The 144,179-nt window shown below is 42.8% G+C and overlaps 1 protein-coding gene across 2 annotated transcripts; it reads left to right on the top strand.

Annotated features, from left to right (window-relative positions):
• Positions 1–62,653: 62,653 nt before the first annotated feature.
• On the top strand, positions 62,654–116,431 carry LOC147638626 (orotidine 5'-phosphate decarboxylase). 2 transcript variants are annotated; one of them, XM_086798547.1, is made up of 9 exons: positions 62,654–62,752; positions 104,361–104,489; positions 104,585–104,690; positions 104,921–105,028; positions 105,954–106,022; positions 113,185–113,343; positions 115,679–115,851; positions 116,061–116,166; positions 116,248–116,431. In XM_086798547.1, exons 2-9 carry the CDS (start codon positions 104,392–104,394, stop codon positions 116,275–116,277), a joined length of 849 nt encoding a protein of 282 aa, XP_086654673.1. In that variant the 5' UTR covers positions 62,654–62,752; positions 104,361–104,391; the 3' UTR covers positions 116,278–116,431. The 2 variants fall into 2 exon arrangements, with proteins under 2 accessions (XP_086654673.1, XP_086654674.1); XM_086798548.1 differs by lacking the exon at positions 105,954–106,022.
• Positions 116,432–144,179: the final 27,748 nt, after the last annotated feature.

Raw genomic sequence — 144,179 nt, 5'->3', positions numbered from 1 at the left:
CTTCAAGGAAGACCCAAGAGATCATAGGTGGTTGTTTATAATCCAAATTGATCCACTCAGTAAACAAATATTTGAAGATATGGAAATATCAGATGCAGTAGAGGTTGAGGAACCCACTATAGAAGCATGAGAGGTAGATATTGATACACTTGAACAACTAGAAGAAGGATCAAACAAGGTATCATAATTGCACAATTAGAACTTAAACTAAAAGCAAACAAAATGGCTAATTTGTAATGCAAAGAAGAAATAGAACAACAACTTTCAACACAACCACCTCCAATTATGCCACAAATAGAAGAGGACGATATGGATGAACTGTCTTCTACTCGAACAGCAAACAAATCTTCACCCATTGATGAAGATGAAGATGAAGATGGAGAGGTATTTCTAGAAATAGATGTATTAGAGGCATGGATCTAGCTGAGGATGAGAGAGTCGATGATGAGCTATAACATCTTATTTCTTTCTTATTTGGTTGATAATCAATATACATTTTTGTCATAGTTTTCTTGTTTGGGACCATTAATGCAAGCTTTGGCAGACACTTGTTATAATTTCTTGTAAATATTGCTACATATATCCTTGTATTTGGGATCATTAGTGCAAGCTTTGGCAGACAAATATTCTCATATTAATTTCTTAGAAATACTGCTAAATATCTTTGTATGTATTTAAAAAGTAACTAAAAATTGGGTTGATACGGACTATGAGAACTAAAAACAACTGAACTTTTTTTTAAAATCACATCAAACATGTTAGAGGACCATGGTACATGGAGATTAGAATATGGGCCACAAATTAAATAATAGAAGAAATAAACCATAAGTTACATCATAGCATAAATCAAGAGCATGAAAATCAAAGAACACAAGATTGGGTGGAATCCCCATCCACCCCTCCCCCGCCCCCCCACCCCCCCCCCCCCCCGATGTATGTGGCTCCATTCCCACATGTAGTATTTAAATCATATTCATAAACTTAGCTCTTGGAGTCATAAATAGCAAAGCGCCAAACCTTGATGCTTCTTCCCATACTATGGCTAAAGGCTTCAGGAGAACTGTTTTGAATTTTTTAAAGAATTCGGCTGGAAGGCCATCCATGCCTAGGCTTTTATGATTTGGAAGGGAGTCAATGGCTTCTTCAAATTCTGAAGGGAGTAGATCTAGATCTAACTGGGTAGCCAGAGATGAAGGGGCTACCTTGTCCCTTGCTTCAGCTATTATTTGTTTGCATCTTATCTTTTCTTCATCATCCTTCCCGGGGTTGAAAATTTTTGCAAAATGGTCAGATATAAGTGTGATATTTTCTTCCACAGATTCTGTTTTACTTCCATCAAGACGTAATGGGAAGGTAATCTTTGGCTTGCTTTCTCTTAAGGGCTGTGAAAATTGCTTTAGAGGGCCTTTCCCAATTCTTGTTGTAGAAATATACAAGTGAATAGGGTGTGTGCAGGAACAAGCCCTTGGCAAGAGGCTGTAAAAGAGAATGTGTAAATGTGAGAGAACCTATGAAAAGGTGAGAAGAATCTACTTGGAGAGAGAATAAAGGGTAGCATGAGAAAATTTAGGAAGTGTGGATATATTCTGGGAGAGGTGGAGAGAATCAAGCAAAAGAGGTGGAGTGAATCAAGGAGAAATCATTGGGATTAGATGCTTGGATGTAAACACTATAAATTGAGGCATTGGCCTAATGAGAATTTGCTGGTTTTTTATTATCCATGCCTACATTAAGCTATTAGTTAATTGCTCACTAATTACATCTTAATTATTATCTAATCACTTTGTTAATGATGTTGATTCTAGCATTTGATCCACCATAGCTCACCACATTGCTGTAATTTTAACATGGTATCAGAGCCAAGCCTAGAATCCATCAATTTATGAGCCCATTATCTTGCTGATCACTTTACTAATTAGGATTAGTAGAAAATTAATATTTTTTCCTCTTTTTCAACTAACCCTCTGTACCCCCAGCTGGTGGAGGAGCTCTATCTTCTTACACACAACAAATTAGCCCAAATGCTTCTAGCCCAGCGTAGCCCATGCAAGAAACACCTCAAACTACCACCACAATGCAAGTCACCGATTTTCACTGATTAAGAAGCGTCGTTTTTCTGCAGGAGATCTCAGATCTCCACTCACTCAAGGTTAATCCGCCTAATTCCTCTTTACCTCCCGAGGGTTTTCAAGCATGCTCTAGAGGCTGGTGAAGTCAGAAATTGATTTGATCAAGTCTACAGTGAGATCCAAACTCTTCATCAAATCTGCAGGTGACTTTGGTAAAACAGAGAGATTAAGCATTCAATGTTTGGTCAAATCTTGTGTTTCTTGGCTTAATCCTCTACTAGACTAATTTCTATTGATGGCCTTGAAAAGATTTGAGCTCATTTGAACTCTAAGGCCTTAGATCTGGGCTCCCCGCATACTCTGTTTTTTGCACACAAAACAGAGGATTAATTTGCTAATCAATGATTAATCAATGCTAATCACTATATTTTGGTACAGTTGAGGGTTCAAATTAACCATTAGGTATCTGATAGAGATCCCTATAACTTCATATTTCAATTCGGAGATGGTTTGATACTCCAACCATTCCGTACAAATTGGTTACCCTTGATTTAATGCAATTTTTGGTGATTTTATGCTGATAAATCTGTTGTAATCATCTCTTAAACACCAGATTGAGTTGTAAAAGGGTAGACACCGCCCTTGAATCGTGAAATTGGATCAAGAGGTAAGACCCCCTTCACATCATCATGAGTACAGCACAAGAAATAGCCAAATATAATGGATAGCAGTTTTACAGATGCAAGACAAAAACCATGTATTTGCTCATGAGGAAAAATCTGTGGGGGCTAGTTGAGGGAAGAGATGAATGCCCAGAGGTGAGAGGGGAAAATGAGTGGAAGAGCAAGAATGAAAAAGCATTGGGACTTATTGCACTCAGTTTAAATGATGAAATCATTCATCACATCACAAGGATACAATGGGCAAAAGATGCATGGGATGAACTCAATAAATTATTTGGCACACAAGCTAAAAATTCAAAGATAAATCTGTTAATGCAATTCTACATATTGGATATGAAGGAAAGTGAACCTTTAATCACACACTTGAATAGATATAAAAGCATTAAGCAACAACTGGCAGCTCTATTGGCAAAAAGGTAGAAGATGATGAGGCACTAGCAGTACTTCTGAAGAGTGTGGACAAAGGTGAATATGAAAATATTGTAGCAACACTAAAGAATGTACCTGAATTGAAGCTACACGAGATAGAAGGAGCTCTACTAGAGCAAGAGAGTAGAGGCAAAGAGAAGAAATGGCTCGACTCGAGCAGGAGAAGAAAAAGCATTCTTCACCCGAAAAGGATTCTCTCGAGGACGAGGAAAAAGCATTCTTCACCCGAAAAGGATTCTCTCGAGGACGAGGAAGAGGCAGAGTAGGAGGAAGGACCTTCACTTGCCACAACTGTGGAAAGCCAGGACACATGGCAAGAGACTGCTACAGCAAACCCAGTGGAGAAGGAATGACATCGGCAAACTTCATGGAGGCTCCAAAGGAAGTGGAGTCGGATCATCTTTTCTTAGAGAGAGAGAGAGAGAGAGACCCCACAACCCAATGTAACCTGCCCCAACAAAGTATAACCACCTCTGAGCCACCGATGATGTAGGCCACATGGTAGATGTATGTGTGAGCACTTTAGTCAAGGTTGCGAGCACTTGTAGTAGTAAGCCTTGGACACAGAGAGAGAGTGTGTCAAGGACTATGAGTTTAGGGACTTGAGGCACTGGTCGCGGGCTATCAAGTAAGAGAGAAACTTGGTACACATGGTCCAGGTGTGCTAAGTTCACTTGAGGGGAGGTGTGCTAGGCACTGGTCGCAGACTATCAAGTAAGAGGGAAACTTGGTATAGGGTCCAGGTGTGCTAAGTTCACTTGAGGGCAGGTGTGCTAGGCACTGGTCGCGGACTATCAAGTAAGAGGGAAACTTGGTATAGGGTCCAAGTGTGCTAAGAGTATTCACTTGAGGGGAGCTGTTGAAATATACATGTGAATAGGGTGTGTGCGGGAACAAGCCCTTGGCAAGAGGCTGTAAAAGAGAATGTGTAAATGTGAGAGAACGTGTGAAAAGATGAGAAGAATCTACTTGGAGAGAATAAAGGGTAGCATGAGAAAATTTAGGAAGTGTGGAGATATTCTGGGAGAGGTGGAGAGAATCAAGCAAAAGAGGTGGAGTGAATCAAGGAGAAATCAGTGGGATTAGATGCTTGGATGTAAACACTATAAATTGAGGCATTGGCCTAATGAGAACTTGCTGGTTTTTTATTATCCATGCCTACATTAAGCTATTAGTTAATTGCTCTCTTAATTATTATCTAATCACTTTTTAATGATGTTGATTCTAGCATTTGATCCACCATAGCTCATCACATTGCTGTAATTTTAACAATTCTTAGGCCACTACTGTAAAATACAATCTTTAATGGTGGCATTGGATTTCCTCTTCCCTTCTGAGTTGTGCTTTGGCTTGAAGCACAAAGGGTTGAAGGGAAAGGTTGCCTTGGTTGACCTCTTACTCTAGTTGGATCAGTCTTTTGTATTCGGCATTTCTTCTCTCTTGTCGGACTTCACCCACAGCCCTCCTATATATGGGTGAGGAATTTCTGAGTTTCTTTTATCACTGGTAGGGACCATCTCCTGGCTGGCCGAAATTTATCTTGGAAGTGCCTGCGCCATATTTCTTCCACCCCTGCTATGACAGAGGGCAGTTCAAACAGTGCTGGATCAGTGTGCAACCACCCTGATCTAATTTTGGAGTCACTTCTTTCAAGCTGTACAAGGATGGGATGGTGGTTTGAGAGGGCCATGTCTTGAGCTATAGATACTTTGGCCTTTAGGTATGTTTACAGAGGTTGGACACCAGCTAGCAGCGGTCTAGTCTAGCCTTTCTAAGCAAGAGCCACTTCCTATTATTGCTCCATGTGAACTCCTTTTTTTGGTCAATATCCATAAGGTCCTGTAACCTTCTAAGGTTCTCCCAAGCCCTCTTTTTCCTACCTGATTTTGTGATTCCTTGACATTGGTACCGGTCATCTCGGGATTCCACCAGGTTGAAGTCTCCAATTAGCACCATCGGAGGGGAGAGGCTACAAAGTGAGTTCTAGAGTTCTAGTCTGGAGCCAGATGGGTCCGGTCCTCCTATCTTTACAGTTGCCCATTTATTTTTAGAGTCGGTGTAGGTATTTAAGACCACAGGCTAGGAGATTGGGGGCAACCCCTATAGCTGTGCCCCCTGAACCTTGGGCATGGTTGGTACAGTACCAAGCATGTTACCATTACTTAATTACAATGCTCTAGATGGGTTAAAAAGCCCTTTGACATTAAAGGATGTGATCCTCATTTTTTATGTAAAGAGGTTTTCCTCATTTCCATAGTTCTAGGGATCTTATCAACTGGGGGGGTAAATGCCAAGTAAGCTGGCCGCCTTCTTTCTTTAGGGTCAGACTTTGGAGGTGAAGGGGGGGGGAGTCTCTCTTCCTTTGCTTGGGTTACCTGGTTATCTGTCATTTCTATGTTTTCCAAATTTTTATAGAGCTGAATATCTAAGCTCTTGACTTCAGCCACTAAAGGGTTTAGTCTTGGTGGGGATTGAAGCTGGGTATCCATCACAAACCCTCTTCATCATCATTCTTTGAGTGAGCCATAGCATTCCTTTGAAGCACATCCTGACGTGACGGTGGCTGTGAGGGAGTACGTGATGGTGGCTGTGAGCCCTAACGTGATGGTGCCTAGGAGGGTGTGCGTGAGTGTGTCTCGGAGGACGGGGTATGTCTCCTCGGTGGGCGTGGAAGAGGAGAAGCTGCATGCCATCTCGTCGGACTTGCAGGCATAGACGGCAATAGAGTGACCTGGATACTCGGAGGCGGGGTATAGATACCAGGCAATCCAGGAGGGGGATGGGCATACATGTACTCTGTAAGCTCAACTGGACCAAGATGGCGCCCAAAATGATTTACCATCTCTATCATCCAAGTGCCGTACACAAATGGATCGGATGAAGAACCTCAGGACGTGCTTCAAAGGAATGCTATGGCTAACTCAAAGAATGATGATAAAGAGGGTTTTGTGATGGATACCTAGCTTCAATCCCCGCCAAGACTAAACCCTTTAGTGGCTGAAGTCAACAGCTTAGATATTCAGCTCTATAAAAATTTGGAAAACATAGAAATGACAGATAACCAGGTAACCCAAGCAAAGGAAGAGAGACTCCCCCTCCCTTCACCTCCAAAGTCTGACCCTAAAGAAAGAAGGCGACCAGCTTACTTGGCATTTACCCCCCCAGATGATAAGATCCCTAGAACTATGGAAATGAGGAAAACTTCTTTACATAAAAAATGAGGATCACATCCTTTAATGTCAAAGAGCTTTTTGACCCATCTAGAGCATTGTAATTAAGCAATGGTAATATGCTCGGTACTGTACCAACCATGCCCAAGGTTTAGGGGGCACTGCTATAGGGTTTTCCCCCAATCTCGTGCCTGTGGTCTCAAATACCTACACCGACTCTAAAAATAAATGGGCAGCTGTAAAGATAGGAGCACCAGACCCATTGACATGTGTGAGTGTTTATGCTTTAGGTCCATCTGGCTCCAGACCAGAACTCTGGAACTCACTTTGTAGCCTCTCCCCTCTGATGGTGCTAATTAGAGACTTCAACATGGTGGAATCCCTAGATGACCGGTACCAATGTCAAGGAATCACAAAATCACGTAGGAAAAAGAGGGCTTGGGAGAACCTTAGAAGGTTACAGGACCTTATGGATATTGACTAGAAAAAGGAGTGCACATGGAGCAATAATAGGAAGTGGCTCCTGCTTAGAAAGGCTAGACTAGACCGCTCCTAGCTGCAGGCATCCCAACCTCTGTAACATACCTAAAGGCCAAAGTATCTATAGCTCAAGACATAGCCCTCTCAAACCACCATCCCATCCTTGTACAGCTAGAAAGAAGTGACTCCAAAATTAGATCAGGGTGGTTGCACACTGATCCAGCACTATTTGAACTGCCCTCTGTCATAGCAGGGGTGGAAGAAATATGGCGCAGGCACTTCCAAGGTAAATTTTGGCCAGCCAGGAGATGGTCCCTAGCGATAAAAGAAACTCAGAGATTCCTCACCCATATATAGGAGGGCTGTGGCTGAAGTCCCATAGGAGAGAAGAAATGCCAAATACAAAAGACTGATCCAACTGGAGCAAGAGGTCAACCAAGGCAACCTTTCCCTTCAACCCTCTGTGCTTCAAGCTAAAGCACAACTCAGAAGGGAAGAGGAAATCCAATGCCACCATTTAAAATTGTATTTCACAGTGGTGGCCTGGGAAATGGGAAAGGCCCTCTAAAGCAGTTTTCACAGCCCTTAAGAGAAAGCAAGCCAAAGATTACCTTCCCATGATGTGTCTTGATGGAAGTAAAATAGAATCTGTGGAAGAAAATATCACACTTATATCTGACCATTTTGTAAAAAAATTCAATCCCCTGGGAAGGATGATGAAGAAAAGACAAGATGCAAACAAATAATAGTTGAAGCAAGGGACAAGGTAGTCCCTTCATCTCTGGCTGCCCAGTTAGATCTAGATCTGCTCCCTTCAGAATTTGAAGAAGCCATTGACTCCCTTCCAAATCATAAAAGCCTAGGCATGGATGGCCTTCCAGCTGAATGCTTAAAAAAATTCAAAACAGTTCTCTTGAAGCCTTTAGCCATGGTATGGGAAGAGCATCAAAGTGTGGCGCTTTGCCATTTAGTATCAACGATGGAGTCATCAAGCTGATTCATAAGAGAGGTGAGAAGGAGAACATCTCAAACTAGAGGCCTATCAATATGCTAACAACAGCTTACAAAATTTTTGCAAAAATCCTGTCAAGAAGACTCTCTATCCACCTAAAGGATTGGGTTAGAAAGGAACAAAAAGGCTTCATCAAAGGCAGATTCATCTTGGATGCAGTTATAGCACTATGGGGGAAGGAATAGAGTTTGCTGTGAGAAGTCCACAACCAGGACTTTGTTTTCTTCAAGATTGACTTTGACAAAGCATATGACAGCAGGCTAGAATGGGACTTTATTTTAGATTCTTTACAAAATATGGGGCTGCAGGACAGATTCATCCATTGGGTCTGCATGCTCTTTGTTGGCAATGCCAGAGCAAGAGTCTCGGTGAATGGTATGCTCTCTGAACCGATCATCCTACATAGATCCATCAGACAAGGCTGCTCGTTAGCTCCTCTCCTCTTTGCAATAGCTGATGATGGGCTGAGTTGCCTAATCTAGAAGAGAATGCAGACTCATCAAAGGAATATAGCTTCCGATGGGAGCTGGTCTCCAATAATTTGCTAAATAATGACACAAATGCGCTGGTCAACAATGACCCCAACTCACTCAGAAACTTTTGGGACTGTCTAGAGATCTTCTATAAAGCATCACGGTCAGTGATAAATCATAGCAAAATAGGCATCAGGACATTGTTGAAACCCCCTCCTCAATGGTTATCTGATTTAGGGTGTCAAATCCTCAAAGAGGGTCATATTTTTAGGCTTCTGTTAAACAAAGACTTGGATAATTTCTCTCTACAGGAGTACCCGGCATGGAGAAATCTCTCGCAGACCACTCTGTGGTTCAGCCCATATCAGATTAAACCCAAAGGAAGCTCCCTGCTTAAGAGCTTTTGGAGAGCATGGAACACCCTTAAAGGTAACACCCGATTAAATACCAACCCAAGATGGGCTCAAGGAGTCTACTCCAATGACTCACTCTAGTGGCCGGCTTTAAACCTCCCCCCTATCCTCCCTCAACAGGTCAAGTTGGCCCTCTCCCTGTCAAGAAAAGGTATACAAGTCTGGGATGATCTCAAGCACCTCAGATGGCTTTCACAGTAAGAAGTAAACACCAAGTATAGAATCAATCAAGTAGGGCCAGAGCTGTTTGCAAGCTAGAATGAACTTATGGGGAGAGGCAACACTTGCATCTTCTGAGCAGAGGTAAACTCCACCAAAAAACCTTCTCGTGGAGTAACGGGGAGCCTCTCCTCCCTATACCAAAGCACACTGAGCCTCCCCCGACTTATGTAAAGCTAAATCAAAGATGGAATATCCTTTGGGATAGGAAAACATGGTACACCAATTTCAAAAACATATGGTCCAGAGACTAATTTCCCTGAAATTCTCTTGCCTCCTTTGGCTGATCCTTCACCATGCAGTATGAAACAATGAAAGGGCTACCAAGATGGGCATAGGCCAAAGCACCTACCCCAAATGTCAGAGCCAATCAGAATCTGTCACCCATGTTTTTTGGGCATGTCCAGAAAGCACATGGATTGCTGTTGGAATGTCACCCATCTTTTTTGGGCATGTCCAGAAAGCACATGGATTGCTGTTGGAATGCATGTCTCCAATTAGGACATCTCTATCATGGTCTCAAGTGCTGCTAGGTGAGTCTGTCGGATGTTCTCCTAATCTATGGTCTTTAATAAGAGCCTGCTATTCATGGTCTATTTGGATATTCAAGAATGTTGCTGTTTTTCAGTCCCTGCGTAGGGATCCGGTTCTTGCCCTGAGCGGTCTCCTATGTCTGCAGCTACAAGTGATCACCAAGGTAGATAAAGCTGCTGCCAATACCAAGAAATCAGCATTGGAACTGGACAAAGAACATACAATGAAGGAGATTTAAAGAAAGCACCAAGAGTCACTCAGCAGAGCCCAACAAGAAACTAGATAAGAAAACCCAGGCAACAAACTCCAAGTTCAATCAAGCCTCAGAGGAAATTGAGAAGAGATGAGGATCATCAACCAGAGGGATGAAAAGTTGTAGAAAAAATGTCAGAACTTGTGGCTTTTAAAAGAGCTATCTGTTGCTAAAGAGTTATGCTTCTCTATACAAAAAGCTTCTTGTATTCGGAAGTTTCTGATTTAATATAATCCCTCAAGCCTTTTAAAAAAAAACTTTGCACACATGAAAACATTACACGATGCTGAACACAACGTCTTGAAAGTGAGAACTTGATTGCTCTACGAGGAGATGCCACCTCACGTGGCAAGGCTTTACCACACACAAAGGCAGCGATGTGCCGGCACACTCGAGAGATCATGCATGGCAAGGTGAGGCCACATTAAAGCATACTGATGAGCTATCACAATTGAGAGATGGCAACTACCAAAGCAAACACGTGAGATCACGTGTGGCATATGGAAGTAGATGTCATGCATATTGATATTGATTCTAGACTACACAATCCAAATAAGACAGTGAGTAGAAGGAAGGGAGCAACTACTTTGGCATTTCCCAATTCAGAAACTACATGTGAATGCATTAGTGTGTGTATGTACATATGTCAAGGAAAATGTCTAAGTAGGCTCCATCCCTAATCAGAACAAGCTCACAGACCTGACAATATGTCAAGCCATGTGACACAGCATGTAAAGGTCTTGTACTTTCATTGTTACAAAAATTAACTAATACAATCACATCATTGAGTTGTGTATTGTACACTGTTTCTAGCTTGTTTCTCTCTTCTCTCTCTATCAGTGTTGACGTATACACACAATAGCCACATGGGTTTCACTTTTGTTGTCCATAACCTGTGTAACCCTCAATCCTACATGGTATTAGAGCAATTTACTCCTAGCATATACACTTCTTCATCCTAGAATCTTCCCATAGTGTTTTATGCACATCCTCATGAGATCTAATTGACCACCACTTAAAGCAACCACCACTGGCCACTTTGCATGCAGCACACCTGAAGAAGAGGTCAACTAACGTTGATCCATAGAATTGTCTACCAAGATTTGAAAAGCTTATTGAGGCCTGTCTACTAAGGCTTATAAAAGCCTTATTAAAGGCCTTCACAATCCACTCGACATTCAAAGCAACAAACTTACGTCAGCAAAGCAACAACTAAGCTGAAGAAAGGAAGGGAGAGCCTGCATCAAATTGACAAAAATCAACAGAAGCAGCAACCTGAACAAATCAAAAGCTTCAATCAACTAGGAAAATAAATTTAGAGATTTTTAAAATTTTTCAAAAAACTGTTTAATCAAAGCATTAAACCTATTTTTTTAGCATTTTTCAATTGAGAGCACATATCAAGCATTAAAGAGTTGCTATAGCTCCCTGTAGCATCAATTCCAAAAAGTCCTTAGGGATGTACAAGTTTGGGGATTTTATCATTTTTTGAAAAACCTCACTTAATTGATGCATTAATCTCAAGTGTTACATCACTTTTAAAAATTGGAAGCATATATGAAGCATTATAGTGTTGCTATAGCCCCTTGTAGCATCAATTTCAAAAACCCCAAATTCAAAAAATAACCCAAATTTTCTAGAAACCTTAATTTTTGAAAAAACTGATTTATCTCCAGGACTAGACACTGGCCAGTGGATACATTCTTGTATGTATATTGTGTATTGTTTAGTTATGTGTTGTATACTGTTTAAATATGTAAGTTGTATACTGTTTAGTTATGTGTTGTATATTGTTTAAATATGTAAGTTGTATCAGTGACCTGATCCTATATGTACTACTCCATTGGGACTCTATTACTAGCATGTGAAACTAAGAGTGTGATATATCCTTGACCAGAAAACTGCCATGAGAAACCATGACCTAGAGTATGAGCTAATTCCTTGAGGGGGGGATTGTTGGAAATCGTGGTCTTACCTATGTTTGTGTGTGAATAGCCTCTTAAGGCTAGTGTGTCTGTGAGCCACCTCTTAGAGGGGTCACAATAATATCTAGATATTATTTGGTGATGTGACCTAAGTGATGATGTCACGTGGAGAACATTTGGGCTTATAAAGGTCTTGTACATGTAGACTCAATAATTTGCATATGCTCTTTTAATTATTTTCATGTAATAATGAGTCCAACCCATAATATCATAGGCAACATAGGACTTTGCATGAGGAGAACAAAGTTCGATCCAAAGGTAGAGAAATGCATCTTCATTGGTTATGCTATGGAGCAAAAAGGCTATAGATGCTATAACCCTACCACTCGTGAGATGTGAGGAGTAAGCAGAGATGTTGTCTTCGATGAGATGAGTAGCTGGTATACACTAGTAGTGAAGGCAACAGAAGATGCAGCCGTAAGAAGTGTTGATGCTACACCACACGTAGAGCAGCAATCATAGGTGTTGATTGGACTTGGGAAGTCCTCGAGTAGTGGATCCAATGTTAGCCCATGGTCAGGTAGGTTGAAGAATGATGCAGGTACACATGTATCATGAAAAGGGAAGGAAAAGGTAAATCAACCTTTTGTGCCTAATTTCTCAGCAAGTCACTCATATGTGGATGGTGACTCTAGTGGCTCTGAATAGAGCCTTGATGAGGAGCTTGGCATTTTTTCTCTGGTTACTCCTGGTGTAAGGAGAACTAGGGCTGTTTTGAGGACACCTGGCAGTGATCCAGGTGTATGCAGGTCTACGAGGGTTAGATACCCTGTTGACAGGGTGAGATATGATGGATATACAACCCATCATTATGCTTACATGGTAAAAGCAATGTACAGGAGGTTGAGCCCACTTACTTTGAGTAGGCAATTGGAAATAAGAAATGGGAAGATGCCATGGATAAGGAGATGGTAGCATTGGATGCAAATGCAACATGAGAGTTAGTGCCTTTGCCTAAGGAAAAGAAGGCAATTGGATGTAAGTGGGTGTATAAAGTCAAGCACAATGCTGATGGTTCAGTGTGAGCAGGTACAAGGCAAGATTGGTTGCCAAGGGTTGTGCATAGACTTATGGCATAGACTATGAGGAGACATTCAACCCGGTTGCAAGAATGGCAACCGTGAGATCTGTCATTGCTATGGCTGCAAACGAAAGGTTGGTCTTAACATTAAATGGCTGTAAAGAATGCTCTCTTGCATGGTGATTTGCAAGAAGAAGTGTACATGATGAAGCCACCAATTATGAGAGTGATGCATATCCAAATTTTGTGTGGTGCAGGTTATGCAAAGCCTTGTATGGCTTGAAGTAGGCACCCAGAGCATGGTCAAACAGGATCGAGGAGTATCTTGTTACCATTGGATTTCAGATATTCAATGTAGATTTTTCACTATATGTGAAAAAGACAGATAGATGGATCATTATATTAGTCATCTATGTGGATGACTTGATTATCATTGGTGATAGTGATGCAGATATATAGGATGTCAGGATGCTTTTGAAGCAGAAGTTTGAGATGAAGGATTTGGGCAAGCTGTGATATTTCTTGGGTGACATCACCTCATGGAATTTTACTATTACAGAGGCAGTATGGCTTGGACATATTGTCCAAGTATAGTATGACAGGCTGTAAGCCTCTTTCAGTGCCATTGGAGTAGAACACAAAGCTTTCCATAGATACAGGTGAGATTTTGGAGGACCCCACTACATATAGGTGCATAGTGGATAGTTTGATCTACATGACCATTACGAGGCCAAACTTGAGCTATGATGTTGGACTTGTTAGTTTATGCAGGCCCCTAGGAAGCCACACTTGGATGCGGCTAGATGGGTTCTCAGGTACATAAAGTCCATAGTTGAATATGGACTTTTCTATGAGGCTGGTATAGAGATAATCTGCATGGGTACACAGATGCTAATTGCCTTGGTATAATTATCGACAAGAGATCTACCAATGGTTTTATGTTCTCATTTGGAAGTGTTGCTGTGAGTTTGAGTAGTAAGAAGTAGCCAGCAGTTGCCATGTTGAGTAGAGAGGCAGAGTACAGGGGTGCTACTATGGCAGTTTGTGAGGTAGATTGGTTTTTCAGAAGTTACTTGTTGGTGACATGGGAGAGGTCGTGCATAGGGCAATTGTCATATATTGTGACAATATCAGCAGCATACAATTGGCCAGTAACCCAGTATATCATGCTAGAAAGAAGCACATTGAGGTGCATTATCACTTTGTGAGGAAGAAGGTTCTAGCAGGAGATGTAGATCTGGTATATGTTAGCACAGATGACCAGGTGGCTGACATCTTCAACACGAAGGCATTGGGAATAGAGAAGCTCCACAGGTTTAGGAGCTTACTTGGAGTGTAGTGTGTGGAGTTGAGCTCGAGGGAGAGTGTTGAGATATCAAGCTCAACTAGTGATATGGAGGACATTGATGACCTGCCTGAGTGATAGCTTCCACATCTACACCACTGGCATGGTTGGTGAGATTATGGGTGATTTGTGGCCAATGGGATGACAGGCTATGTGATAGCCATTTTGGATTACTAGAGACTGGCATAGTTATAGTGCCAGCTCATTTAGTCGGGTTCACATTATGGATCAATCCTTGTATGTTGTAGTAGTTGAGTACTAACCCATATAGTGTGTGCTCTTATCTTTATGTTATGTTGGTTGAGTAGAGAAGAAAAAGATAGAAGAAAATTCAGCCATCCATCTCTCTCTTGTGTCTTGCTCTCTCTTGTGTGTGTGTGTGTGTGTTTTCTTGCTAGAGTTTGAAGCTCTCCCTCTCCCCCACATTCTCTTTACAGGTGGGTCCCCCCACATGCTCTCTCTTGTGTGTGTGTGTGTTTGCTTGCTAGAGTTTAAAGCTCTCCCTCTCTCCCACATTCTCTTTACAAGTGGGCCTCCCCACATGCTCATGAATTTTGGTCACCATGAAAGCATGTTTGGATAAGATGGCATAGATAAGAGCGGGATTTTCCATGGCCTCTCAAACACCAAGAGACTTGAAAAATCCACACTGGGAGCTAATTGCTAATCCAGACATGCTTTGATGGTGACCAAACTTTGCGAGCATGTGGGGGCAGGGCTCCCCCACATGACTTCAAAGTTTGATCACCATTGGATCATGTTTGGGTTCGATGGTATGGAGAAGAGCAGGATTATCCATGGCCTCTCAGGCACTAAGAGACTTGAAAAATCTACACTGGGAGCTAATTACTAATACAAACATTCTTTGATTATGACCAAAATTTAGGAGCATGTGGGGGCGTGTCCTCCCCAAATGATCGCAAAGTTTGGTCACTATCGGACTCGGACGATGTCCGAGTACGATGGTATGGAGAAGAGAGTGGAATTTTCCATGGCCTCTCAAATACCAAGAGACTTGAAAAATCCACACTAGGCGCTAATTGCTAATTCAAACATGCTCTGATTGGTGACCAAACTTTGCAAGCATGTGGGGGTGGGTCTCGCCCACATGGGCACAAAGTTTGGTCACCATCAAAGCTTGTTTAGGTACAATGGTATGGAGAAGAGCGGGTTCTACGGCCTCTCAAGCACCAAGAGACTCAAAAAATATGCACTGGGCGCTAATTCCTAATCCAAACAAGCTCCGATGGTGACCAAACTTTGCGAGCATGTGGGAGAGGGTCCCTCACACATGCTTCTAAAGTTTGGTCACCCATCAAAGCATGTTTGGGTATGATGGTTTGGAGAAGAGCGGGATTTTCCATGGCCTCTCAAGCACTAAGAGACTTGAAAAATCTAAACTGGGTGATAATTGCTAATCTAGACATGCTGTGATGGTGACCAAACTCTGCGAGCATGTGGGGGCGGTCCCCCCTACATGCTCACAGAGTTTGGTCACCATCAGAGCATGTTTGGGTACGATGGTATGGTGAAGAGTGGGATTTTCCATGGCCTCTCAAGCACCAAGAGACTTGAAAAAATCGCACTGGGTGTTAATCTCTAATCCAATCATGCTCCGATGGTGACCAAAGTGTGCAAGCATGTGGGGGTGGGCCTCTCCCACATGCTTGCAAAGTTTGGTCACCATCGGAGCATGTTTATGTACCATGACATGGAGAAGAGCGGGATTTTCCATGGCCTCTCAAGCACCAAGAGACTTGAAAAATCCGCGCTAGGCTCTATTTAATAATTCAAACATGCTTCGATGGTGACCAAACCTTGCGAGCATGTGGGGGTGGGTCTCTCCCACATGCTCGCAAAGTTTGATCACCATCGGAGCATGTTTGGATACAATGGTATGGAGAAGACAAGGATTATCCTTGGCCTTTCAAGCACTAAGAGACTTGAAAAATCCACACTGGGAGCTGATTGCTAGTCCAAACATGCTTTGATTGTGACCAAACTTTGCGAGCATATGGGGGCGGGTCCCCCCCACATGCTCACAAAGATTGGTCATCATCAGAGCATGCTTGGGTATGATGGTATGTCCAGAAGTGCGGGATTTTCCATGGCCTCTCAAGGCACCAAGAGACTTGAAAAATCCACATTGGGTGCTAATTGCTAATCCAAACATGCTCCATGGTGACCAAACTTTGCGAGCATTTGGGGGCGGGTCCCCCCCACATGCTCACAAAGTTTGATCACTGTCGGTGCATGTTTAGGTACGATGGTATGGAGAAGAGAAAGATTTTTTATGGCCTCTCAGGCACCAAGAGACTTGAAAAATCCGCTACTTACTAATCCAAACATGCTCTGATGGTGACCAAACTTTGCGATCATGTGGGGGTGGGTCTCCCCACATGGTCGTAAATTTTGGTCACCATCAACGCATGTTTGGGTACGATTGCATGGGGATTTTAAATAAACAATATGATAGCCAAAGTGTTTAAAAAATTTGTAAACCATAACATCAACTAAAATGCAATGATCCTCAATAATGAAAAAACTAATAAAATGAAATAAACATCAACTAATTACATGAGAATGTGAGCTAACCCAGCTACTTTGGGTTTAGCCACCACTAACTCAATAGATCGAGGCATAATGAAAATGAGCTACCCCAGCTAGTCTGAGGTTAGTCACTGCCAATAAATCTAAGTACAATGTAAGTGAGCTAACCGAGATAGTCTGAGTTTAGTCACTATCAAAGGGAACCCAATCAATATTGTCATCTCTAACTTGTTGTCAACATGCACGTCAAGGATGCTATGCACGTTGAGGAAACTATGCCGGCTGCTGCGAGGGTCGTCGAATATCTGGAGGCGGCACGGGGAGGTCTACCTCAAAGTCATGATCATAAGCTAGTGTTGGTGTACTCAAGAGCTCACGAGTCCCATAAGCTACTACAGCCCTCTCCCTCTCTCTATGTCATGCTACTATAATATGTCTCTGTCTGTAAATCCAGAATCTATAATCCGCAATGGTACGTGCCTGCCACTCCGTGCATGTAAGCTCCTCTGCTATAAGGACATGCTACTCATGGAATTCGCACTGCTACCAGCACCATCACCCGATGTGCCACTGACCAACACCACCCACACGCTTGTGTGCTATGAGCTGGCTTTCCTGAAGGACTCTCTAGTATGCACCAAAATCGTGTGCACTCCACTCAATCTCTAGAGGCACCTCAAGCTCCTGATCTCTATCATTGGCGGCGTTGTGTCCTAAAGTAAGTAGAGCTGAGGTAAAATCAAGTGGCCTACTAGTCCTAGCATCTACTCGAGCAAAGCCTGGGTGAATATCGTGAATGCCGAGAACTCTGTATGTCACTAGGTCAATGCGTGCTCGGTAAGAGAGACATGCCGAGAAGCATACTAGCTCCTGGGTGATGCAGGACAAATGAAAAAAATGTCCACATCCCAGATCATATCCACTAGTACTGTCAATGCCCTTGCGAGAGGTGGTGACACTCGCATATGGGTTAACCATAGTAATAACGAGATTAACGCCACGGTGATACAAATGATGCTCCCTATAATATTAAACCTTTGCACACATGAAAACATTAAACCTTGAGCACAACATCTTGAAAGTGAGAACTTGATTGCTCTACGAGAAGATGCCACCTCACGTGGCAAAGCTTTACCACACAAAGGCAGCGATGTGCTGGCACACTCAAGAGATCATGCACGGCGAGGTGAGGCCACATTAAAGCATGTTGATGAGCTGCCACAATTGAGAGATGGCAACTCTACCAAGCAAACAAGGGAGATCACGTGTGGCATATGGAAGTAGATGTCATGCATATTGATATTGATTCTAGACTAGACACTCCAAATAAGATAGTGAGTAGAAGGAAGGGAGCAACTACTTTGGCATTTCCCAATTCAGAAACTACATGTGAATGCATTAGTGTGTGTACGTACAAATGTCAAGGAAAAGGTCTAAGTAGGCTCCATCTCTAAGCGGACCAAGCTCATAGACCTGACAATATGTCAAGCCATGTGACACACGAGCAGTGTGATGGTGATTAATCCACTCATCTTTATAAACAATATGGTGAAGGCTACGAAGGGATGATAGCATCGCCTCCAAGTCCCGACACGATATGTAATATAGATGGTGTGTCTCTAGCAATCCTCTGCTAACCCGTGGTCTATCTCCACGTGATGAGGTCCACAATAGATGAGCAGCCCTCCTCGCGTGACTCCATGTTAGAACCTAATCCTAACACAAACGGGCAGGTCAATGTGAAAGCCCAATGCGAAAGGTCCAATTCTTAGTGTTAAGTAGCACTAATGAAGCTATAAAACAATACTAATGAGCCCGCTAATTGCTAATTTAAATCAAGAGAGCAAGGAGAGGGAAAATGGCGTCTGAGAATGAGGCATTTTTTTTGGTTTTATAACCTCGATTGAGGTTCGGGGGCATGCATTTTAGGGTCTGCAAGATCAACGCCCCGGATGTAGGCGCAGTTTTAGGGTTAGTGAGACAAACTACCAAGATATGCATTTGATTTTAGGGTTGGTGGTGATGGACGGTTTAGATCTCGAGTGAGTACCACAAAGAGGTTTGTTTGATGGTTGTGAGTCACTTCATACCTCGATTGAGATATGTGAACGGCTAGGATACTCTTTTGATGTCAGAGAGACGGATAATCTAAGTGATATTTGTCTGTGATAACTTATCATAATCTAGTGTTGAGAGGGGTTCTATCTGTGACGGATATTATATTCTGACTCTCTTCACTTGTTAAATATCATAATCTAGTGTTGAGAGGGGTTCTATCTGTGAGACAGATATTATATTCTGAGTCTCTTCACTTGTTAATTAAATATGCAACTGAGGTCAGTTGGCAACCCAAATAAGAGAAAATGTTATGGTAATTAATTTATTTGGTGATCCAATAAGTGAAAAGAATATCTTAGGTGACCCAAGTGTGATTAAATAATTATTTAGTTGTGAGTGAATCCAAACAACTGTGACATGTGTGACACATGTAAGAAATGTGTGAGTTTGATTTCGAGTGAATCCAATTAACTCTTTTGAATTAATTCTTTGATGAGGATGACCCTAGTTGGTTGTGAGTGAATCCAACCGGCTATGACATGTGTGAACTGTGGTATACTTTGTGAACCGATGTACAAGTCTGATTGTGAGTGAATCCGATGAACTCAAGACACGTGTGACGCATGTAAAGGTTATGTGAATTTTATTTTGAGTATATCCGATCAACTCTAAGGCATGTACAATGCATGTGAGGACATGTGGGAGTGAATCCACTTAAATACATAATGACATAGTGAATGAAGCCAATGTGGGAATGATTAATGTGTTTGATCAACTGATGTGTGCTCATGGTTACAACTGAGGATGGTTTTCTTCTTAAACGGTGGGAGGACTATCATGGGGTGATATTTTTCAGAATATTTTATCATGGGAGTGAATCTAACTAATTATGTGTGATGCATGGTTCATGTGTGAAGCATGGTAGTGAATGATTTCCATTTGTTAGAATTATTTTTGTGAGTGATTCTAATGTAATTAGAATCTAACATTATGGACTATGTTTAGTATAGATCATGAGTTCGAAACAACCAAGGTGGACATTGGAGAAGATTATCTAGCCAAGCACATGTGTACTAAATATTTGATTTTGTATGATTTAGCCAATTGTACATATGTTGGGAAATGTTTTTTTTTAGAGATACTTTAAAAGAATTGGACTAAGGTTGAATTTTGTCAAAGCCCAATTTTAGAAAAGCTATGCTATTTTTTGCTCCAAGGGCTAAGTTTATGAATATGATTTAAATACTACGTGTGGGAGTGGAGCCACACGTGGGGGGGAGGGGGGGAGATTCCACCCAATCTTGTGTTCTTCAATTTTCATGCTCTTGATTTATGCTATGATGTTTAATATGGTTTATTTCTTCTATTATTTAATGATTTATGCTATGATGTTTATGGTTTATTTCTTCTATTATTTAATTTGTGGCCCATATTCCAATCTACATGTACCATGGTCCTCTGACATGTTTGGTGTGCTTTTTTTAAAGAAGTTCAATTGTTTTTAGTTCTCATAGTCTGTATGAACCTAATTTTTAGTTACTTTTCAAATACATACAAATATATTTAGCAGTATTTATAAGAAATTAATATGAGAATATTTGTCTGCCAAAGCTTGCACTAATGATCCCAAATACAAGGATATATGTAGCAATATTTACAAGAAATTATAACAAGTGTCTGCCAAAGCTTGCATTAATGGTCCCAAACAAGAAAACTATGACAAAAATGTATATTGATTGTCAAATAAGAAAGAAATAAGATGTTATAGCTCATCATCGACTCTCTCATCCTCAGCTAGATCCATGCCTCTAATACATCTATTTCTAGAAAGACCTCTCCATCGTTATCTTCATCAATGGGTGGAGATTTGTTTGTTGTTGGAGTAGAAGGCAGTTCATCCATGTCGTCCTCTTCTATTTCTGGCATAATTGGAGGTGGTTGTGTTGAAAGTTGTTGGAACAATTGTTTTCTCCATGGGATGCCTTCTTACACATTGTCAGTTATGCATCTACTAGTCCATTTGTGTCTTTGAGCAAACCGTAAAACCTTATCAAATGGGAAAGCCAAGGTGACACTATATATGACCGGTGGGTGTCAACAGTTCATCGGATCGAGAAGTTTACTTTCTTATTTGAGAGAGATTACTAGTTGCCCCTATATGTGTGAGAGCAACTACCACAGTATGCTGTTTATCAAATGGAAAATATTGGAATTTATGGCCCCTCTACATGGCTTTAGTAGTAGACCTTAGTAGATTATTTCTCTAAGGGTTAGTAGCTCCTTTTTGGATGGTTCTATTTTCAGCTTTTTATATGCCTTAGTGGAGAATCTCTACATCTTGCACTCTACTCTAGGCTTTGGGTGCTCGCTTCTAGGCAAGTGATAAGCATCTTGATTAGGATTAGATCCTAATCTCCTCCTTAATCCTTTTGTACTTCAGCCTATTTAAAGGCTCCTCATCTAATGAAGAAATCACTAAGCTTTTGCCCTATTCACATTGTCATTATGCTCATATGATTTGTCTTTAGCTAATCTTGCCATGCTTAAGCATAGTCTTGCTTCCTAGTTCTTAAGCCTTGCTCTAATCATGTGCTCAATCCATCCTTGAGCTCCCATGTTTTCTAACATGGTATCAGAGCCAAGTTAGTCACCCTCAAGCTATGTGTAGTTCCTAATCTCATTTGCTAATCATCCCTCATTAATTAAGTCACTTTTACCTCTTTTCACCATAGCTCATCTGCACCCACAGCTGAACTTTGCCTTGCTGTGCACAAACCACTTCACCAATGATCAAGCCCTCTTAGGGGCTTCAAGCTATCTCCTAGGTGACCCTCCACCTGAAGGCACGAAGCAAAATGCGGCTCGCAGCAGCAGAGCAGGCGGAATCGTCGTCGCCATCATGAAGAGAAAAATCTGATTTTTTGCAAAAATTGAGTCAACCACTACAAATTGATCTAATTCCCTTCAGCCTCGGGGGTTTTCGGGCATGGCGAACGCGTCTATAGCATCAGAATTGGCTGAAAACGACTGCTTATAGCTCCTCCAGCACTGTGGCAACTACAGAAGGTACCTTGGTCAAAACAGAGATTAAGTAATGATTTCTTTACTTAATCAAGGGTTTAGGGTGATGATTATCATGTGATACATTGCTATTGAAGCATATTGAAGCTTTTTTGAAAATATTTAGTGAAAGGCATCCATTCTTTCACTCCAAGGTGACCCAGTTTTTTGGTTTTCCAAAATAGTGAACTCAATCACTAATGAGTGATTAGTGGATATTAATCACTATTTTTTGTAAGCTCAACATGCCCTCTTCATGTGAGTCCAACAATGCAAAGTATGTCAAATATATTAAAGCCGTGAAGAAAGCCAAAGTCAAATCCATCAACAAAGTTCATGCCAAAAACAAACCCACTTCTCGGATTCCATCATCCTATCTTGAAGTATTACATTTATATGGGGAAGGCAACTTTGATTTCCCATGCATGTAATTTGTTTGAGTGAGTCATTTTTCAGCATGTCAGAACACAAGGATAAAGGGCTTACTAAGTTTGATGGCACTAATTTCTTTACTTGGTCAGTCAAGGCAAAATTCCTTCTCATAAAGAAGGGACTTTGGAATATTGTCAATGGTAAGAACAAATGTCCAAATGGCAGAGACAAAGAAGATGAGAAAGCAGAATGGATAACTAAAGATGAAAAGGCACTTGCCCTTAGACTAGTGCTGAGTATGGATGATAATTTCATTCATCATATTAGTGCATGCAACACCTCCAAAATAGCATGGGATACATTGGAGGAGTTATTTGGAGCCAAAGGGAAAGGCACCTTAATGAACCTCATGATAGAATTTTTTGGGATAATGATGCAAGCTAATGAAAGTTTCTCAACTCACCTCAATAAGGCTAAAAGCCTTCTCTCTCAGCTTGTCGGTGAAGGAGAAGTTCTAAAAGATGAAATAGTCATTGCTGTTTTGCTTAAAAGTTTACCTTCCACTTACAGCACTTTGATCACCACTTTAAAGAATGTACCAGATCTAACCTTTAAAAAGGTAGAATCTTCTATCCTGGAAGAAGAAAGAAAAATGGGCAAAGAAGGTCACTTCCAAGTTGACAATGCAATGGTAGTAAGCAAATCAAAAGTATCCTGCTCCCATGTAGTGGAACTTTTGGATAGTTACCTCTGAGCACCACATGACGTAGCTCATATAACTTTTTTAGTAGTAGTAGTGGGACTTTTGTAGGTTACCTCTGAGCACCACATGATGTAGCTCATGTAACGTTTTAGACATTTGCCTCATGGGAGGGCAAATCTTCTTGGATAGTCCCATAGTTAGTGTTTGGAACATGGGAGGGTATTTTGGTATTCCTTCACACTTCTTGGCCATGTTGAGGTCCAGGGAGGGTATTGGAATTTATGGCCCCTCTACATGGCTTTAGTAGTAGACCTTAGTAGATTATTTCTCTAAGGGTTAGTAGCTCCTTTTTGGATGGTTCTATTTTCAGCTTTTTATATGCCTTAGTGGAGAATCTCTACATCTTGCACTCTACTCTAGGCTTTGGGTGCTCGCTTCTAGGCAAGTGATAAGCATCTTGATTAGGATTAGATCCTAATCTCCTTCTTAATCCTTTTGTACTTCAGCCTATTTAAAGCCTCCTCATCTAATGAAGAAATCACTAAGCTTTTGCCCTATTCACATTGTCATTATGCTCATATGATTTGTCTTTAGCTAATCTTGCCATGCTTAAGCATAGTCTTGCTTCCTAGTTCTTAATCCTTGCTCTAATCATGTGCTCAATCCATCCTTGAGCTCCCATGTTTTCTAACAGAAAAGCTAAGGGGACAGTAGATATTACCGGTGGGTGTCAACAATTGATCCTATTTACAAGTTTACTTTCTTATTTGATAGAGATTACCAATTGCCCCTTTATGTGTGAGAGCCACTACCATAGTGTGCTATGTATAGCATTTGTGCCTCTCAACAACACAATTCTCTCATCTTATAAGCGACATGCTTTCTTAGAATGCCCAAACTCTGCTAGCATTTAACTGCACACATTTCCCCGACTTAGGGAAGAACACAACATTCATGCCTTCCTCACACGAAAGGAGAAAAGCAAGATGCTCTTTTAGAATGCCCAACCTTTGGTACCATTCACAAACATTCTCCTCACTTAGTTAAGCAAGAATGCTCAACTCACACCATGGTCCTGTAACATGTTTGGTGTGGTTTTTAAGAAAAAGTTCAAATGTTTTTAGTTCTCATAGTCCGTATCAACCCAATTTCTAGTTACTTTTCAAATAAATATAAAGATATTTAGCATTATTTAGAAGAAATTAATATGAGAATATTTGTCTGCCAAAGCTTGCACTAATGATCCCAAATACAAGGATATATGTAGCAATATTTACAAGAAATTTTAGCAAGTGTCTGCCAAAGCTTGCATTAATGGTCCCAAACAAGAAAACTGTGACAGAAATGTATATTGATTGTCAATTAAGAAAGAAATAAGATGTTATAGCTCATGATCGACTCTCTCATCCTCAGCTAGATCCATGCCTCTATCTAATACATCTATTTCTAGAAAGACGTCTCCATCTTAATCAATGGGTGGAGATTTGTTTGTTGCTGGAGTAGAAGGCAGTTCATCAGTATTGTCCTCTTCTGTTTTTGGCATGATTGGAGGTGGTTGTGTTGAAAGATGTTCTTCTATTTCTAATTGTTCAATTACGATACCTTCATTTGATCCTTCTTCTAGTTGTTCAAGTGTATCAATATCTGCCTCTCATGCTTCTAGAGTGGGTTCCTCAACCTCTACTTCATCTGATATTTTCATATCTTCAAATATTTGATTAGTGAGTGGATCAATTTGGATTACAAACAACCACCTATGATCTCGCACAAACTTATTATCAATTATCACAATGTTTTATGATTTTAAGACGGATGTACAGTTGAAGTATAGAAGCTATGCTCTGTGCACCCCTTAGGACTAAGACAGTATGGGATATGAGGCATGGTTTTCTTTTAATTGTTAACATTCTAAACTATAATAATATTAACATCTCTGTCTATTTTAATCTTGCATTTAGAACCTGAAATGCTAAAAGCATTAACCCTAAGAATATGTGGACTTCAAAGCTGACCATCATCGAACACCCATTTCTTTTGGGTGGCATGAAATAAAGGTTAACACAATGTTATTATCCAAATACAAGAAAGCTTATGTCTTGTATCAATACGAAAGGTCTAAGACGCCACTCTAATTCCTTTCCCCAAAATTGTTTAAAATGATCTACGTGCTTTGTTCATTCATAATATACCGATATATTATATTATGCAGGATCTAATTAAAGTTCAATGAAAGTAGATTTAAATATATAGCTTACATTGTATACCATGCCTAAAATCAAAATCAAAATCCCTTCCCTTTACAAACCATTTTTACTAATAGTAATTTTGATACACCCTATTCATTCCACTATATATATCTCTATTTACATATCAACCTTAGCCCCCCCATTTCATTCTCCTACCCTGCCTCCCTTTGTAGTCCATTTCACAGGCAATACCCCTCCTCCTCAATCAAGTTAAATCCAACCATAGGTGGCACACACCTAAGAAAATAGTACATTTGGGAGAATAAAGTTTATACTATAATAGTGTAATCCCATTTGAAAATATTATATATTCATTTGAAATTTTTGTATTTTCTTTCCACAAAAACTTCTTATGTTTGTTTGTTTATGTGTATTTGTGTTTGGCATGCATGCAAACCTATTGCATTAGTAATAAGGTCAATTAAATTTCATTCTTAGAATCTCTTTTTATTTGTTGAGTGTTTGACACCCAAAATAAGACAATAGTGTAACCTTATATGGTAATGTACTTTAGTTATACTAACAAATTAATGTCTCCACAAAAATAATCGGTCAAGAATTCATATCCAAACATGGTTTTTAGTTAGAAAACAAGCTGGTGGTCTCAACTTTCAAAACTACATTGATAGAGCAAACAACGTATATGAACCCTTGCATATAGTTGGATCATCTAGTGATAAACCTATGAACATAGCATTGAATATTATATAAAATGGCTAGATATTCCACTTAGAACCTTATGACATGTTTTAAATTTGTGAAGTAGTCTCTTATTCTCTAGTAATGAATATGGTTCAAAATTTGCAAACTTTCATAAAAAATAAAGTGTCTAAAAGGATATATTTGCGTTCTCGCCTCTCCATATTGAGCTTGTAATCAATATATGGGTAGTCTGATATGAGCATTTCAAAACTTATGTGGGATGTGTCCCTTCCCCTCTCTATACTTTGCATGTTTCCATGATTAGTATTTAAAGTGGATGCCACATGAATGTCTTTTCTTTCTCCTTTACTATTCATTGTGTTATATCATATAGGTTATTGCTATGAGGGTTCACTATATATAAAACCTCTATATCACGTGCGTTCATGGCCTACTTTAAAAACCCCTTATCTGTGAATTTTTTATGAATAAAAAACACCTTTTTTCTCTTCAACCTGTGAAACCCCCTTTAAATGGTACCCTTCTATATGTAAATAATTTATAAAAAAGGTATTTGAAAAACTCCTTCTATTGAATCCACGTGTTGCGCTTACATATTTATGAGTGACCCCTCCCCCCCCCCCCACCGAGGGTTATTGAAGGATAAAATTATACAAGAAGACAATGAGATGCTTTTAGATTAGGCATGAGAAAAATCAATGTTGCACTCCAAAGGGATGGACTACAACACACACAATTCTTGTCTGAAGAATTGTATTCTCTTTTAGCAAGAGTATGTCGCTCTTCATGAATGTCCACAGTGTGGTTCATCAAGAAGGGGAACCTATTACTTTCCTTAACAGTTCCAATGAAGTAAATGGTGAAGAACATAGACATCTACTTGGATCCATTAGCAGACAATATATGCATGTTATGGGATCGTATCCAAGTTCATGATGTGTCCAAATAGTTTGGAGATCAAAGGGCTAAAACGCTGTGAGGACTACCTATGTGGACCATGCATGAGTGGTCAAGATATGGAGATTACTCTACTAAATTAATTATTCTATGATTTCTTGATGAAATATGATTTCACCATTACTGTACTATATACCTCACATTATCTCATCACAACAATGACTAGAGTGTTTGGCAAGGCTTTCAATATCTAGTTATAATGCATGACCTATATGTGGGCCTAGATTATACCTCACATTATCTCATTACTGTAATATATACCTCACATTATCTCATCACAATGACTAGAGTGTTTGGCAAGGCTTTCAATATCTGGCTATAATGCATGACCTATATGTGGGCCTAGATTAGAGGCCCGATACTCAACATCTTTGAGGAAGGTTATCTACAATGAGGGCCACAAAAAGTATCTCCCTTACAACAATGAGGGCCACAAAAAGTATCTCCCTTACAACAATGAGTTGCGAGAGAGATTTCTAGGGAGTCCTCCTTGTGTGCTAAAGCTAAGTGATTGGAGAAGGCCATGGGAAGTGGATCCAAGTTGTTCACCCCCCAAGAATGAAGCTGCTATCCATCTTCCATAGACTCCCATACTAGAGTGATATTCTAAGAACATAGCCGATATGCTTTTGAAAACCATCATAGGTTCTAAAGAGAGCAAGGCACAAAGGGATAATCTACAAGATGTGGATCACATGCAGCATTTATAGGCACTAGTACCTGATGGGAGAGTAATTCTCCCTAGAGCACCTTAGGGCTTGATTGACCAATAAATAGCAGTGACGTGTAACGAATTGCAACAATGAGTTTCATACTCTCATAGGTTGCATACATCTCTTGAAGGAAGCAATCACAAATGATGCAGAGCTTAGTGGCTTGAAGTATCAGTTTGTGGTACCAATAGCCATTAAGGATTACCTCACTTAGGACATAAGAGAGATAATAAACAAGATTGGTGCTATGGTATGGTGTATATCAAAGAAAGAGATTGAAAGCAACTCGTCTAAACTCCAGTGAAGTAGTTTATCAATATGGCAAAAAAATATTTCCAACAAGTTTTTTGACCATTCAATTGCACCTACTTGTTCATGTGGTTGACAAGGTTGCTATAGTAGGCGTTTAGGGAATGTATTATAACCAAATATTGAAAGCCCTACCAAACATTCTAGTGATTGTGATGAGATATGCAAATAATATATATAAAAAATTTGTGAAATTATATTTGATCGAGAAATCACAGAATAATTAACTCACTAGAACACTCTCCAAAGCCCAACCAATCATGCATGGTCCACATAAGTATTCCTTGCACTATTACGGACCTTTCTCCAAACCACTTACATGCATCATGAACTTGGATACCATCCCATAATGTGTGTAGCTCATAAACTAATGGAGCTAAGTAGACGTCCATGTTCTTAACCTTATACTTACCTGAACTTATCAAGGAAAGTAAAAGGTGCCCCTTCTGTATCACTAACCATGGTGGTAGGTTATAGTTGACAAAGAAAACCGGCCATGTACTCCATAATCAAACTTCCTAAGCCAAGTGGATTAACTCCATCCATTCCCAGTCTGAGAAGAATGTGAGGAGGCTCTTCCCTAAAGTCCACCCACTTCTCTTTGATATGACTCCATGTTGGAGCTGTGAGGTCAATATTAGATAATTTTTGGAAAATTTCTCATATTTTGGGAATCAACTTTTCTATATAGCTTTGGACATATCTTAAACATAGCAACTCCAAATTTTCAGGAGATTATAGATTTAGATTCTAGTCTTCAATATCTTTCTGAGATGATATGTCATCCCATTTTTCAAATGGGATCGGGAATTTTCCCAAATTTTCTAACACTCCGATCTTGTGTTCCGATGCCAAGTCATTAAAGATGCAATCTGGACATTGTTTTAATACGTGGAACGATGGGGAAGTGTCATAAGACCTTAGTAGGGACCCTTTTTCCTTGGACATCTTGCTTATGTCTCGATGAACCACACTGTGGTGAACACTTGTGAAGAGTGGCATACTCTTACTAAAAGATAATATAGTTCTTCTGACAAGCATGGTGTGTGCTATAGTCCATCCCTATGGAGTGCAACATATCCTTTTAGACACATATCCTTTTAGACACTTTATTTTTTTATGAAAGTTTGCAAATTTTGAACCATGTTCATTACTAGAGAATAAGAGACTACTTCACAAATTTTAAACATATCATAAAGTTTTAAGTGGGATTTCTAGCCATTTTATATAATATTCAACGCTATTTTCATACGTTTCTCACTAGATGATCCAACTATATGCAAGGGTTCATATACGTTGTTTGCTATCAATGTAGTTTAGAAAGTTGAGACCATCACCTTGTTTTCTAACTAAAAACAATATTTGGATATGAATTCTTGACCTATTATTTTCATGGAGACATTGATTTATTAGTATAACTAAAGTAAATCACCATATAAGGTCACATTATTGTCTTATTTTGGGTGTCGAACTCAACAAATAAAAAGAGATTCTAAGAATGAAATTTAATTGAACTTATTATTAATGCAATGGTCATGAAAAATGTATCTCTTATCTCAAAATACTATGTAAGGTTTAGAGTAAATGTATAATGAGACTAGATCATTGTTTTCTTGCACATAGTAACTTGCTTTGTAAATTTGTAACCTGTTAAGATTATAACGCTAGATATACCTCTATTTATGGTGATTTATCAATTATATTTAAGGTTATTTTTATTGTTCTAATAATTTTATAAGGTTACTTACATTCATGAAGCATGCCTTAAAATAGAAATGCTAAAATACCCCTTCCATTCACAAGATATGAAAATTTCAGTAAACCTTTGAACATACATATTTATGTCCTCCTGAGCTATCAAACTAGTGTTAAGCTAATGACTAGATAATAACAAGGCAAGAGATAAATTTCAATATAAATATCTTTCCATTATATTGGGTGCCTTTAAATAGGATGTAGTATATTATCCTTAGCATCTTTCTTTACTTAATCCATTGCATGGTCTAGCCCTAATATGGCTCCTATGATTTTAGCTTCCACCTCCCAGCTTAAATCTAGGCTCAATGCTCATTGTTGACTTTTACGCCACCAACTAGCCCACTTTTTCTAAGTGCCTATCTTGGGTTAATTCTTCAAGACATATATATCATAGAATGGCTTATCTAATCACCTAACTTTTGATGTTTGAAGTACCCTTGATATTATTTCCTAAGGTTACATGCTCTCCCTTAATGCCCAAATGGTTGCACCCTTCATCACTTATTTTTCAATAGTAGGAACATACATACATACACAATCAGTACATACAAGTACCCATATATGCATACACACACAATAAGTACATACATGCACACATATATACGTACACACACAATACATATAAATGTAACCTCTAAAGTAAGAAAATGCATGCTCCGAAGAAGGTTTCTTATTTTCTTTTGGTAGAGTTTCATCCTTCAATAATCTATATGATATAACAAATTGGATTGTAAAGGAGAAAGAGAAGACATTAATGCAAGCATGTGAAACATAGAGAGGGGAAGAGACACATACCCCATAACTTTTGAAATGCTTGTATATCAGACCACCTATATATTGATTACAAGTTCAATATGGAGAGGCAACTGCACAAAACTAAAATACATGCTCCATGGTAAAGTGGTAGATGGGCAAGCCTATGTAGCTCTTTCTCTTCTCTTGAGAAGCACGCTCCACACATCATCTGATGTCTTTTACTTCATGAGTATCGATGTTATCCTAGATGCGCATTTTGAGGATTTTCCAAATAAAACATAGATGGTTATTTTGACAGTGATTTCGATGATGCGAGTATCATTGAAACTGACCCCATCAAAGGCTAAATATCTTGAAGTAGTGAAATAAATACCTTAGAATTTTCATTAAGACCTAAATTTTGGAGTTTTAATTGATTTTTGAGCCTAAGAAGGATTTTATTACACCATAGATATGTTTGTGAAGTAGTGCACACTTAAAACCTTTAGAAAGTAATGAGAAATTGGCTAGTTAAAGACTTTTATCAAAATTATATAGTACAAACACCTTTGCATTACAACTGTAACTTGACCTCTAAATTCGTATAAAAATAAAAAAGCCTAGAGTTAACCAACATGCTCGGGGGGTTCACCTGAAAATTGTAAGTATACCACATGAGTTCAAATGAAGGGGTTTTTTAATTCAAAAATTTAAGGTAAATTTGTAGAAATACATTAATAGACGGGGTTTTTTAGTCGATTTTGAAAAAATACGTAAGTCCATAGGGAAAAAGGTGTCATTTTATTCATGAAAAATTCAGTGGTAGGGGGTTTTTTTAATACCCCTTGAATGCACGTAAATCATAGGGTTTCTTAGTATTGCACCCCCTGAGCCAACATGATCCCAAAAAAATCACAATTGTTCTTCACTATCTACCTAATTATATGAAAAATGGAAACCTCTAATTTTAACTATCCATATGTTCCAAATAATTCCATAAATTTGGTCACTAAACAAGGAGAAAAATATCTCCATGGACACATTTCTATCCTATTGCCAAACACTACTACAATATCTTTAATCTTCCATGTCCAATTTTAACCGTACCCACATCATCCAAATGCCAGTCAAAATAAGCATCTATGGTTATGTCCAATTAAGCATTGAATTTTTGTATCAAAATAGATGTCAAAATAGAGTTGAAACAAGCATCGATAACAAGCCATCCCATTGTTATACTGCCCACAGGGTGAGCTCTTTATGAGCAAAACCTTTCAATGTCTTCAAAAATCTCTTGAGGAAAAATATATATCAACTATGAACAGCACATCCTATAGCAACCTCGTCAACCACATGAACCAGTAGGTGTAATTGAATGGTCAAAAAACTTGTTGGAAAGAATTTATTTGCATCATTGTAACTGATTCAATGGAGTTTAGATGAGGTGATTTTAATGTATTTCTTCTAATTTCCTTCTTTGATATCCACCGTAAATTAGGAATTTTTTGAGGTCATTTTTGGGCCTTGTAAGGAAGTTTGACCAGAATATTCTCTCCAAAAAGAGGCACCGGATAAAATTTTTGCAAACGAACTCCAAATTTGTGGGACCTCATATATTTAGATTCTACTCTTCAAAAGCTATCCATTGATATATAACACGATAGGGTTTGGAGAAGGGACAAGATAGATACCTAGAGGATGCCTTTTTGCCTGGGGAAGATTCACATTATGTTTCTACTCTTCAAAAGCTATCCATTGATATATAACACGATAGGGTTCGGAGAAGGGATAAGATAGATACCTAGAGGATGCCTTTTTGCCTGGGGAAGATTCACATTACGTACATGAATCTTCCCCAGGCAAAAAGGCATCCTCTAGGTATCTATCTTGTCCCTTCTCCGAACCCTATCGTGTTATATATCAATGGATAGCTTTTGAAGAGTAGAAGTAACGTGAATCTTTCCTAGGCAAAAAGGAATCTTCTAGGTATCTATCTTGTCCCTTCTCCGAACCCTATCGTGTTATATATCAATGGATAGCTTTTGAAGAGTAGAATCTAAATATGTGAGGTCCGACAAATTTGGAGTTCGTTTGCAAAAATTTGATCCAGTGCCCCTTTTTGGAGGGAATATTTCGGTCAAACTTCCTTACAAGGCCCAAAAATGACCTCAAAAAATTCCTAATGCCACTACACTAATCTTGTGTATTGTTGCTCTTATGTCCTCGGTGAGGCAATCCTTAATGACTATTGGCATCACAAACTAGAAGATTTTATGTCGATCATGAGACTTCAAGCCACTAAGCTGTTCATCTTTTGTGAATTCTCCCTTCAAGCAATGCTCACTGATGAAATTCTTTACACGTCGTTGCTCTTCTTTGGTTAAGACCCAAGGTTCTCTAGAGAGAATCACCTTCCCATCAGGTCTATAGTGTGTGCATAAGTACTGCATGTAATCCACCTCTTGTAAATCATCCCTTTGTGCCTTGCTCTCTTTAGCACCTATGATGGTTTTCCAAAACATATCGGCTATGTTCTTGAATATGTGCATAGGGTCAAGAACATGATTGACTAGAAGATCACTCCAGTATTGGAGTAGATGGAAGACGGATAGCCGCTTCATTCTCGGAGGTGAACAACTTAGATCCTTTTCCCATGCCCTCTTCCAATCACTTAGCTTTAGCACACGAGGAGGCCTCCCTATAAATCACTGAACAACTTAGATCCTTTTCCCATGCCCTCTTCCAATCACTTAGCTTTAGCACACGAGGAGGCCTCCCTATAAATCACTCCCAACTCATGGTTGTCGGGGAGATACTTTTTGTGTCCCCCATAGATAACCTTCCTTAAAGATGTTGAGTACTAGGCTTCTAACCTAGGCCCACATATAGGGCACGTATTATAACTAGATATTGAAAGCCCTTCTAAACATTCTAATCATTGTGATGAGATATGCAAATAATGCATAAATATAGAAATTGTGAAAATATATTTGATCAAGAAATCATAGAATAATTAACTTATCAAAGCACTCTCCATAGCCCGGCCAATCATGCATGGTCCACATAAGTATTCCTTACACTATTGTGGCCCTTCCTCCAAAGCACTTAGATGCATCATGAATTTGGATACCATCCCATATCCTGTGTAGCTCATCAACTAAGGGAGCCAAGTAGACGTCCATGTTATTAACCTTACTTGCCTAGAACTATTAAGGAAAGTAAAAGGTGCCCCTTATTAATTATTAACCACGGTGGCAGGTTATAGTTGACTAAGCAAATGGGCCATGTGCTCTATGATGAACTTCGTAAGCCAAATGGATTGACTCCATCCATTTTTAGTCCAAGAAGAATGTGACAAGGCTCTTCCCCAATGTTCACCACCCACTTCTCTTCAATATTCCTCCATGTTGGAGAATCAACGGGCACACGCATAACATCATCTGTGAATCTAGTGTTCCAGTGTGCCAAGTCATTAAAGATGCAATGGATTTGGATCTGAAAAATCTTCATTGATTCCTTTGTACTAGGAATTATACTTTCCTTATTTAAATATTTGAATTTCGATATGGTGGGAATTCCTTTGTAATGTGAATGGATGGATGAGATGTAAGGTGGATGAATGTGGATCTAGGTAGATGTGAATGGACGAGATGTGATGTGATGTGGATCTAGGTAGATGTGAATGGATGAGATGTGATGTGGATCGAGGTAGATGTGAATGGATGAGATGTGATGTGATGAGATATGAATGGATGTGATGAGATCTGAGTGGATGTGATGAGATGTGAATGGATGCAATGAGATGTGAATGGATGTGAATGTAATGTGATGATATCCGAATGGATGCGATGAGATGTGAATGGATGTGAATGTGATATGATGATATCTAAATGGATGTGATGTAATGTGAATGGATGGATGAGATGTAAGGTGGATGAATGTGGATCTAGGTAGATGTGAATGGACGAGATGTGATGTGATGTGGATCTAGGTAGATGTGAATGGATGAGATGTGATGTGAATGGATGTGATGTGGATCGGGGTAGATGTGAATGGATGAGATGTGATGAGGATGGATGTGATGTGATGTGATGTGATGTGATGAGGATCTGAATAGATGTAATTGGATGTGATGAGATGTGATGTGGATGAATGTGATGTGATGTGGATAGATGTGATGAGATGTAATATAATATGATTGGATGAGAATGGATGAAGGATGATGGGAATAGATATGACTGGATGTGGATGAAGGATGATGGGAATAGATATGACTGGATGAAGGATGATGTGGAATAGATATGACTGGATGTGGAATAAGTAAAGTGAATTGATTTAGAAGAATGTGGAATAACAAGAAATGATGTGGAACAATGTGGAAAGATGAGAGTTCTTAGAAACTATTTATGACCTGTTTTTAAATGACTGTTTTATGTCAAGAATGTTGGGGAAGCATTTTGACCATCTTTTGAATGAGGTCGTGGAGACCTAAGTGATAAAGTTACAACAGATGACAGAGAATCAACGGAGGACGTCTCGCATAGCAAGGTCGGTCGAGGTCTTAACCAGCCTCGATTCGATTTAAATGGTGAGCTTCCGGTACGGTGGATGTGGGACCAAGGAAGCAGCCTATGAGTCAAGCGCTAGGTGACTTGCAAGAAGGATCCTAGAGGGTGCTGACCATGTGATGCTCGGTGGCGCCCGAAGACACCCACGCATGCATCGAGGAAGAAAATGGAACAAGGTGTTAGAGTTGTTTTCTGAACTCGGGCATGGATCTGGTTGATTGTCCTTGTTGGTCCTCAACGGATGAGTCCATGGCTCTTTTATATGGATCTGTTGGTTGATCTTGCTGATCTTCAACAGAGAGTCCATCTGGATTTTCATATGTGATTATATTTCCGGGTACTATGAGCTAGGAACTAATGAAAAGGCCCCTGAGTGAACAAGTGGTGAGCGTTCTGGCTGCCAATGATTCCATAGCTACACCGATGAAGGAATGATTGGAAATTAGAATTCAAGTTGGATATTTTGGAGGATTATGATCAATGATACTATGGTTTCATTAAAAGATTGTTTTAAAGACAGCTAAATCTGTGAAACAGGCAATTTCATATTGGGTGTGTAAGTGGTGTGACTATCTTGAAGTTTGCTTAAAGCACCAGCTAGGGGGCCTGGGAACTCTTTTCCCTGGTACCTGGGAAAAAATATAACCAAATTTCTAAATGGATCCTATCACTACACTGGTTGGGCGATTGGCTAACCCATGGGACTGGATGGGGTAAGGCTGGACTGATGGATTCCTAAAATGAGACTCAATTCCATTATGTTACGATAGATGGAGTAAATCTTGGATAGTCTTTGTTCTATGGAAAAGAATCAACGGTTGTGTCTCTTGATGAGGAAAAAAGTGTTGGTCTCTATGATCCAAGTACAAGTCTCTTCCTTGATTTGACCATGTGGCTTACGGGTTCAATCAGATCAGTTTGGTTAGTTAAGGCTCTTGACTACGTTAGAATATAAATATCCTAGAGGAATTGCCTATGTCTGCTGGGCAAGGAAAGTTTTTCTGCATTCGATTTTGGAGGAACCGAGGGATTAGTCTCTTGTCCAGATATTCGTGGGGGAGGCCCCGAGTGAGAGGTTCTACCCTATGCAAGAAGTGCATTCATAAATTGGAAAGCGGGTCTTCAAATGGAAGTACCACAATTGTATGGAATCCTTAACTTTCTTGAGGCCTAGATATGATGGTATTTACCTCATAGCTCCAAGTATCGTGGCTACCCATATATACCATGGGGTATATCTGCAGCTCTTTACTGACAATATATACCAGTAAATCTAAGACCTTGAAGTTATAAGAAAAAATGCTATCCAGAGGATGAATTCGAATGCTGGTTGATATGATTTTAGAATTCTGGTTGAGAATTGATGAATTGATTAGGATTCTGATTTAAAGATTATGACTTCTAAATTCTGGTTGAAAGAAGATAAGTTGAACAAAGCCACAATGAGGATGAATGGGACGAATCCTAATGATGATGTTAGTAACTGTGGAATGATAATTTTGACTTCAGCAAATCACTATGAGATTAGTGGATTGTGCTAACAGATTGCTGCCTGTTAACCTTTGACATAGTGGAACTAATTAAGAGATGAAAAATTGAGAACCTCCATAACTGAAATTCTCGTGGAGGAATGTTCAGATGAAATTTTTGGTCTGATGGACCATTATTGTGTTAAGGGTATGAATGATATGTTCTGAATGAATTATTATCTCATAATGAGTTCTGTATGTTCTTCTTATAGAAGGGATCTTTATCCCAAGATTTTGCATGGGTTGACCAGATTATAAGGAACCCCAGAATCAGTTGGATCTTAAGGTGAAAGAGTTTATCCTCCTGCTGTGAGATGAGGACATCTCGCGTTTTTTAAGTGGGGTAGGATGTAAGATTCCTCCCTCCAGCTTTTGAGGTGTAAAGGTGTAAGAACCTCCCCTTTTGTTCTTGAAATTATTCCCCTCTCTGAAATAGGAGAAAGATATTGTTTTACCCTGTTTTGGCCTAGAGAGAGAAAATATCTAGAGAGAGAAAATATCTAGAGAGAGATAATCTAAATTTAGATATCTTTGGACATTGAAATCCTCCTAGTGTCTAAAATGGATTCCCATGAAACATAAGTTCAAAATGAACTTTCCAATGTGCATTAGGAATTCATTGAAAATGGTATAAGGGACCTTAGCCTAAGGGTCTACATTTTCAGAAATTTTTGGATTATGGTCCAATTAAGGTTCCAATGGGCCAATTGGATTAATCCAAGTGTTGGGATGAGATAAATCCAAAGAATAAAAGAAAATACACAAAAATAAGTAAATGCTCACATAAGATGAAGAGTTGACTGAGTACAAGGTTTATTAGTTAAAAATTATGAGATATTACTAAAAAAATGAGATATTTTAGAATAATGATGCATTTTTGACACCTTGGTAAGGAGATGGGGACTCTTGAGGAAGGATCCTTTTTCACATGTGTGGAAGGGTTTTTAATTCAAAAATTGTGATATTTTTATCTCTCTCCTCTCTCATGGATCAAACCAAATAAAAAAGGGAGCCAAACTAATCCAAATCTTGTCCAAATTGAGTCAAACTGAACCTGGAAAATTCTAGAACCCAGTTGGACTTGGTAGTGGCCTCCCTCACCTATAAATAGACCCTTAGTCTTTTGTAAAAAAATATTGGAGCTATACTATGCCAGTATTATATTAAAATAATCATATTTTCTATTATCCCCCTTAAATTTTCCTCTCTCTTGGGAGCTTGGAGCTCTCTCCCTCTACAACAACTCTTGAAGTTTCTCTTCTCCTCTTGGTGGACCAATTGATTGGTCGGGGGCTTCACTGCTAATAGAGAATCAAGCCAAACTTGGAGGTAAAATCAAATTTTATGGTTTTTTCCAATTTATCTCAATGACTTTCTTCTTCTCAACCCCTCTCAAGCTTGAGAAGCTTTCTAAATAATTTTTTTAATTCAAATCAAGCTTTCCTTTAAAGTCTTAATGCTACAAAGCAGGACCACAAAATCTACTAGAAAGCACCTAATGGGAAGGGAGGGCAGCTGGGGAAGAAAAGAACCAAGAATACCACTTATCGGGCTGATCTAAGTGCAAAGAAATCTACTCCGACTAATGTCCAAGTGGTAAAAGCAAAACATAGTTTACCAACAACACAACAAGAAAAAAATGCATGTATGACAAAAAAACGCAGCCAACTGATGATCTCCATAAACGTTACTAGAAGAGGGAATAACTTTGTAGAAGAGGTCAGCCAAGGCCTTGAATAATTGATACCATGTTAGAGTTGCAAAATGCAGAAGAAAAACACAGGAGAGAGGGAGAGATGGCAAAGAGAGAGAGAGAGAGAGAGAGAGAGAGAGAGAGAGAGAGAGAGAGAGAGATGTCAGACAATGATCAACTTGAATTATAGCAAGAGGTTTATAGAAGGCTTATACTCACCAACAAATGGGTGGAGACGATCATGTGCTGAGAATGAACGGATACAACAAGAGGGGAGAGGAGCCTTTATATAGGGAAGCCTTTAATAAAGTGTCAACCCTTGTATAAGACCGTGTTCCCACATAATACATGTATATATTTTAACAATAATATTACAGAAAGACTCTAGAGATATATATTGAGAAGAAGCCACCGATATACATACATACATACATACATACATATATATATATATATATATATATATATATATATAAGGCCCAATAAACCTTAGGCCACCAAGGTTATCCTAAGGGCCCATTCACATGCAATGGTGTATTGAAACCAATCGAGGGGAGTTCATATGCTAGGAAGGAGAAGATTTGGTAGACCAAATATTGCAGATGCATTCACAGGGAAGTTTTTAACTCTACCTTTTTTTAGTTTTTTACATTATTTGTAACATTTCTACTGTGTTAGTATATTTACTAATTGCTCTAATTTTGTATGTGACTTTACATTCCTATAAAATAACATAAAGAAAGTTATCATGGTAGAAGACAAAATCAAACCTTGTGTTAGATCATGTTAAGTGAAACTCATACTAAGAATAAAAATAAAATAAAAATTTGGCTTTTCAAAGGTATGCTTCGTGTATTGTGCATTTTTCTTCCCAAAGACAAGGAAAGGATCTGATCAAGCTGACAAAATATGAATATTATCCATTGCGTTAGCTTTATCTTCATATTTTTCCTTTATAGAGAAAAGAGAACTAGATTATAATTACACACTTTTTAAGAATAATTAGTCATGTTTATTCCTAAAGCTATTGGAATAAAATAAAGAAATAAAAACTAACATACTAAATATTTATACAAAAGAGAAACATCTATATCCTCAAACATAACTACATTTGGAGATGCCACTATCTTTGATATTGCATCGAGATGAGAAATGATATTCGTAGTAGTTACTTTTGTAGAGATTAGATATTATTTTAGGTATGATAGAGAAATTAATATGTTGAGAAATGTGGTGCCATTAAGCACGTGAGTTGGTAGGGAGTGAGTTGAGTAAGCCAAAGAAGACATTGCCTAGCAAGAAGCCACATGAGCAAAGCTCAATTATCCTACATGAACTAGCAAAGCAAAGTTGTACCTCCCTCATATAAAAAGGGTCATTTTCAAGCAATGAAACATGAAGCAAGCTCTCAAGCCTCTTTATGAGTACAAGTCTCAATCTCGTAACCTAATTGTGCTTGATTCTAAGTTTAATTAGTTTAGCAGTTAAGCATCATATTTATGCTTAGCATCACCCACCTTAGATTAGCTTAATCATTAGATTAATATATAATTATTACTAATCATCATAGTCATGCACATGTCCGAGATACCCATGTTTCTCAACATGGTATCAAAGCCTCCCCTCTCCCCTTAAGCCTCACCATTGTAAGCCTACTTCATACCTCTTAGTGCATATTACATTAATCTTAGCTCATTAGTCATTAATCACTTACTTAACCCTAGTAATCTTATCTTCTACCCAAAAGAGAGGCTGAAATTCAAAGAGTTGGTTCCCTCAACAACCCTGACCATTGCCAAAATCCCTTTAAGACAGGATTCCTTAGCTCATTTCTAAGTAATTCACTAGATGATATGGTTTCCAAGTCGCGATTTCTGCCTTGCAGCATCAACTACTTATTTTATTAATTCTACCTCTTTGCATTACAATTAACCAAAATCCTTCTAGGTGTGGGTTAGCAATGCAATGAGGTACTCATAAACCGAATTTGAGTGCATTTTGTCTATCGGTGTGTGAAGCACATAAAAATCAATAAGGGAAAATCTCTTCTGTGCGATTTCAACATAGTTTGAGCTATTTTCTTAGGTGCATCCAAAGCTCCCTATCAATGTCTCCAAGAGCATGGTAAAGCCCTAATCAATTTTCTCACTATTGAGCTCAATTGAAGCCTCCAATATTCAACCTTATTAATCACTATGATTAACACCCAATCACTATCATTAAGGATATATTTACAAAAATTGGGCCAAATAAATGTTAAAATTAAAAAAATTAGTGTATAAATCTATTGTGAGAAGCCCTCTCTTGCATCCAAATCCATCTCATCGCTTAATTTGAGTGAGTTTTCACGGCATTAAGTTCACTTTTAGCACGTAGTTTGTATTTTAATCACTTGGATCATCTTGAAATCATCATTGCAAGAAAATCTAGAGCACATTGTCAATCTTGTATGAGAGTAGACACTTCCAATGAAGAAAAGCACATGCTCATTGTTTGGTAAGACCTTCTCAAATGGCAAACATTTTGCACCTCAAAGCATCATTTGGTGAAGGGCTAAATCCTTAAGAAATCCGACATGGAAAAACACATGTGCATAAGCATCAAAAGCAAAGAAAAGGTGCATTAAATACTATCCTAAGATGCCAAAAGCACACATGCATGAGGTGCCACATTCATGGCACTCACACACAATGCATCAAAGTAAAAGCATCAAGGTGGCAGCAAAAGAAGAATGAGGGCCACATCAAAGGAGTTGTCCAAGAGCTAAGAGTCAAGCCAAAGAGCAAAGACCAAGAGCCAAGAGGCATCCAAAAATGTGAAGAAGAAGAAGAAGAAGGACATGACATTAACATGAAGCATGAAGTTAGCAACAAGGGATCAAGATCAAGCAAAAGCAATAAGATCTTAAGCAAGCAGCAGCACATTGAGCAAACAAAGGAGGTACCAACATGAAGCATGAAGTTAGCAACAAGGGATCTTGATCAAGCAAAAGCAATAAGATCTTAAGCAAACAAAGGAGGTACCAACTACTACCCTAACCTTGATCAATTCATATGTTGTAAGCCACCAACTGAGTAGGCAAGTCTATGTGTTTGGAAGCATGATTTACCACCTAAGAGTAGTTAGAGAGAGCACCTAGGGGAAGTGATGCTGCAAATATAAACACGCCTGACCACCTAAGTAGCTAATTAAGAATCTAAGGGGGGGAGGGGGAGGATGTTCCATGTTCAAATCCAAATCTCAATCCACCTACATTAATAAGGGGGGGTGAAATATTTGTAAACCTCACATTTGACCCCCTTACAGTAGCCTAAGAAACCACCTACATTAAGGGGGGGTGAAGTATTTGTAAACCTTGCATTTGACCACCTTGTAGGTAACCTAAGAAAATGGCCCCAAGGAGGGGTGTTGAGAAATATGGTGCCATGGTAGGGTGTGAGTTGAGTAAGCCAAAGAAGACACTCTCCAGCAAGAAGCCACATGACTGGCTTGTCATTTCAGAGTAGAAGGCAAGTTATGGGCCGTGATGTATTGTTATTTCACACTTTATTTCTTGAAAGATAAAATTAGCAAATACAGAAGAGAAAGCAACATGTCTTTATTCTGAAGTTTTATTTAAGTACAATGAAGTATGTCATCGGGCCATCAATGATCAAGCCTCGCTCTCATGGAGTGGAACATACCAAAGTTTTATTTAAGTAGAGTGAAGTATTCCATCAAGGTAGAGTGCCTAACTCAGTGTCTCATATTGCCATATCGTGATGTTTGGCTATTTGGCCAACTCCCCTCAGTCTAGAAGGAACAATCCTTATGTAAGGAAAGGTGAGCGATTCCTCCAACAAGTGTTTTTTTTTCGTTTTTTATTCTTATAAGTCACATTTCCTCGAGGCTCAACAAGATGTCCTGACTACTTGATCATGAAGATAAATTCTCATGACTACTGATCTAGACTAGTCATCCCAAGTTTCTCATCTTAAAATACAATTTGGTCTTGTTTTAGTGTGGAAAGTACCAACAAGCTCAAGTCCACCTTGCCACCCACTTTCTAATGTTTGATCCTTTTTCTACGTATAACAATTCCATAGGCTCAACCTAGCACCATCCAATCCCATGGGTCTAGCCTTTTGCCCGATGCCACTAAACCTATAGAGCTAATGTGAACTTAGACACCTATAATTGAAATTTCCATTTAAATCACACACACCACTTATTTGAGTTCACACACCACTCCTTTAAATATAATTATTTTCATAAAACATAACATCATACAAATCTTTCACATAACATCTGTAAATTCTACATATCCAATCGCATAACACAAGGTAACATATCCATGTCACATCATTGTCACATATCTCCTTGCACCATGACTATGATCCTCAACAAGATGACACATACTACTGAGCACTGTAAAGCCAAAGGGCAAAAGTGGAGTCAAGATTGAAGAAATCAATGTGTCACATGCAGGTGACAGTGAGGATGAGGTCCTATTTACGTCTTCACTTGATGCCCATTCACTTCTTACAGGTGGTCATGGTATGCACTCATGGATCATTGATTCAAGTGCCTCCTTTCATGTCACTGGTATCAAAGCTTGTAGTACTTCCATAGCTGGGTGCTGATTGGGTACTGTCATACATTCAGCCTGACGGGCGGCAGGGACAAGTGCTTGGGTCGCTTCCACACCGGTGGCACTTGCTGTTGGCTAGCTTTCATTTCACACAGCAGTGGAGGTGCTAAAGACGGCGGAGGCAGTGTAGGTGCTGAAGCTGATGAGCGCAACCTACCTGGTGGGGCTGTGCCAGGCTATCGATCTGTGCCATTTGGAAGATAATTTGCAGTCGGCGGTCAAGCAGGTGGTGTCCCAGGCTGCCAAAAAGACCTTAACTACGAGCGAAAACGGCGTAGGCTGCAGGCGTGTTAATCGCTGGCGAGCACAATCCGCGTAAGTAGGCGAAGGCGTAATCACTAGTGCTAGGCGTAGACTGGCTGCTGGGTGTGAACGAGCGCAGCGAAGGCGTAAAACCATTCATTCATAGTGAAGTCGTCGGCTGGCTACTAGGCGGATAGGCAAAGGCGAACGTGCATCTATTCGTGCCGAGCCAGCAGCGCAGGCTGGCTACTAGGCAAAGGCGAGTAAGCGAGCGAGGAGTAGCTGTTGTGCGTGTACCAGCGAAGCTCTCCTCAGGCAAATTTGTTCGCTCCACATATGTTGGGCAGCCAACGAATTGTACGCTGTGCCATCGCCTTGCACCTTCTGGCCTCACTTTCTACAACAGTAACAGCAGCAGCAGCCCCGCAGGAGCTTCTTGGGCTCCGTTGTTTTCAAAAGCTTGATGTTGGGTGCTGGAGCTTCTCCGCCTTCTGTCTCTGCAAGGTCTAAGGTTTCCGAGGCTGAACAGAGCATCAGATTTCTACAGAGCAGCACCAAATTTAGCACACCCCCCTTTCCTGCAACAAAAAATCAGAAATTACAAGGTATTCTGCTTCAATTTTTTTTGGGATTTGCAATTGAGCAAGTACAATCATCAATTGAGCAGGTACAGGTGCCGAATTGCTCAATTTTGAGCAAAATTGGCAAAATTGGGTGACATTGGTCACAATCAGGATCAATCTGCAGGAAATTGGATGTCGAAATTTGGGGCTTTTGATATAATTGTGCAATTAAGCATTCATACATGCTGTATGATGTGAGAAATCGCACATTCGGGCAAAATTACAGCAAATTGCAGTGCAAATCAAGGGGCTTTTGTGCCGATTAAGTTGATTTGCATGCAGGCAATCGCATTTAATGCTGTGGATAATGTGTTGATGCCTGGCAAGCACTCAATGTGCCTGTAAATCAAGGGGCTTTCATGTATTTGATGTATATATGGCCAGGGGGAAGCATCGTGAACACTGGATGCCTTCATGTGCGTCAATGTACCATGTATGATGAGCAACAATTGATCTTAAATCAAGGGGCTTTTCAAGATTTTATGCTTGTTAAGCTTGGCAAAGCAGCAAGCAAGACATTTATGCCTTGAATCCTCAGAAATCAGCTTGCAGTCAAGGGGCTTTTGCCCAATTTCTGTTCGGGACTGTTGTATGCAGTGTTCGGGACTGTAAAAGTCTGATTCACTCATTTGGATAGCCAGGAGAGCATTTATTGCTACTATACCTGCTCTGGTACAGATTTGGTACAGCTTTGTACAAGTTTTGCCATGGCTGCACATTGATTTGAGTGGGGAAAAGGTTCATTTACAGCTGCTGTACTTGCCGGTACAGGTTTGGTACATCATTGGTGAGCACTTAGTACTGCTGTACAGTACTTTGGAAGGGGAATAGAGCACATTTAAGGTGCTGTCCTAAATCTGCAGCAACCAGATTTTGGAGATTTCATCACATAAAGTGGGAGAAAAGTTGCATTTGTGCTTCCGCAGTGGGAGATAAAGCTTGGGAGAACAACTGTGAGCACTTTGTGTGCTTTTGGTGCAGTGTTTGCACATTTTGCAGGGAGTCAGGCATTGACAGGTTGCATATTGCTATGGCAACCACAGGTGAGAGCTCTTCATTGCTTCACATCAAGAAGCTTGAAGGCTCACATAACTATGATATATATTGCACTAGTACACATAGTGCACTTCGTACATTAAAAGTACTAAGTGTACTATGTACTATAACTTATGGGCTTGTACACACTATAAGGGTGGGCATTATGCCTTTACCCCAACAAGCACAATCACTCGTAGATCTCAGCGAAGCCATAAATGGAGGAGCCTACACATATCTAACATCCACTAAAGTTATGAAATCCCACTATCCTAGGATGTGCTTCCCATTACTAGTGGACCCAAAAGCTCAAACACTCCAATACCCAATGTCAGGGGCCATGTATTTCTAGTATCGGCACACACATACTGTCACCATGCTCCACCCTTCCCATAATCAATCTAGAGCCACTTTCTTATCATCACACCAATCATGCTAGGATCCCTCTCATGATAGAGAGAGGTTAAGGTCTCGGATGAACACCTTTGTGTGATGTGCCCTACAGACATCTACATGGCAATCCATGAACTTATGTGGTACCCTCATAGGCTTCCATAAACAAACAACACATATACATCTCATGAATACAATGCCCAAATAGTAAAACATGAATACAATGTTTAAATAGTAAAACATAATTTCAAGCAATATGTACCATATTCATGTCCAAAGCAATATGTACCATATTCATGTCCAAAGCAGTGTAAACCATCACAAGCACTCTAGTCAATACTATAAGTCAAATTTCTCCAACCACATATATATCCTGGCAAGGTCTTCTCAAGATGTTCCTTCTTAACTTCTTGGGGTCACACCTAGATTCCCTTATGAGATCATGACTCGTTAACCATGTGGTCACTCATCAAAGCTTTAAGCTAGAGTTTTCATGTATAATAGGGGTCTTTCTAAGGTCAATATATACAATCTCTCTTATCTAAAATTCATGTATAATAGGGCTATTTCTAAGGTCAATCTACACAATCTCTCTTATTTGAAATTCATCACTTTGATGTTTATGATCTCTATAAGTATTATTGCCTTAAAGTTTGTGCACAACTAGACACATTGAGCTAAGAGAATTCTTTATGATCTCTATAAGTATTATTGCCTTAAAGTTTGTGCACAACTATACACATTGAGCTAAGAGAATTCTTTACCCATAAATTATTGAATGGTATCTTTGTCTTCAAATAACTTGTCCTAATTTCCATTCAAGTTCTAGATCAGATTGATCTCACTTGCATGAAGTCTCTCTTTGAGATAATGGTAGTGCACTTCAGTGTGCTTGGTCTTGGCATGAAAGATATGATTCTTAGCTACTACCATTACAATTTGACTCTGTTAGTGAGAATTATAGTAGGGTGTGTGTTGAGACACAAATAATGTCATACTGAGTGATGTTCTATATTCAGCTTCATGTGACGAGGTTTCCATAGTTGGTTGCTTTGCTTAGCTAGGATATGCATGAGTTGTCCAAGAAAGAAGCATTTTCTAGATGTGGACTATCGTGTATCATAGTCACCTACCCATCCAAATCAGCGAAGGTATGCAGTTCTAAATCAACTCCCTTGGTATAGAACAATCCAAGGGCTTGTGTGCCTTATCCTAAAGATATGTTTAACTACTTTACCAATGCTTAGTGCTTGGGGGCTTGTTTCAAACCATATAAGGCTTTCTTGAGCTTGTATGCCTTATGTTCTTGACCAAGTTAGACAAGGGAAAATCCAGCTGGTTGACTCACATAAATTTATTCCTGCAAGTTACCATTCAAGAATGTTATTTTTTGATATCTAATTGGTGCACTTTCCATCCATGGTGGGTTGCTACTAAAGCAGTAACAAATTAGATAGTGGTCATACAAGAAGTGGGGGTGAAGGTTATAATCAATCTCTTTCTACTGGATATAACCTTTTGCAACAACAAGTTTGGCCTTGAACTTGTCCAAGATCATCAGCCTTTCTCTTGACTAAAACAATAACAAATCTCATAGTGATCATACAAGAAGTGGAGGCAAAGGTTATCAATCTCATAGTGATCATACAAGAAGTGGAGGCAAAGGTTATCAATCTCTTTCTACTGGGCATATACAACAAGTTTGGCCTTGAACTTGTCCAAGATCATCAGCCTTTCTCCTTGACTTTGTAAACCCACTCAGTACCAATTGCTTTCTTACCAAGAGGTAGATTCACTAAATCCCAACAAGTACCATTTTTCTCAATAGTTTGAATTTATTCCTACATGGCTTTAACCCAATTTGGATCTTCTTGAGACTTTTCAAAAGACTTAGGTTTATCTATGTCATGTAGAGAACTAAGAAATAAAAAACTTAGCAATATTTGTTGAAGAAATGGTTTTAGTCAAAGGAGTAGACAATTTTCTATCATGCAAGGTGCTTCTAACCCATAAACCTAAACTCCTTGTCTTTTAGATTTTATTGCATCTTCTAGTTGATTAAAAGTTGGTCCATCAATTTCTTGAGCATTCCCCCTTGTAACAAACGAGGATCATTAGGTAAAATCTCTTGAGAATCAACATACATTGGCATAATGACTAGCAACAAACCATCCAACATGTCTAGGAAATTGGCACATGTATGTATATTGAATTTCATCATAGGAAAGACAGATTGCTCAGCAAAGAGGACATCCTACTGATGATTATTTTGTTGGTAAGACGATTTTAGAGATGATAACCTTTGCTTTCTACACTATAGCCAATAAAAATACATTTCACTACCTTATCATCAAGCTTAGTCCTGGTTTGTGTTTGCACATGGATATATGACAAATAATAAATAATGCATATGTTTAACCTTAGGTTTTTTGTTGAGCCAAGCTTCATAAAAGTAGTGATTGCCTTCAAAGCTTTAGTCACATAGGTAGCACAAGGAATCGCTTCCATCTAAAACTTTTATGGAAGTTGTTGATATTTGACCATGCATCTAACCATATCTATGAGAGTCCTATTTCTTCTCTCAATAAAACCATTTTGTTATAGTTTATAAGGAGCTGTGTGTTGACGGTTGATGCCTTTTTAGGTCTTTGAAAGCATTAGATAAATACCCCCCTCCAATCTATATGGAGGGTTTGGACTTTTACACCAATTTCATCCTCAACCAAAGCAAGAAAGTATCGAAAATGAGAAAATACCTTTGATTTTGCTTTCATGGGGTAAGACTAGTCAAATTTTCTATAATCATCAATGAATGTAACAAAAGAAAGGTTTCATCCCAAAGACAGAGCCCGCATTGGACCACACACATCAATGTATATGAGCTGTAATTTGAAGTCAGATTTATTCATTGCATTCTATGGGAGTTTGCCACCAAGGATACATCCTTCACAAACATATCTGGGTGGGGGATTAAGATGAGGTAGGTCCTCTAACATCCTATGTTTCTACAAAAGCATTAAACCACTAAAATATGTATGACCAAACCTAACATGCCACAATTGGGCACAACTAGGTATCTTCATTGTATTTGAAGTGTGTGCTAGTAGACAAGCATCATTACACACTTGCCATACATGTATAATTTATACAAACCATGGTTAAGAGTTCTAGTAAGTACAATTTTATGGTCCTCATAATGCATTTATCATCTGCAAATAGTCAACATTAAGACCTCCCCTGAGAGTGGGCACAGAACCTTTGATTGGATAAGAAGCATTATTGGCACACATAACAGTGTGACCATCCTATATTATTCAACCAAACTTCTTTAAGAAGTAATATGCTTGGAAGCACCATAGTTAAGATACCGTCTAAAGTTGCACTGAGACATGAATCCTAGTCATGATTAAAGCTACAAACAACCATAAGGGAGAAGTCTTTAAGGATAACATTCATAGAGTCCTCTTTCTTAGCACTCTAGTTATTTGGGACAGAACTGGTAGAACCTTTGTAAGATTTCTTTTTCTTCTTTTCTTTAGCCTACAATTTATAGCACTGTTCAAGTGCATGGCTAAGCTTCTTGCAATATTGCCAAGTAATCTTCTTTGGCTTATTGAAACTATCGTTAGCCTTAGAAGATTGGTTTGAACTATTCTTCCACCTATTGGAACTTCTTGCCTTTGTCCTTGGTGATAAGAGCCTGATCACTCAATGGTAGAATTGATAGATGCAATCTTTTTTGGAATTATTCCTCCTACAACAAAAATCTAACAAGCTCCTAGTAGAAAAGAGGGACTGTTCCTCCTACAAAAAAAAGCTAACAAGATCCTAATAGGAAAGAGGGGTTACATTACCTCTCAAAGAAATCCAGAGGGAAGTATTGAAACCCAGATAAGATTCATATAAAGAGTTAAGGGTGATGTTAACCATTCCTTTGTTAGGAGAATGATCTCATCTATGTTGAGAAGCTGTTCTCTAAAGTCTTATAACTTGGCTAAGTGTTCATTCATGGATCCCTTCTCCTGCATTTTCTCTTTATCAAGTTACCTTTTGAGAAAAGCAACTCATGCATCATTTTTAGCCTAATACATAGTCTCTAAAGTATCCCAAGAAAGTTTATTTTTTTTGTAAAAATGGATATATATAACAATAGACCTTTTGACATATAAATCAATTAATGCCAAAGGTTGTGCATATTAAAATCCCATCTTCTTTGATCCAGTAGTAATTTGGCCTTTTGGCGTTGACCCATTGAGGAGTGGTAGGAGCAATTGTGCCAAGGTGGGGCTTGCCACCATTGACTAGACCCCTTAAACCCTAGGTAATTAAGACATTTCTACCATGAAACTCTAGAGGGAGTAATTTGACCCATCTAACTTGTTTTCTTTTGAAAGAGTACTAACCAAATCATCGGATGAATTGGTGGGGCCATACTTGAGAGAGATGCTAAAAATAGCTTGAAGTGAAGTCAATAGATGTTGATTTGACTGATCAATTAGTTAGTTTGTTGAAAATTTGCAATTAAATTGGATGATTAAAATCTACAATAGAATCACACGATTGAAGTATGTATTTAAATTGGATGATTGAAGTCCTGGATTGGACATTTTTGAAGTAGGATTGAGCGATTTAACTACACTGGAATCTAATGATTGAAGTCTTGGATTAAACGATTGTTGAAGTAGAATCAAGCAATCAGAGTGCAATAGAATGAAGTGATTGAAAAAGTCAAATTTCTGATTAAAGAAGTTAAATCCTTGATCGAAAAGTTGAATCATCAATCAAAAGATTGAATTGGACGATTAAAAAAGATCAATTAGGCGATTAAAGAAGTTGGATCAGCAATTGAAATATTATCTCTGACGATAAAAAAAGATCAATTAGGCGATTGAAGAAGCCGGATCGTTGATTAAACTGGTCATGAATTACATGATTGAATTAGAATCGACCGATATTGTAAAAGTTGGATCATATCAATTGAACTGGTCTTAAATCGCATGATGGAATCATGCTAAATCCCACGATTTATACAAGAATTAGGTGATTGATGAAGAAGTCATATTTCTCAATCAAATTAGACCTGGTTAACGATTGCAAAAGTTATATCGAGCAATTAAACTGGACTTGGTCCTCATGATGATTGCAAAGATTATCTGCCATGTGTCAAGCTATAGGTGAAGCAGTGAATTGACAGGTGTTTTGACAGTGTAACTGACGGAGTCGATGGATGCTACATTGATGGAGAGAAGATGGATCACTATAAGTCATTTAGGACGACTAGTGAAGAAGCCATCACCTGCTCTGCTCGTTGTTGGCTACAAGAAAAAGAAGAGTGTTAGAGTTATTTTGAAGATGTAGCAAGTGTTAGAATTGGTGTTGAAGTCGACTATAGTTTTAACACACATAGTCACCTTCTTTATAGTTGTTAGAAGAAGTCACTTTCTTAATAGTCACCTTCAAGCTCTTAGTGAAGTTGCCTCCTTCACTCTTGGAAGCAAAACCAAGAAGAAAACACCACACCCACTCTAGACCAAATTCTAACAACCTAGTGCTTGGTCTACAAAAGAGAAGCTTCAATAGTAAAGAAGCTGAGAGATCAAAGACTATACTTTGATACCATTATTAGACCACAATGGAGCTTAAATCATACACACATAATACTGAATGTGAAGAATACAAGGGTGTAGAGTGGAAGAAAGAATGATGACCTCTCAAAGGGGAGAGAGATGAATCTCTCTACAAGTATAAAGGAGAAACTACAAATGAGCAGTAACCCTAAACAATGGATATGGTTCCTTATATACTAGCTAACCCTAAGGTGTCCATTTACACCTAGATGGTGGGAAAATCTTGGTGGGACAAAAGTGCATATGGCATTAGTACCTGGCCTCACTATACTACTACCTTAAATATACATGTTTACTTATTAAACCTTCATTTTGCTAAGGTCTATTTAAATTTTTTAGACCTTTGGGTTCTTTGTTTTGGGGTCTTATGCAAAGATTGAATTTAATCCAAAATTAACAAGGTACACAAACTTTACTCGGCTTGATAAATTATACTAAGGTGGTTCTAGCCTCTTCTTAGTGTCCTCTATCCAGGGTACTGTGCATTAAATTAATGATAACTATTTATTTATGTAATTGACTCAATAGAAAATGATTAAAACCATTTACTTGTAAAAATAGACATGTAAATATATAAATTTGATCATTTGTATATATAGTGCCTAAGCTTGGGGATTAATGAAGATGCTAATTTGGATGATGTTGATGCACCCTTCTCTTCAAAGATACACGCTACTTTTGAGCTCCCGAATCTATAGCCACAAACTCCAAAGTATAAAATTTGATGTGATTTGAAGTACTTTGTAGGTACCCTATGTAATAGGTAATTAAAAATGATGGTTAGGGACAACCAATACACTCCCACATGACTAATTCATTATAGCATAAAAGCATAAATTAAGGACAAGGAAAACATATGCTAAAAAATATCTCATTAATTTTATGGACCTTTCAACATTATACAACAAGAATGTCTTATACCTAATAATATCATTCATTATGAGACCATCGCGCACATGCAACACTTATCTTAAGTGTCTTGCAACTTTCACGAATCATCCTATAGAACATCCCAAATGGATGCCAGAAAACTTTTCGTCTTACCAAAATCTAATCCACTCTTACTATCCACGCAATTGAGGTTAATTTGCAACATGAGCAAGAGAGAATGTAACCTCTATGGGGATGCCCATTATTTTATTTTGGGATGTTTTATTTTGGATGCACCTTTTATTTCATCTACCAGGATAAATGTGTTTAATCAAGCTATGTGCATTGGTATGATGTGTACTAGGATTAATGTGTTTAATCACCTATGTGCAAATATATGTTATGTGTTAAGAAATTCGAGTTTCCTTCTCCAAGTGTCTTAAAGGTCCTGATAGCTTGATACTATTTTTTTTGGGTGGTAAAACAAAGACCCTAATTTGTTCAAGGTATTATTGGCTCCAAGGGGGCAATACAATATTTAAATACCCATGTGAGGGAGATGGAGCCACTCACATTTTTTTTTGAGGGGGGGGGAGAGAGATTGCACCAAATGGTTTTGTTCTTGGTCTTGTATTGTGTCTCTTATTATTCATCTTCATGCTTTTATGGTGTTGATTCAAGCTTAGACTATAGTTTTTTTGTTCATGTGTGATTTTGACAATCATCATCTTCAACCTCCTAGATGGTGCCCACATGAACTTATGAGAGATTGCATCAAATATTTTTGTTCTTGGTCTTGTGTTGTGCTCTCTTGTTATTCATCTTCATGCTTTTATAGTGTTGATTCAAGCTTAGACTACAGTTCTTTTTGTTTATGTGTGATTTTGACAATCATCATATTCAATCCCCTACAAGTTTTAGAAGGCGTGCCCCATGAGGGGAGAGTTGAACTCAGGGCTAGTTGTTATGGGGTCACTGGCCATATGGGGTGATCGTGTGGTGGTGAGAGTGCCCTACACCATGCCTTGCACTATCTCAATGTCTGTCTCATTTACCAACTTGTGAAAGAAGACATGGAATTTGGTATGCTTGTGCAGGCGTTACGGCTCCACATTCAAAAAAAAGGGTTCATGGTGCCCACTCCCACCTACTGAGTCAAATGTGATATGACAACCATTAATTATTGTACACAAAATAATATTCTCAAATAAAATCAAACTAGGATTGTTGTTGGTGAGAAGTGTAGCCCAAAAGAGAAAGAGCTATGGTGTGTGGAAGATTTCCATGGTATGTGTTACATTCCCGTAACGCCGCTACGGGCATTACCACAAGAGGGGACGGCCTCTGTCACCACCCAGCCATAGAGGAAGAATGAGGATTGCCCCTTATCCCCCAGGCTATATAGTGTGTGGCCTATCGTCCACACTAGCCTGGCCGCCCATAACTCTGCATGGGCAGCCTACGTGACATTACCCCCCCCTTAAGAAGAGTTTTCGTCCTCAAAAACAAACTGGGGAAACCTTTTGGAAATTGCACTACAGCGTTTCCAGGTTGCTACTCCTCATCCCTATCTGTCCATTTAACAAGTACCTCCTGGTACACTTTATGTCGGGTTTGTCTGTCACGATACTATAGAATCTTTTCAGATTCATGTGGTATCTTTGGTGGCTCTATCAAGTCCACCAAAATCTCTGGAGAAACTGTGTTCTTTAACCCGTGAACTGATTTCTTCAGTTTACTGACATGGAAGACAGGATGGACTTGAGAACTCTCTGGTAACTCAAGTTTATATGCTACGTCCCCAATCTTCTTAAGGATTTTAAAAGGACCACAATATCTTCGGAGAAAGTTTATCACACTTTCCCGTTTTCATGGTTTCTGACTGCGCAGGAACCTTGAGGAATACAAAGTCACCTTCTGCAAAGGTCACCTTTCTTCGTCCTTTATCCGCATAAGTTTTAGCGCGATCCTAAGTTTTAGCCGCATGTGAGAGCACTACGAATGCTCTCACATGCGGCTCTGAGCATATCATTCATATCTTCAAGGAAAACCTTGACAGATTGAATCTTCTCCTTTTCTAGGCCTACAGCCATCGGAGATCTCAGCTGGAATCCATACATTAACATGAATGGTGTAAATCCAGTCGTTGAGTGTTTGGATCTGTTATAGGCAAACTCCAATAAGGGCAAGTACTCTTCCCAATTAGGTTACTTCTTACTAACATAAGAACGCAACATATCCTCGAGTATTTGGTTAACCCTTTCTGTTTGACCATCAGACTCCGGATGATCTACCGTACTCATACTCAGAGTAGTATCCAACTTTTTGAAGATTTTCCTCCAAAAATGACTGTTGAACTTTCTATCTCTATTTGACACTATATCTGCGGGCAGGCCATATAGCTTGTAGAGATGTTCAATAAAGAGTTTTGCCAACTCTGGCGTTTTTACAGTTTTCTTCGTGGCGATAAACTTTGCCATTTTAGTTAACCTGTCCACTACCACCCACACCGAGTCATTCCCTCGACTCGTCTTGGGTAAACCGGTAATGAAATCCATGGAAATGCTTTCCCATTTCCCTTGAGGAATCTCCAGTGGATGGAGTAGTCCTCCAACTTAAGACGTTCATGTTTATTGACCTGGCACTTACTGCATTTCAGCACGTAAGTCTGGATGTCCTTAAACAAACTAGGCCAATAAAACTGTCTTTTTACTAGTGCATAGGTCTTCTGAATCCCAGGATGACCCGCACTTGGACTATCAAAACTATACCTCGAAGACTCGGCTAGCCTCTCCGGACTAACTCTGGCCTCGCTACCCACCGCACCTACGGCCAGTTTTTCCGGACTAGCATTACGTGCCGGCGAGGAAGGTGGGCGCAGCTGTGACAAAGTGCGTACGCGTACAGCACGCCAGACCTCTGTAAAGATAGGATCATGCTCACACAAGCCATGATTTGGTATTTCAACCAAAACCTTAAGGCAAATTTCATGCCTTGATTTTGCATCATGTCATTAGCATAGAAGCTAATGTATTGGAGAGCACTCTAGTAGCGCAAGTTCTTAGACCATACTACTAGATTTTTGTAGACTACGCTACCATGTTGCATCACCAACTTGTTAAAACTTCTCCTTGGAAAGCTCTACGGCCATAGGAGCAATAAACTAGAGCCAATCTAATTATGCATCACAAGGATTAGTTCCAAAGCTGAGAGATACTTTCTCTCTTAGATTAACATCTTTGCACAAGCATATGCTCTAGAATCTTGTTGAGTTTCTAACTACCATCAATCTACGGATGGTTAAACTCCACTCTAACTCAGAGTAAATATAAATTTTGAAAATTTCCATTCAAATATAACAATCAAACTTCCTATCTCTTATGCCATACTATATATGCGCGCAGACCATATAGTATGTGGAGATGTTTGATAAAGATTCTTGCACCACTACGGGTGTCTGGAGTTACATCCAATCACTTACAACTCTTTGTTGCTATTACCAGACACATCCCTTCAAGTATTGTCTGGACTCACACAACTATTCGAGTTTATGTGATATTTGAGGATATCCCTCCTTTCCCTCAAGAAAGGTTTTTGTCCTCAAAAACTCTACTCTCAAGCGGACTACGCGCTAGTGTCATAGGTCCAAGAACAAATCTAGACCGTGTTTAATATCATATGTTATATTCTTGAGTCCTTCCAAGAAACTTTTAAACATCTTGCAACGAAGATGTGGTATAGTGTCTGCGCACATATGGTGGTACTATTGATAAACTGCTTTGCAACAGATCAGTGGTTTCACACTTGTAACAAAGTGCTTCATTGTTGCATATTATTACCCTTCATAAGTGGTTACACACTTATGAATCATGTGGGTGGGTTGTACCATCTATCAAGAAAATTCCAAACTACAAATAACCACATTATCAATCCTCAGATAATGACTGAGCTTTCTGCGAAGCCATAGGTTGCTAGATAATTGATGGTAATTACACAAGTTCAATGTCTCATTACATCATACATTCAATATAAATGCAAACATCACAGTACTTCGTGATGATGAACTTAGGAATTTCATCCTATCCCTGTTTGGTGTTGGTATGAAGTATAACTATGAGAATATTATTTGCTGCCTCCTCATTATAGCGGCAAAGCTACCTACCCATCACAGGTGGCAATTTCTACCAAGCTATAACCAATGACAAGCAAATAAACGAGTACTCTTGTAAGAACTTCATAACCATATCCCACACCCAACTCATAATCACTACGGATTAAATGCCAGGGCTTGCAAAATTGAATGTTATCTGATAGGTAGAGGTGATTATCAAACTACGGATGGCCTCGACAACTCACTAGGACTAGTGATGTGTAACTTTAAGTTACTCCACTCTCCTTGCTTATTCCATACCATCGAACAAATCGGTCCCTCGATTTGAGCAACGTCAACATATTTATGAGTACCTCGATACTCATGGATTGTGGTTCGGTAATTTAAAATGTTGTGAGTAACTACGTACCACTATCATCACACTAGTAGCTCCATACTAGTCTGTGAGTAACTCCATACCCAATGGCGTACCTCCCCCGAGTGGGAGTACCATATACAACCATCTATAACAAGATGCTTAAGTCACTTGCTGCTAAGAAGTGACTACACAAATTGACCCCTTCATTGCACATTGCAGTACAATCTCTGGTATTACAACACGAATTTTGGACGTCCTTATCATAGAGGTCAACTTAAAAACTAGTGCATAGGTCTTGTGGAGTCTCGGCTGACCTAACCACACCGTTGGTGACTTCCTACAAAAAAATGTGGCGCCGAAGTCACCACCTATGTACTTTAACTCCGTAAAGTACATGGTCTTCATTTATCATCTATGGAAAGTTGTAAAACATTCCTGCGATGGATTTTTATCACCCTAAAATTATTGTGCACTATTTTAGTGTGAAGAGCTTTTTTCCTGGGTACCATGGTTCACCCCAAGCTCATCTTTTGCTAAATTCTCCGATTTAACAAAAGATATGTCTGCCTCCGAACATTCCAGTTCAGCCCCAGACTTTGAGTTTACTTCTTAACACTCCGGTTAAGTCAAAACTCACCAGATACAGTAGGATTTACCACTAAGCTCTCCGGCTTAGCCTCCTATCCTAACTCAGCCCGATTTTATGTACACTACATATGTCGGATCCGATACTAACAACAACCAGGCTCATCTGGAGTGCGATACTACTCACTATTGCCATGTAAAACCTTATTAAATCTTAGAAATGCTCCACTCATTCCCAAGGGGTCCTACGACTTATAGGGTTTACACGCACATGAACTTTGTAAGCAAAATAGCCTGTCATGCAATATTACAATTGCTTATGTAGGAAAGTAATATATTTCCCAAATTCATATGGTAGCAACTAAAATGTGCTCACAATCGCACACTTATGTTGAACATAGGCAAGACTACGCTTGCAAAATGCTATAGGGCATCCCCCATGCATGAAACTGTCCAACCAAACTAGTCTTACTGCTAACCTCTAGATTTAGATCACTCCAGAATTAAATCACTCTGTTAGCACTAGCACACCATCATGGTCTTGCTACCTAGAGCTTCTCCGAACTCTGTAACTGGGTTTTATCCCATCTTATGGCTATATTTGGTAATTTTCAAAGTTTAAATTTTTATCTTGCACACTTTATCACTACAGACAAGTGTACATACAGACCTGCCAAAGAGTCAAGTTACATGCACAAGCCTTAGCGTCCCATTCCACCAAGACTACAATCAATTCTGTGAGAATTTGATGTCCCATACCATCAAATTACCACCAAACCAATTGATGTGACATATAAAAAGGCTCTTTCCCCCCTCGAAAGATCACCACAAACTCTCGAGCAGTGGGATGTCGACGCATGGCAATAAAAAGAAGAGAAAACCATGCTAGTAAGTTTAAGAATAGTTCTCTTCGTCGATCAACTTCTATAAGGGCATTGAGCATTACATCTCAAGACTATACCCCTTCAGATTTACCTTTGATTTCTACAAATCAATCCTAAATCTGCTATTATTATCTAGGCGTATGTAATCCCTCAGATTAATACTCCTAGATAAACCAAATTGAGTACTGCTAGCAACACTGCTAGCCCCTTAGGGATTACTTTTACCAGGCAATCACGTGACTAAATCAAACTAGTCACTAATCTCTAGGCCCAAGTAGTGACACTATTTTGTTACTACCAACAAGGGCCAGCTTGCCTCTACAGGCCAAAGCTCTCTTGTTGCTACAAACAGTAAGCAACTTGTTTGGACACAAGGCATAACCACATCAAGACTACGCTTATACATGGTTCTCATTTGCCAAAGTTTATCACAATTATCTGCAAAAGATTGTGAAGGGTTATGAGCACTACGGCTCAATTAGGCTTACCTTGATTTCTCGTGACAAGCACTTCGTCTAATTTGGGCACAACAACTGACGCCATTGCCAGTCCTCTTAGCCCAAGTAAAACACACCGCAGTTTTTACACTAGAGCCAAACTACGTGACTTTGATGTCAATACTAAGTCTATGCTCAGCTTAAATTTAGTCTCTCTGAACCAAATGTGCTACTTTCGAGGTGCTACGGTCATAGACGTGTTCACTAGGCACAACGGCCATAGAACGGCTTTCTCTCGAAGGACTCGGCACTACGGCCGTGGGATTTGTCTCTCTCTTAGCACGCGACGCTACGGCCGTGTGCGGTGGGTCTCTTTCATGGAAAACATGCACTACGACCATATGACACGACGACCGTGTGGATTTGTTTCGTGGGATGTGCCGTTGTTTTGTGTGTTTTGTTTTTTTTTCAAAAAAAATAAAATAAAAAAAATAACGGGCCGGGCCGGCCCTCGCCGCTTCGGTCATGGCCGCCCGCCCATGGTGGGGAGTGTCCTTAGGGCCGAGTCTGGCCTGGCTGGCCGCCTGCTGGGCTGGCCGCCCGCTTCATTTTTAATAAAAAAAATAAACAATTAAAATATATGTTTTTTTTCCCTGCTCGTGGCTTTTGCTGGGCTGGTGGCTGGCCGGCGTTGTGGCTGCCTGGCCGCCGCCGCCCCTGGCTGGCCGCTGGCTGGTCGGCGCCGCCGCCTGGCTGGCCGCCCATGGCTGGCCGCCTAGGCCTGGCTGGCCTGGCCGGGCCTCAGCAGGGCCGTCAACTCTGCCCGCCCGCCCGCCATCCATTCGCCCAGCTTAATGTGGTCTTCGCCTTCAGCAGCAGCAGGCCACACAACGCATTTTCATGCCACACATCTTTTCCTCAGTTATTGTGCTCTTCGTGAGGTAGGGGGCTGCTGTTCGCCCCCCCACACACAGGTCAACGAAAACGCCGTCGCCGCCTGGTCATTCATAGCATCGTGGGCTGGTGGTCTTCGCCCCCCCCCACACACAAGCTTCAACAAAGCTTTCGCAGACAGTGGGGCTACTCTTCGCCCCCCCCACCTCCCCCACACACAGTCTTTTTCCAAAATTTTCGTTCCAGACAAGCTCACGATTTAAGCTTCAACGATAATTAAACGAAATTTTATTCGCAGATAAGCTTCAACGCAGGAAAACAAACGAGAAGCTTACCTCCAATATGCTCTGTGTGACGGGGAGAGAGAGAGAGTGAGAATTCTTCCCCTCCATTCTTCCATGGGCCGCCTCCCTCCACACCCTCCATTCGAGATAAGGATAAGGAGACGAATGGTCGAAAACCATCGAGTGGGCTCTGGTCCCCCGGTCACGCGCGGACTCTCACGATCCCCTCGAACCACGCTCTGATACCAGTGTTACATTCCCGTAACGCCGCTCTACGGGCATTACCACAAGAGGGGACGACCTCTGGCTCACCACCCAGCCATAGAGGAAGAATGAGGATTGCCCCTCATCCCCCAGGCTATATAGTGTGTGGCCTGCCGTCCACACTAGCCTGGCCGCCCATGACTCCGCATGGGCGTCCTCTCCCACTGAACCCCGGACATGGCCATCCGGTCTGCCGCGTCGGTCACAGGCGTTACAGCCTACGTGACAGTATGTGAAGAGAGAATTAGAGAGAGAGAGAGAGATGTGGTATACTCAAAAGAGACATAGATGTGGTATACTCAAAAGAGAGAGAGAGAGAGAGATGTGGTATACTCAAAAGAGACAGAGAAAATATTGCATGACTCAATGAATGAGTGATTGATGTGATGTTTTAGATGCACCAAGTACAATGCTTTTATAACCTTGAAGGTCCTCTTGCATGACATAAGTAACGACGTTAAGCAGGTATAAATATCTAGATATTATGTGAATGATGGACATGTACACATATGACCTTAAATCCTAACAAACCCCCTTTGGAGAGTGAAGGTGTGGAGATGTATCAAGGGCTCACTGGCACCACATGATGCCAAAGATCATAGTGGCCATACTTGATGTGATACTATAGATCATAGTTAATCCTACAAATTGAGCTAGACCTTTAATAGGCATGATGATTTGGGCTCATTGGCACAACAGGATGCAAAAGATCGCAGTGACCATACCTACATGATACAACAAATCAGAGTTAAGTGTGCAAATGGATCTTGCCCATACATAACTTTAAGTTACATCAGTCTACTCAAAGATTGACCCCCTTTGCTCTAGGTAGGGTATGATAGAAATAATGAGCCTTTTATAACATTAAGGTAGGAAAACACACTAGAGATTATTACATCTGGTTTTTGGGGGATATCCCACACATAGAACCCTTGACACTCACATACATAGGAAATTGAACGAGAATGTCAAGAAGATTCCCCCCTTGATACTGGTGGTGTCGCCTTTTTGCGACGTTGTTTTCAAGCCACTGTCACCTAGAGCAATGGGGTCGATGAAGCCAAGTGTCTTCGATGCTCAGTTCTAGTGCTGCTAGAATGCCTCAAGGTGGTAGTGCTGCCTCTAGTATCGATGGGGGTGAAGCTGACTGATGCAGAAGGCCTTAATTTTGCCATTTTGTGTCAATTTTTAAAAAGCCACAAAAACTAAGCTCACATGACCCTTCAATTTATGTTACTTTGGCTGGGAAGTGCTAATCTTGGGAAAGCCCAAAAAATTGAACTCACCACACACTTTAATTTTGGCTCTGGAGATCAATTTTGGCAAACCCCCCAAAATTTTGGCTTACTATAGCTTCAATTGTTCATGAAGACTAGCAATTTTGATGCAATGGGCTAAACTTTTATAAAAACCCCCAAATGTTTGTAATTGCAAAAGTGTTAATTTGACAATTTTCATTTTTTTTCAACAAAAAAGCCCTAAATTTTAAAACATGTCCTTCTCTATCGATGTGGATCTATAGATGGGAGTTGATGTCGTCGCTTGGGTTACAAAGAACAAGTTAGAAGTGCAAAGTGGGTATTGGCATAGAAGGTCAACAAGGTAGCGGGGACTAGCAGAGCTATCCACACCGAGGAGGTGAGCCTGATGGGAATAATAGGTGGCTACAAGGCAGCAGCACTAGAGAGTAGCACTCAGGGTGGCACAAACACAGAAGAGCACGTAGGTGGCCTATGGCGAGGGAGAATCTAGGCATGTGCAAAGCTACCATCCACAACATGAGCAGTATGGCGTGGCAGTTGAAGGGCAAAAGCGGGTGGAAACTAATAAGTGGGCTGATGGCGCGAAGTAGATGGGAACAAAGCATGCAAATTCGTAGAGGTGATTGTGGGAATTGAAGATTACGTTGAAGATGGCAGTCATTGTTGATGGTGGGCATTGGTAGGAGGGGACACAAGAACCATGGCACACACACATGATGGGACGACACATGATATGTACCCATACGACTTCGAATCCTAATAGTTGTCACAAATGTAGAACATTAAAAAAAGTTTACATGAAAATTTACAAGTCTTTCCATGAAAAGAGATTAATGACCAATATCTAATTATGTTGACCATGGAGCTTTGATTGAAAAAAACACCCCACTCCTCACAAACCCAAAAAGTGAGACAAAAAAATATACGAATGGAATTTGCCGATAAAACTAATGTAGTGATGCCACTTGTATAAAGGAGCTTGAAGTATTTAAAAAATTGTTGTTATGATATTTGGGTGAAAAAGATAATGAATTTTAAACAAGCATGTGTAATTTAGTGTCCTACTTTTGTTTAATTTAAGGACATATCTGTTAGGACCAACGAATCAGAAAAATTCACTCACTTGCTAATCGCTACAATGAGAAAAAAATTAAGTGGATGGTGCATCTTACTATGATTGAAAGTTTGTTAAGTGATGCTAGATAACAAGGTGAATAGATGCCAAAGAGTTATAGAAATACAAAAGTATATGTCATAGGAAAATCAAAGCACAAGAGGCCGATGTAGCATGCTACAACAACAACATCAATGGTGAAATTGACGATGGAGGGCTCAGGAAAGTCTAGATGGGCACCTATGTACAGGGTTAGGATAACGCTAGAAGTTAGGTGATGGTAGGAGGGGTTGGTTTGTGTCAACAATGTGGATAGGACTATAGGTAAGGGTTTGTATGGAGAGTGCCGAGAAGTTGAGAACTTCAGAAGTGATAGGGCCCAACCATGTGGATGAGACTATAGGTAAGGGTTTGTATGGTGAGTGCCGAGAAGTTGAGAACTTTAGAAGTGATAGGACCCAACATAAAAATAACATGGCACTCGTGTCTCACACCCAAAGTCTGTCAATATGCATGGCCACTAGAGCCCTTCCCTACACTATTCATGTTATCACACCCTCTATGCACCTAATACCGACACATGAGGTGGTGGGAAATTGGGATTACCTTTGGATATATGTAGATGGGATCCCGGTAACTACTCTCTACAATTACCCCTTTCTCGCTGAGACACTCACCATGAGCAAATTGAAGCTAAAACTTACCACCACTACTGAAGCCAAGAGTTTTTGCTATCATTAAATGAACACTGAGAGAGGGTACTGAATTAAACGTGCCACAAGGGTGGATTCGAATCATCCATATATGGCATATGGGAGGCGAGGGCGCTATTGTTGCAATTATCGCTACAAGCGATAAGGTGTTGAAGTCCCATGTAGGAGGTGCTGGGTTCAAAACCTGCTGGCTGTTGATAACTGCATGAAAGCACACACACACACGAGCACAAAAAGATCCCAAAAAGAAATAAAAAATAAAAACACGATTTTGAAGATACACCATATTGAAAATGACATTTTTAAAGAGGAGGTACCAAAGAAACTATTGATCAACACCATCACAATATAGCTTCTAAGAAACACGTCACTCACTCGTTATAAATCATGATCTGCATGCCGCTCTCTATCGCTCATCCAGCCAGGTAACCACCTCTTCCAGTTCTCCGTCTGAAGACTAAATTTTTAGAGCTACACTTCATAGTCTCAATTCGGCGAGTTAAGCTTAGCTGATCACCCTTAATTTTGATGGAGTAAAGTGATTAATGATGCGTATTGCTTTAATACAAAACAGAGCATGTGCTGCAAGTACTGTATGCCTGGAGAGCAATTTTTTCGTTGTGATTCATTCAGTTTTTCCCACTTTCTGACAGAATCTTTTTCGATAGTCTATCTATCTACACATGTATACATACATACATACACACATATGCTACATACATATATGTGGATGTAACATATTTGTCAGTTGAGGGTGCCCTCTCATCGTTGAGTTGGGCAGGGCAGGGGGTATTCCATGGGAGATTATGTACATCTGGGGAGATAGAGACAGAGGAGCACTACCTATTTAGATGCCTAGTCTACTATGAGATATGAGGGAGCTTCTTAAGAGAAGGTTTGTCTCCTATCACGGGTGATTCACTGCAGAGATTAGAAGTGCCTCACTTTTCTTGCTAGAGATGCGGCACCACTGAGAGACTGCTGAGGTTGCGGACAGGGACGCCGGTCCAATGTGATGCTACCCGGTTTTGACTTCTTTGGCTCCCACCCGATGACAGCTAGCACTCTGAGGTTACAACCAGCTTATGGGAGCCCCCGTTGACCGTGGCAGGAGAGTATTCTCCACACCTGACAGGCACTGGCTACCTGTGTACATAGAGTCGAGAGAGAGCAAGAAAGTTCTATTGCCTACGGTCTCTTGCAAGTTCTCCCTTCGCCTCTTCTTTCATCTCTTCTCCTTTACCTCGGCAATAATCTCCTCTGCCTGATCAATCTCAAGCGTGTGGTTTGACTTGTTCTCAAAGCCTTGATGCGGTCTTCAAGCATGAGAGAGAGAGAGAGAGAGAGAGAGGGAGAGAGAAGAAGAGAGAGAGAGAGAGATTATTAAAGTCCACAAAAAACCCAATGGGTCTATGAGATTCACATGTGATACAAAAGTTCCAGGTGTAGGCCTTGAACATGGAAACAAAAAGTATTATGAAATGAAAAGAAGGCCCGTGTACTACTCGGGCCTCCCATGTACATGTGGTACTGAACAAGATGGCCGGAGAAACTTGGGGAATGTGTCCCAGATCTCCTCATCCAGTGATAGTACCATCCTCCTCCTTAATCGAGCGTAGTGCTTGATGGTGTCGCCTGCGTGTGGAGTGACCTCTCCATGGCGGTGGAGTATGTCCAAGATCTGCAACTGATAGGCGGAAGGCCTAGATCCTTGGATGGGATCATGCTCTGACTAGTGGCGCCATGTGTGCATGACGCGATAAGATCCCGTGAGTGGGTGGGGTATAATCTTTGACTAGTATGATCCCTTGAACCCCCCAAATCTTGGATGGTACTCTCTGGCATGGGCAAATGCAATGCGATTCGCGAAGAAGTTTGCAATGGATGTCTGAAAGGCATCTTGCTACCTTTGAATCCCTGGGTGCCATCTGAGCATGGTCTCCTCCTAGTGGCGGCGAAGCTCCACTAGGTTTAGACCCAAGCATCTTTGGTCCTCATAATGCCATGCCTAACCCGAGAGGGGGACAAACATGTCCAACACCTCCTCTCAGCTCCAGCACGGGGGTCCGACTCCCATACGGGTAAGGAGTTGATCAATAGTATCTCGAGGAAGAGGTTTGGTGAAGAGATCAGCAGGCATCTCTGGAATCCAAGGGAAAGAAAGAATGCATCAATCTTATCATACCACACCTTGGATGCCTCTTTCAAGCCATTAAAGGCTTTGTGCAATTTGTACACGTTACCCTCATGTTCGAGAATCTGAAAACCTTGAGGTTGTTCAACATACACCTCCTCATTTAAGTCACCATTAAGAAAGGCAGACTTGACATCCATTTGGTAAACTGGCCAGTGCTCATGAGCAGAAAGAGCAAGGATTGTGTCGATGGTGCTGTATCTAGCTATAGGAGAAAAAGTTTCCTCATAATCCACACCCTCAATGTGAGAGTACGCCTTCGCAAACCAATCTAGCTTTGTTTTTGTCCAAAGATCCATTAGCATGAAACTTGGTGTTAAAGACTCACTTGACCCCAATGACCTGTCGATGCAAAGGCCGGCCACAAGCTCCCATGTTCCTCTCAATGGAATCAATCTCAGCCTCCATGGCCGCCCACCACTCAAGAAGAGCAAGAGCCTCTTTAGCTGTAGTAGGCTCATACGACTGTATCACTGTACTCATCAGGGCAAGGTTACAAGAATGACAAAGTTGCTGTAATCTCCGTGCCCGTGTCAAAGATTGTGCTGAAGAATCAACAAGGTAATGAAGTTCCATATCGGAGAGATGCGAATCACGAAGAGTGGGTTCCAGCCATCGTGGAATCTTGGGGGCAATCTTCCGTTGCACAGGAGCAAGAGGAGGAGGAGGAGAAGCTGGGGAAGGAGGAGGGACAATGATGGTAAGCTTGGGATGAGAGCGAGAATCATTTGATGAGGGTTTAACAAAGTGAACATTGCGAGAAATCACCAAGGATTGCGATTCCGGATCTCATAATCTGCAAGCTTTGGAATGAGAGCTATATCCAAGGAATTTGCACTTCCTAGACTTGGGATCGAATCTGGATATGTCAAAATTAGGGATATAAACATAGGCATCACAACCAAAAACCTTGAAATGAGAGACGGAAGGTTTCTGTCCAAGAAAAGCCTCCTCTGGAGTCATATGAGAAACCGCCTTTGTAGGAGAACGGTTGATGATGTAAATAGTAGTGCTCACAGCTTCTCCCCAGAAAGAGGGAGGAAGATCAAAAGAAGAAAGCATGGAACAAGCCATCTCCTGAACAATCTTGTTCTTGTGTTCAACCACACCATTCTGCCGAGGAGTGTGAGGTGTGGAAAATTGACGGCTTATAACTTTCTGTGAGCAAAAATTTGGAAGGCTTTGGAGATGAATTCTCCTCCATTGTCGGAGCAGACTTGTCGAACTTTTTGTGTGGTTGCAGTCTCGACCAAAGTCACCCACTCTTGGAAGCGGGAGAAAGCTTGAGATTTTTCTGCCAAGAGATAAACCCAAACTTTGCGCGAGTAATCATAAATAATAAACATAAAGTACCTGGCTTCTCCTTGGGTAGTAGTCCACATGGGGCCGCACAGGTCCATATGAATGAGCTCGAGAATATCAAAAGCCTGATGAGAAGCCTCGTGAAGAAAGGCACCTATGTATTGCTTGCTATGAAGACAAGTCACACAAGTGGAGTGGGAGGGTTGCAATGGTGGAAGATCCTCGACCATTTGTTGAGAAGACAACAGTTGCAAAGAAGTATAATTCTAATGCCCGTAGCGAGCATGCCACAAATCTGTATCCACATGAGCTACCAAGGCATGATAGCTGTGGAGAAGTTGTAGCAGATGAGTTTGGGACTCATTCAAAGAGCCATCAAAGTCCTTCAACCGATAAAGACCACCTTCTTGGATACCTGTGGCAACAATCTGCAAGGTGTTGGTGTCACCTCGGTGATCTGGAGGACGACATTGTCGAAGTAGACACCATATGCTTTCTCCACAATCTGAAAAATTGAGAGGAGATTGTTGGAGAGCTTGGGAACACGAAGCACACTCTGAATGGTAGAAGGCTGGCCTGGGAAAGAGTTATGTCACACATTACCAACTGAAGAGGCCTCCAAGTTCGAAGCATCACCAATGGACACCGTTGAAGAGCTGGGACGAATGTCATGAAGAATGGTCCTGTCAGGAGTCATGTGAGTGGTACACCCACTCTCAACCACCTAATCGGTAAGACGTGAGGTGGAAGGAACAAGAGAGTGTAACTCGGTTGAACACAATGCTAATCAATACACTTAAATACACTAAGATTTGATGGACACATGCTCAATACAAGAAGTAATTTGCTGAATTGACAAGAGACACACAATGAGCCGGAACGGCCGGCCCCTCCCTCAAATAAAGTATATTGATCTTGGGAGAATCAAGTACATAGTGTCACTGTCATGGGCATTTCTGACCAGACTTCCATACCAATGCATATGAATACAATATTGCAAACAAATGGTTGTTAGCGTAGACTTGCAACTCATGAAGGAGGCGGGGAAGAGTGAGGTGGTGAGCTGTCCACTCTAGGTGGCAGGCAGGTGCTTTGTGGAGCTAGCTAGAAAAGTCACATGGCTAGTTACTCCCTTTGTACAAAGGGGATAAGGTCTGGGCGGTGGACATTGGGTTTTGTCCACCTTGGGACATCAGTGCGTGAACACCGGGTTGGTCATAATTTTTAAGTGAGTTTTGGTCGCCCAAAACTTAACGAAGTGTGTACACACTCACTTATATTTGCCTTGGCCTCTGCAAGCTCGCTCTGAAGAGCTGAAATTACGCCTTTGAGCGTGTTGACTTCCCCGTGAAGGTCTTTGACTTCCGCTATGAGGTCCTCCTTCTCCTCTTTCCACCGCTTACCCTCATTGAATACCATTTGGAGAAAGTTTGCTTTCTCCTTCCACCATCCCTCCATCTCTGCCTTCCATTCCTTCATTTCCTTTTCCACATTTGTTATCCTCTTGTTTGTGACCATAAAGGTCGCCTTCGTCGGGTTGCGCAAGGGGGAAGCCATGGAAGAAGTGAGAGAGAGAGAGTTATGCTGCTGCCTTGGGGGCCTGAGCACAGCCTCAGCCTAACGGATAGACAGACTGGCCATTGCCAGCAGACCTGTGCGGCGTACAGCGAACAGGCAGCGGGCGGGGGCGGCGAGCAGGGGAGGCGGAAGCGAACAGGGCAGCGGGTGGGGGCGGCGAGCAGGGGAGGCGGAAGCGAGCAGGGCAGGAGGCGGAAGCGAGCTGGGTGGCGGCGGCGAGAGAGAGAGAGAGAGAGAGAGAGAGAGAGAGAGAGAGAGAGGGGAGGCGCAGGCAGGCCGCGGGAGGGGAGAGCGTAGAGCGAAGGGGGCAGCGGGAGGGGTGGGCGCAGGGCGGAGAGAGAGAGAGAGAGTCTGTGTGTAGAGAGAGTCTGTAGAGAGAGTCTGTGTGTAGAAGAAGAGAGAGAAAGACTGCGCGCTGCACTTTCTAGAGAGAGAGTAGCACCTATAGAATGCGCATGCACATGGGCAGAATGGCCTTGAGTGTGTAAAGAGAGAGAGAGAGAGAGAAACTGTACACTGTATGGGGTCCCGAATTACCCATTGAAGGGCCCCCTATCCTCTTACCGGAATAGTATTTGCTTTATTACTTTGAAGAGACTGACGGTGGACTGACGATAAGCCAAACACAAGATCTCGGAGGACCAAGAGTCGGGCTGAACTGTACATGGCTGTAGAAGCACCAATGCTGTCCAACCTTGAGCCTATGCACTCTTCCCAATGGATGTAGGAAGGTTGCAAATCTGAGGTTGAGAGAAGCGGCAGATTGGGACTGTTCTAGGCTATGTATGAATGCTGAGTTTCACCTTTACCAAGTGGCTGTAGCAAAATGATGCAAACAAGGATGCTGAAAACTGCTGAAAACGCAAGGTGCTCTGTAGGGCTGAATGCTGTAGATGCTGTGTTTTGCTGAATGCAAGCTGAATGCTCAAGCGTTGATGCTCCTATATGCTGATGGATGAATTGCTGATGGCTGATGTGCTGAATTCTCCAATCGCTTATGCTCCTTCTGCTGAAGGCTCCAAGCATTGAGGTCCTCTAGGTTGAATATGATATGAATGATATGCTCAACTATTTATATGGACACTTGATGCTGGTCGGCTGGCTACATAGCTAGCCGATTGCATCTTGTCTTAGATAAATAGATAAATAATGTAAAAATGCCCATTAAATGCTATAAATGATGGGAGAAATACTTGATAAATTCTAATAAATGCCAGATGTAATCTGAAGGCTTCTGCAATGGTCTATATGCAATGGATGAATGCTATGCATTATGTAGAGTGCTTTCTAATGCAAACCCTAAGGCTTCTATTGACTTTACATGCATGAATGCATCTCTTCAAGTGGGTTAAGGGACTTGAAGTGACTGACTGATTGTCTAAGGCTGAGGAATGACCTACATAGCTCGTGCCTGACTTATCCTGAAGTGAGGATTACAATGGGGTCACGTCGTACGACAAATATCATCCTAAAGGGTACTAATAATGTACAATGTTGCACTGATGATGATGATGAGCCATCTTGTCACCATGCACGAATAATGCTCTCCAAAAATGCGAGGTAAACTTGGAATCCCTGTCTGAGGTAATGGTGCTAGGCAAACCACAAATGGGGTACCAATGTTTGAGAAAAAGACTGGCTACGTCTTGAGCTGTGGCCGTATGCTTGCATGGGATGAGCATGCAGAACTTACTGAAGCGATCTACAATGGTAAAACATTGAGTGTTACGGTATCCGGTGGATGCTTGTAGAGGCCCTATAAAGTCCATAGATATGTCGATGAAAGGTCCGTCGGGAATAGGTAAAGGTTGAAGTAACCTAGCCTTCTTTGTATGTGGAATCTTAACTTTTTGACAAATCTTACAGGCTTGAACATGTGAATATACATCACGTCTCATTTTTGGCCAATAAAAGGACCATTCTAATTTCTCGAGGGTACTCTTGATACTTCTATGTCCTCCAACTAAGGAGTCATGGGCATCATGGAGAAGAGCTGATCGCTTTTCCCGAATGACACAGAGACGGTTCTTGAAGAATAACCAACCATTCTGCACCGAATAATGGCCAGGCTCAGAAGTGAATAACTAATTTAGCACCTAGAGCTTTTTATACTTGACACTCGTTGTCATGCCTATGCTAAAACCCTCAACTTGCTTGTCCACCGAAGTTAGGACGAAAGGGCAAACGCCGAGCGGCCTGTTCTGTGACCATGTTCTCCGTACTGCCGCTGTCAAACAAGACGACGACTCTCTGGCCACCTATGTAGCCAAAGGTCTTGAGAAATTCGTTGCGCTTATACTCTTGGTCATGGGCGCCCTTCTGCTTTTCTTCGAGCTCCCGACTAATGATTGCTCCAACTGAACCATTGGGATTCAAAGAACTAGGGACAGCCACTGGAGTTTGTGGGAGTTGGGCTCACCACTGAAGCCATAGAGGTTGAGGCGGCGGTCTTTGGAGCGGTAGTCTTCTTAGGACACTCCCAAGAAGTGTGTCCTTGTGTATGACAAAAGAAACACCTGCCCTCCTTGTACTGAGCAATCTCCTCAGCACTCAACTTGCCACCGGTCTTGCCCGCCTCCGCTTTCTGGTCTGGAGTAAGCTTGGATGCATTGGTCGAGTTCTTGGAGCCAGAGGCTCCTGCGCTCTGTCCTGACTCCTGGGGAAGACCCTGTCTGGTTCTGGCCTTTTTCCCCTGAGGTGGTAGCCTTGGGAGTAGCCGGCTGGGAAGTCTTGGGCTTTCCACCATTGTGCTTCATTTCAGCACTCTGCGCAAGCGAGAGTGCGTCTTTGAAGGTGGCTGGCCTAAACATACGTACCTCCCACTGGATTTGCGTGTCCAGGCCATACAGGAATTGCCCTTTTCTTGTCCGTATCAGATAAGCCTAATTGCAATTATAAGCAAACTGAAGGATTGGTTGCGCGTTCTGACGGGCTTCCCTAAACTCGTCTTCGAGTGGCTCAAGGTAATGGGGCGGTAGAAATCGCTGCTTAAGGTCGTGGACAAACTCATCCCAAACATAAGCTACCATACCTAATCTGGTGTGGGCATGAGCCCACTGGGTCCACCAAGGAATGGCCTCACCTTTCAAGTACCAACTGGCTAAGATCACCCTGTCAGTATCATTCTTTCTAACTGCGGCAAAGTAAGCTTCAAATTGATGCAATCATGAATAAAGAGTTGTGGGGTCGAGTTTACCATTATACTTACTGAAATTCATTTTCTCGGCAAAATGATTTGAGGAAGCCACTGGTGTCAGTCTTGCGTCCAAATCCGCAAGGTATCGCTCATGTTCCACGTGTCACATGGCTTCATCTTCACGTTGTTTGTCATGACCCTGTGAAATTGGAACAGCACAAGTGTGGGCATTGTGATATACAGCGGAAGTCTTTGTATTGGTTGATCCTGTCACACAATATGCTCACACCGTCTTCTGTATCCTGAGTTTCGTGAGTTTAGCAATCCATTTCATTTACTTCAAACTTTAAAGAGATGAGAGAGAGATATGAACACTGTACACCAGATTGGGTCCCGAATTACCCACTGAAGGGCCCCCTATCCCGATAACGAGATAGTATTTGCTTTATTACTTTAGAGAGAATGACTTTGGACTGTAGATAAGCCAAACGCAAGATCTCGGAGGATCGGAGTAGGGCTGATCTGTACACTGCTGTAGAAACACCTCGATGACTTGATCTCGAGCCTATGCACTCCTCCCAAGGGCATGAGGAAGGGCTGCACACCTGAGGCTCAAAGAAGAAGAAGGTGGACTGTTCTACACACTGTTAGAATGCTGAAAACACATATGAATGCTGAGTTACCTTCACCAGATGACTGCTGAATGTGCTGATGATGCATAGAAGGCTGGACACTGATGCAAACAACTGTTTCAATGCTGGAAACTGTTGTGGACTGTCGCTTCAGGGCTGGCTTCTGCTGTGGACAGAAACGCTGATCTGTGGGAGGACTGTAGACTGAAACGCAGCAGCAACAGGTGATTTCAGGGCTGCTACTGTATGGCTGGAGCAAAACGCAGCACTTCTGTACTGCTGGATCAGAAAACGCAGGCAAAAACAGGCTGCAATCTGCTGGATTCAGGCGTGGAACTATGCTGAGGAGTATGCTGAATCTATGGCATGAACTGATGCTGAATTCAGGCTGATTAGAGGCTGAGGACAAACACCTAGGGCTGGACTGAAGCTATGGTTCTCAAGGGCTGGAGAAGAAAGCTTATGGGCACTAGGGCATGGATTAGTCTTATGCTGAGAGCAAGAGAGAGAGGAGAGCTCTTAGCACAATGAAGACTGAATGAGCAAAAGAGGCTCTAGGCAAGCCTATTTATACTAACTGGGGGTTGGTCATTTAATAAACTTAATATTTATAAATGCCCAATAATGCAAATAATGATAAATAAATATGGAAAAAATACCAGATAAATCCCAGTAAATTCCCTAAGGCTTTGGGGATGTTCTAAATGATGCACAGGCATATGTATGCATGTTATGCAAGATGCAGAGTGCTTTCTGATGCAAACCCTAAGGCTTCTACTGACTCTACATGCATGAATGATTCTCTCCAAGTGGGTTAAGGGACTTGATTGACTGACTGACCCACTAAGGCTGAGGAATGACCTACGTAGCTCGTGCCTGACTTATCCTGGACTGAGGATGTACAATGGGGTCACGGCATACGACAAATATCATCCTACTGGGTTCTAAAACTGTACAAATGTTGCACTTCTGATGATGAGCCATCTTGTCACCATGCACTTAGTGCAAAGTGCATGTGACATTCCCTCCTGATTAGCTTGGCGGCAGGTTCATGGCTTCCAAGTAGTCCGCCAATAACTGGGGATACTCTTGGAAGAACTCCTCGTCGAGCCATACGGCTTCGTGGGTGCCTCGATCTCGGAACTTCGTATAGAACTGACGAATCCGTCGACCGGAACCATGCTTCCATCGATGAAGAAGGAGCTGCTCAGGCTCAATAACTTCTGCCTCGTCTACCACGTCTGGCTGCTGTTCATCTGAAACATCAAACACTTCTGGACCAACATATGGTTTTAGCCAAGAAACATGGAAAACATCATGCATTGTCCAACTGGCAGGCAACTTTAACTTCATTGAGACATCACTTATCTTCTTAACTATTGGAAAAGGGCCAAAACTACGGAAAGAAAGCTTGGGACAACGTTTGCCCACTTGTTTCAATCTCTGCTTCATGATACGCAAATAGACCCAATCCCCTTCCTTGAAGTGGACATCTCGTTTAGATTTATTTGCCTGTCTGCTATATGCTTCCTGAGCTTTGGTCAAGCGGTCTTTAACTGACTCAATGATCTCGGAAAATGCTTCCGTGGTTTTATTAGCCTCTAAAGATGGAGACACCATTCTCGTCAAAAGAGAAGAAAAACGGCGACCAAAGGCTGCTTCATATGGAGTCCGTCCGACACTGGATGAATGCGTGTCGTTCAAGATAGCTTGGACCAACGGAAGATAGTGTTCCCATTTGGACTGCTGGTCATGACAATATGACTTGAGGACATTAAAGGCCAACTGATTATAAATTTCTGTCTGGCCATCTGTCTGGGGATGGAATGCACTAGACAACTGCAACTTAGTTCCAAAGTTTTCAAATAATGCCCTCCAGAAATGCGAGGTAAACTTGGAATCTCTATCTGATGTTATGGTGCTAGGCAAACCACATATTGGATACCAATGCTTGAGAAACAGACGGGCTACGTCCTCGGCTGTGGCCGTATGCTTGCATGGGATGAGCATGCAGAACTTACTGAAGTGATCCACAATGGTAAAACACTGAGTATTACGGGATCCAGTGGATGCTGGTAGAGGCCCTACAAAGTCCATAGATATGTCGATGAAAGGTCCGTCGGGGATAGGCAAAGGTTGAAGTAAACCTGCCTTCTTTGTATGGGGAACCTTGACTTTTTGACAAATCTTACAGGCTTGTACATGTGCATAGACATCACGCCTCATCTTTGGCCAATAAAAGGACCGTTCTAATTTCTCGAGGGTACTGTTGATACCCCTATGTCCTCCAACTAAGGAGTCATGGGCATCATGGAGAAGAGCGGAACGCTTTTCTCGAGTAACACAGAGACGGTTCTTGTAGAACAACCAACCGTTCTGTACTGAATAGTGGCCAGGCTCAGAAGTGAGGGCCAAACTATACTGAGTACCAAACTCAGGGGAGTCGACATATTGGTCTTTCATACTATCCAAGTCCTTCCCCGTGATTTCGAGAATGGTAGCTTCTTGGACTGCCTGGATGCTGGACTTTCGACTGAGAGCATCTGCTACTGGGTTATGCTTACCAGGGATGTATTCAATCATACCTCCAAACTGTTGGAAGATTTGACTCCACCTGGCCTGTCGATCACTCCACTGGGCACTTGGCATAGTCTGAAGCCACTTAAGTGCTTGGTGGTCTGTTTTCACTGTGAAAGCCTGTCCATAAAGAAAAGGCTTCCAATGTTTGAGCGCTGTGATCACACCCAAAAGCTCTTTGTCATATACCGAATAATTCTTTTCGGCGACATCCAACTTTCTGCTGTAATAAGCCACGGGTCTATTGTCCTGCTGGAGGACTTCACCTATGGCTACATTGCTGGCATCGGTGATGACCTCGAAAGGTTCGTCCCATGATGCTAACTTTAATACAGGTGCTTCTGAGGCAGCTTTCTGGAGTGCACGGAATGCATCAAGTGCCTTACCTGTAACTGAGACTTTCTGCTTGCGAGTCTTCACCCCCTTGAGCAAGTCGGTAAGAGGTGCTGCAAGGTTGGAAAACTGATGGACATGAGTGCTATAGGCCTGACAAAGACCTACGAATGAACGGATTTCTTGGGCGGTCTTAGGAATATCCCAATCTAAGATCTCTTGAACCTTTGAGGGGTCCAGTCTAATCCCATCGGAACCGATGATGTAGCCCAAATACTGAACTTCCTTAACACCAAAGATAGACTTTTTGGCATTTATGTAGAGCTGATTATCTCGCAAAAGTTGCAAGACTTTCTCCACATCTTTCTCATGCTGCTCCGCAGTGGCTGAGAAGACTAGTATGTCCTCAAGGAATATGAAAACACACTTCCCAATGTGGACTGCGAAAATCCTAGACATCATCTTATTGAACGTTGCTGGTGCATTTGTAAGCCCAAAAGGCATGACTATGAACTCGTAGTGACCACGCTCTGTCCTGAAAGCTGTTTTTGGAATGTCAGCTTCAAAAATGCGGACCTGATGGTAACCACTCTTGAGGTCGATCTTAGTGAAAAATTTAGCACCGTCTAAACGCTCCAAAATGTACTCTATCCTGGGCATAGGAAACTTGTTCTTGATAGTGAGTTTGTTTAATGCCCTGTAGTCTACACAAAGGCGTGCAGACTTGTCCTTCTTTTGGACAAATAGGATAGGTGCAGCAAATGGGGAGGAAGAAGGCCGAATGAATCCGGCTCGGAGAAGCTCAGATAACTGCTTTTCCAACTCGCCCTCTAAAGTCTTGGAAAGACGATAGGGAAACCTGCTAGGAGGGTCTGATCCAGGGATCAAATCAATGTGATGGTCCTCAAGGCGAGAGGGTGGGAGACTGGGTGGGAGATCGTCCCTAAGCATAATGTCCTGGTGTCTGGATAGGAGGTCTGCTAACTGAGGGACTGAAGATGTAAGGGATGCTACTAATGAGGGAGGGGCTGTTTGAGCACGAACATAAAGAAGTGCTCCTTCTACTCCCTTGCGGATAGCTCGTCTGGCCTGGAGATGTGAAATCAATGGGATGCCAAGAATGCTTCTATCCCCACGAATCATGACAGGCTCAGGAAAACCTTTACAAATAGTAAAAGTGTCCTGCCCCCAATCGGGAATAGGCTCATACTGACGGAACCACTGAATTCCTAAAATCATGTCACACCCTAACAGCGGGGAGACGATGAAATCTCGTTGAAATGAGGCCTTCTGAACTTCAAAGGCAAACTGCTGTGCCTTCTGGGAAATGTGGGTGCGAAGACCAGGTGTAAACCCGTCCACATCCAAATGATATGGGACTAAAGTGCAGTTCAATTTATTGGCGTCTTCAGAACTACCCATATCGAAAAGGACTACAAACTGTCGGCCCTGGGCAGAGCCATAAGCTCGGATAAGGCTCTTCTGAGCAGCATCGCTCTCACCCTCCTGCTTAGCATCAAATACCACGGATGGTATAGGATGCATGGAAGGTAAAAGTTGAACTGCATTTGAGGTAGTAGGCGGGGCTGGAGGAGCTGGGGAAGCTGTGGCAACTGTGGCAGAAGGAGATCTCGAGCCTATGCACTCCTCCCAAGGGCATGAGGAAGGGCTGCACACCTGAGGCTCAAAGAAGAAGAAGGTGGACTGTTCTACACACTGTTAGAATGCTGAAAACACATATGAATGCTGAGTTACCTTCACCAGATGACTGCTGAATGTGCTGATGATGCATAGAAGGCTGGACACTGATGCAAACAACTGTTTCAATGCTGGAAACTGTTGTGGACTGTCGCTTCAGGGCTGGCTTCTGCTGTGGACAGAAACGCTGATCTGTGGGAGGACTGTAGACTGAAACGCAGCAGCAACAGGTGATTTCAGGGCTGCTACTGTATGGCTGGAGCAAAACGCAGCACTTCTGTACTGTTGGATCAGAAAACGCAGGCAAAAACAGGCTGCAATCTGCTGGATTCAGGCGTGGAACTATGCTGAGGAGTATGCTGAATCTATGGCATGAACTGATGCTGAATTCAGGCTGATTAGAGGCTGAGGACAAACACCTAGGGCTGGACTGAAGCTATGGTTCTCAAGGGCTGGAGAAGAAAGCTTATGGGCACTAGGGCATGGATTAGTCTTATGCTGAGAGCAAGAGAGAGAGGAGAGCTCTTAGCACAATGAAGACTGAATGAGCAAAAGAGGCTCTAGGCAAGCCTATTTATACTAACTGGGGGTTGGTCATTTAATAAACTTAATATTTATAAATGCCCAATAATGCAAATAATGATAAATAAATATGGAAAAAATACCAGATAAATCCCAGTAAATTCCCTAAGGCTTTGGGGATGTTCTAAATGATGCACAGGCATATGTATGCATGTTATGCAAGATGCAGAGTGCTTTCTGATGCAAACCCTAAGGCTTCTACTGACTCTACATGCATGAATGATTCTCTCCAAGTGGGTTAAGGGACTTGACTGACTGACTGACCCACTAAGGCTGAGGAATGACCTACGTAGCTCGTGCCTGACTTATCCTGGACTGAGGATGTACAATGGGGTCACGGCATACGACAAATATCATCCTACTGGGTTCTAAAACTGTACAAATGTTGCACTTCTGATGATGAGCCATCTTGTCACCATGCACTTAGTGCAGAGTGCATGTGACAGGCATGGTGGTCGGTGAGCAAGATAAATTTTTAAAGATTCATACTTGGGTGTCCGGACAAAAAGGTAACATGTGTGGACAACCCCAAGTGTGGAGGGGGACCAAGGGATTAAACTTCATAAGGTTTACAACCTTGGGTGGCCCTTAGGAAGTTTTAAAAATTTTAAGGGCCACTAGGATAATTATGGAGCGGGGGCTACTTCACTTTTAGAGTACACGCCTCCCTCTCCATCTCTCTCTGTTGCTTTTGGGAAAAGGTAGTCGGCTGGCTGCGTGGAGAGAGGCTGGTATAGGTTGCCTGAAGGGGAGCCGTACAGTACAGCAGCTGCAAGGCGACTGGTACAGGCACGTACAGACTGGTACGGACAAGTACAGGTTGGTACAGGTGCTGCAGGTACAGGCGGCGCTTCATACAGGCGGCTATTGCAGTTTTTTTGACGCAGGCAGCTCTGCAGGTACAGGCGGCTGCAGGTACTGGTACGGATAGGTACAGGCTGCTGCAGGTTTTCTGACGCAGGCGGCTGCAGGTCAACTGCCGCAGACAGGTAGAGGCGGTGCAGGCCGACTGGTGCAGAGCTGTACAGGGCAGTTGGTGCAGGCTGAATCCTTCTTTTTCTCTCTCTCTCTCTCTCTCTCTCTTCTTCTCTTCCCCTCGTGTGAGCTCTGGAGGGCAAAGGCGGGTGGCTGCACTTTCAGGACAACATACTCTATACTCTCAGGGCTGGTGTTTTTGAGGAGGATTGGACTGAGGGACAGCAGTGAATCTGCTGAATATCTTTCTCTCTCTTTCCACTGGCTTACGATTGCTTTAGAGTTGTTTCTTCTGGCCCTTTGTGAGAGGAGGGGCGTGGCAGTTTGAAGGGTGGAAACAGAGTTAGATGGTGGATTTGTTCTTTGGCTCAGTTTGAAGCTATGATCATGGAACAGCCAGATGCGTGTTCAAGGCTTCCCTGTTGCATTGTCTTGGTTGATTAGAGGAGACAACAGTGTGTTGTTTTTGTGGGACACAGATCTGTAAGTGCTTCCTCTATGCTAAGAGGTCTTGAGGGTTGCCAGATTGGACATGCAGGTTTCTTTTCCTTGACTGGCTTTGTTGTACTTAGTTAAGCTTTTCCATTGAAATTGAATAAAGAAATACCGAAAGGGGTGCCAAGCTTTGGGGCCAACAGGTGTCGTTCTCCTTTTTGTTTTGGAGCAATCTAGCTCTTGTTTATTTGTTAATTGTCTGGACTACAATTGGATAGGTGACTGCTAGTCTACCGCACTTTGGTTTCTACTAGAGGCCGGTTTCAAGGTTCCATTGCCGGGACCCATCATCAACTTTCTTAAGGGGGTGAGCTCGTGGTTGTCTCGAGAAAAGCCATCGCTGAAATTTCAGCAGCATGTTAGACACAGAAGATGAATATTTTTATGATGAAGAGGAAGAGCAAGAGACCTCTCCTGAGAGAAATGAATCTGAGGATATTCTTGCAAGAGAACAGGCTGCAGAAGATGCACAATATGAGGATGTAACGCAGCGAGAAGACATGCCTAGTAAAGAGGAAGATGATGCTCAGTTTAAAGCTCGTTTGGCAGGGGTAATGGATGTGTTTATGCAGCTCACTCAAAGTGAGAAGTGTGCTGAATTTATGAGAGCCCTCTGAGCCTGAGAAGAAGAAGAAAGTGCGTTCTAGGAACCCACCTCAGGCCAATAGTGGTGCCTTCCCACAGGATCCTTCTTTTGGACAGTTTCCGAACATGCAAAACACTTATGGTGCAAACTCACCGAGTTCCTTTTTCGGACAGCCACCTATTCCGCAGGAGTCTGTGCATCCAGGCTATTTTGGTGGTGGCTCTGTGTTCCAATCTATGACTGGGGGTTACCCTCAGGGAGGCATGGGTATGCAAGGGAATTTTGGAGCTAATTTTCAGCCTGGTATGCAAGGGAATATGTATGGTGGTATGCAGCCCGGAATGCAAGGAAACATGTATGGGGGCATGCAGCCCGGTATGCATAGTGGTATGTTTGGAAACATGGGAGGAATGTATGGTATGCCAGGTGTGGGAACTGGCAATGTTGACCCTATGATGGGCATGAATGCTGGGGGTAGCAATCTTGTGAAGCCACTTCCTTATGATAATCTAACGCCTATGGGTAAGGCGAAGGATTATAAGGAAGGGGGAGCTGCAGTGAAATTTGACACGTTCAGCGGGGCCAAAGACAAGCTAAAGGCACTTACCTTTTTACAGCAGTTTGATGCTGCTTTTTTCTGGTGGAAATTACACAAAATCCTCTAAGGTGAGAAAAGCTGCGACTTTTCTCAAGGGCAATGCATTGCAGTGGTGGTCCACTCTTCTTTTGCAGGGCATAGCACCATCTACTTGGATACAGTTTAAACAGGTGTTCTCTTCTATGTGGCTCACATCTACTTTTGAGGTGGATGTAATGATAGCATGGCACAAGTTGGATGCATCGAAGTGTGAAAATCTTGAGGATTATAATAAGAAGTTTTGGGAAGCTTTACTTCCAGTTACTTCTTATCGTACAGTGCCTTTGTCTGAGCAGGTGGAGAAGTATTGCTGTGGGCTGCCCAAGGAAGTGCGTGACTATTGCATAAAGACTCGAGTAACAAATATGTCATAGATGATAGAGAATGCTATGACGGCAAATGCGTTACTCACTGGAGTCTCATCTGGATTTAAAGGAAGTAAAAGCTCAAGCAAGAAATCTGAAAAGTCAGGGCATGCTTCGCGTGATGCAAAAGGGTCTACAGAGAAGCGGTATAAGAAGTTACCAATGCCCAAAAGAACTCCTGAGGAGAGACAGGCTTTGATGGATGCTAGGAAGTGCTTTTTCTGTACAGAGGAGGGACATATGTCTTTTAATTGTTCCAAGCGTAAGTCCCAAAAGGACTCTGACACTCAAGGGGAGTCCAAGTCTAAGAAACCAAAGCCTTCTGCAGGATTAGTTCTTGATCTTGTTGGGGAACAGCCAGGTGGTGAAGAGACTGAGTTGTGCAGGGCATGGGGCAAAGTGAGAGATCAGAATGCCTTGATTTTCTTTGACACAGGTGCTAGAGCCAACTTTATCTCACCGGATTTGGCTGGCCGATTGGGGATCCGCGCAGAGGAGATGGGGCCTTTGTATGAGGCTAATATGGCTTGTCCTGGGTATGTGGAACCTGTCATCCCTACTACTGGGAAGTTGAGGCTTCATGTGCAGGGTTATGTGGACAGTGAGGAGTTCTTTATCATGCCACTTGATGGGTGTGATGTTTTGTTGGGTATGCCATGGTGCCATAGAGTACATGCGGTGGTGGATACTTATAACAGGAAGATTACTTTGACTCATAGAGGGAAAGAGCATATTGTGGATGTAAAGCTTAAAGGGAAATCTGTTCCTATTGTATAAGCTTCGGCCATTTCATCAGTAATGAAAAAGCATCTTTTCGCGTACTTGGTTTTTGTAAAAGATGCAAAAGATGATGAGTCTAAATCTAATTTGTCTATGTTAGATAAAGACAGGACTGATTTCTTACGTGAGTTCCAGGATTGTTTTTCCGAGTCATTGCCAGGAGAACTTCCTCCGGAAAGGCCAGAAGATCATGCTATTGATCTAATTCCGGGGAGTACCCCACCAAATAGACCGCCGTACCGTGTTAGTGCAGCCCAACAAGAGGAAATTATGAGCCAGGTACAGGAGTTGTTAAAAAAGGGGTTGATCCAGCCTAGCTCATCACCCTTTTACTCACCTGTGCTCTTAGTGCAAAAGAAAGATGGTTCTTGGCGCATGTGTATAGATTATAGGGTGCTAAACAAGAACACCATCAAGAATTGATTCCCTATTTCGAGGATCGATGACATATTGGACCGCTTACAGGGCTCCATAGTCTTTAGTCGGATAGACTTGAAAAGTGGGTATCATCAGATACGCATTAGACCTGAGGATGTGCATAAGACAGCATTTCGGACCACTTTTGGGCTATATGAGTTCTTGGTTATGCTCTTTGGTTTGACAAATACTCCTGCCACATTTAACAAGATGATGGACAGGATTTTTCGGCCTCATAGAGCGTTTGTGGGCACATTCTTTGATGATATAATTGTGCATTCACGCACAGAGGAGGAGCATAGGAAGCATTTGACCATTGTGTTTGAAGAACTCCGGAAGCATAGGTTGGTCATTAATGGCAAGAAGAGTGAGTTCTTCTTGGAAGAGATACACTTCTTGGGACATGGAGTCCGTATGGATCCTTCGAAAGTGGAAGCAATTCTCAATTGGCCAGATTTGAGGACCGTGCATGATGTACGCGGCTTTTTGGGATTGTGTTCCTATTTTACAGACGGTACATACTGTATTTTGTTGAGATTGCTTCGCCCCTTCATGCTTTAACTAAGAAGGCAACTCCGTTTCGATGGGCTGATCGGGAAATTGCAGCCTTTAAAAAGCTTACTTCGGATCCTGTATTGGTATTACCGGATCTCCGAAAGGCTTTTGTTGTCCAGTGTGATGCATGTGGGAACAGCATTGGGGGAGTTCTCATGCAGGAAGGACATGTGATAGCTTATGAGAGTCGTATATTACAGAATGCCGAGAAGCATTTACAGGTTTATGAGAAAGAGATGTTGGCTATAATTCATGCTCTTTCTACATGGAAACACTATTTGCTTGGGGCTGATTTCATTGTGCAGACAGATTATTAGACTTTGCGTTATTTCCTCACACAAACTAAACTTTCTGAGAAGCATATGAGATGGGCCAACTTTTTGTCTATGTTTCACTTTCAGATTGTACATGTGGAAGGCAAAAAGAATATCGTGGCAGATGCTTTGTCACGCAAGCCACAGGTCTCAACAATTTCATTTGCTTATCATCATGAGCTTGATGAGATGAAAGAGCAGTATGCCCAGGATGAGGATTTTGGAAGGCTCTATGATCAAATGTTTGAGGGTCAGCGGCATGATCATTATACTCTCAGGGATGGCTTTTTGTGGATGCATGGTAGACTGTGTGTTACCAGGCAGGTACGACTCAAGGTTATGATTGAAAGTCATGCTCCACCGTATGCAGGTCATAGAGGTATTGACGCCACGGTAAAGGCAGTTGAGACTTTCTTTTATTGGCCGACCTTGAGAAGAGATGTTGATGCTTTTGTTAGGCAATGCATCGTATGTCAGAAGGTGAAGTTTGACCATCAAAAGACACCAGGGTTACTTCAGCCTTTACCTATTCCAGATAGACCATGGGAGAGCATTGCCATGGATTTTATATTTGATCTTCCGAGGACACAAACGGGGAATGATGGCATTTGGACTATCATATGTAGGTTCAGTAAGCAGGCTCATTTCATTCCCGTGCGTAAGACGATCAAAGTTGATCATATGGTGAAGTTGTTCATGGCGAACATCTTCAAGTATCATGGCCTGCCTTCGTCTATCATTAGTAAGCTTGATCCACGGATGACGAGTTTATTTTGGAGAGGGTTGTTTGACAACATGGGTACAACTCTCAAGTTGTCATCTTCATTTCATCCACAAACAGATGGTCAATCGGAAGAGGCTAATCCTATAGTGTTAGATCTTCTTAAGTGTTATGTGTCAGAGCACAAGCAACAATGGGAAAAGTATCTTCCTTTGGTGGAGTTTGCTTATAACAACGCCGTCCATACCTCGACGGGCAAGGCGCCTTTTGAGATTGTGGAAGGAGGGAAGAAGGTACCACCTATTTTGCACACAAAGGATAAGATCTTTGAGGCTGACCAGTATGTGGAGAACATGGATGAAGCTTATCGGAGAGTTAAGTTGGCACTCCAGAAAACTCAGCAAAAGCAAAAGAAAGCAGCAGATCGTCACAGACGTGCATTAGAGTTTGCATTGGGTGATTGGGTTCTTTTGCGATTTGAGAAAGCTAGGCTCAAAAAGATGAAGGGTAAAGAGTGCTTATTCCCTAAGTTGAGCATGCGCTATTATGGACCTTTTCAGGTATTGGAAAAGATTGGTGAGGTGGCCTATCGTTCGAAGCTACCAGATCATTGGAAGATTCACAATGCATTTCATGTGAGTCTACTTAGATCTTTCCGTGGGGATGTGCTTGAGGATGTATTAGATGAGGCTCAGCCGGAAGTTGAGGAACTTGATGAGGTTCTTATTCCAGAGCAGATACTGACACATAAGGAAAAAAAGGTACGAGGTAAAGTTTCCCGTCGCTATCTTGTGAAGTTCAAGAACTATTCACCGATGGATGCGAAGTGGATGGAGGAAGGTGACTTAGTAAATTCACCTCAGGTTTTGCATCTTTATCTCGAAGCCTTTGAGTTGGAGCCGACTCTTGTTACGGCTCATTCAGATTTAGCAGAGCATGGGTCTGGAGCATTGCTTGATGCTCAAGAGGGGGGAAGCACCTCCACTCCCTTGATACAGACAGGCTCAGATGACATCTAGAGGTTGCTTAGTGCAGCTTTTGTCTCACCCGAAGGTACTGATGGCTGACAGTACATCTGTTTATGGGACTTCTATGATATATGTGTACTAGTCACATTGGATGTTGTGGTTGTGTATGGTTCACAACGGTATACAACTTGGACTATTACTACACCATTGGTTTGAAGTGAATGTTGCTACATATGCATGGCTTAGAGAGATTGGGACGCTGATCTTGACGTATTGTACTTTTCACGTTGGATGTCTTGCTGTATCACTAGATTGCAATTGAGGACGCTTGCCATTTTTCAAGAGGGGGGTATGTCTTGACCTTGTGAAATTGGAACAGCACAAGTGTGGGCATGGTGGTCGGTGAGCAATATAAATTTTTAAAGATTCATACTTGGGTGTTCGGACAAAAAGGTAACATGTGTGGACAACCCCAAGTGTGAAGGGGGACCAAGGGATTAAACTTCATAAGGTTTATAACCTTGGGTGGCCCTTGGAAGTTTTAAAAACTTCAAGGGCCACTAGGATAATTATGGAGGGGAGGCTACTCCACTTTTAGAGTACACGCCTCCCTCTCCATCTCTCTCTTGCTTTTGGGAAAAGGGAGTCGGTTGGCTGCGTGGAGAGAGGCTGGTACAGGTCGCCTGAAGGGGAGCCGTACAGTACAGCAGCTGCAAGGTGACTGGTACAGGCAGGTACAGTCTGGTACAGACAGGTACTGGTTGGTACAGGTGCTGCAGGTACAGGTGGCTGCTACAGTTTGTCTGACGCAGGCAGTTGCAGGGCGACTGGTACGGACAGGTACAGGCTGCTGCAGGTTTTCTGAGGCAGGCGGCTGCAGGTCAACTGGCGCAGACAGGTAGTACAGGCGGTGCAGGCCAACTGGTGCAGAACTGTACAAGGCAGCTGGTGCAGGCTGAATCCTTTTTTTTTCTCTCTCTCTCTCTCTTCTTCTCTTCCCCTCGTGTGAGCTCTGGAGGGCAAAGGCGGGTGGCTGCACTCTCAGGACAGCATACTCTATACTCTCAGGGCTGGTGTTTTTGAGGAGGATTGGACTGAGGGACAGCAGTGAATCTGCTGAATATCTTTCTCTCTCTTTCCACTGGCTTACGATTGCTTCAGAGTTGTTTCTTCTGGCCCTTTGTGAGAGGAGGGGTGTGGCAGTTTGAAGGGTGGAAACAGAGTTAGATGGTGGATTTGCTCTTTGGCTGAGTTTGAAGCTATGATCATGGAACAGCCAGATGCGTGTTCAAGGCTTCCCTGTTGCATTGTCTTGGTTGATTAGAGGAGACAACAGCGTGTTGTTTTTGTGGGACACAGATCTGTATGTGTATCCTCTATGCTAAGAGGTCTTGAGGGTTGCCAGATTGGACATGCAGGTTTCTTTTCCTTGATTGGCTTTGTTGTACTCAGTTAAGCTTTTTCATTGAAATTGAATAAAGAAATACCGAAAGGGGCGCCAAGCTTTGGGGCCAACAGGTGTCGTTCTCCTTTTTGTTTTGGAGCAATCTAGCTCTTGTTTATTTGTTAATTGTCTGGACTACAATTGGATAGGTGACTGCTAGTCTACCACACTTTGGTTTCTACCAGAGGCCGGTTTCATTGTTGGATCTCCAATGATGCATCTGCAGCTCAAGCATCGAACTTGGTTGCGGTCGTGACCCGTAGAGGATCTGGAATTTGGGAAACGGAAGTAGAGGGAGGAGGAGACGGAAAACGCGGAGCTAGAGAACAGGTGTGCTCTTCCAGAGCCAATATCTGCGCCTTCTGCTCTTTGAACTTGGTGCTCCGGTCTGCGAGATTGCTCGCATCAGCTGTTGGAACATCTCTTTAACACTCATGCCTGATGCTCTAGCTGGGCTGCCTGGTGCACTTAGGTCCCAAGGTTCTTGGTCTCTCTCATCGTTGAAGCTCGCCATAGTAGGAAAATGCACCTCCTTTCCGAAGCGCAGTGTGACCATCCACTATGTGTGCGGGAGACTTCCGGAGGTTGAAAACCAACCGTCTTTCGAGGGACAAGAGTCACTCCGAAAGGGGTAGTCCACTGGAGTCTGAAAACCAACCACATGAGCGAGAAAAAATTTCTTGTTTCCTGCCGAATCTTTACACTTGAAGTAGGCTCTGATACCACTATAACATGCAGAAGCTTCGGGGGAGATCGGTAACTTCAATGCTTAGAAATCAGCACACTTTTTGCGACGAAAATAACGCACAAAACTGAATATAGATGTGCAGAAAATAGAGAGAGAGAGAGAGAGAGAGAGAGAGAGAGAGAGAGAGAGAGAGAGAGAGAGAGAGAGAGAGAGAGATGAAATGAAATGAAATGAAATGATATATTAACGTCTTCAAAAGGCCAAAATGACCTATGAGACCAAAAAGGTTACAACAATTGGTGGATCTGATACAATGTCTGTGTAAGAAAAACTAAAAACAACTAACTGAAACTGAAATAACTATGAGGAAAAGTACGGTACTAGGAGCTCCTAATGGATAACATCTGGGAGGAAAACTCCAGCAACAAAGGTAAGCATCATACACATCACTATCCAAAGAAGTCTCTCATCGGTCGATGGCGGATATCCTCAATGTCCTCCATGGTGAGTACTCTGACTGGACGTCTCCCATGCCGTGCTAGTATGGTCCTGAGAGAGAGAGAGAGAAGAGGACACAGTATTGGGTCCCCAGTACCATCTGTAGGGTCCCCACTATGGATGGTGTATTTGCTTTTATTAGAATGATGCAAATCTGAAAATAAAAGACTGAACGTGAACCTTCTTGGCTGAGGAGGATCCTCTTCCCTTGACCTTCAATTCTTCACCCTTTGCGTTAGCTTCTACTTGGCTGTCCTGGCCCTTGAGTTTGCTCCAGCACTCTGTGAATTATGAGATGAGTGGGACTGATTTATGCCCTGGGTATTTATACCCCTCACTAATGCTGGTCGGCTGGTTTTACCCCAGTCGGCTGACTGAAAAAAGCTTCACGACTGCATAAAGTAGCGTTACATGCTAAAACTCATGCATGTTCACACTAGACAAGCTGGCCATCATGCGCTTTTGTTATGGACTGCTGGGCAGCCTGTGTGGACTGCCCCACACCTGGCCGACAAGCTTTAAAGGGCTTGATGCCCTGTCGGCTGCCTGTCGAGAGGCCCTAGGACTGGCCGACAGCCCTTCCAACCCATCCCATGGCTGGTGGGCACAAGGCCCTCTTGGCCCTTTGGGGGTGATTCTACACCTCCCTCATGCCCACATAATTGTTCTTGGGGTAGCCCTATGGGCTGGCCCCATCCCTACATGCAAATCCTACATGTCTACACAGGTTTGGCATCCAGTGTCATACCAGATACACAGAACCAGTGACATCATTCCAGAGGGAGACTCACAGCACGGACTGGCATTGTTTCATGTGCAGGACAATGCACACCTGACCTCGGACGAATGGAGTGGGACCCTGGCTGACTCGTCCCGGACTGGGCTCACATGGGACCAGTTTTCCACCCCAGGTCCTGCACCTTCTTGTACAGATTTCTATGTCTACGTGGCATCCAAGTGTGGGATGCACGTGACAACAGTGTAGAGTGCATGTGACAGAATGTGACCTTTAAGACCACAATAATGACAAGTAAGCTCTTTATGAGAGGGATTGTTGGCATATTTGTGGTCACCTTTGTTGCTCATGGAAACCTTGGACTACCATTTGCTTTTGCCCTTAGCCTGAAGAAGGGTCTTGGAAGTACCCTGGTTGGTCTTCTTTCTCATGGCCCTATCCTAAAGCATGCCAACAATGGTATGTAGATTAGGAGTAGAAGGAAGAAGTGATATAGTATCACAAAAAGCAGAGAAAGTCTTGGGCAATTAGGCGAGGAGTCGATTGACAAAGTCCTCGTTGGTAGCTTTGCTCCCCAAAGAGACCAACTGCTTCTGAATGGTTATGAACTCCGTAACAGAATCCATGATGTTAGTAGTATCGACGATCTTCAGGTTGGAGAGTTGATTCTCCAAGGCTACCTTTTGATGAGCAGAGTTCTCACGGTGATACCTCCTCTAAATGGTATCCCATAACTCTTCTGCAGTTTCCTCATCATTGTCGTCAAATTGATGAGTAATAGAGGGTTTTATGTTGAAGAAGATAAAGGAATGAGCCCTTGCATCTTTGTCAGCCCAGGCATCAATCTCAACCTGAGGAGAATTAGCATCAGGAGAGGCATTAGTATAAGAAACATGTCACATGCACTCTGCATCAACCTGAGGAGAATTAGCATCAGGAGAGGCATCTTTGTCAGCCCAGGCATCAACCTGAGGAGAATTAGCATCAGGAGAGGCATTAGTATAAGAAACATGTCACATGCACTCTGCACTGGCAAATACTATCTCGTTATCGGGATAGGGGGCCCTTCAATGGGTAATTCGGGACCCAATCTGGTGTACAGTTCTCATATATCTCTCTCTCATATCTCTTTAAAGTTTGAAGTATTAAAGTGGATTGCTAAACTCACGAAACTCAGGATACAGAAGACGGTGTGAGCATCTGTGTGGTGATAGGATCTTCCAATACAAAGACTTCCGCTGCATATCACATTGGTATCAGATTCAGATTGTCCACACACACCGTATCCTAGCGTGGGGGCATCCTTGGATGGTTAGATTGCGTTCTGGCCGCACGACCACCGACTTCAGCATCATGTCTACAGAAGAGAGTACTCATCAGTCGGAAGACGTCTCCCCTGAAGGAGACCATGTTCTTCCGCCTACAGCAGACACCATAGCTCTTCTTAGAGCTCAGAACCAGTTGCTCATGAAGCATCTCCAACTCTTGGAGGCAGCAGCAGCACATCCTTCTCCACCTCCAGCAGCACTCAACTACATCTCCCCCTTCTTTCAGATGGAACAACAAAGGAGAGAGGATGAGGCCCGAAGGAAAAGAGAAAAAGCAGAAAGATGGGACTATGAGGAAGCCCAACGCAGGATCGACGAAGATCGGCGTCAGGCTGAACTCGCCGCTCAGGAACACCAACGTGAGCTTGATCGAGAACGTATGTTACTCGAGCACCAACGGGAAAAGGAGGCCATACACTTGAGGTATCAGCAGCTCTCCTCAGTCTCCCCAGTCATAGGTGTCACCGGCCAGCAGTCCGCAGCAGCATCAACCACCATCATTCGCAGTCAACCAAACTTCAGTAAGTATGATGGTAAGTGTGATCATTCATGAGTTAATCAATTTATTCATCAGTTTAATGCTCATTTTCCATTAGCTAGGATCACAGACCCACAAGACAAAGTCCACTTAGCGGCTCCCCATCTCACTGGTGAGGCAGTCACTTGGTGGCAGCATTGGTCTAGTATTCATACAGACCAGGCCACAGGTGTCACGGCCTTTGACTGGGACATCTTTGTCCATGACCTGAAGACCAGATTTCTCCCGTCCCTGTACATGACCGGTCTGAAAGACGAGTTCTATGGACTCAGACAAAACGGATCCCCAGTGCTTCAGTTTTTCGGTAAGGTTATTACTTTAGCACAACAGTTAGGGTTATCTGAGCAGGCTAAGATGGAGCAATTCATTCGTGGATTGGACTTTAACATTCGGTTCACAGTTTGTAACTTTGAAGCAAGTACATATGATCGGGCTCTAACTCTCGCTCAAAATGAAGAAATGAAGCTTAATGGGGGCAAGCCCAAGCAGTCATCTCAGTCCAGTACCAAACCCAAGCAGCAGCAATCAGCTGCACAGACAAGGAAAGGTAACACGTCTTCTAAAGATGCTAAGAAGGATAGCAGTAATAGCTCCAGTTTAGGGGGTAAGGAATCCAAGCCTAAGAAGACTCCTGAGGAAAAGGCTCAAGCAGGCATCACTGGAGGCTATCTTCTTCCAGAGGAGCAAAGACAGTATCAGTCAGAAAACAGATGTTTTTTCTGTCATACTATTGGGCATGGTAAGAAGGATTGTCCAAAAAGACAAGCGGAGCAAGCCTCCAAAGAGCCTTCTGCCACAGTTGCCGCAGTATCCCCCGCTCCTCCAGACCTGCCTGCTACCACCAATGTGGTTCAGATCTTACCTTCTATGCATTCCATGCCATCCGTGGTACTTGATGCTAAGCAGGAGGGTGAGGCAACAACCACACAGAAAAGCCTGATCCGAGCTTATGGCTCTGCCAAGGGCGGACAGTTCATAATCCTTTTTGACATGGGCAGTTCTGAGGACGCCATCTCTCCCCAGTTGGCTACCAACATGAGCTGTACCTTAGTGCCCTATCATTTGGAGGTAGACGGGTTTACACCTGGTCTCCGCACCCACATCTCTCAAAAGGCACAACAGTTTTCTTTTCAAGTTCAAAAGGCCTCATTCCAGCGAGAATTCATTGTCTCTCCACTTTTGGGATGTGACATGATCTGTCACCAATTGGCCGACCATTTGGTCCATTCCTAGTTTTTGCGTCTCGTTCACTTGAGGCCAGGCCGGTGTCTCATGTGAAGAGGCCAGTATTTTGCTGACATGGACGGGAGCCAGACTGGTGCCACCCGTGTGTTAGCAGGATGGTGTCGTATGGACGGGAGCCAGACCAGTGCCACCCGTGTATGACCTGGACTGTGTTTGATCCATGGGACTGTCACGCCATGGAAGAGCCAGTATTCGTGCCGTGTTTTACCTATGGGAGTGTCACACCATAGGGAAACTCGTGCCTGGAACTATGTCTTACCTATGGGACTGTCACTCCATAGGAAGACCAGGTTTTTATGTTTTATGTCGTGCCAGTTTTGTGCCGACAGATATTTTGTACATGTTCCATGAACGGGAGATATGTCCATGTTACTATTTGCACATGCACACATATTTTGCATGTTTGAAACTGTTTTCGCATGACATGTATTCGTGTGTTTGCCTGTTTGACGTGTTACTTACTGAGCGGGGACGCCTGCCAGTGAGTCGTGAAGTCTGCTCTGTATTCTGACAAGTTTCAGTGCATGTGAACAGGTGGTAAGTATATGGTACTTGTTGTTTTAATATTTAAATTCTAACCCCTTTGTTTTATAAGGTTAGGGGTTCACACTTATTTAAAAGTGGGCACCCCCTTTGGGCACCCACTTAGGGGCCAAGGTGGGGAGCCTCACTTTTAAGTGAGTGTGGGGGTGGGCATGGTCACCCACCCCCACTAATCCCCCACATGCAAACGTGGGTATGACCAAGGTTAACTCCACTTTCAAATTTATTAAAAAAGGGCCCCCTGCAAGCGTTGAAAGCCATCGCATCTAGCTGGCGTTGATCCATCACCCATCGCTTCCTTTTAGCGTTGGATCCATCAACCTGCTGCTCTTCCTACGCAAAGGGGACTGCTCATACTACTGGCTGCGCCTACTCTCCTGCAGGCGGTTATCATCTCCACAAGCACTGCTGCGGCTTCTCTCCCCAGACGGCTGGCTGCAACTACAGGCGGCTGCCATATTTTCTACTGTACGGCTGCAGCCAGGCGCCCGTGTACAGCAGCCAGGAGCCTGTATACAGCAGCCAGGTGCCCTTCCTCCCACAGGCTGGCTGCAACCACTCCTGCAGGCGGCTGCCTTCTCTTTACCTCTATTGCTGGCGACTGAACCTCTGGATGCTGGCTGCGTTTCTGTACAGCCAGGCGCCCATTACATGTTTTGCCTACACAGAGTTGGCTGCCATCACATGAAGGCCACGTATTACCTCTGAATTGCTTCCCCCAGGCGGCTGTGTATCCATCACTATCAGGCTGTGCTCCAGCAGGCGGCTGTTTACAGCTATCTCTTGGTTTGTCTACTTTGAAAGTGGTGGTACATAGTGACTGTGCACTCCTCCTCCAATCAGGCAAGAGCAGGCGGCTGTGTCCTTTGTGGCGGTACATCATCTCCACGGGTGTTCTACAAGGAAGACTTCGCATCACCTGAGTGGCTTCATCATTCCGCAAGTTTTGGTCTTTTATCAACCAACTACAAGTAAGTGATTTTCAGATTTGAGTAAAGCATTTAATGTTTAAATCTGATAAGGGATTCATCCCTCTACGGCCACACCCGTTCGGTGCCGGGTTGTCCAAGCTGTATTGGCGAACCTCGGTCCAAAGGTGCTGAGATCGGGAGAGCCAGGCGTTAGTACGAGAGCGCCTGTCTGTGCGTGGTCTCGGAACACCAGTGTGGCGCTCTCCGCGGAGTCCAGTGAAAGCACAGGACCGTAGCGATTGGACCACCCTAGTGGTCATTCTGCTTCGAGCTTCTACATCGAAACCCGAGCCTATTTGTTTGGTGCTGTTTTCATATGTACATGGACATTATCTGGTTCTCAGAACCCATGGAGCATTGTATTCATTAAATACTCCCAATAAATATATCATATATTGAGGGGGAGGTCGGCCCGTTCCGGCCCCAGTGCTGGTGTCCATCTTTCCATTTCTGTTCATTTAAAGTTCAAGTTATTTTAAGTTGTCCATTTCATATTTGTGGTTTTAAAGTTGTGCTATTAAGCGTGTGGGTGTCCAACGGAGTCTTTCCCACTTGACGGGATCGGTTTCATGATCTTAGGAATCCAGTGGTTTCGTCAGTATGAACCTATTCCCAATTGGGGGCAGGACACCTTTATTATTAAAGGTTTTCCTGAGCCTGCCATGATTCGGGGGGATAGGAGCATTCTTGGCGTTCCTATGATTTCTCATCTCCAGGCCCGACGAGCAATGTGCAAGGGAGCAGAAGGAGCATTAATTTATGCTCAGACAGCTTCTATCTCATCAATAACCGCTGTCTCATCATCTTCAGTCTCTCAGTTAGCAGATCTTCTTTCTCATTCAGACATTTTTAAGGATGATCTCCTACCCAGTATCCCACACTTAGCAAAACCTCCTAGCAAGTTTCCCTCTTGTCTTTCCAAGACTTTCAAGGGCAAGCTAGAACAGCAGTCAGTTCTCAAACATTTGAAACATATTCCTTATGGACACATTTTCACAGTCACCACACAGACCACCAAGCACTTAAGTGGCTCCCGACGATGCCAAGTGCCCAGTGGAGTGCTCAACACACTAGACAGGGTCAGCTCTTCCAACAAGTTGGAGAAATGATTAAGTACATCCCTGGTCAGCATAACCCAGTAGCAAATGTTCTTAGTAGAAAGACCAGCATCCCGACCAGTCAAGAGTCTACCATTCTCAACATCTGTGGAAAAGACTTAGAAGATCAGTATGTCGGTTCCGCAGAGTTTGGTACTCAACCCAGTTTGGCCCTCAATTTTGAGCCTGGCCATCATTCAGTTCACAGACAGGCATGTAAGTTTAGACGAGATATCCACTTCAAGGAAGGGGATTGGGTCTCTCGGTGCATCATGAAACAAAGATTGAAACAAGTGGGCAAACATTGTCCCAAGCTTTCATTCGGTAGTTTTGGCCCTTTTCCAATAGTCAAAAAGTTACGTGACGTCTCCATGAAGTTAAAGTTGCCTACCAGTTGGACAATGCATGATGTTTTCCATGTTTCTTGGCTAAAACCATATGTTGGTCCAGAAGTGTTTGATGTTTCAGATGAACAGCAACGAGGCGTGGTGGACGAAGCAGAAGTTATTGAGCCTGAGCAGATCCTTCTTCATCGATGGAAGCATGGTTCCGGTCGACGGATTCGTCAGTTCTATACGAAATTCCGAGATCGAGGCACCCACGAAGCCGTATGGCTAGACGAGTTGTTCTTCCAGGAGTACCCCCATTTGTTGGCGGACTACTTGGAAGCCATGAACCTGCCGCCAAGCTAAGCAGGTGGGAATGTCACATGCACTCTGCACTCAGTGCATGGTGACAAGATGGCTCATCATCAGCAGTGCAACAGTTGTACAATATTAGAACCCAGTAGGATGATATTTGTCGTACGCTGTGACCCGAGTCCAGGATAAGTCAGGCACGAGCTACGTAGGTCATTCCTCAGCCTTAGCGGGTCAGTCAGTCAGTCAAGTCCCTTAACCCACTTGGAGAGAATCATTCATGCATGTAGAGTCAGTAGAAGCCTTAGGGTTTGCATCAGAAAGCACTCTGCATCTTGCATAATATGCATTCATATGCCTGTGCATCATTTAGAACATCCCAGAAGCCTTAGGGAATTTACTAGGATTTATCTGGTATTTTTTCCATATTTTATAGTATTTATTTAGCATTTATTGTCATTTATAAATATAAACTTTATTAAATGACCAGCCAACTTGACCAACCTCTAGTTAGTATAAATAGGCTTTGCATAGGGCTTAGTTTCTCATTCAGTCTTCAGTGTGCTAAGAGCTTTCCTCCTCAGCCCTAGGAGTTCCCTTGCCTTCAGCACTAGACTAGTCTCATCCAGCCCTTGGAGTGCTTGAGTTTGCTTCAGCCAACCTTGGTTCTCCAACGCATGCATCTTCAGCAGCCCTACAGCCATAAGCGCATCAGATCAGCCCCAAATTAGCATTCAGCTTGCGTTTTCTGTCCAGCATCAGCATTCAGCCTGCGTTTCAGTCCATCGTCATCCCTACAGGTCTGCATTTCAGTCTACAGCAGTTCTCAGCCCTGAATCATTAGTTTACATCAGTATCCAGCCTTCAGCACATCATCCAGTCATACACCAGCCCTCTGGTGAAGGTAACACAGCATTCATAAGCATTTACAGCATTCTAACATAGCTTAGAACAGTCCACCATCTCCTTTTCTCTGCCTCAGGTGTGCAGCCCTTCCTCATGCCCTTGGGAAGAGTGCATAGGCTCGAGATCAGTTCATCGAGGTGTTTCTACAGCCGTGTACAGATCAGCTAAGCTCCGATCCTCCGAGATCTTGCGTTTGGCTTATCTATAGTCCACAGTCATTCTCTCTAAAGAAATAAAGCAAATACTATCTCGTTATCGGGATAGGGGGCCCTTCAGTGGGTAATTCGGGACCCAATCTGGTGTACAATTCTCATATATCTCTCTCTCATATCTCTTTAAAGTTTGAAGTATTAAAGTGGATTGCTAAACTCACGAAACTCAGGATACAGAAGACGGTGTGAGCATCTGTGTGACAGGATCTTCCAATACAAAGACTTCCGTTGCATATCACAAAACAATACCCTAGAGCTGATGACATTGAAGGAGAGTCTTCATTTGTTGTGCCCAATCTAGATGATTGGTTCCATCTAAGATGGATGCCTTTGCCAAAGAGGTGATAGTCCAAGTGGTAAAGTGTTTGCCTAGGACCGAAAGGTCTTGGGTTCAAACCCTGCTTGGACCCCTCGGCGGCACCTCTCATCCGCGCTCTCCATAAGCTTCCCTTTCGGCGTCGATCGTGTTCTGGCCGCCTTTCCCAGGAGGACTCCAGTGTAGCCCCTCCGCTCTCTGTGGTCGAGTGTGCTCGTCGCCCTCTTCAAAGGGCCGCGTAGATGATCTTGTAGCTCACGACACCAGCGTGGCTGGGACGTTGAGCGAGTTGTAATGTTAACTATTAGTAGGATCTCTCTCCCGGAAAAAAAAAAAAAAAAAAGATGGATGCCTTTAGCAGTTGAGGAATGGATGAAGAGATGATAGTCGGTGTAGAAGCCATGGAATCCTCCTCTTGAATTTACAGCAGAAAGGTTGCAAGTAGGTACCTGGGGTTTGCGCACTCCTCCCTAGACGCTAAATGAGGTGAAAGAAAGATGTAGAACTGTACTCCTACTGGAGAGATGTAGAACTGTACTCCTACTGGAGATCAAGGCACACGGGTGAAGACAGGAGCCGACCCCATGCGAAGTAAGGGAGGTAGAGGCTAATGGAGCAAGTGCACGGTGCTACTCCTAGTCCGGGGTACGGACAAGATACAAACTGGGAGAGAAGAGGGAGGGCTGTGAAAAAAACACAGCAAGGTGCTGTTGGAAGAGAAACAGAGTAGAAAAACATTGATTCGTGCGATGAAGTAGATCTCCAAAACACCAAGGGAGCAGAGGTGTAACATGCAGAAGCTTCGGAGAAAGATCGGTAACTTCAAAACTCAGAATTCAGCACTCTTTTCGCGACGGAAATTAACGCACAACACTTGAAAGGAGAAGTGCAGAAAATAGAGAGAGAGAGAGAGAGATGGAGAGGACACAGTATTGGGTCCCAATTACCCTCTGTAGGGCCCCCACCACGGATGGTGTATTTGCTTTATTAGAATGATGAGAAAATCTGAAAGAAAATACAGCAATCTTAGACCTTTTCTTGGCTGGAAAAGCCTGCCCTTGATCTTCAGTTCTCCACCCCTTTGCTTAGCAAGTCCCTTGGCTTGTCTAGCCCTTGATTTGCTTGAGCACTTGGTGAATAATGAGATGAATGATTGGGATTATGGGCAGTTCTATTTATACTACCCCATCAGGAGCAGTCGGCCAGCATAAAGGCAGTCGGCCAGCATCAAATATTCCCACGACTGGAAATTCAGCATTTAATGTTGAAAAATCCCATTAGTTGGAAAAATCCCCATAAATTCTGCGCATCTCTTCCTGGCTGGCTGGTCATCAAGCGCCTGCTTCTGATTGGTTGGACACCACTTTTGCCCACAAGCCCTACAGCCATATAAAGGCTGTAAGCTCTTGGAAATAGCCTTATCTTTGCCCTAGGGCTGTCCTACAGCCTCTCCATGGCTGGTGGGTTCAGCTTGGGCCTTCTTGGCCCTCATGGGGGTGGTTCTACACCATTCCCATGCCCCCACTCAGACCCGAGGTAGCCCTATGGGCTGGCCCCTTGTCCTAACCACTATCTACTCAGTGATCTGGCATCCGGTACCATACCAGATACACAGAACCTCTGTCATCATTCTAGAGGGAGACTCACAGCGCGGATTGGCATTGTTTCATGTGCAGGACAGTGCATATGTGACCTTGGACTCATGTGCAGGACAATGCACACTTGACCTCGGACGACTGAGATGGATCCCTGGCTGACTCGTCCCGGACTGGGCTCACATGGGACCAGTTCACCATCCCAGGTCCTGCACCTTCTGTACAGAAATGTCTACGTGGCATCCAAGTGCAGGATGCACGTGACATTCCCTTCTGCTTAACTTGACGGAAGCTGCATAGCCTCCAAATAATCCGTCAATAACGCCGGATAGTCTTCAAAGAACTCTTTGTCGAGCCATACCGCTTCATGGGTTCCTCGGTCCTGAAACTTCGTGAGGAATTGTCATAGTCTTCGGCCTGAGCCATGCTTGAAACGGTGCAGAAGGATCTGTTCTGGAACCATTACTTCTGCTTCATTCACAATGTCTGGTTCCGCTTCGTCTTTGACCTTTGAAGGGGGTGGACCTGCATATGGCTTTAACCAACTGACATGAAATACATCGTGCATAGTCCAACTCGGAGGTAGCTTTAACTACATAGACACCTCATTAATCTTTTTCCGGATGGGAAAAGGTCCGAAGCTCCTGAAAGACAACTTTGGGCATCGTTTGCTCACCTGTTTCAGTCTTTGCTTCATAATCCGAAAATAAACCCAATCTCCTTCCGAAAACTTCATATCCCTTCGGTCTTTATTGGCCTTTCGAGTATAGGCCTCTTGTGCTTTAGCCAATCTGTCCTTTACTGACTCTAAAATCTCCTGGTAAGACTCCGTCACTCTGTTCGCCTCCGGTACTGAAGACGAAGTCCTGGTTAACAATGACTGGAAAGGTCTTCCAAACGCTGCCTCATATGGAGTCCTGCCAATAGTTGAAGAAAAAGAGTCATTCAAAACAGCTTGAACTAAAGGCAAAAACGATTCCCACTTACCTTGCTGATCGTGGACATAACACTTCAGCACATCAAAGGCCAACTGGTTGTATATCTCTGTCTGGCCATTTGTCTGTGGGTGGAATGCACTGGAAAAAATCAGCTTAGTACCAAAGTTATCAAACAATGCCCTTGGCATCTCGGTTTGACACCATGGTTCTAGGAATCCCGCCAATTGGGTACCAATGCCAAATGAATAACTGGGCGACATCCTCGACAGTCACATTGGCCCTGCAAGGAATAAGCATAACAAATTTGCTAAACCTATCAACAATAGTTAAGCACTGCGTATTACGCTTACTCGGACCGAGAGGCAGATTTGTGACAAAGTCCATCGAAATGTCCTGGAAAGAACCCTCAGGAATTGGCAAGGGCTGTAACAACCCTATCTTCTTTCCACGAGGAGCTTTCACCTTTTGACAAATGTCACAGCGTTGTACATATGTAAACACATCACGCCTCATCTTTGGCCAATAGTATTGCCGTTCTAATTTCTCCAGAGTCGAATTCATGCCCCTGTGACTACCTGTAATGGCGTCATGGAAAAAGCTGCCCGGAATGACTTCATGACACATAGTCGACCTTTGTAGAAAAGCCAACCATCGCGTATTAGAAAATGGCATGGTCATGTGGCATCCAATGCCTGTTCCCACTGAGTACCGAATTCCTCGGAATCCGTGTACATGTGCTTCATGTCCTCTAGTCCTGTACCAACAAGGTCAAGTCTAGTGGTCTGAATCGTAGACACTTGTCCCTTCCTACTTAAAGCATCAGCCCCACTGGATTGGCCTTTCGTGGAAGGTACTCAATCATACCACCGGACTGCTGGAATATCCGACTCCAGCGGTGTTGTCGATCACTCCACTGTGCACTTGGCATCGTCTGAATCCAGCGCAATGCCTGATGGTCAGTGCGAACCTCAAGTCACGGCCATACAGGAAATGTTTCCAATGTTTCAAGGCCTGTATAACTGCTAGGAGTTCACGATCATAGACTGAATAGTTCTTCTCGGCGGGCAGTAACTTACGAGACATGTAAGCTACTGGATGACCATTCTGTTGTAAAACACCTCCAATTGCGATGTTACTCGCATCGGTGATCACTTGAAATGGGTCGTCCCACGAGGCGAGGGCTAAACAAGGCGCTTCCGATAAAGCCACCTTGAGGTTCTGGAATGCCTCCAACGCTCGTGGAGTCATAACGCAATCTTACCGGGAGATTTTACAGTCTGTAAAAGACAGATTGGCTAAAGCGAAGGAGGCCCACACTCGAGAGGCCAACAAGGACATAAGAGATGTGATCTTCTCGGAAGGAGATTGGGTATATCTCAGGATAATGAAGCAAAGGTTGAAACAGGTGAGCAAGCGATGCCCAAAGTTGTTGTTTTGGAGCTTTGGTCTTGCATGCACGGGCGATGCCCAAAGTTGTTGTTTCGGAGCTTCGGTCTTGCATGTGTGGAAGCCTTGCTGTACTGATCCACAACCCTAAGCTTGATTAAGAACATTGATGCTAATTAAACATGATTAAGACAAAGGAGAGAGAAGAAGAGAGAGAGAAGAAGAGAAAGATAGGTGTTAGGGTTTTCTTGTATTTTTATATGATACAAAAGGGTTGCATAAATGCTTGTACATGATTCAGGCCCTTGGTTAGCCCGGGAGGGTTGACCTCTAGCATCTACATAATGCCTATTGACTTATGAGATGGATGATTGAATTAAGAACTTGATTAAATGCTGAGAATGAACTATATGCTTATATATTGGGTTTGGGATGCAGTCGGCCAGCTGCAAATGTTGTCGGCCTGTTGTGTGGACCATAATTCAGATAATATGTTGAATCTGCAGTGCTTTGTGTCTACTGATCTGCCCACGGTAGAGCATCTAGCCGGCTGCTGTACAAGGTCCTCTGCTGCCAACTGACATGCCCTTGTACCTTCCAATGATGTTGCTAATGATGATGATGATGATTCTGGTGATGGTATGGCTGCTAAAGATGATGATGTTGCCGATCCTAATGCTGTCCTACTGACACTTAACCAGGGATTAAGACTGTTCATGCATAGGATTAGCCATGTCACTTCTACTAAACTTGATCACGGGGTTGACACTCTGTCATCCTTCCTACGTGGACTGCTACTGACTATAAACTGCGACTGACTTTGACTTCTACTTAAGTGACTTTGACTTTGATGACTGATCTTTTTGTCTGAACATCTTCACTCCTGATCTCCGCTTTCAAGTCTTGTTGAAGAACTGAGCATCTGTTGCATTGTTGTCCCCATGATGTTGCTAATGATGATGATGATGATTCTGGTGATGGTATGGCTGCTAAAGATGATGATGATGCTGTAGATGATGATGTTGCCGATGCTAATGCTGTCCTACTGACACTTAACCAGGGATTAAGACTGTTCATGCATAGGATTAGCCGTAGCACGGGCGTGCACGTAATATTCTCTTCTAATAAACTTGATGACGGGGTGGACACTCTGTCATCCTTCCTCCCTGGACTGCTACTGACTATAAACTGCCACTGACTTTGACTTCTACTTAAGTGACTTTGACTTTGACTGATCTTTTTGTGTGAACACCTTCACTCCTGATCTCCGCCTTCAAGTCTCGTTGTAGAGCTAGGCATCTGTTCCATTGCTGTCCCCATGCCTACTTTCCCTTACCCTCAACACAAGGGTGGGTCACGTGTCGGAACTGATCATGCCTCTTGCTGCGCTTTTGGAATTGATCTGAGAGCTTAATGATGTACTGGTTTTGCGTACATACCCTCAGGGAATGCTGCCTTTGGCTTCGCTTGTTGCAGACCGCTACCCTGCTGCATCCTTTCTGTTGGAATTGTGCACCTTCCTTGGGACTATACTTAGTGGGCTGAGCCTGAATGCTATGATACCAATGTTGCATGCGCGGAAGCCTTGCTGTACTGATCCACGATCCTAAGCTTGATTAAGAACATTGATGCTAATTAAACATGATTAAGACTGAGGAGAGAGAAGAAGAGAGAGATTTGTGTCTGGTTTTTTTTTTTGTATTTTTATATGGTTGCATAAATGCTTGTACATGATGCAGGCCCCTAGTCAGCTCTGGAGGGTTGACCTCTGGCCTCTACATAACTCCTACTGACTTATGAGATGGATGACTGAATTATGAACTTGATTAAATGCTGAGAATGAACTATATGCTTATATATTGGGTTTGGGATGCAGTCGGCCAGCTGTAAATGCTGTCGGCCTGTTGTGTGGACCATAATTCACATAATATACTGAATCTGCTGCGCTTCGTGCCTGCTGATCTTGCCACCTCTGCTGCCCACTGTAGAAGCCTTATGTTGGACCATGCATGCTGTGTTCCATGTCATTTGGTTGAAGCCTTATATTGGACCTCCTCTCTCCAATGAACAGGAACTAGACATAGTGGACGAACCTGAAGTTATGGTTCAAGAACAGATCCTTTTACATCATTTCAAGCACGGCTCTAGTTGAAAAGAAAGACAATTCCACACGAAGTTTCAAGACCAAGGGACACATGAAGCATTGTGGCTTGACAAGAACTTGTTTAAAGATTTTTCTGGCATTATTGACGGACTCTTTGGAGACTTTGCAGCTTCCGTCAAGTTAAGTAGAAGGCACGTGGATCCCGCACTTGGATGCCACGTGGTCTGTGGACATATATGTATTGCAGGTGCAGGATGTGGAGTGGAAACTGGGCCCTTGTGAGTGGTAGTACGGGACGAGTCAACCAGGGTCCCACTCTAAGTGTCCAAGGTCAGGTGTACAAGTCCTGTACATGGTCTTGGTCAAGTGTGCAAGTCCCGCACATGAAGCAGTGCCAGTCCGTACCTCTAGAATGATGACAGGTGTTTTGGGTATTCGGTTTGTAGCCAGATGCTAGGCACTTGAGAATGCATGTAGGTTTGCATGGAGTGTAGGGTGGAACCCTACACTTCGGGCCATGTGGGGTAGCCCATGGGTCATGGTTTGGCCCTTGAAGCCCCATTGCATGTGTGGCCAGCCCTTCCAATGCGTGGGCAGCATGGCAGCCAGCCAAAGGGACTGTGGCCCAGTCGGCAAGGCCTAGGAAGGGGCTGCACAGCCTAGAGGGTATTTGGGACCCAATCGGGTGTATTGTGTCTTTATTGTGATTCTCTTCTCCCTCCCTCCCTCTCTCTTGCACTCATACGTCCGCTACTTTTTGCAAATCATCAAGAACCAAGGTGTCGAATATTCGTTATCTAAAGTATAATCCGGTCTGTAAGCTTCCGCATGTAACATGATGATTGCACAATGTAGCGGAGATACAAGAGAGAGAGAGAGAGAGAGAGAGAGAGAGAGAGAGAGAGAGAGAGAAAGATTGTATTAACGTCTCTCTCAGGCCAAAGAGAACTGGCCTATGAGACAAAACCATGTACAATGTATGTGGTATCTCTGAATATCAGATGGTGCTCAGTGCACAATACAACAACTGGAAGAAAACTGAAAGAAAACTGCTACTGTGAGGTCGGGATGTATGTACATATATAAGGATGGAGCACTACTGGGGTAAATGCACTACTATATTCTAGGGTGATACAACGATGCTCAATGCAGGCATGCTCCTAGTCAGCTCCATCCTGTGGTGAGGGGGGGGGGGCGGGTAATATGTCATACATGTTAGCGCCAGTTGTAATGATATGCAAGATGGCCGCCAGATCAATGGGTCTTGGCTGTCCTCTCTCCTGTAGTTGCCTCTGGTGTCATGCCTGAATGTCCCTGATCATATGTTGATGTCTGTGGGAAGGTCGGTATCCAGGTGCTCGTGGACGCCACAATGCTCGAATCTCCTCTACTCTCCTCAAAGTGACTCCTCGGCCCATCACTGTGGTAGGAGGAGAGAGAGAGAGAGAGAGAGAGAGAGAGAAAGAAAGAAAGAACGTCTACAAAAGGCCAAAATGATCTATGAGACCAAAAGGTTACATCATGTCCATGAAATACATCATCATGGGTACTAAAAATAAAAATCAAAGAAAGTAACAAAAAAAGTTGGATTATTCCCATCATCAAGCTTAGCAAGAGGGGATGCCACGTACACAAGGCAGTGCCATGGCTAATCCCTAATCCAGGCAGCAGTATATTAGGTGCACACATGCATCATCATCAAGTTTGCATCATGTTGGCGGCATATTCAGCATAGGATATGACAGCCGGCAAGACTTGGTTGGCAGCATCACATGGACAGTCAGCAACATAAAGACCTGCAATTAATGTTACATTTTCCTTAGTCGTGGACATCCGGAACAGGCCAATAGCATCATCAGTGGCTTACCAACATTCCAGAAGACTATGTAATAGAAGTAGCATCTTTTGCATCATTTTATCTCTCTTCATCATTGAGTTTGCATCCTGTCAGCAGCATATTTAGCATAGGATAGACAGTCGACAGTAATATGGATAGTCGGCAACATCATATGGATAGTCGGCAACATGAATACCCCACACATGAGCAACATAGTAACATTTTCCTCAGTCGTGGACATCTAGAACAGGCCGATAGCATCATCAGCGGCCGGCCAACATTCTAGAAGATTATATAATAGAAGTAGCATCTTTTGCATCATTTCATCTCTCCATCATGGAGTTGGTTGGATCATGTATAGGCAATAGAAGTAGTGAGTAGCCCTTTTGGGAAGGTCTATGGCCAAGCATAAATGTAACCTTTTTCTATGTACATAATATATATACTGGAAAACCTGTCTACCTCTCTCTCTCTTCTCTCATGCATTTTGTGTTAATGTTCCTACAGGGTCCTTAAGGGCTGTGATTAACCGCATGAAGGCTTCTGCCATGTCACACTTTTTGTGCCAAAAAAGTCTTTGAAAGCATTAGACAAATATTACCCCCCTCTATTTGTATGGAGGGTTTGGACTTTTAGGCTAGTGTCATTCTCAACCAAAGCAAGAAAGTGTTGAAAATGAGAAAATACCTCTGATTTTACTTTGATGGGGTAAGACCAGACGGATTTGTTGTAATTATCAATGAAGGTCACAAAGTAAATATTTTCTCCCAAAGACGGAGTCTGCATTGGACGGCACATCACCTTGCATCCAAGAGCAATTGAGCACTTGCAGCCACAAGAAAAACTCCAAGTTTGCAAGCAAGCTTCAATGGAAGCTTGCAAGAAATCCAAAGCTCCAGCAAGAAAACCACAACCACAAGAAAACCTCCAAAGCTCTGATAGAGAAGCTTCAATGGTGAAGAAGGTGAGAGATCAAAGACTCTGCTACAAGAGTTGGAGACGGCCAATTATAACCACTGTGAGGCGAACCTCACTGTTGGGGACGGACAGCTTCTGAATCGAAGAGCAGAAATAGGGATGAGAATTGTGTTGAATCAGAGATCTACAGAATTTGACCTGTTGTGATCCAAAGAACTCCGACTTTCGCTTGTGAGATGCTGAGTTGAAGATGCCGACTATGAACACTATTGAAGATGCTTGCAATAGGTAGAGCTCTGAGTGAAAAGACAATCACCTTCAATGGAAGCTTGAAAAACACCAAAAGCTTGATAATGGCTTTGATACCATTGTTAGCTCACAATGGAGCTGAACTCACACACACAATGCTCAATGAGAAGAACACAAGGGTGTAGAGTGCAAGAAAGAATGGCTAGCTCAAAGGGGAGAGGGATGAAGCTCTTTGCAAATACAAAGGAGAAAGTACAAATGAGCAGTAACCCTAAACAATGGATGTGGTTGCTTATGTACTAGCTAATCCTAAGGTGTATGTTCACACTGGGATGGCCATGGGGGAAAACCTGGTGGGACAAAAGTGCCCATGGCATCAATACGTGGCCTCACTGTAGTACCACCACAAACTTCTAACATTGATTGCTTGCTGATCTGTGGCTCTCTGCCATGTTAGAATGTAAGGGAAGACAAGCAAGTCTAGATTAAATTCTACCGATTCTGCCAGTCACAGCATTGGAAACAGCAAACCCCCCCCCCAAAACCCCCCCCACGGGTGCCGCGGTGGGGCTTTTAAGACCTTGACAATCTGGAAGAGGGAGGTGACGAAGCTGCAACACTGTCTTTGCCAGGGGTTTGGCCTTAATAGTTTGTTTTAGTCCACTATCTTCAGTCCTTAAGCAGATTTTGCATGCAACAGGCTAAGGCATGAGAGATGTGGGCATTTAAAGGACCACAACTTGCCTAAAGCTTCATCTTAGTGAGTTAAAGCTTGACCTACTGAAACATGACTTGCTTGATGTTTGTGAGGCTTGGCAAGCAGTATTGGCATGCATTTGACCAGAGAGAAAATTCAGGGCCACAGTTTCTGTACACTTTGTACACTTAGATTTGTATGAGGATATGAAGCTTTATGCTCCAGGTTGTGATGCTTACTTATTATATTCTATTTAACTCTCTTTCTCCAGTATACTTCTTTTTCTTATTGGGATTTTGTTCAGACGTTTGTAGCACGAAAAATTTTACTCCATAATGGAGTTTGGAGTGCAACGGTTGGAGAGCAGATCCTATATGTCTGGGGTGTCTTATTTACCACATGACGGATTCAGTACTAAAATGAGCCAATCAAGGTGCAGTGTGTATGAATGAAAAACTTCTCAATATCTAAGTATTTGCTGTGTGTGGGAAAATACATCAAATTGATAAGCTTTGCTTTTTTTTAAAGGCACTTTTGCCCTCAACCTGGATTTGGCCCCTGTTTCGGCAACAGAGTCTTGAGGAAGAAGATTATAGGCACCTGCAGGTTGCTTGGTAGAAGACAAACATTATTGGTTTGTTAACTTGTAACTATGAATAATGATTTATGTCGGTGCATTTATTAAGTGATGCTTGCCTCAATTGCCTAAAACATGTGTGGCGTGCACATGTTTGAGGTCGCTGCAGTACTTATCTATGTAAAAAACTACAGCTCTTTTGGTGGTATATCATGTTGTATTTGTTTATAAGCTATGCACATCCCTTTATATTCCAAATTGCGCTTTGAGCTTCTACTTTCTGACAGATACATGCATCTATTGATGACGAGTTTCGATCCTCTCGCAACATAGCTCTAGGTCTACACAGGAGGTACAAAAAGGTGGTGGAGCGTGGATTTAGCAATAACATTAAGGTAAGCGATGGCAACTGCTGAATTCCTAGGTAGAATGGGCTAATGTCCACTTGTGGTATAGTTCTTCCTCAAATCATCACACACACACACACACACACACTCCTCTCTACTTCACCCCTCTCTTCATCCCTCCCCACCCTCTCTCTCTCTCTCTCTCTCTTTCTTTCTTTCTCTCTCTTTCTCTCTCTCCCCCATCCGGAGACTCAAAAATGCTAGATCACAGGACCACGAGGGCCTCTTGGCAAAGCGCATCTCCCATGTGGGGGAGACTTTGGCACCCCTCCTGGCCCACATGTTCAACCGGGCTCTTTCAGAAGGCTTCCCATCCACTTGGACAGCCCATATCATCACACCCATCCATAAAGCCGGAGTTCCCATGGACCCCAACAACTACAGGACTATTATGATTAGCCACACGTTGGCGAAACTTTATGGGTCAGTACTTGAGATTGAGCTCAACACACTAGCAGAGAGACATGGGCACAAAGCATCAGGGTAGGCAGGCTTCCGTAGGTCATTCTCCACTTTGGATCACATCTTCACCCTCCAAGCCATCATAGAAGAGGCCAGAGCACACCACTGACAGGTTTACTGTTGCTGTCTGGATTTACGCAAAGCATTCGATACGGTGCCTCCATCCAAATTATTGCAGAGACTCCCGGATTTGGGGGTACCATCAGCCATGATTTGGGGGATCATGGCATTATATGAGTCGGTCATAGGGCGGGTGAGATGCCCAGGAGGATTATCAGAGGAGGATCTCCAGTACCATTGGAGTGAAGCAAGGATGCCCACTGTCTCCCATTCTCTTTGGCCTCTACATCTTCGAGATTTTGGCCTTCATTGATAGAGAAGGGGGAGGAGGTGTATCACTAGTAGGCATCCTTCATACTACTTTATGCTGATGACATTGTGCTTATTGCAGATTCTCCAGAGACTCTCCGGAGGCATCTTGACACATTACAAGACTTTTGTGCACAGCAAGATCTCGCAGGTAAACCTTGGGAAAACCAAGATAATGGTCTTCAACACATCCCCTCTTTTCACATCTCGACTGAGTTTTAGACGGTGAGAGATAGAGAGAGAGAGCTCAAGTGTGAGAGAGAGATTGCACAACTTGAATGGTACTCATATGAAAGAATGAAGGACCCAAGTACATGCTTTTATAGGCACTAAGGCCTTTGTCTTTTGATCCTAAATCTAAATAAGGGGTGTTCACACCTAGAGGGTGTTCACACCACAAAGGACACTAGACTAGACTCCAGACTAACTCTAAAATATCCAACAAACCCCCCTTCGGAGTGATGGTGGAGTTGCATGCATTGCCTTCAATAGTCTTGTACACCAACACAAGCAGACACAAGACACGTTCCCCACTTTAGATCTAGAGGCCAGTAAGTGTGGCTCAGAGGCCATGAGCTTGGCACAAAAGGCTCAAAGGCTCAACAAGCATGGCTCAGAAGCTTAACAAGCATGGTCTTGGCGAAAGACTCAGAGGTCAGGTCCTGCCTTAGGCGACAAAGACAGCCTACATCGGCATACCAAAACAACTCCCCCTCGCTTAAAGCAGGGGCAAAAAAAGGGTATGATGGAGAGGAGCCTTTTATAGAAACAAGGCATTACATAATCCAAAAGGATTCAAAAGATAAATAACTCAGATTTTGGGGGACTCCCCAAGTAGAGAACCCTTGACTCATACAAAATAGAGAACTTAGAAGTAGAGCAAGAAACCCCCCTCGATACCGATGAAGGTCCTTTTTTGGCGTCGGTTCCAAGCCAAAGTGACTTGGGCCGTCATTGTAGGCACACGGGCCAAGGCAAAAAACCTGGGAGAGCTCAAATTGTGATCTATAGAGTGGAAATCATGGGCATCCATTGATGTAGCATATTTGACTTGATGCAGGGGGCTAGATTTCGAGAAAGCTTCAATCGGTGGCTGCGGTAGAAGCTTCACTTTGATGATTAAAACCATATTTGAAGCGTACGTGAACCTCCCCTTAAAATAAGCCGATGAAGGTTGCTTATTTGGATTAGAGTGAAGGCTGCACATGTGAAACGACCAAATGCTGCAGGTCTGCCACCAGTAAGGCCCGTCGGAGGAGGAGTCGCCAAGAAGGAGAGGCTGCCAGCCAGGGCATAGGGCGAAAATGCAGGCCAGAGAGTGGTGCTGTGGAGGAGACACTTGTGGTGAAGAGGTGCAAGGAGGAGCAGCTACAGAAGCGATGGCCAAGCACGGCAGAGGGTGGCGCTGTAGCAAATAATGACGTGAGAGTTGCGTTTCAAAAAAATGCAGCCAAGTTGACTGCAGAGGCCAAGTGGCTGGAGTAGAAACGATAGCCCTGTGTGGAAGATGAGGTGAGGAGATGCATCCCCAGAAAACGCAGGGAGCAGTTCAGAGAAGGTTGAATGCCAAAAAACGCACACGCCATGGTGGCTACTTCATGAGGGCTCAAAACACTAGGTTGCAGGACAGTGATGGTGGCCAGTTGGGCGGTGTAGTGGCAGCAGAGGCACTAGACAAGCAGCACAGGATGCACGGGGCAGAGCCACCTGAGAGACTTGCAGAGCTGGCACACCTGCGGGGCTGTGGCCGGCTGGTACACACTGGAGAAGAGGCTGTTGTTGAAAACGCACGAGAGCTTCTGCAGCAGCTGTGCTTTGCTTCTCCTGGCAAGGAAACGATGCTAGAAGGAGTAGAACATGGACCAGAGGGTCATGCAGGCGAGGGAGGCAATGCAAGGCAAGTGGGAGTTGCCAAAAAAAAAAAGCAGCCTAGCCAGGAAGGCGCAGGTGCTCAGTGCCACCATAAAACGCAAAGGTCCCCTGTGCTTGGAGAAAACGCAAAGGTCCCCTGTGCTTGGAGAAAACGCAAAAGGTACTCAAGCTATGGGGGTTGGAAAATGATAAACATGTTGATGTGCGGTGCAGAAAAGATGAAGAAGTGGAGTGGGGGGAGACGATCCATCCTGAGTCCCTGCCTCTTGAGCCAAGTGCATACGCAGCTATACCATGACTCGTGCCCATTTGCTAGCTGCTGGGAGGACTGTAGGGCGAGCCTCGGGAGTCTCCAGGAGGCCATGGCACTGATCTTGTGAATGTATGTGACTGTCTGGAAGAGTGCCTCTACTACCATGACTTCATATGTAGGTGCACTGTATATTATGAGATTCGAGGGAGGTTCCACTGTCTCTTCGGAGAGGGGTTTGGAACCTTATCCAGGATCATGGATTACCCAGATTAGGGGTGCCTGGGCCTCTTTCTACTAGAGTCTCATCGCCACTGAGACTCAATGATTAGGGAGTCGACACCCCATGGGAGACATCCACCCCGGCCCCAGGCGACCATCAGTCAGTTCTTCCGACTATGAGAGGACGCCCTACCAGCCATGGACGACATACCCATAGCCTCATCGAGTCACACATTTTCGAGTGCCCGACCCCCCGCTAGACCCCACTTTGGTGTGACTCTAGACTGGGCCACAGCACTACAACGAGCCCGACGTCCCAGACTCGCCAGCAACACACACATCAGCCCCAGCTTGAGGAGATCTTGGAGAGGCATAGAGCCACCATCCCACGCCCAGCAGATTTCTATAGGCTAACCCCATGCTTGATATCCTTGATGCTCCCCTCCCCCTACCCCTACTGAGGGGTTAGCTCAATAGGTTGTATGATGATGATGGTCCCGCTTTGTATCATATGGGTCGGATTTGACATTCCCTGCTCATAGCTCTAGTCTTTGTTTTCTTTTGTACCATGATGAGATTACATGGGACACTATTGTATCACTTTTGGTCTCAGAGACCCACTGGGTCTTTTGAAGATGTTTAATATAACTTTCTTTCTTTCTCATTGGAGGAGTGCATGGTTCAAGAGGAGTGGCATGTTTGTTTCGGCCTCATTTGAGACAGATGCTCACAATGGTAAGATGGGATGAGGAGGCCTGCTTTATGTGGATGCGATTAGCCAGGCATGGCTCGAGAAGAAGAAGAAGAAGATATATTAACGTTTTGCAAAAGACCCAATAGGTCTATGAGACAAAAGGTGTACGATGTGTCCATGGAATCTCATCATGGGAAAAAAGACAACATAACGAAAAAGAACTAACACTAATCCCTAGGTAAACGTAGATATGTATGGATCATCATCATCATCCTCATCATGGAGGATCACCATCCTCATCATCGTGGATACAAAGTGGGTGTAGAGGATACGGGGGTGTGAGCGTGGAGAGTGAGCTATCCATGGATGTGGTAGAGTGATGCATATTGCCGTTTGCTACTTTTCATGAGAAATCAGAATTTGTGCGTAGGGTGATAGAGAAATGGGAGACCCCATATGCACCATTATTTGCAAATATTGCGGAGTTCTCCCACCAAGGAGAAGTCCTCTTGTTGGGAGACTTTAATGCACGGATAGCAGGGGAACATGAAGGGGAGACCAAGGGCTATTTAGTCCTATATAGAGGGGTCAAGTTGATCCCAACCCACTATGTGGGATAATACACTGCCACATGGCAGGGTGAGGAGCAGGAGGGCAAGAATCCATTTCCAACAATGTGCACAAAAACGACCAAGGCATAGGGTTTCACCCTCAAAGACATGCATACAAGGACAGTCAAGGAACACAACATATACAAATATGACAAAAAGCTCTTGCTTTTTCCATAGATATGCAACGATTTCAAGAACCGTCTAAGCACATCTAAACATAGCATCTTTCCTGTTCACCTTTGACTCTGCTTCGTCCTCTGCCCTATGTGTCCCATACCACCGGGCCTTGGAAGACTAAAAGTAGTCCACAGATTAGAACCCATAAGATCCACGCGATGGATTTTTGCCTCTCCTTCCGGAACAGGTCTGGCATTGATACCAATGTTGAGCCCCCAAGCTAAGTTGCTAACAAAACCTGCGATTAAGCAATTACAAAAAGGAAAACACACAGACTCAGGCATCTAGCTCATTACCCAACCATAGAGCTATTTAGGCTCATCTCGAGCATAGGGGGATAGTAGCATCCGCGACATGGCTCCACGTGCAAAGTCCCTAGCGTCCCATACCACCAGGACACACTCATCGGATGTAAGCACGGAGTAGTCTCAAGGCCTTGAGTCAAAGTCTGAGGAGATCGCCCTCAAACTGACTCATAAAGTCACTTATATAGGCTGCCTATAAACCAGGATTCTATAGCACATCTCATAAAAGCTACTAACCCCCACTTACAATGCATAATTGTAAGATCCCTCCAGGATTCAACCCTAACTCACAGTACAAACAAGGTCAGTACAAACAACATAGAAGGGTGCATGCAAGCTCATCACCCAACGGTAGGTCGCGTCTACATACAACCCCGAGCCAGGGGCTAAGGTTTCACTCCCACAGGCCAATCCAGTCAGCCCTGGCGTCCCATACCACCAGAGCTTGTCCTAAGGGACCCTCAGTAAGACCGTGTGTGATTTGTCATGTGCACGGCAGGAGTAAGCCTCTTGGTCTAGGTCCAGACTACAATGAATCAATAATAACCCAAGGTTCACTCATATAGTTCTTTTTGTTGCTATAAATAACAGTCCAGTCATAAATAGCCAATAACCTTGGATTTATTAAATCTGAAACCTAGCCACCTGAATCAGCATGCTTTTCCTAATCCCATGGCTCCCTCAACCATGCTGGATTAGTTCATAACCCCAAGGGTTAGTGCTAGGTACATAACATTCCTCTCCATTTAGGACATTTCCACTCTTGTAAATAAATGAAGAAGAATCTAGCTACTTGTATTAGGTGTCTCTGAAATCAGGTTTATACTTGTCTATCAAACCACATAGCCATGTATCAAGGAACTAGCTCAACTGAAGTTGCTATTCCTACAACATATGACTATGGAAACAAGACAAAAAAAAAGAACCTTCTCAGGTCCTTGAAGAACATAAACCATACTTCAATCCTCCAACTCCTCATGTTATTAGAAACTTGAAATCGTCGAGACAAATATCTACTAGTTGCAACATAAGACCCATCCTTTTCAAGTGTGGTATATCCTCTGTTGCATGCGTGGAAGCCTTAATGTACTGATCAGGGATTATGATGAAGATTAGCCATGGCACAGGCGTGCATGTGACATGTGGACTCTCTGTCATCATTCCTCCTTGGACTACTAACTTTAACCTTCTACTTTGACTTTGACTTTGACTTTTATATTTTTGTCTGAAGACCTTTCACTTCTGATCTCCACGTCCAAGTCTTGCTGAAGAACTGAGCATTTGTTCCACTGTTGTCCCCATGCGTGCTATCCCTTTCCCTTAACACATCGGCGGGTCACCTACCGGAACTAATCGTGCTTGTTACTGGCCTTTGGAACCAATCGGATTGCTTGATGGTGTACTGGTTCTCCTTAGGGAATGCTTTCCTTTAGCTTCGCCTGTTTGCAAACCACTCTATCCACTACCCTGCGGCATTCTCTTCTAATGTGCACCTCCTTGGGACTATGCTTAGTGGTTGAGCTTGAATGCTATGATACCAATGTTGCATGCACTGAAGCCTTGCTGTAGCTATCAGGGATTATGATGTTCATGTTGAAGATTAGCTATGGCACAGGCATGCACGTGACATCCTCGTACCTAGGGAAATCATACCTCCCTCTCAGAGACTCCTAACTATCAGGCACCACAACTGTGTCTCCTTCAAACTATCAAAGTCTGCGGTAATCTAGGTTTTAATCCAACTCCTACCAAACATATTCTAGCTATTGCCAGAACCATATGTTTAGTAGTACCATAGGCAAACTTGACCATAGGGATGTATTTCTCCCAATAAAATGGTCGCCTGGAGCTGCATGCACAAAGCATAACCTATAACTTCCTAATTGTCCCCTTCGTCCGTAACATCTCAAAACCTTTAGGTACTCTCAAATACACCAGCATTCCTTCGGATAACTCCCTCAGGAAACATGGCCTATTGATATAAAACCATGCTCTATCTTGAGCAATCCTGATAGAATCTTGTGCACTGAGGAGTGTCCCCTGCATAACTGCTAAGGAATCTCTAGCTGCACCAAACTGAATACCTTTAAGTTTCAAAGTTACGGGAGATCTAGGTTGATGTCTGTACATCAGCATAATGAACCGAATACTTAGTACTACCATAGGCAAATCTGACCATAAGGATGTACTTCTCCCAATCAAATTGTCATCCAGAGATGTATGCGCAAACATATCCTCCTAGCCTTGGCCCCGCCCTCTCCATCTGCCCATCGGATTGAGGATGACTAGAGGAACGCAAACTCAGCATAGTCTCCCATTCCTGGAAATTAGCCTCCTGAAGTGTCTAGACACTCCGAGTCTCCATCACTCACTATGTCACAAGGTACACCAGACAATCTGAAAAGCTGCTCAACCAACTGTTGTGCCAATTCAGTTTTTCTCATGCTTGTCCTTGTTGGTAAAAATCTTGGCACCTTTTGATACCAACTGTAAGATCTCTCCAGGGCTCAACCCTAACTCACAGGCCAAACAAGGTTAGTACAAGCAACATAGAAGAACTCAGGCAAGCTTATCACCCAACCATAGGTTGCGTCTACAACCACCCCGACCTAGGGGCTAAGGTTCCACTCGGCATCCCATATCACCACAGCTTGTCCCAAGCGACCCTCGGAAAGACCGCTTGTGATCTGCCATGTCCATGGCAAGAGTAAGCCTCGTGGTCAAGGTTCAGACCATTATGAATCAATATTAACCCAAGACTCACTTATATAGTGCTTATTGCTGCTATAAATAACAGTCTATTAAATCTGAACCCCATGCTTGCTTTCCCTTATCCCAGGGCTCCCCTAACCTTGCTATGGATTAGTCCCTAACCCAAAGGGTTAGTGCTAGGTACATAACACTAACCCCTAGGCTACGATTAACCTAACACAAAGGTCTTAACCATGGTTAGCCTTGGGACGTAACGCTTGTTCTACTCTTATCATCGACACATGTTCATAGTATAGGTAGCTACTTTCTTAGTTTTTCACATGGATCAATATTTTCATGGAGATATCGTAATTTTGTTTGGTCTCATAGACCCATTGGGTCTTTTGAAGACATCAATATATCTGACTTTCTTTCTTTCTCTAATGTTTTTGGACTATTCTTTGTGCTAATTATGAAGCATCCATCTTCAGGATTTTATAACAGCTGGGGTTACTGCATATGCTGTCGGCTGCACCGATGAGGGGCTACGAAGAGAACTCTCGAGTTTGAGAGATTCTCATGAAGATTTGAGTGAATTCTCTTCTGCTGGCTGCACCACAAGTCTAAAGCTTAAGCTTACCTCTGAGGAGGTTAGTCTTTCATCTGAAATCTTTGTACAACTTTGTTAAGTGCTCCTTTTGAAGATTGGGTATCGTTGTTGAAAAGCTGATGTTTGCGCTCAAGAAAATATATATTTTTCTTAGCAAAACAATTTCCAGGGATGCTCTTACTTAGCATCCATCAACATGGTTTTGGAGCGCTTGTTAAGTTTTTTGTTTAGTGTTTGTGGTCAAGAAAATAATCTTTTAAAAGTTAAACCATTTGCTGGGATGCTCTTACTTAGCATCCATCAGTGTGGGTTTGGAGTGCTTGTTAAGCTTTTTGTTTCTGGACCAGGGGCTTCTGTGTTGTTGGGGTGGGGGTGGGGGAGGATTGCTTGTGTGTAGACTTATCAGTAATTAGTAATGCCTGTGTGGTACGGTAAAGAGAGGTCTAATTGCTTTACCTATCTAAAGGCCTTATGGTGCCTCGTCTAGTGCTCAGGTGTTGCCTTCTTACACCCTACAATGTATTAGACCGGTACATAAGAATGATATGCCTATGTGTCATGGAACTATGTGTGAATGATAGCTCTGTGTCATGGGACTACATATGAATGATATCCTTGTGTCCTGGTGCTACACTAGAATGATATCCCTTTGTTATGGAGCTACATAAGAATCATAGCGGTACGTAAGAATGATATGCCTGTGTGTCATGGAGCTACATATGAATGATAGCTCTGTGTTGTGGGACTACGTAAGAATGATATGCCTATGTGTCATGGAGCTACGTATGAATGATATTCCTATGTGTCCTGGAGCTACACTAGAATGATATCCCTTTGTTATGGAGCTACATAAGAATCATAGCCCTGTAGACGGGTACATAAGAATGATATGCCTGTGTGTCATGGAGCTACGTATGAATGATAGCTCTGTGTCGTGGGACTGCATATGAATGATATCCCTATATGTCCTGAAGCTACACTAGAATGATATCCCTTTGCTATGGAGCTACATAAGAATCATATCCCTGTGTCTCATGGAACCATATAAGAATGATATCCATGTGTCATGGAGGTACATAGGAGTGATGTCCCTATGTGTCATGGAGCTAGATAAAGAATGATATCCCAATGTGCTGCTGAGCTAAATAAGAATGATAGCAGTCCGTGTCTTGAGCTGCTTAAGAATGATATCCTGCATGTCGCGGAGTTGCTCTCATAGGCAACGAGAACTTCGATCAGATGTGGGTATCCAGTCCCGCCAGTGGCTGAGATGCACGGCTGACTTCCAGTTACATAAGTTCAGTATGTCTATTTGCTTGGAGGTAATAAGAACAATTTCTCTCCCTGTCAATCTATGTTTTGGCAAGAAATATTCAGGATTTTCCTACATTGATATTTGCTAGTACTACCATAGATTGGTCCAGTTAACACAATGAAAGCCCTTGCTGAGCATACACTTTTAGTGCCTTTCCTGCCATAAGAATCTGTTGAAACCCTACTTGAAGATTAAGCTGATAATTGCACAAGCTTCCCTCTCTCCCCTTGACCTCTGGCCATCTAATAAAGAAGCTGAAGTTTATGAGATCAATAGCACATACTCTTCCATATTTTGTAAGATTTTTTTTAAAAGACAGACAACATGCTCCTTTTTTTTCCATCATAATAAAGCTTATGATTTGATTTGGCATTTCCGTTTCCCAGTTTCCCTCAACTATACACTAGAAAGTGTTGAACCTCTTTGGCGCCGATTCCTAGAGTTTTCTTCCCTAGACTTTTTAAATTGGGGGCGCTATATGTTGTCCCCTAAAGACATAGCATGTACCAGCTTACTTAATGAGTTTAGGTGGGCCTCTCCATAGTGTGTTAAGTATGTCGAGCTTTGAACTTAGTTGTAGCCGGCCCTTGTTACCTGACCTTGAACAATTGCTAGGCTGGCCTGCAACTACACGTTGATCATGCATAGCATTGAGGAGCGCTTGCCCTTTTCCATTCCCAATACAGCAACCAATCACAGCAGCCATGGGATAACACATCAAGACAATGAAGGATAACATCACGTACATCACTTTTGGACTTGACAGAGGAGGCTGAGGTGGCAAGCTGCCCAGTAAGATTGTGAACTTCTACCATTAGCTTCTGGGGGACATGACTGTTAAAGCACGGGGTGGTCGAAGCAGCTGTAGTGGGTGTATGGGCAGGAGGTGGGCCCAGGGATGGAGCAGAAAGGGCTTGCCATTTCCTGCATGCATGCATTTCATTAATGCCTCTCAAAAATTTTGAAGGTAATGCCTGGCCAATTGTTTGAGAGAAACTTTTCAAATTAGAAATATAATTGGCCTCACTTTGGTGTCACAATTTCCCTTCTTATTTGACAGATAGAGGAGTGCATCCTGTGGTTGACGATAGTTTTCATCACGATTTTATGCACTCCTCAACCGACAGTGGTGCGATGGTCAAGCACATCTCCTGTGTCTGCTGAAGCTCAGTCAAAATGGCGAGGCTTTTGTGCACTGATCGCAAATGCATATTACACACGAGGCATGGCTTGGTAATTATCTGCTAGAGCCGTTACTTTGTAAAACATCTTATATTGGATACACAACCAGATCCTGCTCGTCAGAGGGCGCCCATCTATGCTATCCGATGGGGATGCGGAGGCAATCTTGCCTGTCCAACTCCTTGCCGGCAGGGATGGATGTGTATCCAGCCTTTCTGTCTTTTCCTCTTTTAGCTTAGTTCACATCATTGCAACTACAGGCTTCCAGTAAAAACTTTACAGCTCGAGCAGATGGCAGTGATGGGGCACGCAGAAGAACCATCCCTAGTGGCTGACCGAATGCGGATTGTTTTCGCCACTCTCGAGGTTTTATATCTTCATACACCAACTTGATTCCTTTTTTCTCTTCATCAACATTTGATGTTTGAATGGGTTTTATCTGTGCAGAATGTGAGTCCACAGTGGCCCAAAGGTTGAGACTGCTGTTTTGAGAAACACCTCCAAACTGCTTGGTTTCTGCACATCACATATTCATCCTGGCCATAGCAGGACATTGTAACTTGTATCTTAATTGATGTCAGCACAGCAATGTATCCCTCATTTAAAGGAAAAAGTGAACTCCATTCTCTTTTTTCTTCTTTCCTTTTCTTTTGGTCTCACTAGAAGTGTAATACATCTGCATATAAGCCACCCCACATATTTTTATGTTTAAGTGTACAACGTGGGTAGTAACAGTCAGCGACTTCAAAATGCATGAATGCACTGCGTAAATGAAGCCAACTGCTGTAGAGAGCAAGACACAGATGAAAGAGAGAGAGAGAAGCTGTGTAACTCTGCTATATACACCAAAGAAAATCCCGGAAACTACAATGTGGAATGTGGGGGCAAGGAGGCCATTTTATATGGCCCCAGGCTGCTGGTCAGCCAGCCTAAAGTAGGCCGACAGCAGCCCATGCTCACGACCAGCAAAAGCCTGGTTGGCCAAGTGCATGCAGTCGGCCAGGACTGCTGAACATAAGTCGGGCAGCAACTCACAGTCGGCCAGCATCTGGGGACAGCTGACAGCCCAGCCACACCTCCGAAAAATGGGGAAAATACATGGGGAGTGAGGAAAAATGGGAAAACACTAAAACGGGTGGGCACACCCACAACAGAGGCTCTGATATAGTGTACAGACAGGAGATGACTGCTAACAGGATATAGTAGAGAAATGGGGGTTTGAGCTAGTAAATTTTTTTTTGTCAAGTGTGTCAGAATTGAAGGTATTTCATTGGTTGAATATTTTAATTAATATTCATTTCAAATGCTTCATATTTAGTCCATCAATTTTCCAGTCATTGGCTTTAACTGCATGTGCTGCGAATTGATGAGCCGTCCCCAACTCCACTTGGCATGCCAGATCACAATGTCAATCCAGTTGGAATGGCATTTACTTTTTTTTCTTTGGGAGGGGGGAAGCATCTCTCCTTCAGCGTGGATGTCTTTACTCCTGAGATCTATATTTAGATCAACATCTTTCCATTGTAAATGGAAAGATGTCTTTGCTCAGATCTAGATTTGGATGAACATCTGGTTAAGGATGTGGGTTGATCCTGTTGATATTTTTTAGCAATAGTCTCTGATTTGTCCATGTGACTCTTCAAAGTGGTAAGAATAGGGACATTTATAGATTTGGAGGAAAGATTTGGAGCCATGTACATTTAAGCCATCTACATGTTATATATGGCTTACATGGTTATCAGAGTTGCATTTCATCTCGTGGGTTTAATATTCATGGTTTCAAGGACAAAACCAATACTTATATGGGCCAAAGGCTATGCTACATGAATGATGGTTGTGGATATAGGGCCAAGGGTCAAGGCCACAAGGGTGGACGCCTCAATAATGTAGTGTCTAAAGGGGCTGAAGTATAAAAGACAACGATGAGCCTAATGATGAAGGAATTAGTTTACGAATCAATATTACTCAACTCTGAGCCTAGTGATGAAGGAATTACTTTACTAATCAAGATTCATCTTCTTGTTTCAAGCAAGTTTCAATGGATTCCTTCTTCCATACCAGATTGCACATGTAAGTACTTGATGTTAATGAGTGTACAAGTCCTTTGATGGCAACATCCCTATGTCCCAACAATGATTTATCATGGAAAGGATAGTGCCTTTCATAAGATCCCAGAATGCATGGAAAAATTCTAGAATAAGATCATCCCATCTTGGAGATTTCCGTCTTCCCAATGCTTTCAGTGCATAATCAAGCTCATCTTTGGTGAATGGTGTTTCGAAGTAGTTGGCCTCTTGATGCACCATTATACTTGTCACAGTATCCAAAAAAATTTGACGGGCTGCACATGCTTGTGCTGTAGCAACACGATGAGGTGCAAATATGCCAGTAAAATGCTGTAAGCGTACCTGCAACTTGCTGTAAACATACCTGCTCAAGTTGCAGCTTGTTTGTGGTTCATTCACCATCGCGTTGCTTTACACGCACTATGGATTCTTTGGCGAGAGGCATGTAATCCTTCGAAGAAAACTTTTGAGGAACAACCTTTATCAAGCAATGGTTTTTGTTGAGCGTTAGCTTGCCATTTTTGAAGCTTTCTTTGTTCATTGATTTTTAAGCTTTGCTTCACATTCCACAAAATGTCCTGCTCTTGGGCAGTCAAAGTTATATGATGGCTGATTTCTGTATATTGTTGAATAAGGACTTTAGCGATGGACACTAATTGTTTGTCTTCTTGCAAATAGGTTTTGCCATAATCGTAGATAATAGCTTGCATTTAGATTACAAAGCTATGCTAGGCCACATCCAAGTCCTCATGCATCTTTATAGAAAGTGGATGTAGAGCATCTCTCACCATTTCCTTAAATGATCTATGCATTAAATAGCTATTGTTGACAATCAATAATCTTGTCTGTCTTCTTGCACATAAGTTCTGCCATAATCCTGGATAATAGCTTGCATTCAGATTACAAAGCTATGCTAGGCCACATCCAAGTCCTCATGCATCTGTATAGAAAGTGGATGCAGAGCATCTCTCACCATTTCCATTAGGTCGAGCTCTCTTTTTGTAATGGGAATAGCGGGCTGTCTTCATCTTCTTTTTTTGGTTTTGAACCTCTCCATCAAATGGTAGCCCGAGCACTATCGGAGATAGTTAAAAAGCCAGTTGTATTGTCTGGCGGGGCTCTGAACCGAATCGAACCACGTCCGTAGAGTGCCGGTACCGAGCAGCTGCTTCAAAGCCAAAGTGATGCGAAGAAACGATTTATGCATGAAATAGCTATTGTTGACAATCAATAATCTCAGATTTGTGAAGGAATAATCACATGTGTTCATTCTGAAATACAATGCCAACCAAAGTGGTGCATGGTCTGAAAGCTGCAGGGAGTGATCCAACCACATTTTACAAGTGAATACATCATATTGTGCTGCATTCAAAAGATACGAGGGATCTAAATGTGCTCGATAATCGGTAAAAGCATTATGATGGAAGGTATAGTCCTTATCATGCATCATTACTCGAGTCCAAAGATCACATGAATGTAATTTCCTAAGTGTTTGGTCCCATATATGCTTTTGAGATGCCATCATATGAGAGCGATGCAAAGTATTGTCATCGTATGTTGGTAACTTATTAAAATCACCACAAATAAATGCATTAGAGCACCATGGATAGCTCTGAAATGAATTCCACATTTTTGCCCATTGGGCTGAATTTTGCCAATGCCTACACGTTGGCAAATTCATGAATTTCTCCATGAATCATACATTGAATTACCATCCATTGGCCTTGGGGATCATTGTCTTTTCCACACACACACACAATCCCGTTCCTCTCTCTCTCTCTCTCTCTCTCTCTCTCTCCCCCCCTCTATATATATAGTTTGACTTATTTATTCGAAACTAATTTGGTTCTTGGAATATATGACGCGATTTGTTTCTTAAATATATATATATATATATAGAGGTATGCACCTCTCTCTTTAGTGTGGCATGGTTCCAGGTGGTGGGGATGCAAATCATACAATGGTTCATGAATGCCCCATAGCGAAATGGCCACCCTCCTAATAAACATTATGTATTTGGACGTCTACACACATACCCCCCATCTACTCTCTCTCTCTCTCTCTCTCTCTCTCTCTCTCTCTCTCTTTATTTATATATAGTTAATACATTAAACATAGAGGGGAAGCAATATGTAGCGCAAGATAAAATAATATCATATATATTATAAACAATATAATATTATAAAAATACTCTAGCTTGGCGCTAAGCTTGAGAGTATGCACCTCTCTCTTTAGTGTGCCATGGCTCCATGTGTTGGGGATGTAAATCATACAATGGTTCATGAATGCCCCATAGTGAAACGACCACCCTCCTACTAAACATTATGTGTTTTGACATTGACCACAATTGCTTCATCTCACCAGTTTGTGCCTCTTTATTACACTCGGTTTAATAAAGGTAGTTGCTCTAATCAGAATGTTGATGTGAATTTCTAGCTACCTTATCTTTGGATCTCTGTGTAGTGTCTCTCTCTCGCGCTCGGGGTGTGAGCCCTCCCATCCTTAGGAGTATCTCAAATGGGGCGTTAAAGACCCTTGCCAGGTGGGATCTATGTTCAAAGATGATCCCGCCACTTGTCGCCACTTCGGGCCGTCGAATCCTAGTAAACTAGGGAAGGTAAACTAGCGGCAGTGGTAAAGTGGAGTTGTCGGCAAGAAGGAAACTAGGGTTGCTAGTGCGACACATACTAGAAAAAATAATAAACTAGGAAAATTTGTAAACTAGGCAATGAAGTTTAGTAAACTTGGAAGGGTAAAATGCGAATTACAAGATTAGGGATGTTAAATTAGGAAAGTTACTAAACTAGGGATGGTAAAGTAGGGAGATATGTGCCTCCATGCATGTTTTCAAGGTTCAAATATTCGATCGAAAATAGGGCTAGCAACGATGGCTACTTGGTGAAATGGCTAAAAGTTTTCACATAATGTTAGATAGGTCTTGGGTTCGAGTCTCAGCTCTCTTCTAAGTCCATGGGCATCATGTGCCAATTTGCCAAGTAAGGTCAATTCCAAAAAAGAAAAAAACCATTAGGCTTGATAATTTTAGAAAAAGGGTTCTCGTGGAAACTATTTTCCTGTAATAAGAGAAATGCACCATGGGAATAAATTTCCACGACATGTTGCCAAACTAGAATGTGCAATTAGTAGAGCTCGAAGATGCATTCTTGAGTGAATATGGGAGACGAATCTTGATAGTGTTGAACTTAGAAGAATATATGCAATTGGTGATTAGTGCTATGTAATATATAATTTTAGAAATGGAAATATGGTTTGACTACTTTGGTTACTGAGCATATGAGTTGTGCTTTTGGAACTTTGATACATAATTTAAAAAATGATTTTCCTTGAAAACACATGTATAATGTTTGTGTGCATGTCACATGTACAATCTGTGGACATGCTCAATCTCTTATTTTGGCTATGTTTAGGAGCCTTCTTAGGCATTATCCTGCTAGGATTTATGATAGGGATTTTACCAAAGGCAATGAGAAGGGGCAAGAGGGCAGTTACTGGTGGCAGTTTGGCATTTACTATGTATTCTATTTTATCCTCTACTGACCGACAATTGGTAGGAGTATTTGGGAGCCTATAAATAGGCCAGTTCATTCCTCTTGGTAACCATCTGATCCTAGAATTTGTGGGACATGTCATAGGCTTAGGTGTTTCCTTTTTCGAAGCCACGTTGGCTAAGATCTATGTACACGTTGATACACATATATAGAAACATTGTTGCCACCACTCTCTCTCTCTCTCTCTCTCTCTCTCTCTCTCTCTCTCTCTCTCTCTTTGCCCGCAACTGTTCGCCGCCCGCTGTTCGCCGCCATTGTTCGCCGCCCTTGTTCGCTGCCCCTGTTCGCTTCGCTACTATCGCCGCCTTTTGCTCGCCGTTGTTCGCTACTGCTTGCCGCTATTCATGCCCTTGCACGTCGCTACCTTCTCTCCCGCTATGCTATTCTGTTCGCTTCTGCTTGCAACTATTCGTGCCCTTGCTCGCCGCACTGCCTTCTCTCCCGCTATGCTATTATGTTCGCCTCGCTGCCCTGCTCGCGCTATGCTGGCCCGTCTCCCTGTCCGCTAGCCCTTCCGCCTCCCTTTTCCCACCCACCCTTAAGCCCCCAAGGCAGCAACATAACTCTCTCTCTCTCTCTCTCTCTCTCTCTCTCTCTCTCTCTCTCTCTCTCTCTCTCTCTCTCTCCTCCCTCCTACCTGTGGGAAGGGTTGCAGAGTAATCTCGAGGAATGGCCCCGAGTCTCCAAGAGAAGCTCGAGGCCCTCGAGACGGCAATGAAGGCACTAATCAAGGAGAACAAGAAGACATCCGATTCCAACCTCAATGAGGTGGAGAACAAACTACATCGGCGCATCATGGCCCTCGAAGCACGGGTCACGGACCTTGAACAAGAGAACACAACACTCAAGGAGGAGGTGAGTGCATTGAAAGTGGAACTGGTAGCCATCAAGAACACCGAGAAGGAAGAAGGGGAGATCAATAACACTCTGGCCATCAAAGAAGAGATCTCCAAGGAGATCACAAAGGACATGGAGGGAAAACTCGAAGCCAAGCAGTCAGGATGGGTTGAGGTGGTGAAGAAGAACATCCGTAAAGAAGTGAGGGAGGAGACTCAAAGGGAAGAACACCAAATCATTCACACCACCATTGAGGAGGAGAAGATGAGGCATGCCCGCCGCCTCAACATTCGAGTCATAGGTATAGCCGAGACACCCAACTCCACTCCCGAGAAAATGGACAGCTTCTATGCATGAAGCTCGACTACAGGGAAGAGGACCCTCTCCCCTTCACCAAAACATGGAGAGCCGGGAAAGACTCAACACACAAGCAAGCCCTCATCCTACAGTTTGCAGGAGAGATGGAGAGGGTCACCTTCATGAGGAAGAGGGTGATTCTACGAGGATTACAGGGAGATCCCATCTATTTGGATGACGACCTTACAAGGATGCAGATAGAACATAGGAAAACATGCATGTTGAGAGTCCTACAGGCTCGAAAATAGGGCAAGAGAGCATTCTATCGCAATGGCCGTGTCATCATCGATGGCAAGGCCACTGATTAGCACCAAGCGGCCTATGGGACATCGGCTATGGAGGATCCAGATTCACAGATATACATAGCAGTTTGGAACTGCAATGGAGCACTTTGGACAGATCCTGGGAGGATGGAGGAGGTCATGGAGGGACGGGACATCATAAGTACTACTTACAGAGACGCGCCAGAGCCCAGAGAGGGGGCTACCCAAAGTAGAGGGCTATCAGTGTGAGTTTACATACAGGGGGACCACACGGCAGAGCACATCGAGAGGATCTGGAGGTATAGCGGTACTCTTCAAGCGAGAGCTACAGGAGCGCCTAGAGGTGGTAGCACGTGACCAGGAGGCTAGATACATGTGGATTAGACTGCAGCGCTCAGCAGAGACAGGGTGTTATACATTGCTCTATGCTACTTCTCTCCTAGAGGATGATCGAGATATGTCATGACAGCAGAGGATGAGAGGAAAGGCGAGGAGGACACAGGGCCATTGGGAGAGTCACCATATGCAGCCCTTTCAGATGAGATCATACACTACTCCAACATGGGGGAAGTCCTCCTTATGGGGGACTTCAATGCACGGACACAGAGCCGACAGTGCGACATTTATGATTTCGAGCACCCTGAGGTGATGCACACACTAGAGGTGGAGGACACGGGAGCTTGCAGGGTGTCAGAGGACATGGGGCCGGATAACACCAGATATGGTCATCACTTACTTGAGCTGGGAGCGCGACACCATCTCGTTATTTATAACGGGATGAGACAGTGGTAGGATTCAGGAGCACTGACATGCCTTCCACGATCAGGGGGGGTAGCACAATGGACTACATCATGGGGTCCATGGAGACCACACAGGCAGTGACATCTTTCACCATCCCCCCTGTCCTATTGGTGCGGATCACACGTACCTCTTACTGTCACTGGCGAGCTCCACACCAGCACCCACACAGCCCACACAGGCATCGCATACAACTTTCTACTTCACCCATGACTTGGCAGACATATATGAGCATCATGTATATGACGGGCTATTCCAGATGGATCCCCTGTCACCTCTAGACACACTCACCACCCAGCTGTCATCTCTACTACATACGGCCACCACCCGCAACTTCCCCCATCATACACATTGTCGCACACACAGATAGAGCTGGGAGCATGCCCCAGAATCAGTGGTATGATGATGAGTGCAGAGAGCTATATAGACACCTCCGTGTGCCCAGAGAGAATTGGGGACCATTACACAGAGACAGGCGAGCCGACAGATGAGGATCCTCACACGCCATAAGAGGCGTGCATATGAGGAGGCACAGTACTGGGATATATACCACCTACTCATGGGCAGAGATGCAGCCGACGCTGCATGGCGCAGGATGAGAGAGCCTCGCCCTCGTACCCCGATTGAGGATCCACACACATGGCACACATATGTAAAGAGCCTCTACCATATCCCTCAGCAGCCGCCCATACCACAACGACAGGAACCCTGCCCTACCACCTCTACTTTCTTTACCGCCTCGATGGTAGAGAGAGTTATCTGCCAGTTTACAGCATGGGAGATCGACTGACCACACAAGTATACAGAGTGAGCATCTTATTTATGCAGTTGACACACTGGGACCCTTTGTTGCTCACCTCTTTAATAGGGCACTAGTGGAGGGCCTACCAGCTGAGTGGACTATGCACACCATCGTGCCTCTCCACAAAGCGGGAGACATGCTAGACCCCAGCAACTACAAGACTATCATGATTGGTCATACATTGGCCAAACTTTGTGGCGCAGTGCTCAAGGCAGAGTTGAGCTCATATGCAAAGAAGGAGGGACTGCGAGCACCAGGGCAGACTGGATTCCGACGAGCTTTCTCCACTATTGACCATATATTCACTCTAAGATGTCTGATTGACCAGGCTAGGGCGCGGGAGAAGAGATTATACTGCTGCTTTTGTGGATTTCTGCAAAGCATTTGACACGGTGCCACGAGAGAGGCTCTTCCAGTGCCTACAGTCATTGGAGATCCCATCAGAGATGGTTTGGGGCATCTATGCTTTATATGAGCAGGTCTTCGGGCGCATACGATGCCCCGAGGGGCTATCTAATGTTATTGCCAACACCATAGGTGTGAAACAAGGATGCCCACTCTCTCCTACACTATTTGGGCTATACATCGATGAGGTGGCTGACTTCATTGGTCACGGTGGTGGGGACGGGGTAGACATCTCAAGTACCACAGTCCACATTATGCTATATGCATATGATATTATTCTGGTCTCTGAGTTGCGGATGGGACTACAACACCATCTCCATGAACTCGATGACTTCTGCACACAGAGGGGGCTTACAGTGAACCTTGGGAAAACCAAGGGCCGGTTCGACGCGACAGGCCATCTTCACACTAGCAGGAGGACAGGTAGAGGTGGTAGACTCATATTTGTACCTGGGGATTACATTTACGACTCTGCCCCAGGAAGATTTACTATGGCACAGGAGGCAGCCAGGGATAGACTGACACGAGGGTATGCAGCTCTGGCCATGCTAGAGAGACAGTGTCACCAGGCACACTTCCAGGAGCCCTGCACGAAGGGGTGGTTGTTTGACACACTAGTCACCCTTGCTTTGATGTATGCTGTAGTAGTATGGGCACCTAGGCTCGCCACCTCCACATGGTCTCAGATAGAGAGGCCTCAGATTCTCATGCTCTCACGGATGATCCGCAGTCCCACATGACATTGTTCGAACGGAGTTTGCTGCACCTCATATGCTAGTAGAGGCCCTCTTCCAGATGATCTGCTTCATACAGAGGATCAAAGATATGCCATCAAATCGACTCTCACATAGAGCTTTTGAGGCGTCCAGGTAGCTCGCAGAGAGTGGAGATAGGAGATCATGGTATTCACAGATGATACAGTGGCTCACTCAGCATGGTCTTGACATAGATCACCTGCCACCTTTCCAATATGATATACATGCACCACACATCTAGCTCTCTCACAGTGAGAGGAACAGAGTCCTTCGACAGGATTTATGGCAGTGATACACTCAAGAGACTTGGATTCAGCCTCTACCACCGAAGATGCTATACTACAGAGATCAGTTTATGCGTATCTCAACGGATGGATTCATATAGAGACTTGGATACATGGATGTGTACATGCCTCACAGTGCCCGAGGGGTGATTGGCCAGCTCAAAGTGTCATCACACCAGCTTGAGATTGAGGCAGGTAGGGCAGCACAGATCCCCAGAGCAAAGAGGACATATGCAGACCATTCCAGGAGGAGGTTGAGAGTGAGGAACATTATGTATGCAGATGTAGAGCATATAGTGTCATTAGAGAGAGATACACCACCATCTTCAGTGGACATCCCTCACTCCACTAGATCATGGAGTCCGCAGACCAGCACAGATTTGGCCAGTTCTTGCTAGAGAGACAGCGCCAAGGATGGTGTCCACATGCCGTAAAGGGAAGATATCATTCATCCAAGATAAATTGAATCTCGTCTCAGTAGGAGCGGATGGCACATGCACAACATTGGGACATGCTTAGCCCTACCCCTTTTGACTACCTTGGGTTAGAATCCCTAGCATAAATCCTAGTTAGACAATGTCTCAGTAGGAGCGGATGGCACATGCACAACATTGGGACATGCTTAGCCCTACCCCTTCTGACTACCTTGGGTTAGAATCCCTAGCATAAATCCTAGTTAGACAATGTCTGAAAAGGTTCCTAAACATAGCCAAAATAGGGGAGGGCATTTATGGGCAGTTTGGCGTTTACTATGTATATATGCTTGTCCTTTTCTCTGGGCTAACAACGGGCCGACTATAGGTAGGGGTATTTGGGAGCCTATAAATAGGCAAGTTCATTCCCTTGTTGTAACCATTTGATCCTAGGATTTGTAGGATATGTCATAGACTTCGGTGTTTCCTTTTGAAGGCCATGTTGGCTAGGATCTATGTACACATTGATACATATATATAGGAACATTGCTATCACAGCATCTCTCTCTCTCTCTCTCTCTCTCTCTCTCTCTCTCTCTCTCTCTCTCTCTCTCTCTCTCTCTCTCTCTCTCTCTCTCTCTCTCTCTCTCTCTCTCCGTGTCTTGGATCTCGAGCTGATGAGGTGATCGTGGCCAACGGAGAGGTCGAGGGCGTCGGGCACGCTGGAGTGCACAGGCTCGGTCTGATGGTAACTCCTCTCGGGCAAGGTAGGTCCAGAGCAGCGCGTGGAGGGTCCACAAGATCCACTATGTCGGTGTCCTCCACATCTTGGGTCCGGAAGAAACTGGTGATGGTTGGCTGGCGAGGGAGGGGGCAGGGTGGCTGGGGCTGAGGCTCTATCAAGGTGTTCCTGTGTCTGCGGAGCTCAAGCAGGAAGAGGCCCAAGCAACGTTGGTCCTGAAAGTCAATGATCCTGGAGAGTGGTATACCATCTACTCGTAGCTGATGTTGCTCTCAAGTTTCTATGTTCTTAGTATTCCATGATGAGTTTCCATGGACAGTTTTGTATCACCCCAGTGAGATAGCTATGTGTATGTTTTCTTTCTGTTTTATTTTCCATTCCATGATGAGATATGCCATGGACATTATTGTATCACTTTGGTCTCATAGACCCATTGGGTCTTTAGTAGACACTTAATCTCTCTCTCTCTCTCTCTCTCTCTCTCTCTCTCTCTCTCTGGTTTTGAAACATATGAGACCTGGTTTTGGAACTTTGATTTGAGCACTTTAGTAATGAGCACATGAGGTGTTTTTTTGGCACTCTGGTAAAAAATAGTATATGCAAATTGTGTTTAGTGTAATGTATTAAATAATTGTAGAAATGGAATTTGATTTGAGAACTTTGGTGCTAAGCATATGAGATCTATTTTTGGAACTTTGATTTAAGTGATGCTGAGCTTATGAATTGTGTTTTTGAAACTTTGAGATGTGATTTTAGAAATGGATCTCCTTGAGAACACAGATAATATTTATATTTATATTTATATTTATATATTAAAATTAATATATACGTACTAAAAGCATAATTTAATGCATTGTGAGAGTTGGCACACTTCTCTTTAAAAGTTTCAAGAGCTAAGGAATGTGCCCTTCCTTTGAAAGGATATGATTTTAGAAATCAAATTCTAATTGAGCACTTGAGCATAAAAATTTGTTTTTGGAACTTTGATTATTCGAGCACGTTACTATACTGAGTGTATGAGATCTATTTTTGGATGATGATGAGATGAGGATGAGGATGAGAATGGTCATGATGATGGTTTTAAGATGTACGACAAAGAAACCTTTGATGATACTAATGATGAATGTGTTAGCTGATACATAACGCATTTCCTAATGATGAATGTGTTAGCTAATACATAACGCATTTCCTAATGATGACAACCACAAAGACGACGATGATCATCTTCTTGCTACTACAAGCATCAAGATTTCATGGCCGCTTTGGCTAGCCTTGAATCTAAGTGGCATAACTATGTCATAGAAAATAGTTAGTTTTTGGTCAATAAGGACTAATGTGGAAGATGAATGCAGATTATAAAATATTATCATTATCAACTTGAGCAAGAAATGTTGAACAAGGAAATATAATTTTCAAAATAATTTTGAAGTGAGTGCCCACCACATAAGTACCATGCCACATGCTACATGGCTTTGTAAAACAACTCACTATCCTCAACATTCATTCTTAAAAGTGCTCTAGTGAATGAGAAAAAGACACATTCGCTTAGGATTATTGTTTTAAGGGAAGACTTATGCCATCTCCCCATTATATCTTATGTATGATCTTTTTTTTTCTCTCTCACACACATAGATGCACTTCATAAGTATAGAAATTAGTTATCTTCACCAATAACTGATGTTAGTTAACATATTTATATGCATGGAGTTTGTGAGATGACTTTTATGTATTCACAATAGTTACCAAGATGTTTAAGTCCAGAGCTTACCTTAGCCTTGCCGAAGCATGTGTCGTTGGGTCTTGCCTTCGAGCCACAAATGCAACTTCCCATGTGAGTGCACGAGTTCACACATATAAATGCATGGAGTTTGTGACATGACTTTTATGTATTCACAATAGTTGTCAAGATGTTCAAGTCAAGAGCTTACCTTAGCCTTGCCGAAGCATGTGTTGTTGGGTCTTGCCTTTGAGTCGCAAATGCAACTTCTCATGTGGGTGCACTAGCTCATTTGTTGCATCCTCACACTATTGTCACATTGGAATGCTCATTGCCAAAGGAATGAAGAGAGAGCTCTCAATGCCTAGATGGAGGCTAGAAGAGATCCGTCTCGCGATGGCTCTCTCTCATAAAAGTTGGGGGAAGAAGAGGAATCTAATGCAAGAAGAAAACATACACTCAAACCTATCTAGCATGAATCCATCAAAAGTAAGCAAGATTCAAAAGAATATGAGTAAGCAAGAAGAGGGAAGGGGAGCTCACAAGTAAACTATTGCATGTGAATGATTGTGTATTGCTTATTGTCAAGAGTGACTTATATAATAAAAATGACTAGTTTTCACACTAGGCCGACTAACTTAAAAACGATTCAGCCTCTATTACTAGTCTTAAGCAACTATGTACACTAAGTCTGTAGACTTCTCTATTTGACATTAAGTGCATGTACACTAAGTGCGTCTATTTGACATTAAGTAATGTAAGGTTGCTTTAGATCTTCTAATAGTGTCTTACAATAGAGAAAGGCCCGTTTGCGCGGGTAAGATGGCAAAGCGCCTTATGGTAGGTTGGGTAGGTGAAACTATGTTAACCAACATAGTGGTTAAGGTACCCCCCTTCCTAATGGTGACCGTGTCCTCATTTCACCGAGCTCGGTGGAGAAGCTATGCTGTGAAGTTGATATGGTATTGATGGTCTAGGATACGCCATGGAGTTGACAGTGCAAGTTATGTGGTTAGATCCGTAGGAGCCATACACAAAGTGATGGGAAGCTTTGGGAAACCTTGATGTCAAGTAGCTTGTCAAGGCGGCATGGAAAGTGATGGATGATGTAGAGGTTCTTCATGCCGGCAGGCCTCCGTTGGTTGTGGAAGGGGTGTGGACCCTTCAACATGAGGTGCTTCGTAGAAGTGTCCACACTAAATGTGTTTGGCCAAATGAGTGCTAGGACCCCATGGAATGATAAGCATGGGTGGATGGAGGTCCGGGGCATCTTGGCACAATTATGCCGGGATATCATAGAATGATGATGCCAAGAGATTGGGCCTTTGCCAAATACGTCAGCTAGGGTAAGGTTTTTTTGGTGTTGAATGGGAGTTGAAGTAGAGGATATAGGCATAAAATCTTGTTTTAGGTACTTTCAAGGTCGAGGGTTCTCCGGGTGATGGGTCATACCATGGGCCAGGCTTGCACTTGCCATGGTCCCTCTATCCAGAGATGTTTGTGGAGGGTTGGCATTGAAAAAGTTAGCTGCATGTGCATATGTTTATGTGTGTCATGAGTTGTGACAAGTAAAAAAAAGTGATGCCCATAGTGAAATATGTACGTGATGTGTATGGAGTTGTTGCGACGGGGGTGAAAAGTTGGAATGTTGACAGTGCTGACCTTGGGTATGTGGCATCGCTTTGACCTTTTCGGCATCTTTACCTTGCTTGATTAGCACAGACGTAGGCCAGTTTTGTGCCTTCAAGGGAGATGTAGAGCATGCTTGATGAAATCACTGCTCTGCTGAGTGTGACGATTGCCATTTGGGTGTGTGGATCATCTCGACTCTCCATAGACCACAATTGGGATGCCCATGTGTTGACCTTTGGTATATGTGGCATCGCTTTAACCTGTTGGGCACCTTTTCCTTGCTTGATTAGCATAGATGTAAGCTAGTTTTGTGTCTTGGAGGGAGATGTAGAGCATGCTTGATGGAATCGCTGTTTGCTGAGTGTGAAGATCGATGTTTGGGTGCACGGATATGATTGCTCCATAGACCCGAATTAGGATGCCCATGTGATTGGGCAAGATGGAGGATTCCCAGTGGCGTCTTCACGAAGTGTCAAGGATGGAAAGGTAGTAGCCCTTGTGAGTATGTAGATGCTATAACTATGAGCCATTGATAGGAAGAGGGCTGGAATGAGCGAGACTCAATAATAAGGAATTCAAGACAACATGATCAAAGGCATCCATGAAAAGTGTTGATAGAAGGCATGAATGCTATATGAAAGAATAGGAGCCGATGTTGAAGTGTCATGATAAGGTGCGTCTTATACCATTGTAAGTGATCACACGAGTGCAAGGATTGGTGCCGAAAAGACACAAGGCAAGGAGGAGTATCTGAGCTTATGTGCATAAGTACCCATGTGGTAAAAGGATGTGGCATTGTCCGTCTCGTGATGTGTACACAAACGTTCATGTGCTCAATGGATTAAGACCTTAATTTTTGGGTAAGTTATTGGTTCTTATGTAGTGAGGATGTGTCTGGAAGGTGTTTTAGATTGTTTGTGAGAGTACCTATAGTGAATACATGTTTGGAAGATGTTTTGGACTGTCTGGTGAAGTGCACGGTCATTATGTAGTGAGTGCTTGTTTGGAAGGTGTTTGAACTATCTAGGAGAGTATCTACAAAAATAACAAGCTATACCAGCTTTACTCTCCATGGATAGTGAGTGCTTGTTTGGAAGGTGTTTTGAACTATCTAGGAGAGTATCTACAAAAATAACAAGCTATACCAGCTACTCTCCATGGGGAGCACTCTACCCACTCAGTGGGAGATAATATATGCAGTAAAAGGAGGGTGAAGGGGTTACTTGTATTACCGGTTTTTGCTGGGAAGACACAGACGTCAGTGTTGAGTTGGATCGTTACTTTTGCCTAGCAAATGCTGGCGAATGAAAGTGTTTGTGTTATGGGCTACCACACCTCCAAGAGGGAACTCAATGCATTCACCTAAGGGAAGAGCAATAGAACACAACTGTCGTAGGACACTTACCAATGCTTTGAACTTGAGTCCCTTGAGGCCTCTAAGCTCACTTGAGAAGCTCCAATCCTCCAAGCTCCACCTCCACGCTATCACTGTAGAGTCGCTCACACCGTCACATAAGGCAATCACTCTCTCTCACTCTACAACACAAGCATGAAACATACAAGCATAGAAGAGGCACAAGTGCTAGAATGCTCTCTCTCAATCTCTCTCAAGACACAAAGAAGAGCTCTCAATAGCACAAAGGGGGATTGTGTCCATTCATTAGCACAAAGGGGGATTATGTCCATTCATTATAAGAAAATGCCTTATATACAATTGGCCCTTATTCACACTTGGGCGCCCAAAACTTACTTAACTAAGGCCTTGGGTGGCCAATATCTCATAATGTATAACTTTCATAGTGCCTTTGCATGACACTTATTAATTTCCTCATATGGAGGAGACTTGTTAATCCAAAATGGGATTAATATCCCCCCTACCTGATGTAGGTTCTGTCCTCAAAACCTATTATCGAGGTCAAAAGACCTGGTCGTCGAACTCGTGACGGTAGAAGTTACGGTGTGATTGAAGCCTTTTGAGGGTTCTTCTGAATGCTAAGTGTGATCTCCAGAACCCGATGTTGACCATGTCCTCGAATGTGACATGCATGTAGGTAGGAAGACACCTTAGGCGATGATAGTACAATATCATGCCTCTATTAGAGGGACCTTGATTCATGTCAAATTGTAGCTGCTCAACATCATACCCATCATATCATTCCTTGGGTTGATTGATCAGGACTACGAGCAATTTTAAGAATCTAACACTGGCCACTATTGCTGGGTCTAGGATACGGTGCCATCCTTGTATCCAATTTATCTGTTTTCTTTGTTCCCTTATGTCTGTAAATATAGCTGGCATGAAGATTGGGAAGTTATAACAGACTTGCAAATCTCGCTACTTGGCCTCTTGAAATTCCAAAGGTGTCCATCTCCTCTTTAGTGGCATGTACAAGGGATCAACTCGTTGAGTTGGTGGCCACACATATATTCATGGCTGTATTTTGGAATTGTGAGAAACTCCTTTCTCCAGTCTGGCTGTATGCCGAAATCTTTTAGCTTGGGATGTGCATCATCTATGATAATTGTTGTATATCCCTCCCTTGTGTGGACTGGGTGAGCCTTCCTCCACCTGCGGAAGCAATAACTGATCATAAATGTTACCATTCTGATTTCCAACATGTCAGCCAATTGTGGATTGGCTAACTTGGTGTGCCGTGCCACGTTAGTCCACAAGGTGCCCTCTCTAGCCAAAGACAGCAATTCTTCTGATTCTGGGCGAGATGCTAGGATAGGGTTTGGTACATAATGTTGCTTTGTTGGTGTGACATATGAGTAGGCCTCTGGTAGAATCCTTCGAGTTGGCTCAAATGGTGTTATTTGCATTAACACCTTGAAAATCAGTTTTGGCTTTAGTAGTAGATTGCAAGCTCTTATGAATCCTTCATATTCTGCACCACACAAGGACTCCATAATAGTATCATCAGTAAAAACTTCAAGGGTGTCTTGTGGGAGAGTATGACATACCTCACGAGTTTGCCATGGGAAAGACGGGTCAGGTGTGCTGGCACCTCCTCGGGGGGGCCGAGTGAGTGTGGAAAATTCTATATGTTGAGAAGGGAGAGTAGAAAAAATGTAGTCCGAGACTTGTCATCAGTAGGCAGAGCATTAGGATACAGATTAAGTAATTTGCTGGCTACATTAGAATAACGCGGTAAGTAGGGTTAGATGATGAACTGGATGTCTCTTCCTGACCCTGGCGAGCTTGGGGGTGGGTGGCTAGGTTTGCATTTGGACCCAGGTAGTTGACCTTCGGGCCCCGTGTGGGTCTTTTCTTCTAGCTCATCGGGGGATCTTATCGCACTAGCCTGTGTTACCACAGGGGGTCTCTATGGCTTTTGGGTCTGAGGTTGACATCTATACATGGAAAAAAGATCAGTCTAAGACTGGTGGGGCATGTGCCATTCCTTGTTATTGTCTTTTTCTCTCTTTTTTTTTTTCTTGGCAAGAAGGTTTATTGTGATGAGAAGGGTGTTAGTGGTGTGAGCAATAAACGAGGTATGTTAGTTGTGATATTGACAAGGTCAAATTAAGTACCGTGAAAGTGCAGGTCGTGTGAGGGGTAACTCGTGAACCGGGGTAAACCCGTGAGTTGGATTTTCGTGAGATGGAACCGGGGTAAATCCGTGAGTTGGATTTCCATGAGAGTTAATTTCGTGAGGTGGATTTTTGTGAGAGTTTGGATTTTTGTGAGATGGAAATCTGTGAGACTTAGTTTCGTGAGATGGAAATCCTTGAGACGGATTTCGTAATGTTTAGTTTTGTGAGGTGGATTTCTGTGAAGTATTTATGTTTTGTTTTTTGTAAATTCAATTAATGCATGATTGGATCAGACCGCACAGTGGAGTTTTGTGTAAGGATGATGACTTTGATTGACAATCTTAAGACCTTTGTTCAAAATGCAAAGACATTGTTTGTCCCAAGCATTTAATTGATTACGATCAATGTTTGTAAATATGAAAGAAAAGAAAAGAAAAAACAAAGAAAGACCCAAGCTCCCACCTCAATACGTAGGTGTGGACTGAACTCGAAGAAGCGAAGAGGGAGGTAATGCAAGGAAGGTTCGATTGCGTTTGTGCACACGATGATAGGCGATTGTAAAATGATGGAAAAAGAAAAGAATTTTGAATTTATGGCGCAGCCGTCGGAATCGACAGTTGTCTTAATGAAGAATGCCATGTGTCATCCTACGAGATTGGTACAAAAAACGTAATCGTTTCATGGCGTGAAGCTCTTTGGAGACCAGTTCACGCCGCAAACTATTTTGGATCAGTTCACGGCATAAACCTTTTAATATTGGTTCGCGACGTGAACCTTTTTGTACCAGTTCATGGCGTGAATTGTTTTGGGTTTGTTCACGGTGTGAACTTTTTTGGATCATGTGTGTGAAATATTGATACCCTATATTTCTCTTCATGCTCATACATTCAAACATGCATTTAAAGGAGTGAATGATACTCGGTTTTACCTTGTATCCATTTTGTGACTAATGGATACCTTCATCTTTTTATTGCCATGGAAACTAAGGTGGTACTTTGGCACTTTTGGGTGGGTGTTGTTGCAGACGTTTTAACTCTGAGTGGGAGTACTTGATTCTTCTCTCCACCCAAGTGAAAACAGTTTTTCTACTGAGTCCTGTGGATTGGGGCTTGTATCAGTGTCCATTTGTTGAACCTTCTTTTTTCTCCTTTTAAGATCATTGTCCATCTCCTTGATGGAGGTGGTTTACAAGTATTGGTTTGGCTATATTTAACCCATCTTGTTGGGTTGGCTTCTTCCTCCACACCAGTGTTTGTGCACTCTTAGCATTGGTTTTAGTTGGGAGTTGGTTTTGAATGCCTTTACTGCCCTTTCCTTTCTATTCGCAGGTGTGTGCAACGACGACCACTGGGTGGAGTTTAGGTACCCATACTGTTGTATTTCCTTGGTAGTAACCTTGTGCCATGAGCAAGTTCTTTCGGACCCATTGCTTACGAATGCTTTGTTAAGTGTTGATTTGTTTGGAGTACCGCCAACTTACCTTTGAAGACCATTTATGTCCCTTATCTCCCTTTTGAACCCTTCTTGTTGATTCCTTATTGACTCCCTTCCCCTCCTTGTGGAGTTGGTTTTCTAAGTTGACCCTTAGGCACCCAATGTTGCATACCCTGTGACATGGGTTGCTGTTTGCGTAGGGATTACAGAATTACTGCCTTTTTTGCTTCATGAGTTGATGTCACCATGCTTGATGTTTCTATCTCCTCAATCATGGCATGCTTCCCTGTGTTTATCGGGCTCCATAAGGGTACGGATATGACATTGTTGCCCTCGTTCAGTAGTGTTGTCTTCTCCCATTGGATATTACAGTTGTTGGTGCAAATCCAGGATCGCGGCCTAGGATCATTTCCTCTTCCATGGAACCTGCCGGCATGAAAAATACCTTCCCAACCAAGGAATTATTTCTGATGGAAATATTAACACTTAAAAATCCCTCAGCTTTCATAGTTGTCAAGTGCACACAGCGTACTTGTGCGTTGGGGGTTTCAAGTTGTGGTTTATCTAATGCTACCCATGTCTCATATGAGATCAAGTTATGACTTGATTCCGTATTTATCAATGCAATGCTCGTTGCGTGACATTTAGCCGTAGAGAGTCCCATCCTGAGTCGTGCTGGCTCAATGTTTAGTTCCTCTTCGTCTATGAGAGTTAGTGAAGCCATGTTCACGTGCAACATTCTCTTCTGGAGTATTTGTTTGGCTTTGGCCTCCCTTGCCTTAGCCTCTTCTCTTGAGCTTGCTGGATTTTTTCTTTTACAAGCTCCTTTCGTTGTTTTAAGAGATGTTCTTGCAAGAGCATCTCTTGGGTCAGTGGCCCAAAATATTTTTTTAAGTTTGCTCCCATTGACGTAACCCTCCATCTGTACACCCTCAATTGTCTCAATTCTAACTGACCCAGGTGATCTTAGACACTCGGAAGGGTCCTAGGACTTTGTACTTGAGTTTCTTTTTTTTGGTACTCCCTACACCCCATACGTGAGGACAAGGTCCCCCGTTTTCAGTTCTTTTTGTTTTAAGTTTTTGTCGAACCAATGTTTTCTTCGTAGTTTTTCGACCATGAGTCCATGCGATGCAATTAGTTTGGTCTCATCAAGCTTCTCTAAATCGATTAGCCTTTCAGCTAATGCATTCTCCATCAAACGTTCTTGCACTGCAATCCTTAAGCTCGGAACTAGGTATTCCATAGGCATTACTGCCTTAACAAACACCATAAGGCAGATGAAAGGAAGTGTATCCCATTCGCTACCGTATATGATGTTTGGTATGCCCATAAGGCTATTGTTAGCTTATGTTCCAAGTCCGTTCGACTTGCTTCCAATGTTTTTGTCAAGATAGTACACAAAATCTTATTTGTACTCTCTGCTTGACCATTAGCCTATGGATAATAAGGTGATGACTTCCGGTGGACTACTAAGAATCCAGCAAGTAAATGATCAATTCCCTCATTAATGAAATGTGAACCGCGATCACTAACCAATTTTAATGGTGAGCCGAATCTCGAGATAATTTGCTCATATAAGAATTTTGCTATTCTTTGTGCATCAGTTCGTTTTGAGGTTCTAGCTTCTGCCCATTTTATGAAATAGTCCGTGGCCAACGATTGGATGCACTGCTGGACTAATAGGTCCAACAAAATCAATCCTCCATTTCTCGAAAGGTTGTCTTACAATAACAGGGGTGAGAGGCATCATGTCCCTTTGTTGGGGGATAGGAAATCACTGACATTTCTCGCACCTTTTGACAAACTCTATGACATCCCTGAACAACGTAGGCCATCATAGTCTTGCTTGAAGTACCTTGCGAGCCATAAACTCTCCAGCTATCCTTGAATGAGCTTCATCCAATGATGAACTCATCTTCTCTCACGCATCTTCATAGGACATTGTCCTTACCTAGCTTATATAGTTCTCTCGTAATTAATTGATAAGGTGCAACAAGCTTGATAAGTCGCTGCATTTTATCTTCTTTCAAGGGTGTTTCTTGCGGAAAACCATAAGCTAGATAATCGGATATCTCCTCGCTCCATTCGGGCACCATGTCTAGTTTGAACAAACAAGCATCAGGGAGGTCATCCATCAACACCGGTTGCCGGTTCCCTATTTGGAATTCTTGACATATGATCAGTCAACACATGCTATGTCTCCTTTCTTACCGCCGTAACTGTAAAGTCGAATTCCAATAGTAATAGCAACCACCAGCGTGTGATTCTTTCGGTGGTGCAAGGCTTGTGTAACAAATGTAATAAGGCCTGATGGTCCACGAAGAATATGAACTTTTTGGTAATAATTAATGTCAATACTTCTTGACTGCATAAACCATAGCAAACCCTTATCGCTTTGGGGTAGTGTAATTCACATTTGCATCATTCAATTGACGCCGACTAGCGAAGCAGACTGGATAATCCAATTTGAACTCAACGGGCTGTGCTAGTACACATACAATAACAAAGTTTGATGCATCGATATGCACATGAAATATAAGGTCCTGATTGGGTGGTCTTAGAATTGGCGCGCTAGCCAATGCCTGCTTCAATCGATCATATGCTTCCTAGCATTCCTCATCCCATTCAAGTGATATCTTACTTAATTCCTCACCCCAATCCTTAGAAAACTCATCGTATACCTTAGTAGCTTCGAGGTATCCATGGGTTTTCTTCGTAGTAGGGCATTTCGTCGAGCAATATATCGTTTGTGCTTTTGCCATCTTCTAAGGTATTGGGCGTTGGTATGGCCTCGTGATCCAGTTCCTTCTATGCTAGAGACCTCCTCTTTTGATTCCTCATCAATGGTTTGCCAATTGACCATACAGACAGAGGTAGCAAGAACAGCTCCAGATTCTACATATTGGGTTCCTCTGGGTTGCATCACATCTATGCACATGCATCTAGTTTTCACTGAAATTCGAAGGAGGAAGTGATGCATACATTTTCGTTTCCTCTTCCTCTTTGGAATTTTCCACCGTGGGGGGGCTGGCATATTTGTACTGATGTGGTCCGCTCAGTTGTGATCGAGTCATTACCGAATAGTTTCCCTTCCATGGGGTGTGCTCTCCATGTTCTCAGATCTATCTTTGAAATTTACGAATCCCTACGCACATACACATGATCTAATGCCCAATCGTGCACCAATTTGGATTCCCTCATGAAGGGTCTTCCCAATATTGTGTCATATGAGTTTGGTTAGCGCAGAAAGTCCATTTCTACAAATGTATGATGGTAGCAAAATGTAAAGAGTTTGAGTCTCACATTCTCTTAAAGCTCAATGGCCATTGCCTGGTACTCGTTAGTTATGATGAGTTGGGATTGTAGCATTAGTGTCGTCACTTTCAAAATAACGCCCCAATTGATTAACCCCGCCAGTATTTTGATGACTCAGGTTGTTCTTTCCCTTGTAACGACCTCACTCCTGATGACGAACATCCTCTGTAGTGTCAGCCAGCCTTAGTCCGCCTTCTACCCATTCCTTTATGTCTGCCCATAATGTTGGTGAACTGCGTAGCAGTTGTCCCAATGGCATTTGCACAGAAATGGACAGTACGGCTGCGAGGCTGCATGTCCCTGGGTTTTCTGGCAATTGAGGGTTCCTTTCACGTGTGTGTCTCGTATCCATCCCTAGGGAAGAAATGGATGGACTCATTCTGCGCATCTTCCTCAAACATTCTTGACATTGTTTCCTTGAGATCCCTCTTCCATCTCTTCTGGAATCGAAGTAGGCACGTCCAATTCTCTTTCCTTTGTTGGTTTGTTTCTTGGATACATTGTATCCCTTACCCGGTTAGCCCTTAACTTGGATTCATGAAGCCATTGACACTCTTCTACTAAGGCCCTGGCGTCTTCGAGCTTCCTTATCTCCTCTTCGGCATTTGGGTATTTCCCGACTCCCTTGGGGGTTGATGGTCTTTTCCCTTACATCTCTTGATCAGGCTCTTTTTGTTTGACCGCTTGATCCCCTTCTTCTCTTGATTGGGTGGATCCGGTGTGTCGATCGTATCTTCTTCGGATCCATCTTGGATTGGTGTCACCCTTACCCACTTTTTTCACTCTCCTTCTCCGGCCAGTTTTGGAAGTGGTTGTATCTGCTCACTTCTTCCCATTGTCCCCTAATTGGGCCTGGGCTCGTGTCGTCATGGACATTGAGTGGCATGATATTTCTAGGTTGCACAAATGGTGGATTGGTTAGAAGTGGAAATCGAACCACTTGTGTGGTATGGACAATCCTTGATCAAATGATCAATGCCACATTTAATACAAGTAAGTACTAGCATGTCATTGGGTGGAGCAGTCAATTGTTGGGATTGGTGCATATGAACCACATTCTTGTTTGGACACTCAGTGATTCAATGCGGCCCATCGCAACCAAAACATTGTAGTGGTCCTCTCCTCATTTTTGAGTTTATGTCCTTACCCTTCCACTGTACCATGGTTTGAAACACAGGTACTGGCGTGTTATTCTGTAGGACATAGAATTATGGTGTGATCTCTGCAACTTCGTCATAGTACTCTCCACTAAGTTCTACTTCACGCACCATATCCATATCTTTTGATGGCTCTTCAATCAATACTTGGTTGATTTTAGTATGTGGTGGTAGAACAGGTGGTGGTAGAGGTGAAGTGTCATGTACCCGAAACATCCTCCTAGGTAAATAGGAAGAGTTGGGCTGTCCTGCTGCAGTGATTTGCATAGGTGGTGCTAGTAAGGCCAATGGAGCTCTAGGTACAGATAGCTATGCAACTGTTTGGAACCTTGGATATCTGCACATGGAGGTGTCATGATTCCCTAATTTTACATAGTGTGCACAATAGAGTAGTGGCCTTGCTCTTAACTGTGGACATTTGGTGGTAGTGTGATTCAATCTACACATAGAGTACCACACCAATTCCCTACAGGGGTAAAGATGGGTATGTCCATGCCCAGATGTTTCTCTTCCCTCCTTTACCTTCAATTTTTCCAGTATTGCATTATTGAGCTCATCCACAGTCATGTTTCCGACTTTCTTGCTCCGAGTTCCAATCTCTTGGTGACTCGAAACACGCGAGGTCATTATTGGCCGAAGATACTTTGACATCTTCCGGTTTTGGAGATTCCAGCAGCATATTATCTTCATATTCAATTTCCAGTTTGTAACATGCATTTAGAGTAGCCGATCAAGCTAATACCAGATAATCATGCATTTAGAGTAGCCGGTCGAGCTAATACCAAATAATCATGCATCTTGTGGTCTCTAACTCCTCTCCAGAAGCAAGGCAATAACTGATCAGCTAGCCTTTCCCGTAGTTTGCACCTTGAATTTAAGTGCTTTAGATAAGACACGTAGTCTCTCATCGACTCCATTTCCTTTTGTTTTATGTTGTGTGGCTGTGCCACAGGACTCCATCTGTCGCCACTTCTAGGAAAGGTGGGCGCACAAACACATTCTTGAGTTGTGTGAAGTTAACCTTATCCTCGGGTTTGAGGGTTCTAAACCATTGATGTGCTTTCCCTTCTAGGGTTAATAAGAAAGCATGAACCATTGTTACATCACCGACTGGCCCGTAGGTTTCGCATGTGGATTCAAAAATCTCTACATGTTGCATAGGATCCCCATCCCCCCAGAGAATTTTTGAACGAGCTTGGAAACGATGTTTGGCTTCATTTGGGAGGGTCGGGATTCTATAGTAGTGCCTAGTACTCTAACCATTCCTCTACCCATTTCCATAGCCATATTCAACAGATCCATCCTTGTGGCTGCATTAAGATCGATGGTTGGATCCACCCTTGGTCTTTGAGGAATTTCTCCCCCCCCTACCTAGACCTCTTCCTCTTCCTATGTTGGCTCTTCTACACATCTCCGGTCTATGGGGATGGTCCGGCCACTTCATTCTAGAATGGCTCATCATTAGCCACCTCTGTATACCTTTGCAAAATTAAGAGTTCCATGTCCTGTAGGAACATGGGATAATTGATCATCTGCTCGATGTCCTTTTTGGTGTACACTCTTTTGATAGAAAGATCCTGGGTGATTTGATGCACTATCGTCAGGAGTGAGGTCGTCTTCGATGAGCTTTCTAGACCTCAAGTGCATGTGGATATGATTTGATAAGCTATTTTGCTGTCCCAATTAAATTTTGGTAAGATTCTGTCAAACTGTTTCTGAGGCCATGAGATTGCAGAGAACAGTTCACGGCGTGAAGTGTCAAAAAATAGTTCACGCCGTGAACGATTTTTTGCACTTTCACGTGTTTAAAATTTTTGCTTTGGGACTTAGAATTCCACGTTACCTTGTTATGATTTTTAATGGTCTCTAGACTTCCTTAGCCTTAATTCGACAATACTAGGTTCATGAGTTGGATTTGATTAAGGTGTTAAATTGCAGAAAAAGTTCACGCCATGAAGAGAAGAGATTTTACATCGTGAAAAGGAATTGGTTCACGTCGTGAAACTAAAAATGGTTCACACCATGAAGGGTTCTAAAAGAGGTGACCTATGTTGTCTCCATCTAGCCTCATCACTGTCTTCCTTCTTTGACATTACATTGGCTTGTTCGTCTCTCTTTTTATGCCAACAATCCTTTGCTATGTGACCAATTTATCCACAATGATGATAGGTTATCTTTGTCCTTGGTCCTTCTCTAGTCCTTGGTCCTGGTCCTCTTGGGAAGAACACTTTGTCCTCACTTGTTGATGTAGCTTGAGTTGTCTTCCCTCGAATCCACTTCTCTTCTTCTATGAGTGATGCTTCTACTCTTGTGCAATGATTAGATCTGGGAGGTTCTTCAAGGTAGCCACAAAGGGCCCATACTCCTCAAGTGTCATGCTTTTTAACAATATGGCTATGGAATCCTCTTCTTCTAATGTTGCCCCAAAATGCCAGTCAATTGTTGTATTATGCTCTTGATTATGTTAAGGTGTACTGAAAGTGATTCACTATCTTTAATATCCAAGCCAAAGAATTTTATTTTCAAGCTTATTTTTGAATTCTTTTGCTTTGCCTCCCCAAAAAATTTCTCCAACTCATCCCCAAGCACCCTTAGATGTATCTTATGATGTAATGTGATGAATAAATCCATCACCCAATCATAATGCAATGATAGCTAATCCTTTTTAACTATGGCTCAACCATTTGTTCTTTTTATCCCCTTAATCCTCCGGACATTTTTCCCTTCCATTTACAATGCCCCATAGCCCATCCTTTATTAACATAAATTTAATTTTAACTTGTCATGTGTGGAAGGACTCCGTTTTAAACTTCTCAAGCACAAATGAAGTAGTCATTGAGGGTTTTGAGAAAGTCTTAACACTTGAGTACTACTCAAGATCAGTGTCTAATCTTAGTACAAGTGATTTGGATAAGAAAATTAGTGCTAATATACAAGAGATTAATCACCAAACTCCAAGAGGAGCTCATTGTTTTGGTGTAGAAACTGGAATCTTTTGGAGGATGAAATTGAGTGACCAAAACAAGGGGACAATTAGATATAAGATTTTATAGATGTTTAGAAGATCCCCAAGGTGATGTTTGATACCCTTACTGAGCTCTAATTATAGCTTAATAAAAAACTTGTAGAAATAAGCAAATGCTTAGTTCTCACTCATCCTTTAACCATTTGAGCTCAAATTCAAACCATATGTAGCTCTAAGTATGCTATTTTACCTCCTCAAAGGATTTGTCACAATTTTTTGCCGTTAGGTAAAAGGAGACGATCTTTCGCGTAGATTTTTGTTTTGCTTCGTGTGCGTCCCCTGAGTAATAATTGCACACCAAAATCTTCATGAAGTTGTGTCCTTATATGTTTGAGGTAACCCTAAGAGAACTTTAACCAATTTCAAGTATGCTTGTCGAATTCATTAGATTAGTAGAAATACCTGGTGATTGGAAATTGGCAGACTTCGCACAATAGAAGGTGAATTTGTTTGATTCCTTTGGTGATTAGAGACACCTTGATGTGAGAAAACTTGGCTTAAAAGGAATTTGAGGAATGTTGCTTGTAGCACGCGAATGTGACAAATTTGTAGAATCTACTGTGGAGACTGAGAATCTACTGTGGAGACTGAGAATTTCTCAAATTCTCCTTGCATAGATAAAATTGGGCAACAAGGCTTGAGATGGGAGTAGCTTAAGGTTAGAGCAAGATGCCTATATGGTTTGTTTCACTCAAAAACCAGTAGATTTTGAGCATTGAGTAAATTTGGAGAGGAGTAGTTTTTTGCTTAAAAGATGATTAAGGGCTAATTAAATGTATGCTTAAGGATTGATAGAGAGGAATCGTGGCTCTAATACCATTTTTAGAAATCAATCATGGTTGAGCTCATGGAGGATTAAACATTATGATAATCATGATTATGTATAGTAATTAAGATAATAAGCAAGATAAGATTAGGCTACACTAATGACAAAAATGTAGCACAAACCAAGATAATCTCCTTGAATTAGAGTTGATCCAAGTACATCCTTTTATAACTCTCATGTAGCTCCCAACTCACAAGATGTGTGCACCCTAGTGCCAACCATGTGTCCATAAAAGCTCACACTACATGTGCTCCCTTGCACTTTCCATGTGCTACCTTTTTGACCTTTGACTTCACCTTTTACAAATGACTATACAAATAAATCTTTGCAAATGTACCCTTAATCTATCCTTTTCTAATGTGTGTGCTCCTCCCCTTACCTCTACTCATGCTGCACCCTCACACATTACATTTCTCAACACCTCCCCTCAATGTAATGAGGG

This window comes from Cibotium barometz, chromosome 5, assembly GCF_041138505.1.
Source record: "Cibotium barometz isolate CiBa-2024 chromosome 5, ASM4113850v1, whole genome shotgun sequence".
In the NCBI taxonomy this organism is placed as follows: domain Eukaryota; kingdom Viridiplantae; phylum Streptophyta; class Polypodiopsida; order Cyatheales; family Cibotiaceae; genus Cibotium; species Cibotium barometz.
Note: the sequence above shows the minus strand (reverse complement) of the source record. Positions and strands in the feature narration are given on the sequence as shown.

Excerpts from the sequence above, each read along its gene's own strand:
- LOC147638626 (XM_086798547.1), top strand. The coding sequence starts at position 104,392 with ATGGAGTTTGGAGTGCAACGGTTGGAGAGCAGATCCTATATGTCTGGG. Across the intron at positions 105,029-105,953 it reads GATTTAGCAATAACATTAAG|ATTCTCCAGAGACTCTCCGG; the intron begins GTAAGCGATGGC and ends TGCTTATTGCAG. Across the intron at positions 113,344-115,678 it reads TTAAGCTTACCTCTGAGGAG|ATAGAGGAGTGCATCCTGTG; the intron begins GTTAGTCTTTCA and ends CTTATTTGACAG.